This window comes from Carcharhinus amblyrhynchos, chromosome X (genome assembly GCF_965287045.1).
Source record: "Carcharhinus amblyrhynchos chromosome X, sCarAmb.v2.hapA, whole genome shotgun sequence".
Classification (NCBI taxonomy): Eukaryota; Metazoa; Chordata; class Chondrichthyes; order Carcharhiniformes; family Carcharhinidae; genus Carcharhinus; species Carcharhinus amblyrhynchos.
Window position 1 is genome coordinate 11193604 of NC_137359.1, and position 122836 is coordinate 11316439.

Genomic DNA, 122836 nt, shown 5'->3' on the forward strand with positions numbered 1-122836 from the left:
AGAAGGCAGATTGGCTAAACCTGAACTCACTTGATATCTGCAAACATACTTTTCACCAAGCATCATTTGCTATGCAAACTATCATAGGATAGACCATTCACGGTCATGTGAAATGAGACTGATCCCAAGAAATATACCATGTGTCAAATGACAGAGACCATGATGCCCCTCTGTTGATAAAAGGGGATCTATAAGGTCACAATCAGCAATCTGTCTCGATTCCTGACCAGATATATGGGCTTGGAGATGTTACCACTTGTCTAACCACTGAAATGGAAGACAGCAGTTTTAAGAGAAGGGAGCTAAATACATGGGAAATGTAGACCAGAGAATATTCAGCAATGGAGTCCCAGGTGCAGCATGCACATGACTAAACAAATTAGTTTTTCCACAAATGTTTGCACCTTATTTGGAGTTATTTTTACTTTTGTTATGGTAATATGTTTAATTAAAACAAGAAAAATGTACCAAAGTAAATTTAATCAGAGTTCCATTTAGCAGTATTGAGAGATGGTTTGTATCCCATCAAATCCACTATTCATCCATTTATGTCCTCAGACAGGTAAAATAACAAACGTTGCCCCTTCTTTCAAAATTTGAGCACAACATTTGCTACTTAAATAAAATCATACTGCACATAAGATCATTCAGCTCGTCCGTACCTCTGCTGGCTCTCAAACAGTCCCACTTAGTCCCATTCCCTTGGTCTTTTTGAATTATACTTGAGATATATATTCATTTCTTAAAAGCAATTATCATGATGTGAAACATAACTATTACATTTGTGACCAAATAACCTGCCAGAAACCTCAAAACTCCATTAGCATCAATCTGAGTGCAACCCCTAAAAATTGGCCCTATGTATCCATATTTAATATGACTTAATAAATTCTGCTCTCACTGTAGTAGACATCACAGCTTTGAAAAACTTGTTGACACAGAACCCAATTTCTCAGCATAATGGACAAATGTATTCTCTCAAGAATTGAAATTGGGCAAACAGAACTAAACTGTACAAGACAATTAATTACGCAGACCTATACAATTGCCCCATTTCCTCCCCCCCCAATGACCCTACACTAGTTTGGTATAAGCATTTACAACAGGGATGGGCAACTACAGTCCATGGGAGCTTTTGATAAGATCATTTAGTCTGACCTCATTAGGAATTAGTTGGGAAGGGTAAGGATTTATGCATACATTTTAGAATTAGACATTCAATCTTGGGCCTCAGATCAAAACCTGGCTCTGCTGGATGATGTGGCCTATTGGTAGGTAGTATTTTTAAAAAAAATAAAGTTCAATCATTTTCCAAGATATTGCAAGTAAATCAAAATATCTAATCAGTATGAAAAATGCTAGAAATGACAATGTGGTCTTTACTGTAACAGTATTTAACGTTAGCCAATTCTCCAATTCCTATTCACTGTTTCCTGGATCACCCTAAATAGCCTAGCATAGATCTGGGCCAGGTGAAAAGCTGGGGCCCCTAGGGCTGCAGTTTATAGTACTGCTCAAATCCATTCCACTGCAGATGTCCCTGAAACCCAAACAATGCCCAGAGAGCTGTGAAGCCGTTTTGCTACAAGTATAAAAAAGATCAGTATAAATCAGAAGTTGGGGAAGTGTTTTTTTTAAATTTTGGCAGTGGAACGAATCCCAAAATGAATTAGCAGAGTGACAATGAGTAGTGCATGTCCATAAATGAAAAATACCTATAAACTATTCAAAAGTTTTCCCCTAACTTTTTGAAGTTGAAAATATATTTTTCATGAACAATTTAACTTGGAATACAAAAACAAATTAGAAGTGAAAATTTTATCTCATTGCTCTGGAGAATTAATATTCCATGGTTTAATTCTATTAAATAACAAACTTACAGAAAATTGTGACAGAACATGGGAATGGATTTGTGAAAGTGATAAAGAACATTCTAACTGGAGTCGTCTACAATTGTGAATGTCAGGTTTGTGCTCTCTTTCCTCTGCTTTGCTTATTAAGCTCCATATTTCATCCCATTAGTCTATGCAAGGGAAATGCAACACCGTCCATGGTATTTGTCTATTGATGAGTACTAGTGGCTCTGGTCCTGTGTTTGTTAATCCTTCTAAATTTAGAAAATACAGTTTTTACAGTCCAGAGATCAAGAGGCTTACGAATCCCTGGCCACCAACAATGATGCCTTTGTCATTAGTTTCAGCGACTGTTGACGGTTTGCTCAGAGACTGGAATCTTGCTCTCACTGCTGGTTCATCTTGGCAGCCTCAGCCCTGATTAGTGCAATCAGATCCTGGTTAATTAGAAATACAAAGCGAAGGCCAGCAATCTACAAAAAAAAAACAAACAAAAAACCTCAATTTCAGTTTTCCATGCTAGAAATTTAAACAAAAAAAACTGCAGCCTTCCATCAATACAATTGGTTAATCTCACACTGAAGATGAATCTCCATTTTACCCATTATCTGCTTACAGTAACATATTCACAAGTCTTCTGAAGAATAAAGGTCCCACAAAATACAACATCACTGGCTACTTATCTCACCTAAGGAACTTTTTTTTTTAAAACCTTACTGAAAATCCAGTGAACTAATGTCTATTTGTACCAAATATGTGCCATAATCTTCACAACACAGTGAATATTTGACAAGTGCAAGATGATTATTCTCATTTTGGACACAACACTTACTTCAACAACAGAATTATTGTTCAATTTCCATTTATTTCCACTCAGTACAGGCCTGCCATCGATGTAGATGGGACGTCGGCCTTCATTAGCAATGAAGAAGTCGCCATTGTTCTTTAGTTTTATTATACCTTAAATACAAGCACAATTTTTTTCAAAAGCAATTCCATTTGAGATGCATTGTTACACAAATTATAATCATCCAACATTATTAGAACCTCTCTGAGCCATGTCTATTATATTGCTACAGATTCCTATTTGCTCCTATTCCACATTATTAAAACAAGGTGAGCCTATCTTAACAAAATCTAGTCAGCTACCACACAAGCATTAAGTGTCTAGTAACATTGGTATTTCTCAGAGAATTCTGCAAGTCTTAATTGGTTGTCTCTTTCAAAAAGAAAATCACCTCGGGAGGAAGCACAAGAAAGGAAGAACTGGGAGTGGGATTATTAGGATAATGCTGGATGGTCTCCCTGTGCTGTTGTATCATTGTACAAGTGCATTCGCAGCCTGGTACATTTAATGAGTGCAAACAGTAATCTGGAGGGGATATATTTTGTGGATATCAGACAGCAAAAAAAAAATGCAATTTTCAAAAGTATTACGTTGATAAATGTTAAAAAACCAATTGGTTCAAAGTTTATGGTCTCCCGTTACTCATGCAAGATGAGACACACATACCAAAATGTATATATTATTGTACATTTACAATCCATACAAGAGGAAGATAATAACGGTCTAAATGTAGATTGCAATTAAAATGGAGGTAGCGAAAAAAAACTGACTGCTCTAAGGTTGTCAACTGAAAACCCTTTTGCCCCAGCTGTGAACTAAGCTTTAGAAGAACACCATGCAGAGGGCTTACCAAACTCACTGTACTCACATGATGTTTAGTCACAATGGTGTTGACACTGATTGCAGCCTACAGATCCACTGCTCAGTGACCTAGCAACAACTGCAACATAGAAGAACTTGCTCATCATTACCTTGCCTTCTAGAGATTTTCCACGCTGGTCCTTCTAGAGACAGGTCAACATCAATCTGATTATCTTTTGTGGCTCTACCCAGTGTTATCTGTTGAGAAGAAGCGTGTGTTAAATGGGGAAAAAAGACTTTTTCCAACTCAGCCCTCTGTTCAAATAAAGATCTGGACCGATCAAATTATTCACTTGTCCAAATCCTTGAAGATTCGGTATTCTTGAAATTTTTCTTATTACAGAATTCTTCACACCCATGATCATAAATCAGTAATTAGTAACATGAAGTTAAGACCGTAAGTTGTTTAATGATCATAAAAGCTATACTTGTGCCTATATTATTAAAGGTATGATATATATTTTGTTTAGATTTATACTCATATTCAAGTTCTGATATGCTCGGTGTTAATTTATTCACAGTTCCTCCAGGTATGCATTTCAAGATCATTAATCCTGGATAACTATTCATGCAGGAAGTATCAGTAGCTTCAGCAACACTGGCTATCACTGCGGTGCATCTGTGAGGTTGATAGTTTTATAGATGTAGTCACTGCACAGACCAACAGTACACAAGGAGAGGCGGAATGGGTGACCACGAGGCAAATCAAACAGGACTCAGCAGGTATTGCAGAAGTTCTAAGTGCATCTGACTTTCCAATCAAGAGTGTGATAGTTCCAGAAGATTCCTCTGGGAAGTGCAGAAAGAGTTGCCCACAGCACCACTGCCAGTTGTATAAGGGCAAGAGGAAGACTAGGAAAACAATAGTGGTAGGGGATGTGATGGTGTCTCTGCGACTGCAGACTTGAATCCATTTTGAATGTTGCCTGAGGGTGCTGGATCAAGAGTGCCACTGAACAGCAGCAGAACATACAGCTTGTTGTTGTGGTCCATATTGTTACCAAGTACATAGGCAGAAAAAGGGCCCTGCAGCTAGATTTTAGGGAGCTGGGAAAGAATCTAGTAAGCAGGACCCCAAACGCTAGCAATCTCTCATGTGATTAAGCATAGAAAAAGGCGGGTAGAACAGATGAATGTGAAGCTGGACAGATGGTAGGTGGTTAATAAAGCATTCTGCGCCTTATAAATAGGGGCACAGAGTATAGAAGCAAGGAAGTTATGATAAACCCATATAAAGCACTGCCTCAACCTTAACTTGAGGACTGTCTCTATTTCTGGACACCACACTTTAGGAAGGATGAGATGGGTTGAGAGAGAATACAGAAAAGATTCACAAGAACGATTCCTAAGGATGGGGGACTTCTGTAACATGGATAGGCTGAAGAAGCCAAGCCCATTCTCCTTTGAGAAGGTCAGGAGGATTTGATAGAGGTACCATGAAGGGTATGTGCAGAGTAGATAGAGAACTGTTCTCACTGGCAGAAGAATCCAGAGGCATTAAGTTAGAACATAGAACATTACAGCGCAGTACAGGCCCTTTGGCCCTCGATGTTGTGCCGAGCAGTGGAACCAATCTAATGGCCCTCTAACCTAAACTATTCCAATGTTATCCATATGCCTATCCAATGACCATTTGAACACCCTTAAAGTTGGCGAGTCCACAACTGCTGCAGACAGGGCATTCCACGCCCTTACTACCCTCTGAGTAAAGAACCTACCTCTGACATCCGTCCTACGTTTATCACCCCTCAATTTAAAGCTATGTCCCCTTGTGTTAGCCATCACCATCCATGGAAAAAGGCTCTCACTGCCCACCCTATCTAATCCTTTGATCATCTTGTCTGCCTCAATTAAGTCACCGCTTAACCTTCTTCTCTCTAATGAGAACAGCCTCAAGTCCCTCAGCCTTTCCTCATAAGACCTTCCCACCATACCAGGCAACATCCTGGCAAATCCCCTCTGCACCCTTTCCAATGCTTCCACATCTTTCTTATAATTCCTATAATAAGTTAGTTAGGATCTGAAATACACTGCATTGAGCTCTGGGTTTCAAAGCTCAAGCGACAGTTAGTGTCACTGCGGTCCACTTGGAGCTTTACAGATGTGATCACCCACAGCAGGTTCAGTCAAGACTTTCAAATGAAAGCACTGCATCATTATCTAGAGAGAAAGAAATCTTCAGGTCTGAGGGGGAAAAGACAGGTGACTGGGACCAGTTGAGTTGCTCTTGCAGAGAGTCAGTAAAACAGACCAAATGGCCTCCTCCTGTGCTGTAACCAATTCTGTAATTCTAGAAAGGAGGAGTTCAGAGCACGGAGAGATGGATATTCTGCCTGTGATTTGGACAGTTTTGGTGAAGGCTGCTGTTCCTAAACCCGGATCTGCTGGACATTTTAAAGTTTTTAAAACAGTCGCTGTATCTTTAAAACTGAAACAAAATGACTAAGACATCCTCCAACCATCTACACAAAGAAAATACTGCCTTACCTCTCGTGACCTCATCAAATATCTGACCATTCTGCCCCGTAAAACAGCAAGAGTCTGGTTATCAAAATCAGGAGAGCTGATACCTAAAGGAAACAAAATTAGGTCATTTTCTAATCAGGTCTTTTCTGAAGGGAATAATACTGATATAAAAACAATGCACAATTTTCAACAAAAGCCGTAGTCTCAAAATCTTGGGAACTATCATCCTTTGAGGAAGAGAAGTTAATAAGTTACACCATCTCATGATACATTTTGATACCATCACATTACTTGCAAACAAAAAAAATATACAAAAGATCTACCCACAGAGTCTGGAAAACCTCCTAATATTTTGCCATGCTAAAACTGCCCAGTAACCTGATCACTGAATAATTTTCTAACTTGCCACTCCTGGACACAGATCCAAAGTCAACTCTTCCCAAAAGCTACTCTTCCTGGAACATCTGATGGCCATATACACAACAAACCAAATTCAAAAAGATGACCTCCAAACAGTCAACGTGAGGCTTATTTTGTGCTGGATGGCCCTCTAATGGCATACATTTTAACAATAAACTGGATGTAGGGGTACATAAAACAAAGTGATCCTTTTCAGTGATTTGGAATCTATTGGGAACATTTTTGAAAACCATGCTTTCCACCAGTCCTGATTAGTGAATCTTTTAAGTTTAAAATTCAAATCAGCATTATATAAATTTTTCAAAAGATATATAAAGTTCCAGCAATTCCAAATACGGCATTTCCCCCTCACCACCACCCCCGCCACACAGCAGACTCGAAGCCAATGCATAATGACCCCTTGTTGACACTATTTGATAGATTGTACTGTTTCAATAAATTAGAATATTAGCTCATCGAGCCTATACCCAGGCCCTATCCCCATAACCCCACATATTTACCCTGCAAACCCCCCTGACTTTAAGGGAGAATTTAACATAGCCAATCAACCTAACCCACACATCTTTGGACTGTGGGAGGAAACTGGAGCACCCAGAGGAAACCCAAGCAGACATGGGGAGAACATGCAAACCCCCCCCCCCCCCCACACACACACACACACACACACACACACACACTCTGACCCGAGGCTGGGATTGAACCTGGGTCCCTGGCGCTGTGAGGCAGCAGTGCTAACCACTGTGGCGCCCCAAATCCTAGCCAACACCTGTTCACTTAGCTTTGTGAAAGAGGTAAGAATCTAGTGGTGTTGTGATCGACACGGGATACTCTTGGCAGCACTGTCATAGAATTTCTGCTGTCTTCTCCCAAACCAATATACAAAAATATTCCTTCATGCTTGCAATGCAGTGCATTGTAAACACAGCTATAGTGGTAACATTTCTGAGTCAGGAGAATTTTTTATTTCTTGTGACTTTATGCACCACAGCCATGATGTTGGGACTGTGACCATCATCTTAGACAAATGAGTGCTGTAACCAGTAAGCAAGTAAGTACCAGTAAGGTGAAATCCTGGCTACATAGCATTCTGCCATTCAATCTCATAGCCAGTTTGAACACCAAGATGCTATTCCAATAAAGGGGGTGGCACAATGGTTAGCACTGCTGCCTCTCAGCACTGGGACCTGGGTTCAATTCCCGGCTTGGGTCACTGTGTGTGGAGTCTGCACATTCTCCCCATGTCTTCATGGGTTTCCTCCAGGTGCTCCGGTTTCCTCCCAGTCCAAAAGACGTTCTAGTTAGGTGCACTGACCAGGCTAAATTCTGTGTACCTGAACATGCACTGGAGTGCAGAGACTAGAGGATTTTCACAGTAACTTCATTGCAGTATTAATGTAAGCCTACTTGTGACAAATAAATAAACTTAAAAATAAAATCAATCCTGGCGGGGTGCTCTCAAACACATGATGGTGCAAAATGGGCTTTGTGCAGTGAGACTTCAAATTATTATGTAAAAAGAGAGAGATCGCACCATAAAAGTTCTGCAACTGAAATATCTAAAATCACAATCCTAACATTTCCAATGGGGTCTTTTCATGGAGTGACTGCTTTTACTGAGGCCACTGCAACCTGAGATATACCCAAAAAGCAACTTTAGTGATACCAATAGGACTCTGCAGTTTGCTCCTTCACCTGTGACGCTGTCAACGAGAACTTGCCACTTTGGTAGCTCCTGCTCCAGCTGCCGAATCTCTCGTTTTTGGCGCCGGTCTGCAAGTGTAAGTTCTGGAATGAAAAACACAAAACGTTTTTAAAAAAAGGGTCAGAGCAACTTGCTACAACATAGATTTTCAGGCAAAATGTAAACTGGCTAATTTGTTTGCTGCACAAATGCGGGATATGGCACAGCAGGAAGACGTCTAATCAGCGTTTTAAAAAAAAAACGCCGGTCGGCATTTTCATCCTTCCCATACTACGCATCAAGATCTTTGAACAAGCAGCCCAGGAGATACAGATGAGAAAAGTGATTCAGTCCCTCCATCCAGACTGAAATCACACTACTCCATTACAGGAAACTCTCAATTGCAGGACATTTGCATTCCCACCTAGTAATCACAGCACAGGAGGCCATTCAACCCATCATGTCTACATCAGCTTTCCAAACTAACAACTTACTTTGTGTTATTCTTCCACCTTCTCCCCATAACCCTACACATTCTTTTCAAATTACAGTCTAATTCCCTTTTGAATGCCTCAATTGAACTACCTCCTCCATTCACAGCATGAAAAAGTCTTACCACCATAGAACCCCTACAGTGCTGGAGGCGGCCATTCACCCAACAAGTCTCCACCAACTCTCTATAAGAGCATCCCACCCAGATCCTCCCCTCTGCCTTATCCCGGTAAGCCCACACACATACCATGGCCAATCCAGCTGACCCATACATCTTTGGACACCAAGGGGCAACTTAGCATATCTTTGGACTGTAGGAAGAAACCCTAGCAGCACAGGGAAAACGTGTAAAATCTACATAGTCACCCACGGCTGGGATCAAACCTAGGTTCCTGGTGTTATGAGGCAGCAGTGCTAACCACTGTGCCATCCACTATCAATTTTGCCAATTACTTAAATCTGTGCTCTCTAGTTCTCAATCCTTTCAAGTGGGAACAGTTTCTCTCCATCTACGCTGAGCAGATCCTTCATGATTTTGAATACGCTATCAAACCTCCCCTCAGCCTCCTCGTCTCCAAGTTAACATACTCCATATATTAAAATCAGTATTTAATAACTAACTTCACAATGTTAGTTCTACATTTGCCTCTTGGATACCTTCAACAAATGAAGAACATAAAACCAACCAACCATTCACTATAAACACATTAATGAGACGGCTCAGAAATACATGTATGAAAGCTCCCAGGAGTACCTGGCCCGTTACTGGAGACCAATTACACTCTCATGTTCAACTACTGATGTCTAGGAAGTGGAAGTGCGATGCTGTGAATGATATGGCAGTTACCTTTCATAAATCAGAGTAGCACAATCACAACATGTCTCCTGTGTCCCAGGAGACAAGAAAAACTACACACAACCATCTAAATACTCACAGAAAGGTTGAATGAGTTGACAAGCCTGTGACAAATCACCAATCTAGTACTGGATGCAATAAAGACCTTCAAGATACACTGACACTATACACTGATATAGCAGAGACCAAATGACCTTTTTGTGGACTCTGTAATTAGCTTTAACAACAAACATTTCATCACCACAAACTGGAATCTGGCAACCTACCATGTTCCAGGACGTCATCTCTGGTTTCTCTAGAAAAGGAATATATTAAAAAAAAATACACGTTACACAGTATTCTACTACAGCCAAGATTCCACCCCATACATTTTATGGTCAAATTCATACCCCTGCCCCAAAGGTTCCTACTCTCTCATATAGTTCCATGGGTGCTTGTAGCAGTAACTCACTCACATTGTCTTTCTTTGTGTGCAACACAATAAGAAGCCTATTTGGCCATTTTCACAGGGAGTGGTGGTGAGAGGGGGAAAGAGGGAAGTATTCTAGAATGATTGAAATGGCCCAATTTAGAAGCAGATTTATCCAGGTGTGCCCTGTTTGAATCAATACAGGTAAAGTGCTGCTTTAGGTTTCTTATTCTCAGGAATGGCACTATTACTTACATAAAGCTGAACTAGCACTCAAAGTCAGGATAGAAATCAGAACTTTAGATACATTGGTCCAAATCCTTCTCATATTGACCCCCTGGTTCACTAGAAACCATGATTCTTTATTGAATGTCTAGCAGTAATGTTCCACCCCAGACTGTCAACAGTAAAGCTCTGGGCCCCAGGAAAAAAAAACGTAAAGCATACCAATGAAATCTTGCCCAACACGAGTAAAATTCACAAGTTCAATGAGCCTTTTGCGTAAACTCATTTACTGGAAATCGAGTGGAGACTTATCCCATTTTAAGGTGTTACACCCACACTTTCTTCCCATAGGATTCAAACCCAGGATCCAAGGGTACAAGGCTAACATCCCATCTCTCTATTTCACTGCACAAGACTTCATTTGGATAAGAATATAGATTGGGGGATGGGGAGAAATCACATTCAGTTTCTCAATGTAAACAAGTCTTCATATCCTTACTTGAGTTTGCTGTCATCAATCATATCTTCAGCATCAGAAAAATTCAACACTTGATCTCCCTTCGGTAATGGTTGGACTAAAAATGAGTAAAGAACCAGTTATGAAAATGCAGTAAAGTCACTGCACCATGGTAACATGTCATTTATTTAATAAACAGCAGAAAAGCACTTAACACCTTTGAAGTGACAATGTCCAAGAATATTTCATCAAGCCACTGAGCAAAAGACGCGTTTGGAAAGTGACCAAAAGAATGTTCGGAAAGGGAAACCTGAAGTACAACATAGTTTAGGTGAGCATTCCAAATTGCAGGTTGGAGACAACCGAAGGCCATATGGTGAAAGATAGAAGGGGACAGAAGATGTGGTGACTGAAGATGTTGGGGACAGGAGGCTTTTCACCGATGGTAAGCACATGTTTGCAGGTGAATTGTACTCAATTTCCCCATGACATTTTCTTCCCTTTCCTGTCAAGATGCCTCACTCCGGTCAAGTAGCAATACTCATTGCCAGACTCAAAACAATACCCAGCCCTGAGACATGCCAACAATGGTGTGATTAGGATCCAGCTCACCCACTTTGTTGCGCCACAATGGCCTTTCTTAAAATAAAAATAATTAAATTTTCATCTATCCTGAAGACTTCGAACTCTCCACAAACAACAAATCGAACAAATGCTGGGTGCCCTATGGTATTTCACTCAGTTCATTCTTCAGACGTACCTCGTGCCCACCAACATTCACCATCTAGGTGTGCTTAGATGGCAAGTGTCCGATTTTTATTTTAAGGGATGGGAGACAATGTTAGTGAGCCACTGTTCAGCAAGGTTCAGGGCAATCAGTTCCTGGGTGATTCTGCTGCTTGGTTCCGGTCAAATGGCTTAGCACAAATGTGAGACTGAATACAAGAGGAGGCCATTCCTTGCATCTGTTCTGCCATTCAATTATATCCTGGCTGTTCTTCAACTGGAAGGAGTCCATGCACCCAACAAGAGAAGCTCGCTAACATTTGACTTCCGTTAAATGTAAATACAATATTAACCAATCCACATTTCATCATATCAGATGCCTTAGCCTTGACCAGACACACCACCTCAAGCTAGAAACTGCATTCAACAGGGACAAGTTCTTTTCAACATCTAAGAGCATTCAGAAGGCAAAGGATCAATGGCTATCTTCCACTCAGCACCAAAGCAGCTCTTACCTGTTTGATCTTCTAAAAGGTAGTACTGTTTCATCAGCTGCCAATGCACCTGCAGAGATTTGGCAGTACGCGACTGATAGAAAACATTTGGATGTTTATTCACTAACTCCTGAAAGGTGTCTAATGTGGGCTGACTGGTCTGAAAATAGAATAGAAAACAATAGAAGAAGATTTAGTCAACATTTCCATGCAAAGACATGTAAAACCTGCATCACCCAACCTGAAGAAAGACACTCGATCTTTTTCAGGGACCAACTCCAATTCAATCCCAAGGCCATTTAAACTGAGTATGTTTTATTACAACTTGCACTGGTATTAGGGAGCCACATTAGATGTTTTGCGAAGGCACACATGCGCATGTGCACTCATCCACCACCCCCCCGCAAACCCTTTTTAAAAAAAAAGGCTTGCTGGAGAACAGTTCCACCACATACCCATATATCCCCAGTGTTTCACTCAAAAGGCAGCTCTTCATAAGTGAGCAAAGACATTGCCACACGGCCCTTTTGACATTAGCAGGCAGCATAACCCAAGTCCCATCCAACGTTTACCAACCAGATAGTTGTCAGGAACAGGGACCTTGGATGACATTTCCCCCATTATTTTGACACTGTCCAAACAGTTGTCCTGACTGAAGTCACACAGAACAATGCACACAATGAAGAGAGTGTCTCAACAATATTGACTGGTCCTGCTCTGCTATATCATCCATTTAAGTCTTGGACTGGTACCAACTTAACCTTCAAAATAAGCAATTGCATTTAACAACCTGGTCTTGCTTCCCCAAACTTCACCACTGACTCTGAAAAGAGGCAACTTCAGACTATATTTTGTCCCTATGGGGAAAAAAAATGCACGTATTACCGATCCAATCTTTGCCAACTGTTGCTCCTCTGCCTTGCTATAAAGAGCTTTGGCCTGAATTGCTGCAATTGCTTCAGGATGAAGCTGTCTCATTGCTTGACAAGCCAGTCTGAAAGAACAAACAGCTATGAAAGAAATGAGTTCACAACAATGCTATGACCTATTCAAGAGATAAATGGGGAAGAAGGAGTTATGAGGAAGTTGTGAAATCTAGAAGCTCTTCCAACATTGAACAAAAACTTTAAGCAACTTGTACATATCTGAATCTTATACACATGGTTCAAATTTCTGGTCCATTCATTTACAATCATCTTCCACAACTGTTATGATCTTAAAAATCGCAACAATTATATCAGACGCTTATTTGTTTTAAATGCAAACATATCATTAGGAAAAGTACAGAGTGTATAAAGTTGTGATATCTCAGGAGACACCACATGCTAATATTCCTGCCACACCTCTGCCCACTCGCCAACAGCAAGTTGAAAATGGCAGGTTACTGGCCTGGTCAATATTACTGGTGCTTGCACTGGGGAGAGAGGGGAGGAAGAGGAAAGAAAATTAAAAATAGACGAGATATAAAGATGGTTTAAATACCAAACTTTCATCTCAAACCTGGAATTAAAGCTACTTCATTTGAAGAGAAGAATCATCTCTATCTGCTGGATGTAGGGATCCTATTGAGTTTGAGCCACAGGTCAAGCACATTGCACAAAACTGTCCAGCTTTGGGTGGCACAGGGGATAGCACTGCTGCCTCAGCACCAGGGACCCAGATTCCGTTCCCAGCTTGGGTCACTGTCTGTGTTCTCCCCGTGTCGGTATAGGTTTGCTCCGGTTTCCTCCCACAGTCCAAAGATGTGAGGATTAGGCGGATTGGCCACGCTAAATTTTCCCTCAATGTACCAGAGTATGGCAACTCAGATTTTCATAGTAATCTCACTGTAGTGTTAATGTAAGCCTGCTTGTGACAATAATAAATAAACTTAAACATAGATTTCAGTCCAAAAATTGTTCCACTATTCAGGCAAAATGCCATCCTAGGGCAGTAGGGGGTGCTCTTCTAACACTAAAGCAAAGAGGCACTTTGCTCTACATTCAAGACTGGATGCCTAAAGTGAAAAATGTTCAATTTCTTAGCACCAACTTCCCACACTTTCAGGCTCATTATAAAGAAATAAAAGTAAGCAGTGATGGAATAGTGTCACTTTTATAATACTGCTCAACAGTTTTTCACTTTCTGAACATCTCACTTACTTCGATATGACAGGATCGTACAGCAGTGCATACCATCGCTCCTGGATCTCTCGCAACGTGAAATGACAGCTGAACTTCACTCCAAGGTGCACTGCAGTCAAGTCATTTGTCTGTAATTCAAAAATGCAACATCAGGCCACAGAAAGGGCAGAAACATTCACTGTAAAAGTTAGTGTGCAGATACCACCAGGTTGCAAACATTATCGATTGTTAGACACATGCATGCTTGACACAACAATGCTGAATGAACTAATAAGTTTTCAGTTGCAGAACCCTTCCATTCCAGCCCAACCCACTACTGCCACCACCACCCCCCGCCACATCACCCCCAACAAGACTACTCCAGAACCTCACCTCAAATAGCTGCTCATTGTACACAAACCAGGTAGTGTCAGCACGACTCAAATGTATGGGTATCCCAGCAGAGACCGATTTTCTCCTCACTCACTGCTCCCATCTCATGCACACTTTCCGGACCGAATCACACGATAGTGAACAGGAGCAAAGAATCTTGATTCCCCCTCCCTAGCTCAAAGGGCAAATTATATGAAAAGGAAGGAGAAAATTGGTGGTGGTGGTGTCATCATCATCATCCCCACAACAGGTTTGGTAAATTGGAACATGTGCAACAGAGATTTAACTCAAATTATGGGTTGAGTGCACGACATAAATCTTCATTCAGTGACTACAGTTTAAGACAATGTTTATAGTGGCACTCACTATAGAAAATCCTGAACTAAAAACAGTTCCTACTTAGTGGTAGTGAGCGCCTACACAATGAGGAAATGGATCCGCTTCAGGATATTAGCCTCAGATTTGGGAGAAAAAGACATCTTCCATGACATCACAAAGTGCCAATTTTCATTATACAGATGGCCTTTAACTTCCACACCACCCCTTCACTCCCTGCACACATATACCACACTGCCTGGCACCCCCGCGCACACACTCCACACCCTTTCTCATCACTTCTCGACAGGTGAAAGCAACACTGTAGTACCAATAGCTACAAGAATCAGGTACTACGAGAGACAAATGGATAAAAGCCAGGAACAGAACTGTGAAGGAATATTTTCTTCTTGCCTGGATGCATTACGCCTCCTTACATAAACATATACAAAGATGCAATAATGCAGTTATCTGGCTAAATAAGGAGATGAATGGGGTAGCTTGTAGACTGAAGTGATTGAAGAAAATATTAGCACTTCATATCACATTGTCAAAACATTGTAAAAATGAACTTTCTCCTGGACTTTTATTATGCTGGCCCAGTAAATCACTTTTGCAGATTACAAGGCAAGTTAGAGAAATTTGCAAACTGCAAACTGTTTAAAAAAAAACACATGGGCATGCACTAAAAGTGGAAGCCAATCTCCGAGAAACCAGCAGTACTGGCGGAGAGGGTATAGACTCAAGATCTACAGCCAGTAATTTTACATTTTATTTTTGCTTTGCTCTCGATTTTAAGCCTGTGTTAAATATTTGTAAAGTTAATTTTAAACAAAGGTCTACAAAAGGAAGTGTTACTCTGCACTGATTAAGTCAAATAATTAATCAATAATAATCAGTACTAATATTAACTGTAGACATGTTTTCCCCAAGACCTTATTTTTCCCAAAATGGCCAGTCACATCTGGTCTACATCTCTGTGCCTCCTTTTCAAGCTAGACCATGAAAATAAAGTTGTCTTTTATTTGTCAGAAGTTCTTTTTCCTACTTCATTTGATGACCCTTGAACGACAAGCCAGGACTTGAATAGCCTTATAGATGTGGTCAAATATGGTTTGGAATCAGGAAATGCAGTTTGATTGATGGACATACAAGCTGCTTGATGTCTGATGGATGGGAGACACCATCAAAAAGATGCATAAGCAGCTTGAATATGGACATGTCTACAAAACCTTGCAATGCCTGTGAGAAGAATTGAAAAGGATTCACATTTGCCAGATTCCTGTTTCGAGAACATCAGAATAAAGCTTCAAAAGGCTGGAATGGAGTCAAAAATTTGGCTTCAAGTGACACTGCTTCCAGGATTCGCTCCTACAGCCAGAGTGGGTTATCAACCACTCTGCATAATGGAAACCTGTATTCTCTAACATTTGGAACTTGTATCAGCTTTTCATTTCCTTGAGCACCCCATGGCTCATTCTCTTAATAAAAAACAATAATATTTCCAGGGACGTGGGCTTCACTGACTGGTTTGGCTAGCATTTATTGCGCTTGAGAAGGTGGTGGTGAGCTGCCCTCTCGAACCGCTGCATCCTCGTGGCATAGGTGCACCCATCTTGCTGTTAGGGAGGGAGTTCCAAGATTTTGACCCAGTGACAATGAAGGAACAATGACGTATTTACAATTCAGAATGCTGAGTGGCTTGGAGTTTAGTTCTTTTCCCAATGTTTGAACTAAGGCTATAATGAGGTCAAGAGCCGAGTGGCCAGGTTATTGCTAAGCAAGTGCTGCTGGATAACAGTATTGATAATCCCTTCCATCGTTTTACTGATTGATGTAACCTAAGATCTAATGCAATGAATTAGAAAATGCATGTAAAGTAATCTGCATACTGAGAATCAAAAATAAAAGTACTCAGTAGGTCTAGCAGCACCTGTGAAGGGAGAAACAGAGTTAACATTTCAGGCAGTTTGGAGTGAGTCATATTGAAGTCACAGCATTAACTCTGTTTCTCTTTCCAGAGATGCTACCAGACTTGCTGAGCTAGCCATATACACAGTGGCTACCAGAGCAGGTCACAGTCTAGGATTCCTGCAGTGAGTAACTCACCTCCTGACTCCCCAAAGCCTGTGCAGCATCTACAAGGCACAAGTCAGGAGTGTGATGGAATACTCCCCACTTGCCTGGATGGATGCAGCTCCAACAACACAAGAAGCTTGACACCATCCAGGGCAAAGCAACCAGTTGAATGGCATCACAAACAAACATCAAGTCCCTCTACCACTGGCTCACAGTAGCAGCTGTGTGCACCATCTATACAATGCACTGCAGGAACTCAGCAAGGCTCCTTGGACAGCACTTTCCTTGATCATCTGGGACAGGAGTACCAGATACATGTGACCACCACCATCTGGAAGTTCCTCTCCAAGCCATTCACCATTCTGAATTTTAAATACATCACCGTTCCTTCATTGTCGCTGGGTCAAAATCCTGGAACTCCCTCCCTAACAGCAAGGTGGGTGCACCTACACCCCAAGGACTGCAGCGGTTCAAGAGGGCAGCTCACCACACCTTCTCAAGGGCAATAAACGTTAGCCTAGCCAGTCAGTGAAGCCCATGTCCTTGGAATTATTTTTTTTAAAAATCAGAGAATGAGCCATGGGGTGCTCAAGGAAATGAAAAGCTGATACAAGTTCCAAATGTCAGAGAATACAGGCTTCCATTATGTAGAGTGCAAAGGGAAAGGCTACATTGATCCAATAGTTGTTGAACTCAAATCTCTCTTAACCCCCTCTACCTTACCTGTAAGACTGCATTTATTAGCAGTAAGTCATCTGTTGGCTTCCATCGTCCAAGATCCTTTGTGACTTGAAGTGGCTGCTTGCTTTTCTTCAGCCGCTTGGCAATGCTGCTCGGAGCTGAAGGCACTGTGGTGGATTTTGATATCTGCTACAAGAATCACATTAAATGTCAACCAAAGCCAGTGCTTCAACAACTTGTTGCTACATAAACAATTTAGGGACCAGATTCATGTTTTTAGCCAACAGATAGCTTTGTGATAAAATTCAGCTAATACATCTTACATGGGTAAGGAACAGATATAGAAAAGTTAACAAAACCCATGATAAAAGAAGTTTGAATTTTTTTAAAAAAAACACAGAAAATGCTGGAAATATTTGGGTCAGTCAACATCAGAGAAAAAGTAAATCACATCTGAAACATCACTTCAACTGGCAGGTCAAAGGCTGGGAATTCTGCGGAGAGTAACTCTCCTCCTGACTCCCCAAAGTTTGGCTACCATCTACAAGACATAAGGAGTGTGATTGAATACTCTCCACTTACCTGGATGAGTGCAGCTCCAACAACACTTAAGAAGTTCAACATCATCCAGGGCAAAGCGGCCCACTTGATTGGCATCCCTTCCACAAACATTCATTCCCTCCACCACCAGCACACAATGGCAGCATTGTGTACCATCTACAGGACGCACTACAGCAACTCACCAAAGCTCCATCAACAGCACCTTCCAAATGCACACCTCACCCATCTAGGAGGGTGGCAGCAAATACATGGGAACACCACCACCAGCTACAAGTTCCCCTCCAAGTCACACGCCAGCCTGGAATGATCTGACCCTTCAAATGGTGTTGGGTCAAAATCCAGGGATGCCTTTCCTAACAGCATTGTGGTATACCTACAGCACATGAACTGCAGTAGTTCAAGAAGGTGGCTCACTAAACCTTCTAAAGGGCAATTAGAGATGGACAATAAATGCTGGCCTAGCCAGAAACTCCCACATCCCAATAACGAATAAAACAAATATTTGAACTCCTCACCACTCCACCCCTCCCACTTTTGGTCCATTCTACAAATCAGGTCTTCAGCTTGATCCCATTAGTTCAAATAAGAGGGCTGATTGAATGGTTGTAAAGTTCTAGCAACTTCTGCTGTTAAAGCACCACATAGCTCAAGTGCACACTCAACCTCAATGCACCTAAACTGTGCACATCAGTCACTCGCTGGCTCTCACCACAAGATGCTACTGCATAATTTAACGCTCTAGTGACGCCAGCATAGGTTTCAGTGTCAGCCTCCTTAGATTCATTTGTTAATGTGTGATCCTTGACATGAGCAAGTACGGGGAGCTGCAAATCAGAGGCTTCAATGGATGGATTGGTGAATTGAGTCACAATCGCAAGATTCAAGACAATGCCAAAATTTGGAAGTAAAGGGTCAGGTGGTTCCCAGTCTAATTGCATCTTTAGGACATAGGGCCAATTGGCCTAGTCCTGCTTTTAAGTCCTTCAAGCCTGCTCCACTACTCAGTAAAATCACCACATTCCAAGTACACTGCCAGACACCACATGTAGTGGCAGCACCATTCAACATTTATTCACTGCGCCACTCAACTTGGAGCAAAACAGTCCAATAAAAACACCTCACCGCAATCAAAAAGCTCTCTTCTGTTGCAGAGCAAAGGAACAGGACTGATTGGGTTGCTGCAAAGGGCCAGCATGGAGTTAATGTGCCAAATGGCAGCTTCCTGTGCCATAATAACAACTCTATTTGACCAAGTAGTGATATATTTTGGGAATGAACCACTCAATAAATTTAGAAAATGCTAATCCCATTAACTAATTGTCTAAATTGCAGAGATAAAAAAAGGAAAACATTGCAGATGGTGGAAACCCAATCAAGAACCAAAAGTACTGGAAATGGAAGCTAATCTCCCGATTTTGTTCACTCAAATGCTGATGGCTCTGCTGTATATTTCCAGCATTTTGCTTCCTCTATGTGCTTGTACAGTGTATACTTTTCTCTTCTCGTTTGATGATGGCTCACTCCCAGAGTATCGCCCAGGCTCCATCCCTGTTGGGCCCTTAGCCCGAGTGGAAGATTTAGCCAAGCTGCTCTCAACTAGCTCATCGTCAAACTTCTTGCGTTTTATGGATCTGGAAAAGGGAACAATGCAAGAATGGTCAGTCAGTGGCTCAAAAAGAAAATGACAGAACAATCAGGAGGTGTCCCTGAGCTGTTCGAGATACAACGATTAAAATCTGAACTATTGTCAAAGAAAGAAATTGCTCCCAACTTTAAAATTTAGACTTGGAGACCTCAGTAATGCATTGGCCAAGAGCACCATTGCTTCAACTCAGATCAGAGTTGAATCCAGTCCAAACTGACGGTGCAAAGGTACTCTCTTTATTGAGATGGAAACAAAAGGAGGAGGATAGCTGGCAAACTGAACTGTAATATGAAATTAATTTATGATCTCACTCCAATCCCAAAAATCTGAATCTACAGCAAAAAAAACTGCTCACAATTTGGTTATCAAAAAAATGCACTCACTCAACAAGCAGTCAAGAACAGCAGATATCCAAAAGGAAACATTCATATTGGTGAGGAAGGGTGGTCTTCCGAGTTTAGGGTTCAAGGAACATTTATTGGAAAGGATAGAGGGAACTTTCGGCTTCTATGACAACGGTGTTGAACATTCTTGGTACAACACTGGGATGCCAAACAATGTTGCACTTCAATGCTCAGCACAGGTATCCCTCACCTCGTGAGTGAAGAAAGCCAAACAATTTTTTAAAAAGTAAACTCTCAACATAAATTTACCCCACTGCCCACTCCCCCACCACCAGAATGCTCCAACAGTTTACTCCATTTCTAAAGTCACATCTTCACCACGCACAAATGACCACTGGCCTACAACCTTACACTGAAGGCAGTAATCAGCATCAGAAGCATTTTGGCTTCTGCTGAACACAATGAACTGTGAGGGCAAACAGGTCCAGGCTTTGCAAGGATGCCTTTTATGGGTCAAACAGTCCAACACTTACTGCCTAACAATATCCATGAAGAATATTTGTTTGAATAGGGTACCGAGGGCTGCTTACACTCCTGGAACCCTATGGGAGTACAAACCACCAGACTCAGCAGGGAGGAGAACAGGGGACCAAACGACAGTGAGCAATTTTTAAAAAAAACGAGTACAAGCATTAAGATGCTTGCATCAGTATTAAACCAAGCCACAAAGCATCCACTTTGGTCATTCATTGGTAAGCCTTCTCATCCTGCTCAACAACAATCATGTGAACCCCAAGACCGGGATCTTAAATGTATGGCATGTCTAATATCTGTATATATTTGTAAGTGGCTTATTAAGTTTAATGCCAAATGTATTACCTAAACATTGCAAATGATGCACTTCTAATGATTCACAACTTTATAACAGGTTAATGTAAAAGTCATTTAAATTGGAGTTAAATTACAAGCAGTGCAAGAAGACAGTATGCCAGAAGGCTCAAAGGTTGATAGCTGTTGTCACAGAATTAACTCATCCCAGTGGAAGAAACAAGTGACAGGAAGAGACCATTCCTTCCTTCCCCACACAAGCAGAGAGGCATGGAAGGCGATCACTCAACAAGGGGAAACACCAAAGGGAGAAAGTAAAACAAAAAAAAAACACTTGAATAATTTCATCAACTCTATTTACTCAGCCAACTTGCATGGAAAAATACAGGGGATGGAAGGGGAAGAACACCCAACAACAAGCTTCAAACTGAGGGGTGGACAGAGTTTGAAATTCTCATTAGTTAATTGTCCCCAATAAACATCACTGTGCAGACTCTATTAGGGTGATCCTGGCTAGTCCTGAATCAAAGGGATCTATCCATAGAGGCTCACTGGTGTATTATGGACCCCAGTTTGATACTTTATTTCTGCTATGAAAAATGCTATGCTGTAGACACTTGTACAGTGCAAGTGAGGTCGTGTACACACTTCATTAGGTGCTGAACATCACTGCCCGAGGTGACTTCAACAGCAAATATAAACAGCCATCGTTACCAAGAGCCACTGGCAAACTTCAACTGTGATTTGGAAGTGACTGTGCATAGACAATCTAGTCTTTTGGCCAACTCCAGCACTCAGAACTCCACTCCACAGCAGGGAGAGAATTCCGAGCATCAAGTGAGGCAACATATATTGTAGAGAACCATTTCGAGGAGCACAGTAATATAAATGACGTGGAAACCAAGGAGCCCTTGGATGGGCAGAAGAGGCAGAGCAGTTCCAACTTTGTAGTACCTGGATGAGCTTCTGCGTTTGGGAAGTAGACTGAAAGCTTGAGTCGCGGTGCGTTTCTGTGCCGACGGGGACTGGTCCCCATCAGATCTCCCCACAGAGCCTGTCGACATAAGCCTTGTCCCAAAAGCACCCAATGCACACTGCTGATCAGCTTCACACAAAAAAAAAGAGAAAGCATAGCTCATTATTTCACGTCAAAATTTAAGTGATCTAATATCAAGCTAGGCGGCAAGATTTAACTACTCATTTTAATGTTGTGACTCAAAACGACTTTTGCATTATCCTAAAGTACACACCATCAACACCAATTGTAAACATACCTAGCAGAAGTGATTTTATTCTTTCATTTGCAGGTTTTTGTTTTGCCAAACCTATCCACATCATCTCCTGAAAGTGACCCTTGTTGTGGTACAGTTCTGCAGGTACCAGATTCCCACTATTACCTCATTCCCAAGTGGCCTTTATTTGGGAGTGAGCGTTGACGGCAAGCATCGAAGGTTATTTGACTGCAGGATGATTGAGATCCAGAGGATTACATTCAAGCCCAATCACCAGAAGATGTAGGAACAGAAAGAAGTCATTCAGCCCATCAAGTCTGCTCTACCATTCAATGAGGTCATTACTGATCTGTTAATCCTCAACACTTTCCAGCCTTATCCCCATAATCTTCGGTTCCCTTACCAATTAAAAATCTATCTTAACCTTGAACATACTTAATGACCCAGCCAATTGGTGCTTGAGCAAGAGACCACCTCCTTTCCCTAACCAAGGGGCAGCTATTGCAGCACCCCTCGCTGAGACCCAAGCCAAAGATCAGCTACTGCAGCAACAATCTGGGACTAACTGGTGGATCACATTTTTTGGGAGAGGAGAGGTCAGAATGGATTACAGGAATTGATCTCTTGTTACTTTGAGAAAGGAACAAAACCGACAGGAAACCTGGAAGAATGATGTAAAACATTTGAAAAAGACCATCTTCCATTTTCAGTAAAAGGCAGATTCAAAATGGTGGAAGAATGTCTTTCACTAAATTAGCAAGAATTCCCAACTAAAGTCACATGGAAAGCTCACAGCAGGAAGGTGACTAATATCCCATTACATCCACTGCAAATCATGAAGGGACTATTTGATAAAAAGACTACAGCTCCTGTCCACACCAACCACATTTAATAAGCCAATAGAAAACATTTATGAAAATACAAGAATCACTCATTCCACTGAGAAAACGTAACATTGGGAGCGGTAGCAAATAGAGGCCGTTAATGGCTCAAAAAGGTAAGCAAAATAATCGAGACCTTGTGTAGGTCACTGCCACATATCTCCTGGAAAATAATCTCTTCCTCCCTGCCCCCTCAATGTTCCCTGAAGGCGCTAGGCATCATCATTATTTTTCTCACCTTAAAGGTCACACTTCATGAGAGACTAAGCTACGACATCAAATCAGAAGAAACAGGAGTATGCTATACAGCCCCTCAAGCCTGTTCCAAAACTCAGTAAGATCACAGCTTTCCTTCTATCTCCACTTTCCTACACTATCCCTCAATTTCCTTGGTATGCAAAAATGCATCAAGCTCAGCCTTTAATATATTCAGTGACTGAGCTTTTCGTGGTTCCATGGGGTAGAGAATTCAAAAGATTCTCAACATGGAGAGGAAATTTCTCCTCATCTCAGTCCAAAACCATTCGCCCCAGACTCTGGCCAGGGGAAAAACAGGTTCTCAGCTCTGACTCTGCTGAGCTCTGTTGGAAGTTCATTTGTTATAATGAGATCAGCTCACATTCTGAACTCCAGAAAGTGTAGGCTAGCCCTGTTCAACTCAATCACTCCACATCCCAGACCTTGTGCACACACAGACTTCCCACTCAGGAGTTCACTGGATTGCAATTGAGCAGAAACCTGGCTTCTTTCCTTCGCCTCCCTGACTGAAAAGATGTTGAAGGCAACTGTCACCCCACCTACTGTTGCTCATAAGCTAATTCAACATAGAGGAAGGATCGAACCTTGGACTTTCCTGGCAGATACAGCTCCATTCACATCAGGCAAGATACACTCAAACTCAAGGGAGGGCCCTCAAGTGGACAGTTATAGATTAGCATTAGCAGAGCCCACAGAGCTCACTCCCTCCCAGTCCGAGTGGGAAACCCATGCAACTAAAAAAAAATGGGAAGGCCATAATGCAAACAGAAACCTGTTTGTTGGTCTTCAACAAAACAACTGCGAAATTCATACTCAGTTCAGATTGTCACTTGATTATCTCATTTGTTAATCCTTCTTTCATTTTTCCATGACTGCATATGCAACCCAAGTGGAGCTGGAAGTGGGGCAGATATGTATGTCTATGGAAAGGGTGAAGAGATTTACCAGAATGACAACAGAATTGAGGCACTTCAGGTTTTTGGAGAAGGTGGAGTTGATCAAATCTGCTCTAAGGAGAACAAGTTTCAAAATCATGAATAATTTTGACAGAGTAAATAAGTGGCCAATGGGGAGAAAATTCGATTGTTCTTTCAAAGAACTGGCACAGACATGATGGGCCAAATGACCTTCTTTTGTGCTGTATGAATCTATATGCTGGAACTACACGGATAGCAACATTAAATGGATCACAGATCACTTAATTGAAGTAGCAAACAACCAAAATGGCAACACCTATAATCTACAACAAGCTTTGTCTCCTTTAACCACAACAGTGCTAATGGAGGCTTGGAACTGTGTATAACAGTTAAATCCATCAATTAGCAGGTACTTCATGTTATTGATATGACGAGATCGATGTTCTGGTCAAGATTTATCCATCAATGAGGCGCAGTGCTAAACCTGACCCACAAAATTCAAATATGGAAAGCAGCAGAACAAGCAGTTATGAACAATGGAACAAATGATCCCAACTTCCCCTCTCCTGAGCTACATTAGTGTTTCTCCAGACAAACAAAGCAATCCCCTCTCCCCACCCCACACATCCAGCACCACGTATACAATACCTTTATCCAAACTCCTTCCCTCCAGAGAGCTATTGTGACCAGCCGAAGCAGAATTGCTCATCATCCGTGGCAGCGTGATCTGATCAAAGTCACAGTACGAGGCTTTCCATATAAAGTTGTTTCATTGATCAAAATTTTATAGGTCTGTAAAACAAAATTTAAAAACCCTGAAACTAGTGCCTCCAGCAAGTTCACTTTGCCTTGCATGAGTCTAGACACTCTTGCCTTTTCAAAACACCTGACTAAAATAACCTCTACTGTATACAGCACTTTTACGTTCCTGTCCTGCATTTTGTGTTTCAGCTGGACTATAGATACAAGTTATAAGCAGCCGGAGATAGATTGTTAACTGTGCTCTGCACTGTATCTAGCAACAAGCAGCTCTGCTGCAGCTCTTTCAGGCAGCACGTTCCAGATCACATCTCCATGTTTGATATCTCTGCAGAACTCCTCCCTACTACAGGTGAGTATCTAAGAACGGCCAGGAGTCCCCATTTTAACAATATCAAAAGAAGTATAAGAGAATTCCCCAAAAAGCAAATTCTCCTGAAGTGCCTAGGTTCTGCAAGGGATCAAAATTACACTGCACCCAGTATAAACTAACAGTGGGTAGCTATGTGCTAGAAGGCATACATACATAAATACATAGAAGATAGAAGCAGGAGTAGGCCATTCAGTCCCTTGAGCCTCTCGGCTATTCATTATCAAATTCAATACCCTAATCCCATTTTCACCTCCATATCCCTCGATCCCTTTAGCCCCTAGAGCTATAGTTAACTTCTTCTTGAAATCAGACATTTTGGCCTCAACTACTTTCTGTGGTAGCAAATGCCACAGATTCACCACTCACTGGAATAAGAAATTTCTCCTCACCTCAGCCCTAACAGGTTTACCCTCATACCCTCAAACTATGACCCATAGTTCTGGGCACCCACACCATTCCCTTTTGTGAAAGAACAATTGCAGTAAACGACCTCAAGCAAATTGTTCTTTCAGTAAGAAAAGGCCAAGGTTCAGCGATTCAGCGTCCGTTCAAAGCAAAAGCAGTTACCATTCATATCTGACCTGAAGTAGTGCTTATGTGACTGACAATAAGTAGATGTCAAGGAACATTCTCTCTGAATCTACCTTGTTAGGATTTCATAAGTTTCTATGAGATTCCCTCTCACTCTTCTAAACTCCAATGAATATAATCCTAACCAATTTAATCTCTCCTCATATGACTTCCTGCCATCCCAGGAATCAGCCAAGTAAACCTTCACTGCACTCCCTCCATAAATAAGGAAGCCCAAACTGCACACAACGTCCTACACAATTGCCGCAAAATATCCCTATCCTCAAATCCTCTCGCTATGAAGGCCAACATACCATTTGCCTTGTTTACTGCCTGTTGGACTTGCACACTTACTTTCAGTGACTGATGCTCAAGGACACCAAGATCTCACTGAGTATCCAACTCTCAATTCTTTTTAAAGTTTATTTATTAGCGTCACAGCAGGCTTACATTAACACTGCAATGAAGTTACTGTGAAAATCCCTTAGTCACCACACTCCACTGCCACCTGTTCGGGTACATAGAGGGAGAATTTAGCATGGCCAATGCACCTAACCAACATGTCTTTCAGACTGTGGGAGGAAACAGGAACACCCAGAGGAAATCCACGGAGACACAGGGAGAATGTGCAAACTCCACACGGACAGTGACCCAAGCCAGGAATCAAACTCGGGTCACTGGCGCCGTGAGGCAGCAGTGCTAACCACCATGCCACAACTTACACCTTGCAACCTGCGTGCGCACAAGGCTTTGAACTTGAACTAGGCCCCTGCTCCCCTCCGCTTTGTAAAAACAGCTAGTGACCTTGATATCTACTTGTTCTCAGTCCCATAAGCATCATTTCATCAGGTCAGATATGAATGGTAACTGCTTTTGCCTTGAACAGATGCTAAATCACTAGATCTTGGCCTTTTGTTACTGAAAGGACAATTTGCTCGAGGTCGTTTACTGCAATTGTTCTTTCACAAACGGGAAAGGCTCAGAATTCCCAAAAAAAATTTAGGGCCTCCCACTTTTTGATGCAAACGTCAGGGCCACTCCAGGACTATAACGCCTGGGCCAAGGAAAATTATTTAGTCTTACTGTTAAGCTGAAACAAATTGCAGCTCATCCAATTTGACTAAGCAACCTGACAACACAAAGGCAGCAGAGGGATCAAGAGGTAACGGAAAGGTAGACCTAGATGCAGTCAGCGGACTTGACCCCAGGAATAAAGAGACCGAGGAAAGATCCTTGCTGAACTTGGGAGGAAATAGTGGCAGGGCAAGAACAGAATGCTGCAGATGCTCTGGTTCCAATCAGATGGGCAAGAACAAAAGCAAGATACAGCAAGCCCACTAAGCTGGACAATGGAGAGATGTGGGAATCCAAGTTGGAGAGGCTCTCATCTGTTAAGAATCTGGTAAAAAAAAAATCGGTAATGCCGCAAGATCTCAGAAAAAAACCTGCTGAATACCACATTGTTTTGGTCACAAACACATTATCTATTTAATGCATCAACTTGCATTAGAACACCATCTCGCTCAGAACCAAATATCACTATAAACACAACTGTCGTGATTCCAACACTGAGGTCATTCCAAATACAATGTGCCACACATCTTTAAACTAACCTAAAAATTATAAACTATTGGAACAGCAGCACAAAATCAGTCAGGTTAACTCATTCAGTCCAATTGCTTACAGCAGAGAAGAATCAAGCTGTAACTTGACCAGGATGCCCGATTATTTCATTGTGTAAATTCACAAGTTGCCATGGTACTGTGCCAAAGGAAGAACTAAAAGATCTCAAAGTGTGTTCGTCAGTCAGTGGTGTGAAACCAGAGTGGCCAATACTTCTGAAGTGGACTCAGAAAAATCAACTCACTCTCTTCTGGAAGCTACCTGCGTGCAGACAATGGAAGAATCCCACAAACCCACAGACATACTCTCTTCTGCCATCTTCCATTGGGAAAATGATAGAAATGTCTGAGATCATGTACCAACCAACTTAAGAACAGCTTCTTTCTTGCTACAATCAGACTTTTGAATGGACCTATATATTAAATTGATCTTTCTTTACACCCTAGCTGTGACTGTAACACTACATTCTGCACTCTTTTCCTTCTCTATGAATTGTCTGCAAAGCACACAGACAATACTTTTTATTGTATACTAATACATGTGACAGTAACAAATCAACTCAAATATTAAGCTCTGATCTTTCTCTCCACCCTAGCTGATTGTAACACTACATTCTGCACCCACTTCTTTCCCTCTCCCCTATGTGCTCTACACAGTATGTTTTGACAGTAAAGTAGACAAGAAACAGTGCTTTTCACTGTACTCAAATACATATGACAATAATAAATCAAATATGATCTTTCACTACATCTTAGCTATGATAGTGTTACAATCTTCTGCTCTCTCCTTTCCTTCTCTATGAACAGCATGCTTTGTCTGTATAGTGCACAAGAAACAATACTTTTCACTGTATCCCAATACATGTGACAATAATAAATCAAATCAAATCAAAAGGCAGAATCAGCCTGGACTACAAAGCCCTTCACAATCAAAAAAACACAACAAATAGTCGATATTCACGTGAAAAAAAAGTCATATTATATTGCAGAACTCAGACTTGCAACTTTTGGGGAGGGAAGACGACAGAAAAGAGGAATTGCTCCAGGAACCATCCAAATGTTTATCATTGCATATTCAAAACAGACACTGACCCTGAAAGTTACTAAAAGACACAGAAATCGGCAGCCCCGCCACTCCTTTCCATCACAGTCACTCACTCGGCGCGAAAAAGACACGAGCAACGTATACAAGGAAAACTCACCCCTTTCGTCACGAATTCGCAGTTTACTCATTGATGCCGCCGCCGCCTCCGGTCGCTCGAGCCAGGCCCCAAACTGAAGGAAACGCCGCGATACACAAGCACTTCCGGGTCACAGCACCGCTCTGACTGCAATTCTTTTTCCTGATCACTTATTTCGATCTTGTGCGTCTTCTTCTACCATGCAAACATTCAATAATTTACAACTTAATTAAAATTTCATCGTATGAAAGTTAAGAAGGATCATTTCCGGGTCACAGCCGAGGCGCCTCTCCCTTCAGGCGGGAAGTTATTCATGTATGTTTTGTACCTCAAGAAACTTTCAAATAGTCCCTTTAAACTGCGAGCGTACTGTTATCTGCATTTAGTTTTGCTATTCAGAGACTTTAAATGAGATTACTTCATAAAATGAGCTGGGCACAGGAGGCCGTTTTGTCCATCATCCCTGTGCTAGCTCCCTGAAAGTTTTCCAATAAATTCCACAGCGTATGAAAATTTTCCCCATCAAGTATATATCCAGTTCTCGTTTCGCAGTTACTATCTAAATTTGCTTCATTTGCCCTTTCGGGTAGTGTCTTCCTAATGAAACAATTTAAAATGTTTCCTCATGTCACCTCCAGTTATTTTACCAATCCCCGTAAATCAATTTAAAAGCAAAATATTTAGGATGCTGGAATCTGAAACCAAAAGTGAAAATGCTGGAAAATCTCAGCAGGTCTGGCAGCATCTGTGAGGAAAGAGCTGACGTTTCGAGTCCAGATGACTCCTGATGGGGAGGGATTGCTTTGTCATCTGGACCCCAAACGTCAGCTCTTTCCTCACAGATGCTGCCAGACCTGCTGAAATTTTCCAGCATTTTCTCTTTTGGCCCTGTAAACCTGCAACCTCTGGTAACTGACCTTTCTTAAACAAAAGTTTCAGGTGTTGACTTTGCTCCAGTTGGCAGGATGCTCGATCAATTCTGATTGTGGGCTTGAGCCCTACTCAAGGCCTCTTTTAAGGTCAAACCAAATAAACAAATTCAAACTAAATTAGGACAAGGTAAAAGGGGCAGCTCCCCAACAGGAAGGGGAACAGCCCGAACAAAAACAAAGTACAAAGGAAACTTAAAAATGTCAAATTAAAATGTGATTATTAGGGTCAATAATGCACCCCAGCCCCTGCGGTGCCCAACAGGCACAGAAGGCATCAACTGTGCCCATGGCTCCACTCAAGGCTTCAGCACAATATCCAAGCTGACACAGAGTGTACTGCCCTCTCTTTCAGATGAGATATTAAACTGAGGCTCCATCTGTCCTCTTAGGTGGACAGATCCCGTGGCGATATTCATTATACCAGTGATTACACTTCAAAATTATTTAATTGGCTGTAAAGCACATTCTAAAGTTGTGAAATGCACTCTATAAATATGAATTTTTATATTTGAAAATTATTACTGATTGCTTTTTCTTTATCCTGTTGTTTTCTAAGGGATTGCCACAATTAGTGCATCTATCCAGTTTTGGGCTGGACAGTCGCGTATTGAATTTCTAAATGTAAATGAAATACCAGATGTTTTATTTTCTACAAATCCAAAGACGTGTGGATTAGGTTGATTGGCTATGCTAAATTGCCTCTTAGTGTCACAAGATGTGCAGGTTAGGTGGATTAGCAAGGTAAAAACTTGGGGTTACAGGGATCAGGTCTGGGTGGGATGCTCTGTCGGAGGGGTGGTGTGGACTTGGTGGGCTGAATGATATTCTTTTGCACTGTAGGGATTCTATGAAATTTGTACAGTCACAGGTCTTAGGCTTCCAGCACTGCCGTTTAAGGTGCACAGTTGGCTGCCTTCAATTTGGAGTAGATTAACATTCCTGCTTCCGACAGTGCGATGTTTCTCATAAGAGATATAACACAATTTTCAAAAGAACAGTATTATACCATGCAATTGCCATTAAATTGCTTATTCAAAGGGTTGAATCATATTGCTGTAAATGGGGACACCCTGAGGCTAATTCTTCTTAGGTGCATTTGAGGTCAGAGTTTGTTATTTAACTGCAAGTGACAAATGCTAGAAATCCTCCCCAGAATTAAAAAAAGACTGACTATTTTGCACTAATCACAAAATGCAATAGATTCAAATCTTGTGTATGGCCTTTACTGTGTTTTACTTTCTTCCTGGTTGCTCCACTGAAGTGTACAATGTCAAGAAGAAGCTGGGAATACTGTAATTGGTTTGGATTTAGCAAAATGTGGCTCACTCATGCAGAGCTTCAGGACTTTTCGTCTTACTTTTAAAATTCTCCCTTTGTGTTCAAATCCCTCTGGTCTCACCCCCTCCTTAATTATCTCTATGACCACCTAAAACCCTCCTGTGCATATCCAGTTGGTGGTTGTGCCGTCAGCCACCTAGGCCCTCAAATCTGCAATTTAATTTCACCTATCCCAATATATCCTCCTTTGGCTTAATGTCAATTTGTGTCTGATTGTGCTCCTGTGAAGCACGTTGGGATGTGTTGCTGCATTGTCTGGGTTTTTAAATGGGAGATACAAGAATCTCAGGAGAATTCAAAATTCCTCAAATGTAAAAAAAATTAAAAGCTACGGAATGAACCATGAAGACAGAACTACATCAAATCATCTCCCAGACCTTGATTTACTGATCCTGTTTTCCTTTGGAATAGGCATTCTATATATAATGGCTGGGAATAAGCTAAATGCAAAAATGATCAGGCCTGCTCATTGTACCTGTGCAGTAGAGGGGAGGGAAGAGAGAATTGACTTTGATTGAAACTAGTCTGATATGGGGTTCTTCATCAGGACATACACTAACCTTCCTAATTGATCTAATAAATAGGGGATTCTATTATGAATCCATGCATTACATCAAATTAATTAATTAACATAAAAGTTAATTTTGGATGATCAACTTTACTAATCAGTGACGCAATAGCACATTAAATGACCCAATTAAAAATTTATGTTCAAGTTCTCAGTAAGCAAGATTGTGAGCATTTACAATTGAGCTGTTCCTGGGTCAATTGATTCCTGGTCTGATTCATACCAGTTTATTGCAGATTATTGAAGATTGGGGGAAAGGCAAATTGTGCGGAGGGTGTGGAGAGTCTGCAGAAGGATCTAGATAGGCTGGGCGAATGGGCCAGGAAATGGCAAATGGAATTTAATGTTGGCAAGTGTGAGGTGGTCCACTTTGGTAGGAAGAATGGTAGGAAGGACTATTACTTACGGGGCGAAAAACTGCAGCAGGCGACGGTGCAGAGGGACCTCGGGGTCCTTGTGCATGAGTCGCAAAAACCCAGCCTGCAGGTGCAGCAGGTGGTCAGGAAGGCGAATGGGATGCTGGCCTTCATAGCGAGGGGGATTGAATATAAAAGTAGGGAGGTCTTGCTGCAGCTGTATAGGGCATTGGTGAGGCCGCAGCTGGAGTACTGTGTGCAGTTTTGGGCGCCGCACCTGCGCAAGGATATTTTGGCCTTGGAGGGAGTGCAGAGGAGGTTTACTAGGCTGATACCGGAGTTGAGGGGGTTGAGCTATGAGGAGAGGCTGAATAAACTAGGCTTGTACTCGTTAGAGTTTAGAAGAATGAGGGGAGATCTCATTGAGATGTATAAGATGATGAATGGGATGGATAGGATAGAGGTGGAAAGACTCTTCCCGCTCAAAAAAGACAGTAGGACTAGGGGGCACAGCCTCAAGATAAAGGGGGGGCGGTTCAGAACGGAGTTGAGGAGGAACTTCTTCACTCAAAGGGTGGTGAATCTCTGGAATTCTCTGCCCGTTGAAGTGGTGGAGGCTGCCTCGCTAAATATTTTTAAGAAGCGGGTTGATGGGTTTTTGATAAGAGAGGGGATTAAGGGTTATGGGGAGAGGGCGGGAAAGTGGAACTGAGCCACGACAGATCAGCCATGATCTTATTGAATGGCGGGGCAGGCTCGAAGGGCCAGATGGCCTACTCCTGCTCCTATTTCTTATGTTCTTATGTTCTTATGTTCTTAAACCTGGAGAATGATTTGGAAATAATAAGCATGACCATGAATGTGAAGCCTGCTGTCAGGTTTGCATTATTAATATTTGAGAAGTTTGTAATGTACAGAATGATTGAAATTTTATCTCAATTCTGTTGGTTGCGTCTCTTGTTGCTTGACCCGCCAGTCTGCTTAAAGTTCCCTCAATTTTCAAATAGGTTGCCAAGTACAGGTTAGTGAAGTCATCTATCCATGCAACTTAAAGGAACATCTGATTTTTGACTTTTGTTATTCAGAATTTTTATCCTTCTCTATAGACACTGTTCCTTGGCTCAAAGAATAAGTCCATTTTAAATTTACCCAGAAACCAGGAGCAAGAGTAGGTCAATCAACCCATTGAGCCTGCTCCACCATTCAAACAGATCATGGCTGATCATTTACCCCTACATCATTTTTCCCCACTATCTCCATATCCCTTGATGTCATCAACAGCTAGAAATCTATCAATTTCTGTCTTGAACATAATCGATGACAGAGCCTTATAGAGTAGAGAATTCCAAACCTTCACCACCCTGAGTGAAGAAACTCCTCTTCATCAGTCTTAAAAGGCTGCCCCTTATTTTGAGACTGTCCCTCCAGTTCCAGATTCGCCAGCCCGTGTTATAATCCAGGTCAGAGACCCCAAGGGTGTTTTATGAAGTCAGCCTAGATCATATGTTTTGCACTTTGAATTTGGCACAAATAAGCAAGGATGTTGACATTTGCTGATGACACCAAGATTGGGGGAACGGCAAATTGTGCGGAGGGTGTGGAGAGTCTGCAGAAGGATCTAGATAGGCTGGGCAAATGGGCCAGGAAATGGCAAATGGAATTTAATGTTGGCAAGTGTGAGGTGGTCCACTTTGGTAGGAAGAATGGTAGGAAGGACTATTACTTACGGGGTGAAAAACTGCAGCAGGCGGCGGTGCAGAGGGACCTCGGGGTCCTTGTGCATGAGTTGCAAAAACCCAGCTTGCAGGTGCAGCAGGTGGTCAGGAAGGCGAATGGGATGCTGGCCTTCATAGCGAAGGGGATTGAATATAAAAGTAGGGAGGTCTTGCTGCAGCTGTATAGGGCATTGGTGAGGCCGCAGCTGGAGTACTGTGTGCAGTTTTGGGCGCCGCACCTGCACAAAGATATTTTGGCCTTGGAGGGAGTGCAGAGGAGGTTTACTAGGCTGATACCGGAGTTGAGGGGGTTGAGCTATGAGGAGAGGCTGAATAAACTGGGCTTGTACTCGTTAGAGTTTAGAAGAATGAGGGGAGATCTCATTGAGACGTATAAGATGATGAATGGGATGGATAGGATAGAGGTGGAGAGACTCTTCCCGCTCAAAAAAGACAGTAGGACTAGGGGGCACAGCCTCAAGATAAAAGGGGGGCAGTTTAGAACGGAGTTGAGGAGGAACTTCTTCACTCAAAGGGTGGTGAATCTCTGGAATTCTCTGCCCGTTGAAGTGGTGGAGGCTGCCTCGCTAAATATTTTTAAGACGCGGGTTGATGGGTTTTTGATAAGAGAGGGGATTAAGGGTTATGGGGAGAGGGCGGGAAAGTGGAACTGAGCAGCGACAGATCAGCCATGATCTTATTGAATGGCGGGGCAGGCTCGAAGGGCTGGATGGCCTACTCCTGCTCCTATTTCTTATGTTCTTATATTTCATTCCTGGTATGAGTGATGCAGGGAGAATACTCATTAAAAATAAACAAAAGGCCCATCATATGGCTTTATCACCAATAAAAGGACATCTGTTCAAGCATCTTGGTGCCAAAAATAAAAAGAAAGGGCTACTTATAACTGCAGAGAATATGCTTTAAATACCTTTCTTAAAGGCACAGTAGTGTCATACCCATCACACTTTGTAAAAATTTTGTAAATTAGAATGAGAATTATAAAATCCCAACAGTGCAGAAGGAGGCCATTCGATCCATTGAGTCTACACCAACTCTCCGACTGAGCATCTTTCCTTGGCACACACCCTGCTAATATCCTTAACCTACACATCCTAGGACACAAAGGGGCAAATTTAGCATGGCCTGTTCACCTAACCTGCACATCTTTGAACTGTGGGAGGAAACCAGAGCACCTGGAGGAAACCCATGCAGACACAGGGAGGAAGTGCAAACTCCACACAGACAGTGACCCGAGGCCAGAATTGAACTGGTTCCCTGACGCTGTGAGGCAGCAGTGTTAACCACTGTGCCACCGTGCTGCCCAAAGTTGATCTTATTCATCAAAACTCTAAGGAATACAGGCCCCATTTCCTCAATCTCAAACAGTCCCACCATCCCAGAGATTAGTCTGGTCAACCGCTGTTGCACTTCCTTTATGGCCAATACACCATCCTTCAGATAAGGAGGCCAAAACTGTCCATAATACTCCAGATGCAGTCTCAACAAGACTCTATGTAATTGCAGCAAGACATCTGAAGGCCAACATAACTACTTATCTTCCTAATTGCTTGCTGCACTTGCATGCTAGTTTTTAGTGACTCATGAACAAGATCATGATGGACATCAAACACTTTCCAGCCACTCACCATTTAAAAAATAGTCTGCCCTTGTTTTTTCTATGAAAATGGATAACTTCACACTTAATCACTTTGTATTCTATATGCCATGTTCTTGCCCATTCACTTAGCCTATCCCATCCAAATCCCCTTGAAATCTCCTTGCATCATCCCCAACTCATTTTCACATAGTTTTGTCTCGTCAGCAAGTTTGGAAATATTACACTTTGTCCCCACGTTTTTGTGAACATCTGTGGTCCAAGCACTGATCCTTGCAGTACCCAACAGTAATAGCCTACCATTATTACCACCCCTCAATCCCATGTGTTTTAATTTTGCTTACTAACCTCTTCTGTGGGACCTTATTGAAAGCCTTTTGAAAATCCAAATACACCATGTCCATTGGTTCTCCTTTATACATGCTACAAGTCACATACTCAAAAAGCTCCCAACAGGTTTGTCAGACATGATTTCCCCTTCATAAATTCGTGTTGACTCTGCCCATGCTTTTTTTATAATTATTTTCCAAGTGTCTAGTTATCACATCTTTTATAACAGATTCTAATACTTTGCCTACTGCTATTGTTCTCAAACTGAATAGGCCTATAGTTCAGTTTTCTTTTCCTCCCTTTTCAAATAGAGTTATATTTGCTTCTTTACATCTGCAGAAACTTTCAGAATCAACAGAATTTTGAAAGGTCACCAATGCATCCATTATCTCTATAACCACCTAATTTAGCACTCTGTAGCTCATCTGGTCCATGAGATTTATCAACTTTAATTAAAAGATTTTTTCAAGTACTACTTCAATTGATCATTTCTTCCAGTTCCGCATTCTGACTAGTCCCTTGGTTCCATAGTATTTCTAAGAGATTTTCTGTATCTTCTTCTGTGAAGACATTTTAGTTTCTCCACAATTTCCCTATTCTTCATAATAAATTATCCTGTCTCTGCCTGTAATGGACATATTTATCCTTGCTAATCTTTTCTTTTTCACACACCTAAAGAAGCTTTTACAGGCCAACTTTATGTTACTCACTAACTTGCATTCATATTCCTTTTCTATATCAAGTCTCTTGGTCATTCTTGGCTAGATTTGGAATTGCTCCCAATTCTTGGGATTACCACTTTTCCTGGCGATGTTACAAGCTGCTTCCTTTGATCTAAGGCAATGTTCAACTTATTTGTTATCCACAGTTGATCCATTTTTCTGTTGGGTTTTTGTATCTTAAAGGAATGTAGATTTACTGTAGGACATGTTAATATTTCCTTTAATCCTAGCCATTGCCTACCATCAAAGCTTTCCAATCCACCATAGCTAACCTGCCCTTCACACTTCATAACCTTTGTTCAGATTTAGGGCCAGAATGAGCTATATCACTTTCAAACTTTATATGTAAAACTATCACATTATGACTACTATTTCCTTGTGGTTCCATTCCATAAGGTTATTGATTAGCTCTTTTTCATTATATATATCTAAAATAGCCCAATCTGTAGTTCGTTCCTCAACATACTGCTCCAGAAACCCAACTCATGTGCACTCCAAGAAGTCATCTTCCAAGCATTAGTGTTAATGAGGTTTACCCAGTCTCTATAAAAGTTGAAGTCACCCATTACCACTATTAACCTGCTCCTGGGCCTGGCGAAACGCGCCATCAACAGGTCCAGGCAGCGGGCGATCGAGGGGGGCCGTCTGTCCCGACTGCCTGCCCCTCTACCGCGGCTACGTCCACGGCCAGGTGTCCCTGGAGAGGGAGCACGCAGTGTCTGTGGGCACAGTCGACGCCTTCCGCGCCCGTTGGGCACCACAGGGGCTGAGGTGCATTATAGACCCCGACAATCACATTTTGATTTGACGTGTCTTAAGTTCCCTTTGTATTTTTTGTTTCTGTTTGGGCCGTTCCCCCTCCTTTTGCCAAGTGTTCTGCCAAGTAAGGTGGTGGAGGCAGGCACACTGGAGTTGTTTAAGAGTTACTTAGACAGGCACATGAGTGGGTTGGAGATGGGAGGATATAGGAGATTGTTTTAAATAAGGTTCATTAGCATTGGGACGTCCCTGGTAATGTAAAAGGATATGGAATGATACTAATGTTTTTCTCTTTTAATTCACAGGTTTTAAGTCGGTCCGCCTTGTTGTCCAACGAGGGGCATACACGCGATGGGTCGTACTAGGGCTGCTCTTGGATGTTCGAGAATAGCCGAGTGCTTCATGTCGTTAGTGTGTGCCTAAACTGGACCAGATGCTAGGCAACACGACAGCTCAGTGACTATCACTGTTTGCTGTGCAGACACATGGATTTGGGCCGGTGTCTGTGGGAGTTTGCGCATTCTCCCCGTGCTTGTGTGGGTTTTCTCCGGGTGCTCCGGTTTCCTCCCACACCCCAAAGATGTGCTATTAGGCTGATTGGAGGTAATACATTGTCCTTGAATTAGTTGCCCTCAATGTGGAATGCCATAAACAATAGATAAGGGTCATGGGTGGAGGGGGGACTGGTAATGTTAAAATGGTGGCGCGGGCTCGTTGGGCCGAAGGGCCTGTTTCCTGGGCTGTTTTTGTTCTTTGTTCTTTGTTTTGGGGAACCGCCCCCTTTTTCTTTGTCCTAATGTAATTTGAGTTTGTTTACTTGGTTTGACCCCCCCCCTCCCCCATTACCACTATTATCCATGTTACATGTAGCTCTAATTTCCTGATTTATACATTACCCAACATTACCAGTACAGTTGATTTATACACTACCGGTACAATTTGTGACCTATAAACAACTCCCAATGTTTGCTGCCCCTTTGTTAGCTCCACTCAGATTCTACACCTTAATCCTTCAATTCAAGATTCTTCCTCACTAATGTACTGATCTCATATCTTATTAAGGATGCTATCCCACCTTTTCCCCAACTGTCCTAAATTACAAATATCCCTGAATATTCAGTTAGCAGTTCTGGTCACCCTGTAACCTTTTCTCTGCAATGGCAATTAAATCATAGTAAAAAGTCTGACAACACCAGGTTTTAGTCCAACCTATTTATTTGATAATATACTCACTAGCTTTCGGGGTTACCCCCTTCGTCAGGTGAATGGAGAGTTCTGGCCTCAGACAGAGCATATAAAGCACAGACAGTTTAGAGATTACTGATTAAAATGCGAATCCTTACACCTAACCTGCTGTTCAAGACCTGAAGTGGCTGATAATGTGAGTGGAAGGAGCACTGATCACAGTTTAAAGAGATGTGTATTGTCTCCAGACAGTACAGTAAGTGAGGTTTTGCAAACCCAGGCAAGTCACGGGGGTTACAGATAGTGCGACATGAACCCAAGATCCCTGTTGAGACCGTCCTCATGTGTGCGGAACTTGGCTATCAGTCTCTGCTCAGCGACTCTGCGCTGTCGTGTGTTGTGAAGGCCGCCTTGGAGAATGCTTACCCGAAGGTCAGAGGCTGAATGCCCGTGACCACTGAAGTGTTCGCCAACAGGAAGGGAACAGTCTTGCCTGGTGACTGTCGAGCGATGTTCATTCATCCGTTGTCGTAGCGTCTGCATGGTCTCCCCAATGTACCATGCTTCGGGACATCCTTTCTTGCAACGTATCAGGTAGACAATGTTGGCCGAGTTGCAAGAGTATTTACCATGTACTTGGTGGATGGTATTCTCACGTGTGATGATGGTATCCATGTCGATGATCCGGCATGTCTTGCAGAGGTTGCTGTGACAGGGTTGTGTGGTATTGTGGTCACTGTTCTCCTGAAGGCTGGGTAGTTTGCTGCGAACAATGGTCTGTTTGAGGTTGTGTGGTTGTCTGAAAGCAAGAAGTGGGGGTGTGGGGATAGCCCTGGCGAGATGTTCGTCTTCATCAATGATATGTTGAAGACTCCGGAGAAGATGTCGTAGCTTCTCCGCTCCGGGGAAGTACTGGACGACGAAGGGTACTCTGTCCACTGTGTCCTGTGTTTGCCTTCTGAGGAGATCGGTGCGGTTTTTCGCTGTGGCGCATCGGAACTGCCGATCTATGAGTCGAGCACCATATCCTGTTCTTATGAGGGCATCTTTCAGGGTCTGGAGGTGTCTGTCACGATCCTCCTCATCTGAGCAAATCCTGTGTATACGGAGGGCTTGTCCATAGGGAATGGCTTCTTTAACATGTTTAGGGTGGAAACTGGAGAAGTGGAGCATTGTGAGATTGTCTGTGGGCTTGCGGTACAGTGAGGTGCTGAGGTGACCGTCCTTAATGGAGATGCGTGTGTCCAAGAATGCAACTGATTCTGGGGAATAGTCCATGGTGAGTCTGATGGTGGGGTGGAATTTGTTGATATCATCATATAGTTGTTTCAGTGATTGTTCACCATGAGGCCAAAGGAAGAAAATGTCATCGATGTATCTAGTGTATAGCATCGGTTGAAGATTCTGTGCAGTGAAGAAGTCTTGTTCGAACCTGTGCATGAAGATGTTGGCATATTGAGGTGCAAATTTGGTCCCCATGGCTGTTCCATGTGTCTGGATGAAAAACTGGTTGTTGAAGGTGAAGACATTGTGGTCCAGGATAAAGCGGATGAGTTGTAAAATTGCATCTGGAAACTGGCAGTTGTCAGCATTGAGTACTGAGGCAGTCGCAGCAATGCCATCGTTGTGGGGGGATGTTGGTGTAGAGCGCTGAGACATCCATTGTGACGAGGAGTGTCCCTGGTTCAACTGCTCCATGTGTGCTGAGTTTCAGTAGGAAGTCCGTAGTGTCGCGACAAAAGCTGGGGGTTCTTTGTACAATGGGTTTCAGGATGCCGGAGAGGTTCTCACACAGAGTCCCATTGCCCGATACAATGGGACGGCCAGGTGTGTTTGCCTTGTGTATCTTTGGGAGGCAGTAGAGATCTCCAATGCGGGGAGTACGTGGAATGAGAGCACGGAGGGTGCTCTGAAGGTCCGGATCAAAGGTCTTGATCAGATTGTTGAGTTGACAAGTGTGTTCTTTGGTCGGATCTGTGGGTAATTGTCTGTAGTGTTCCTCATTGTTTAGTTGTCGGTACACTTCTTTACAGTAATCCGTTCTGTTCAGGATGACAATGGCCCCTCCTTTGTCTGCTGGTTTGATGACAATGTTGCGGTTTGTCTTGAGAGCGTGGATGGCGTTGCGTTGTGCTTGGGTGATGTTCGGGGCTGTCTTGTGAGTGCGGCTGATGAACCTGGTGTTAACGCACCTCCTGATGGTTTGGGCATACAAGTCCAGTCGAGGGCAGCGGCCTTCCGGAGGAGTCCAATTGGATTCCTTCCTCTTAGGCTGTTGCACTGCGGATCTCTCTGTCGGCTGTTCTGGTTTATCGACTGTCTCATTGTGTTCGTTGCTGGCCTCTTGGGGTTTGTGGAAAAACTCCCGCAGCCTCATTCGCCTGATGAATTCCTCTGTGTCCGCTGCGAGACTGATGGGGTCCATTTTGGTGGTGGAGCAGAAATTGAGCCCTCGGCTGAGAACTTCGATTTCATCTGGTTGAAGTGTGTAGTCCGACAAGTTGACAATAGACCTCCCTGCGGTAGTGCTGTTTTCTACTGTGGTGCCGGGGGAGGCTTGGTTGTTGCTGGCGGCGATGCCGAGTTTCTCAAGTTTCCCATTCTTGGTGTGCATGTAGGTGGTGTAGTTTCTTTGTCTCATCTGCTTGGCAGAGTTTCGCAGTTGGTCTGCATCCTGAGCACAAGTTGAGAAAATGTATTCCATTTTAGTTTCCAGGGTGTGGCGTTTGCTGTAAAGCTGGTGTATGAGGTGGTTTAGAAGTGTGAGAGAGGTGCGACGGCAAAGTCTCTCAGCGTAGTCTGTGTTATAGGTTGCCCTGAGTGGGTTCGTGATCTGTAGTCCTTTTGGTATCTTGTCTGCTTTCTTGCATCTCTGTAAAAACTTGATGTCTGTGTCGATATGCGCAATCTTCTTGGAGACCCATTGAGCTAAATTTTTGTACCTTCAAATCATCTACCCTTGTTGCGAATGCTGCATTCAGAGAGTGTCCTTTCTTATTCTAGTTGATGCTTGCCTTTGTTTCATCTGCATTTAATTTCTCTTACTAATTTTCTACTTCCAGTTACTAGCTTTGCTTCCCTCCAATCTGAACTCCCTCAGGTTCCCAACCCCCACCCAACTAGTTTAAACTTTCCCCGACAGCACTCACAAATCTGCAAGAATGTTAGTCTCTGTCCTGTTAAGGCGCAACCTGTGCAGGTACAGATATCTTGTACACATCCCACCTGCCCCAGAACCAGCCCCAATGCCTCAAGACTGACAATTTCCCCCCTACACCAATTCTCCAGCCACATGTTAAATCACTCAATCCTCCAATTCCTATGCTCACTAGCACATAATACTGAGAGTAATCCTGAGATGACTGCTTTTGAGGTGCTGCATTTTACATTTCTTTCCCAGTTCCCTAAAGTCCGTTTTCAGGACCTCATCCCTCTTCCTACCTATGTCATTGGTACCAATGTGGACCACAACCTCTGGCAGTTCACCCTCCTCCAGAAGGATGTCCTGCCTCTGACATTCTTGACCTGGGCACCAGGGAGGCAATACACCATCCTGGAATCACATCTCCATGGCTGTTCCCCTAACTCTTTCACCTTTCCACTCTCTCCTTTGCAGCCAAGTCACCCATATTGGCAGAGGACCCATCACCCTCCCGTTAATGGAAAACTATTTGGGCGGTACGGTAGCACAGAGGTTAGCACTGCTGCTTCACAGCGCCAGGGACCCGGGTTCGATTCCCAACTTGGGTCATTGTCTGTGAGGAATTTGCACATTCTCGCCGTGTCTGCATGTGTTTCCTCTGAGTGCTCCTCTTTCATTCCATATTCTGAAAGACGTGCTGGTTAGGTGCATTGACCTGAACAGGCGCTGGACTGTGGCAACTCAGGAAATTTCAGAGTAACTTCATTGCAGTGTTAATGTAAGCCTTACTTGTTACTAATAAATAAACTTTAAACTTTATTTGGCAAGTGAAATCGATTCAGGGAACTACCTGTTTGGTTGTTATACATTCCCTCTCTGCCTGCACATTCCTAACCTGCAATATGACCATCTCTCAACGTGCTATCCACACACCACAGTGACTCCAGGCACTGCTTCAATTCCAAAAACCCAGAAGTCAAGCTTTTGCAGCTGGCAGCACTTCCTGCAGATGTGTTTGTCTGGGATATATGGTGCATTCACAACTTCCCACATATCACAGGAGGCACATTCCACTCAGCCAAGCTACCTTGCCGTACTATAACTTTACAAGCTATTTATCACCAATCAGTTGCTTCCACTGTACATATGTAAGACTCGAATAATGGAGGGAGAAAAGGGAGGAAAGAAGGAGCACCTCCGTCAGTTCAAGCTGCACTCTGACCCATATTTATACTGTATCTGAAAATAAGAGTCAGCTCTATTTCAATTATAGAAACCAGATTAGACTCGTTAGCTAATTAACTAATTACAGCTGCTCTCCAGTAGAGCTTATTTATCTCTGGCCTATTTCACATTTTACAGAAACAAGCTGACAGAAAAGATTTACAGTTATTATTGCACCTCATCACATCCCCAAGCGATTACTTTTGAACAGAAAACAGTAGACCTACACAGGAAGTCTGACAGCATCTGTGGAGAGTAAAACAGAATTACCATCTGTGACCTTTCATCAGAATTTGGAAAAGTTATAAGTGGAAGAGGTGGACAATCTAAAATTGTTCAGCTCAATATTGAGTATAGAAAGGACTCAGTCAAAAGATGAGATGTCAGAGAAATTCCCAAGTCTGGTTGTGAAGAAGACTTTGATAGTGTCTATTTCCTGATCACCATCCCACCTCCTTCTCCATTCAAGCCCCCAGTCTTCCCTGCCTCTTCTTTAGATACACATTTGAGTAGAATTAACTATTCAGTAGTAGTGGGGGGGATGGGGGAGGGATCATAGAGGTGTTCTGCAAAGCGGTCACCCAATCTGTGTTTGGTTTCCCCAGGGTAGTGGAGACATGAGCAGCAAATATAGTCTGTTAAACTGAAAGAAGTACAAATACACTGCAGTCTCACTGAGAAGGAGTGTTTGGGGCTTTGGACAGTAAGAAAGGTAGAGGTAGGAGGGCAGGTGTTGCACTTCCTGAGTTTGCATGGAAAGGTACTTGGCCAGGACACTGACAAATTCAGGCCCTTTCGAATTGTGCCCTGGAATCTTTTATATCCACGAGAACAGGCATTCAAGGCCTTACTTTAATGTGTCATCTGATGGGTAGCACCTCCTAATGAGACATAATCCTTCTAGTACTGCACAGAACTATCAGTTTAAATTGTATGCTCAGATCCTGGGGTGAGGCCTGAACCCACAACCTTTATGATTTTGAGGTAAAGGCCTACCATTATAATAGACATGAAACACCACATGGGCTATGTTGATTTCACTGATTCTCCTTAAGACTTGAAACATGTCCCCAGTTTCACTCTAAAAATAAGGCATGTAAAATCCTATTTCAGACCTGATAAAGATGTGTTCTGTTCTCTCATAAAACTTAATATGACTTTTCTAGCACTATCATGGAGAAGGTCAATTCTTAAATAAAGGATAATAAATGAAAATCAAATCTTTTATTTTATTTCATTTTTCATTTCCTCATATTATGCCAATTCCAGAGCACATTGCCAGTTTACCTGTTCCCAGGATTCTACTTGTGTTGTCCATAGGAAGTGCAATGAACGTGTCCCTGGATAATTTGGCTTTCAATTTTGCTTGGTTACCAGTGAAAAAGCAACAGGTATCCACTTAGCACTTTGTCTTATTGGCATAATGAAAGTCACTAATTAGATATGAGCCTAATAAGTTCCATTCCCACTGCACATGTGAGCAATGGCATGCATCATAGATAGTGGGATGAGGGAACATTAGGTGTAACTATATTGCAACTTTGACCATCTACAGCTTGTATGGGATAAAATATTAAAATCATATCTGACCTAGAAATGGATGTATAAAATTGTTACTTTAGGAAATAAAAAGAAAACACAAGGTAGGGGAAGAAAGAAGAGAAATGGATAAATATAAAAGTCAATGAATGTAAACAGACAATTATACTTCATAAAACACAATTATTTGTAATATTTGACTCTGCCCCAGATACTTGTGTCCAGTTGGGACAGGGATTCCTGAACCACAGGTTATTTAATACATGATTAGAATCTGTCATTTCCAGGTAAAAAAATATTGGCGCATAGAGTTGGCATCACCCATGAAAGGCTCAAGTGGATGAAGATAGCACAGAACCTGTGAGGGGTGAGTTTGCAGCCACATGGAGTGCAATTGTTCTTTAAATATGTTCGATCCTCATCTGATTAAGGTGGGAACTTTTTCTGGGTTCTCAGACATTCCAGCCCTGAAACCCTCCATTGAACTAACTGCACGGTACAGTACAATAATGGTTATGTTACTGGAACTAGTGATCTAGAATCTTAGATTAATGATCTGATGATGTGAATTCAAATCTCACCAGAGCAGTTAGGGAATTTAGAATCATAGATAGAATCATAGAATCCCTGTAGTGCAGAAGGAGGCCATTTGACCCATCGAGTCTCCACCGACCACAGTCCCACTCAGGCCCTATCCCTATAACCGTATTTATTTACCCTACTAACACTCTGACAAGGGTTAATTTAGCATAGCCAATGCACCAACATCTTTGAAGTGTGGGAGGAAACCGGAGCACCCGGAGGAAACTCACACAGACCCAAGGAGAGCGTGCAAACTCCACACAGTCACCCAAGCTGGGAATCGAACCCGGGTCCCAGGTGCTGTGAGGGAGCAGTGCTAACCACTGTGCTCTGTGCCTCCCATTTGAATTCAATTAATTAAATAAATCTAAAATTTAAAAGTTGGTGACTACCCTGATTGTTGTAAAATCCCTTCAGGTTCACAAATGTCCTTTAGGGAATCTGCCATCTTACTTGGCCTAGCCAATATATGACTCCAGATCCACAGAAGTGTGTTTGACTCAGCCCTCTGAAAAGGCATAAAGGTTGTATCACACTTGCAGTGAAGCAAAAAGCCAGCTCATCACCACAATCTCAAGGACAGTTAAGGATGGGTAATAAATGTTGGACCTGCCAGTGACACTGCTTCCTGTGAATGAATATAAAAAATCTTAATGTATGGGACTGGCAATGAAGTCTCGATTTGCTAACACCTTTACCTTAACATGGATCAAGAAATTCAGGATTGATTGACAACAAGGTTTACGAAGGTTTACAGCAAAGATTTGCCAGGCTGATTCTGGGGAAAGTGGGACTGATGTTTGAGGAGAGATTGACTAGGTTAGGATTGTTTTCGCGGGAGTTCAGATGAATGGGGGGGGGGGGGGGGGATCTCATAGAGACTTATAAAATTCTAACAGGACTAGACAGGGTAGATGCAGGGAGGATATTCCTGATGGTGCGGGAGTCCAGAACCAAGGGTCATAGTCTGAGGATTCAGGGTACATCATTTAGGACGGAGGTGAGGAGACATTTCTTCACCCAAAAAGTGTGAGCCTGTGGAATTCATTACCACAGGAAGTGGTTAATGCCAAAACATTGAATGTATTCAAGAGGCAGCTGGATATAGCACTTGGGGCGAATGGGATCAAAGATAATGGAGAAAACGCAGGATTAGACTATTGAGTTGGATGATCAGCCATGATCATAATCATTGGCAGAGCAGGTTCGAAGGGCAAAATGGCCTTCTCCTGCTCCTATCTTCTATGTTTCTATGTAACAAGTTATGGATCACAAAGGCCATATTAAAGCTCCTGTCAAAATAGTGAGAAAGAGTGGTCTCAGTACCAAAGTGACTACTATATTTGCTTACCATTTAGGGAGCTCAGTGCAAACAGTTAAAGTGTTGAGGCAGGCAAGGGTTTGAATCATAGTGCTCAAGTTTAGAAGTCCTTGGCCAAGTTAGTGAATCAGTCTCAAACTTATCCTCCATGTATAATACTATACTTGACATTTCCATTGTGATCCGATTCAGATGCAAGGTTAGTGGAGAAGCAATGCAACCTTACTGCCTTTTGTTATTTAGTTGCACAAATCTCAACCTCTCAGTTAATACTTACTGAAATTTTACCTTCGTATTGGATGGTGTAGAAGAAAAGTACACAAGATGTGTAACAACATGTGAAAGCTTATGATTGGAACATGAGTACTTATGATGACCAATTGCCTGTATACCTCAGATGATCTTAATTTTATAATCATGTACATAGTCTTGTGGGGGGGGGTACAGAATTTCCCCAGAATCAACTGATCTCTCACTGTAATTTCCATGTACTCTTAATTTTCATTTGGTATGGTTGTCACATACCAGTTAAAGAAACCAATTTTGTCATTGCTAAAACTAGTAGTTACCTCTCTTCCCTTAACAAATAAGTCTTGCATTTGCCCTGCACTATAACAAAGAACAACACAGCATGGGAAACAGGCCCTTCGGCCCAACGAGCCCGCGCCACCATCTTAACAAAGCATTTTTCCTACACCTCCCTTGACCCGTGTCTATGCTTATGGTACCCCATTGGAAACCAGATTCAGGGGAGAATAGTTTAGGGACAATTTGTCACACCAATCAGCCTAAGAGCACATCTTTGGGGTGTGGGAGGAAACCGGAGCACCCGGAGGAAACCCACACAACCACAGGGAGAATGCGCAAACTCCCACAGACACCGGCCCAAATCCATGTATCTGCACAGCTAGCAGTGATAGTCACTGAGCTGTTGTGGTGCCCATCTGCTGGTCCAGTTTTAAGCGCACACAACGACGCAAAGTACTAGGCCACTCTCGAAACATCCAAGAGCAGCCCACGCACGACCCACTGTGTGCATGCCCCTCGTTAGACAACAAGGTGGATCTTGCACCTGTGGAGTAAAAGAGACAAAACATCAACACATGTAGCATTAGATTTCCAGGAACGTCCCGAGGCTCTGACCCTTATTTAAAACCGTCTCCTATAACCTTCCATTCCTGTTTCACTCTTGTGCCTATCTAAGTAAACCTTAAACAAGTCCAGCGTGCCTGCCTCCACCACCTTACTTGGTAGTGCATTCCATACCCCCACGACCCTCTGTGTGAAAAACCTCCCTCTAGTATCCAAATTATACTTCTCCCCCCTCATCCTTAGCTTGTGACCCCTCGTGATATTTGTCTCCAATCTAGGAAAAAGCCTGCCACTGTTGACTCTATCTATACCCTTCATTATTTTATACACCTCTATCAGATCCCCCCTTAATCTCCGTCTTTCTAAGGAAAAGAGCCCCAGTTTACCCAATCTTCCCTCATAACCCAGTCCTTCCATTACCAGGCAGCATCCTGGTAAACCTCCTCTGCACTCTCTCCAGGGTCTCCACGTCCTTCCGGTAGTAAGGTGACCAGAACTGGATGCAGTACTCCAAATGCAGTCTAACCAACGTTCTGTACAACTGTAGCATTAGACGCCAGCTCTTATACTCTATACCCCTTCCTATAAAGGCTAGCATTCTGTAAGCTTTCTTCGCAACCTTCTCCACCTGGGTTGCCACCTTCAGAGACTTGTGCACTTGCACTCCCAGGTCCCTCTGCATTTCTATACTCTTAATTGGTCTACCTTTTATCATGTAACTCCTCCCTGCATTATTCCTTCCAAAATGCATCACCTCGCATTTGTCAGGATTAAATTCCATCTGCCATCTATCTGCCCAATATACCAGCCTATCTATATCCTGCTGTGTCACCTGACAATCCTCCTCGCTATCCGCCAATCCTGCCATCTTGGTGTCATCTGCAAACTTGCTGATCACACCACGTACGCCCTCTTCCAAGTCATTTATATATATTACGAAGAGAAGAGGTCCCAGTACTGAGCCCTGCGGGACACCACTGGTGACAGACTTCCAGCTAGAAAAGGACCCTTCCACTACTACTCTCTGTCTCCTGTTGCCTAGCCAGTTTCCAATCCATCTAGATACCTGTCCCTGTATCCCATGTGCCTTAACCTTTTCTACCAGCCTACCGTGAGGGACTTTGTCAAACGCCTTACTGAAATCCATATAGACGACATCAACGGCTCATCCATTGTCAACCGTTTTTGTCACCTCCTCAAAAAATTCTACCAGATTCGAAAGGCAAGACCTCCCCTGAACAAAGCCATGCTGTGTATCCCTAATCAGATCGCAACGCTCCAAATGCTTATACATCCTATCCCTAAGAACTTTTTCCAACAACTTTCCTACCACTGACGTCAAACTCACCGGCCTATAATTACCAGGGTTATCCCTACTGCCTTTTTTAAACAGCGGTACCACATTAGCTACCCTCCAGTCCTCTGGGACCTCACCTGTGTCCAAAGAAGAGCCAAAGATTTGCGTCAGAGGCCCAGCAATTTCGTCTCTCGCCTCCCTAAGCAGCCTAGGATAAATGCCATCAGGCCCCGGAGCTTTATCAGTTTTTATGCTACCTAAAAAACCTAACACTTCCTCCCTTGTAATGGATATTTCCTTCAACTGGTCTACAGCTCCCTCCAAGACATTACAAGACACCAAGCCCCTCTACTTCGTGAATACCGACGCAAAGTGTTCATTCAGGATCTCCCCCATGCCCTCAGACTGTATGCACAGTTCCCCTCCTTTGTTCCTAAGAGGACTGATTTTCCCTCTAACCACCCTTTTGTTCCTAATATAAGAGTAAAATGCCTTTGGATTTTCCTTAAACCTATCAGCCAACGCAATTTCATGCCCCCTTTTTGCCCTTCTAACTTCCCTTTTGAGCTCCCTCCTGCTCTCTCTATATTCCTCCAGCGCTCTCTCCGTTCCCAGTTGCTTAGACCTAACATATGTCACACATCTTGAGACTGAAGGGAGCAGGAAAAAGAGAGGAGAAAAGAATAGATTGCATTTCTATAGCACCTTGCAAGACCTCAGGACATCCCAAGGTGTTTTACAGCCAATGAAGTACTTTTGAAATGTAGTCATTGTTGCACTTTAGGGAAGCCACATTGAGCCTTCTCCAATGTGCTAATTGGGATATTCTATTGAGAGTCACACAGGAGAACATGTGGTTTTGTATTCCATGTTGATTCATAAATTAATAATCACCAGTGATTTCTATATCTAATACCTTCCTCAGAGTATGCTCATTAATTTATTATTTGCAGGCCCAATATTGTGCTTACCAACTATTTATAATTGACCTTTCTAATGCAGAAGATCATTTGCAGCTTTCCAGTGCATATAGATATACCTCAAGGATGCCTCTTACTCTGTATCATCGGAAAGAAACAAATTGCATTCACATAGTACCTTTCACATCCCTGGGATATTCCAAAGCACTTCACAACCAATCATTATTTTTGCAGTGTAGTCACTGTTTTATAGGTAAATGCAGCAACCAATTTGTGCACAACAAGCTTCCACAAAAACATCAGATGAGCACAGTTAATCTGTTTGTCAGTGATGTTGGTTCAGATAAATATTGGCTACTGTTCAAATACTGCCTTGGGATCTTTCACATTTACCCAAACGAGTAAATGGAGCCTCAGGTTGACACCTCCTGTGAAAGAGAACACCTCCAACAATGCTGCACTGAAGTGTCAGCCTAGATTTTGGTTTCCATTCCTGGAAGTGCTTAATGCAGTCAGCTTGCCTGTTGTAACTCTATACCCATCTCATTTGGATGGGAAGACTATAAAAGAGACTTGCATTTATATAGCGTCATTCATGGTCTCAGAATATCCTAAAATGCTTTATAGCCAATGAGATAATGTCCAAGTGTAGTCACTATGGTAACATAAGAACATAAGAACATAAGAAATAGGAGCAGGAGTAGGCCATCTAGCCCTTCGAGCCTGCCCCGCCATTCAATAAGATCATGGCTGATCTGTTGTGGCTCAGTTCCACTTTCCCGCCCTCTCCCCATAACCCTTAATCCCCTCTCTTATCAAGAACCCATCAACCCGCTTCTTAAAAATATTTAGCGAGGCAGCCTCCACCACTTCAACGGGCAGAGAATTCCAGAGATTCACCACCCTTTGAGTGAAGAAGTTCCTCCTCAACTCCGTTCTAAACCGCCTCCCCTTTATCTTGAGGCTGTGCCCCCTAGTCCTACTGTCTTTTTTGAGCGGGAAGAGTCTCTCCACCTCTATCCTATCCATCCCATTCATCATCTTATACGTCTCAATGAGATCTCCCCTCATTCTTCTAAACTCTAACGAGTACAAGCCTAGTTTATTCAGCCTCTCCTCATAGCTCAATCCCCTCAACTCCGGTATCAGCCTAGTAAACCTCCTCTGCACTCCCTCCAGGGCCAAAATATCCTTGCGCAGGTGCGGCGCCCAAAACTGCACACAGTACTCCAGCTGCGGCCTCACCAATGCCCTATACAGCTGCAGCAAGACCTCCCTACTTTTATATTCAATCCCCCTCGCTATGAAGGCCAGCATCCCATTCGCCTTCCTGACCACCTGCTGCACCTGCAAGCTGGGTTTTTGCGACTCATGCACAAGGACCCCGAGGTCCCTCTGCACCGTCGCCTGCTGCAGTTTTTCGCCACGTAAGTAATAGTCCTTCCTACCATTCTTCCTACCAAAGTGGACCACCTCACACTTGCCAACATTAAATTCCATTTGCCATTTCCTGGCCCATTCGCCCAGCCTATCTAGATCCTTCTGCAGACTCTCCACACCCTCCGCACAATTTGCCTTTCCCCCAATCTTGGTGTCATCAGCAAATTTCGACACCCTGCACTCGGTTCCCTCCTCCAGATCATCTATATAAATGGTAAATAGCTGAGGCCCCAGCACCGACCCCTGGGGCACCCCACTAGTCACCAACCGCCAATCCGAATAGCACCCATTGACCCCCACTCTCTGCCTCCTATTTGACAACCAATCCTCTATCCACGCTAACACCCTACCCCCAACTCCATGTCCCCTGACCTTCTGCAATAACCTTTTGTGAGGTACCTTGTCAAACGCCTTCTGAAAATCCAGAAAGACCACATCCACCGGCTCTCCTCTATCCACTGCCCTAGACACATCCTCATAGAACTCCAGTAAATTTGTCAGACACGACTTCCCTTTAATGAAACCGTGTTGCGTCCGCCCTATCAAGCAATTCCCTTCAAGATGCCTCGCAATTTCCTCCTTAATGACGGATTCTAACATTTTACCTACCACAGACGTTAAACTAACCGGCCTATAATTCCCCGCCTTTTGCCTGGCACCCTTCTTAAACAACGGCGTAACATTAGCCGTTTTCCAATCTTCCGGCACTTCCCTGGAATCCAGCGACGTCTGGAAAATAACCACCAAGGCATCCACTATCACCTCCGCCATTTCTTTCAGAACCCTCAGATGCATTCCATCCGGTCCTGGGGACTTGTCCACAATCAGCCCCTCCAGTCTGTCGAGCACCACCTCTCTAGTAACAGTAATGTCATTAAGACCCTCCATTCCTACCACCTTTCCATCGCTAACACCCGGCAAATTATTCACGTCCTCCTCCGTGAAGACAGAAACAAAAAAGTTATTCAAGACCTTAGCCATATCCCCATCCCCTACCACTAGCTCCCCTTTCTCATCCTCTAAAGGACCAACGTTCACCCTAGCCAGCCTCTTCCTTTTTATATATTTATAAAAACTCTTGCTATCCTTTTTTATATTAAGTGCTAGCCCAGCCTCATAGCTTCTCCTACCCTCCTTTATCAACTTCTTTGTCAATCTTTGTTGACATTTAAACCTTTCCCAATCCTCTTCTCGCCCACTACTCTTAGCTACTCTAAATTCCTCCGCTTTTAATTTAACACTTTCCTTCACCTCCTTCGTTATCCACGGCTTATTACCTCTCTTCCTACAGTCCTTTTTAACCATCGGAATAAATTTCTGCTGAGCACCAAGAAAGATCTCCTTAAAGATCCTCCACTGCTCCTCAGCAGACCTACCTTCCAACTCACTCCCCCAGTCCACATTCGCCAATTCTTCTCTCATCCTACCATACTCCCCTCTATTCAAACAAAGGACGCGTGTCCGGGAACCCACTTTCTCCTCCTCCATCTGCAACAGAAACTCCACCATACAATGATCACTCTCTCCAAGAGGATCCTTCACCGCAAGGTCCCTAATTCTACCCGCCTCATTACATAGCACCAGATCCAAGATAGCTCGCTCCCTCGTCGGCTCCAACACACACTGTTCAAGGAAATTATCCCGGCAGCATTCCAAGAACTCCTCCTCGAGCCCACCTCGTCCAACATGGGTCGACCAATCAATATGCAGATTGAAATCTCCCATAACTACTGCCGTCCCATTCCTGCACGCCGCACTTATTTGCGTGTTAACAGCCCGCCCCACCTCCAGATCATTATTCGGGGGCCTATAGACGACACCCACCAGCGTCTTCCTCCCTTTGCTGTTCCTAATCTCCACCCACAACGATTCCACGTTCTGCTCTTTGGCTCCGATATCATCCCTTGCTACCACCTTGATACTATCCTTAATCAGCAGAGCTACGCCACCCCCTCTTTCCTCCTGCCTATCCTTCCTAAACACTTGATAGCCCTGTACATTCATCTCCCAGTCCCTGTCACCTTGCAGCCACGTCTCTGTAATGGCCACCAGATCGTATCCATTTGTGTCGATCTGCGCCACCAGCTCATCCACTTTATTCCGAATGCTTCGTGCATTCAGATAAAGCGCTTTCATCCCAGCCTTCACCTGGACCCTATTTGCCGTAACGCCACCAATTGGGACATCCTCGGCCTCTTCCCTTACCTGTACCCTATCCTTAACTTTAGACCTCGTAGCGTCACCTACCCTCGCACCCTCCCCCCCCCTAATTAGTTTAAAGCCCTGTCTACAGTCCTCTTTACTCGATTCGCCAACACTCTGGTCCCAGCACGATTCAGACCCACCCCATCCCGCCCGAACAAGTCCCACCTACCCCAATACTGGTGCCAATGCCCCATAAATTCGAACCCATTCCTCCCACACCAATCCCTGAGCCACCCATTCACTTCCTTTATCCTGTCAACCCTACGCCTGTCTGCACTCAGTTCAGGCAGTAGCCCAGAGACGACCACCTTGTCGGTTCTACTTTTTAATTCCATTCCCAGCTTCTCATACTCCCTCCCCAGATCCTCAGTCCGCACTTTGCCTACGTCGCCGGCACCCACATGTAAGAAACACAATAGCCAATTTGTACACAGTAAAAGACCATATAAGCTGCTGATTGAAGGATAAATACTGACCAAGAATAACGTCTTTGTTCTTCTTCAGACTAATACAATGGGATCTTTTAAGCCCACCTGAGAGAGCAGAGGGGATCTCAGTCTAATGTCTCATTTGAAAGCCAGAACCTTCAATAGTGCAGTGTTTCCTCAGTACTGCATTGGAGTGTCAGCAATGTTCCTTCTAACTTCTGCTTGCTTTTTGCAACCAGCTTTTTGTACTGCATGTTACAAAGATGATGTCTTTGATGTGTGACCACACATCTTAAAGGAAGTGTCACTTCTGTACAACCTGTTTGTTCCTGCACATTCCCAATTGCTGTGTGGCAACTCACCTTTGAGGGAACATGGAATATCACCAGGTTTTCTGTGTGCAACTTGCAGGATTATGGGACTTGAACCTACAGTCTTCTGACTTGTCAAGAACGCTACGCACTGTGCCATGGCAGCACATGACGCTAACAAGGCTTACGCAATGAAGCAACATCAAGATGAAAAACGGTAGCACGGTGGTTAGCACTGCTGCCTCACAGATCCAGGGACCGGCTTGATTACCGGCTTGGGTTACTGTCTGTGCGGAGTTTGCACGTTCTCTCCATGTTGTGTGGGTTACCTCCAGGTGCTCTAGTTTCGTCCCACAGTCTGAAAGATGTGCTGGTTAGGTGCATTAGCCATGCTAAATTCGCCTTCAGTGTACCCAGACAGGTGCCGGAATGTGGCGACTATAGGACTTTCACAGTAACTTCATTGCAGTGTTAATGTAAGCCTACTTGTGACATAATAAATAAACTTTAAAAAACTTAAACATGCAGCCTTGTAGCTTAAAGTCTTATTTATCTGCTAGTTCTTGTTGTGTCAGGAATCAATTAACTTCTTCCCTTTCCCTCTCCTATTTAAAAAAAGTCCACATGTGCAATTAGGGTTCGTTACATTTTATTAGTAACATGAATCCACTTTCTTAATTCACGTCAAATGTCTCAGACGACACACCCGTGCAGCAGAGGGCTGTTCTCGCTAACTTTACTCCGTTGACAGCCGAACATATTTCTTAGGAAAATGTTCACAGCAGCCCTGTCTGGGATCCAGTCAGAATGAATCCTCGAAGGATCTTGCCGCAGTGGATCATACTCCTTATACTTCCTGTTGAGTAAGAGACAATAAGTAAAGTAGCTTTAAAGAAAAAACAACTTTGTCCTCTAATTTGCAATTGTGTAAGAACAGGACAATTTGAAAAGTGGGAGTGATGCTGGTTTCTCGGATTTCACCAATCAATCATTCTCTTAGGAGCATGTCACAGCTATGGTTGACCCACCAAAACCGAAACACTCCTTTATTTTGCAGGAAGGGTCTATGGTGCAGTGAGTTCCTTGAAATGCCTACCAGCTTTGAAAATCTTTGAGAAAACCAGTGGACAGTACATGTTTGCACTCAGAGAATCTTGGGCATGAATCAGCATAATCAGGCTTCCATTTTGAGGATGCCTGATACATAATCGTTCGAATTAGACCACATTTAGCTATTAAGTTAGAATAAAAGCTATAACCCTGAGTTTTTACACTTTATTTGGTTGTCATGATCTAAGTTTCAAAATAGACTACCCACTGATGCTGCTCTAGCCCCTGGACTCATTTGATTTGAATTCTGAACAACATTACTTCCCCTCATCTGCAAGCTACTTATTTTAAATAATACTGCTTCTGGGTTCACAAATCATAGAAATAGCAAGTATCTTCCAAACAGCGACTTATCCCTGAATTGGATCCTCTCTGTTGTGACAGCTGCACACACTAACCTGTAGGTAACAGCTACAACTCCAATGATACTTGCAATGAGCAACATCCCGACAAGTACCAATGCTTCTGTCGTATTTGGTGTCCCACCTGTAGCTAAGAGAAAAGTCTCTTTATTCATCCAAAATTGCAGTGATTTAATTCATTAATATGCAGAACATTGATGCCAATCTTTAAGCAAAAATGAAAGGGTTAGAAAGCCAACAAGATAAACATTTGGCTAGTTAGTTCAAGCATATTCCAAACAACAGCTTCTTTGCTCAAGTTTTGACCCTGACATTACTAATTAATTTTAAAGCTACTCTGCTTCGCAAGTTACATCAGACATTCAGCAGAAACTAAAAGCTACACAGAAATCAAACCTGAAGTTTAAAGCACTCTTTACTATGTACTTTGATGGATTAAGAGGGCAAAACTGGGGATAGTATGTACATAAGCAAATAGCTATGCAATATATTAAAGAAAATCTAACCTCTACGTTCACTTACTATCAACTGTTTCAGTTATAAACTCCTATTTCCATATTTATGACAGAAACTACCTGGGCAAAATAATCATGCTGTAATTGCACCCTTCTCTCTGGAAATGTTGCAGCACCACTACTGCAGACATGTAATTATGCAATGTCCTTCATAAATGTGGAAATATTAGTTTATCATGGAAATCTATACTTAATACAGCTGACATCTTTTGATGGCTGAATTTTGATTTCTATGTTTTTTGAGATGATTCAGATGCAAGGTCAGTGAAGAGATAGTAGAACTTCATTATTTAGTTGCATGATTCTCAAACCCCAGTTAATAGTAGTTAATTAAATTTTCCATCTGTTATAGATAGAGTAGAAGAAAAGTATGTCACATATGTAGCAACATGTGAAAGCATATGATTAAAACAAAGGAAATTACAGTACAACTCACATCTGTGTCCCCTGAGTTACATCAGTGAACCCTGGTTCAGTTATTGTCCCAGATTCTGACCCCTTTTCCTTTATGTTCTAAGAGGACGTCAGCTGAAGTGAATCATAACTCCGGCCCAAATATGGACAACCCTAGATCAGGAGCACTCCCTCAACAATCACCCTCACCTGAGTTCAAGGCAGCAACTTCACACAGACACTTATTTTGGGTCTACGAAAGTGAACTACATCTCCCCCAAAGAAAGCGACAATTAAGAGATAGTACTTTTTCCCAGATAGCCTGTTAACAAATTTGTTGGCCAAGTTATAATGATCCAGATATAAGAGTCCTGAGGTCTGTACAAAAATTGTATCTTCCAGCTTACAGAAAATACAAGGGAGGTGGGTTCTTATATTGCATTTAGAAGACCACAAGATACATTAACTTTACCAAATTACATACAAGTTTGATTACTAAACTATTTAACATGCAATACACTTTAAAGTGGATAGGTACATCACAATGTTAATGACTAGAAAAGATTTAAAAAAGTCTTAGTTCCAATACAGAATCTAATAAAATTTAAAAAAATACAATGCCACGCCTAATATCAATCTAAGAATACCCGTTCGTATTCAAAGTAATGTTATACTGAATCACCAAGTAAATCAGTTGTTGCGACAGTTGGATAGAAAAGCTGTCGGCAGTGTGGTATCCAACGCCTCAACAACTGGAGAAACATTGAGGGGGTTCCCAGTACCCTTCTATAATATTTCTAATTTTCTGAAAGGAAACTGGAACAGTTATACCCTTTTAAACCAGATCACATCATTCTTTAGCAGCAATGGGTGTTTCTCTTGGATTAACCCCTCCTCCAAGTTGTGTCCTTACTCTTCGCTATGATTTAATTGTTTAAGTTATTTTATTATCCACGCTATGAGCCTGATATATGGTCACTATTTCTTAAATATGTCCTTAATATCTTTCCTGTTTACCTCCAATTGTTTATATTTTTATATAAGTGATTATTAACTTTTAATTGAGGAATAGTTTTTTTTAAATCTGTTCTAATTTGCTGAGGTAAGATCTAAGAATATCTCCTGAATAGATAAGGAGAGACAATACCATCATAAAAGCTTTTAAAGTTCTTTTAGAAATGACTTTAGAGCTTTTTCATATCTTTCATTAGTGTGAAGAGAACTGGAAAGGCCCTGATGTTACTTTGTGCATGATACAGATCTGTTGAAACCAAAGTTGTCAACTAATGCTGCATATGCTTTGAGGCTGCTGGGTAAAAATGGCTATACTTGAATATGTGTCCACTGTCTCTATTCTAAAGTATAACATCCTAAATGCATCTGAATTCTACCAATTTATTCATGTCTTTTCTTCACATGGTGACCATGGACTTCCATTGGATTGGTCAGTGATTATGCTTGGCAAAGTATTGCAGTGGTTTGCCATTGCCTTCTGTAGTGTGGCTGATTAGGAAAGTCTGCCACTCTTACTGCCTGCCCTCAGGTGTACTGGAAGGATTTACAGCCTGATAACCGATCTGTTTGGCCACATTGTGCACACATTTTCCACGGGCATCAATCCTGGAGTGGGACTTGAACCCAGAGTGAGTGGCCCAGAGCTAGGGATGCTGTCACTGCGTCACAACACCTCCTTCCTCTGACCCCACTTCACCTAATAAATTACACTTGGTCTTCACTCCATGGTATTAATAGTCCAAACCCAGTAACTTCTCAGCTTCTTAGCTATTTTGACTGTCCACACACCAGAGCAAATAAAAATGCACTCCCAACTCTGTTAGTCATATTCCAGGTAGATTGCATTATTTATTAATATGCCCAAGGGTTGCATTATATTCACTCACTTTGCTACACAATTTGAACAGACTTACTTGGGTTCACATCAACATGAGCACTAGTAACAGCCAAGCTAACTGCGTTTGTCATGGAGACATTTACGCAGTAAGTTCCAGAGGAGTTGAAGAATTGGCGAAGGATAAGTTGACATTCATCAGCAGGCAGCACTTCACTACAGTCAGTTTGCTGAGGATTTACGCAGTCTGCATCCAAGACAACAGTGCAAATCTCACTAGGGAAGCTGGGAAAAAAATTACAGCATTTAAAACGGTACCTTTTCAGTCGCTGCTTCATTGTACTATAATGGCACAATGAGAACAAATTTTAAAGGCAGCTGCCAGAATACCACAAGTGGCCTACCAAGAATTGGATTAAGAAGGTCCAGCCTTCTCTGCATGTAAGAAGTTTAAAAAGATTGAGTTTGAGCAGATGCATTTGCCACATCAAAGCCACACGTCCTTGGTCAGAATGCAGGTGGAGAAGGAATGCAGTTGAGATCCATGATTATGCTCAAATACGAAAATAGAAATTCTGCTAGTACAATGTTGTCATGAAGTTTACACAAAATGATCTCAGGAGATTCGGGTACATCACAATTGTCTATTCTTCCATCATATGGTGGGAGAGAACTACACTGGAGGGACCCTCCAAAGCAGTGCTCTGCCAGTCTACAGAATTGCAAGCACCTTTATACACTGACAGTCACGTGCACAGAATATTGTTTAGATTACATGGTGCACAGGCAAGGTGTCTCCTGGCTTAGGCACTATCTGTTTTTCCCAGAGGCCATGCTTAATCTCTGTCTCAATGGCTAGGATTCTCCGATGTCGCTATAGTGAATGGAGTTTTGGCTGAGTGCCAAATTCTCTGTTCTCACTGGTAGTGTAGTGGGGCGAACAAGATTGGTGAATACTTGCCAATGTCTGTTCCTTCTGCATAAACAGCCACAGCCTTGCATTGGGATGTTTTGCTAACTCAACTCTGTGAGGAGCACAAGGCTCGTCTGGGAAACCCATTCTACTGATATGAGCTTGTTGTGTGGTGAAGTTTCGTTGGTGTAAAGTTGAGTGCCTACGTAAACATGTAGCTAGTGATGTCTTTTACTCCAAGTGCATGAATATTGGTTATAATCCCTCTTAATAAATTCATATCAGTTGAATTGGTTTTTAATTCCTAACAATAGCAATAACCGTACGGCTGGCATTTCAAATTTGGCAGGTTGTTGGCAGCAGAAATGTAGCCAAGATCAATTTTCTTGCCAACTGCACCTTTAAATTTTTTTAATTCAACAAGTACATACCTGGAATATGTATCATACTTGAAAGCTCATTGTCCCCTTAATTCTTTCATTTGCTGCCTTCTAGTAACTGTTTACACTGTTCTTGAAAGTATTCAAAGCTATTAGTTTGTTTTAAATAAGAATCGTAATGAAAACTCTTATACATTATACCTTCCCTGGCAGGTCACTGTGAAATCCACAGCATTTTGCTGCATCTCTGCCACAGAACCTGGCACCACATTTGATATTTGCACAATTTCCACACTTTCAATGCCCTCTGAAAGAAAGAAAAAGCAAGGCAAACTGTTAAGCCAGTAACAGTTGATCTCATCAGCCTTTCCCACAATATCTTACGAATGCAACTCTGTTTGATCTGCATGGTAGCAGAGAGGTGAAAAATCCAATTCATCAAAGTTATCGTGATAGGTTTGAGGCCAAGGGCCACCCAACAACATTAGCTGATATTAGAGAAATGGCACAAATGTAGGCTTGGGGAACCTGTCCTATTACACAGATGCAATGTAAATATCAGTATATAATGATTGACATTGGTTCAATCCCTTATCTACATGATCCATTGATAGCTCTATTATTGTTTTCAGCCATTGGGGCTGATCTGTAGTTTGACTCTTCGAAGCAATTGTACACTGGAATGGGATCTAGAAGGCACAAGCACAATTTACTGATTGCTGTTTGATTTATTGAGTGTATTTCATTACTTAGTTTGTTGTGCAGTAAACAGATACTTGGTGCCGTCCTATAAGGAGTGCGAATGAGAGTGTCTCCCTGAGCAGTTTGTGTACCCTTTAAAGTAGTAGAGCACTTTGCTTTCTTTAGAATTTATCAGCTTGACAGTCTTGGAAGCTGTTAATTTTGGTCAATACAATATCTACTTGTTAGTGGAGATACTTGTTAGAGGGCTTACTCACGGACTACATTGATGGTGGTGCTGAAGGTGCCATAGCGGTAGATAAGGCAATTATCTGCTGGATCTTCAAGAGCCTGTCGTTTCACGAGCATCAGTCCTTCATTTACGTCCAGAGCAGTGCTCCCATTCTCTGGAATCAACATTGTGGCAGATACAGCTGTAGATTTAGTTAAAGAGCAGCTGATAAACCAATAATATGGCCATTACGCTCATACATATACAGGTTGTGATCATATTCCAGAGAATTCCAAGAGCACAAACAAAACTGCAAATATTTTCAATGTAGTTAAGAAAGAAACCCAAAGTTGCAGTAATTTCAGACCTCCAGTTTTCCCATTTCCAGTTGTACCGTGCTATTCAATTGGACTACACAAAAGCAAACATAATTTCAACTAATTGTCGCACTGGTCTAAGTCAGTCAAACCCAAGATGCAAATTTATACAAAAATGTGCACTGCAGATTAGATAAAATCTCCAAAAAGAATAGCATATGGAAGACTTACTGGTTGATTGTTCTGAGACGGAGGATGCCGCATTTATAGCATCATCAGAGGCCAGGGTTGCCGCATTTATAGCATCATTAGAGGCCAGGGTTGCCGCATTTATAGCATCATCAGAGGCCAGGGTTGCCGCATTTATAGCATCATCAGAGGCCAGGGTTGCCGCAGTTATAGCATCATCAGAGGCCAGGGTTGCCGCATTTATAGCATCATCAGAGGCCAGGGTTGCCGCATTTATAGCATCATCAGAGGCCAGGGTTGCCGCATTTATAGCATCATCAGAGGCCAGGGTTGCCGCATTTATAGCATCATTAGAGGCCAGGGTTGCCGCATTTATAGCATCATTAGAGGCCAGGGTTGCCGCATTTATAGCATCATCAGAGGCCAGGGTTGCCGCAGTTATAGCATCATCAGAAGCAAAGGTTGCCGCAGTTACAGCGTCATCAGAGGCAGAGATTTCTGCATTTGTCATTTGTTCTGAGACAGCAATTGCTGCATTTATTGCGTCATCAGAGGCAGGGGTTACAAGACTGATGGTGGAAGAAGAAACTGGAATTGGGTCTCCTGTGGAAGTGGGGATTATGATTGGCTGTTGCGCAGAAAGTGGTACAGGGGAATCAGACACTGGAGTAGATACAGCTACAGGTCCAACTGTTGGTGGCTGAGAAGCAGCTGTATTTCCTATGAAAAAAAACAAAATGTAATTCTAAAGTCCATATTCTTTGTCAGATGTACCAGGCAGAAATCAAGTTAATTTGAAATTCATTACTTGGGTGTTCAACAAATTACAATGGTCTACATTCAATCCCTTTAAAAAAGACTAGGCTCTCATTAGTGATCTTGTGAGCAAATAGTTGAATAAATAAAAGTTATTGTCCATATTAAGTATGAAACAGAGTTTTTAATGTGAGATAATGTCTTGCACTGTTTAATAGTTCAGGTCTGTTTTTATTCATTCATAAGATGCGGGCATCACTTGCAAAGCCAGCATTTATTGCCCATCTTTAATTGCCTTTAACTGTGGGCAATTCAAATCCAACCATATCACTGTAGGCCAGACCAGCTACAGTTGGCAGGTTTTCTTCCCTAAAGAACATGAGTGAGCCAGATGGGTTTTTACAACAATCAAGTAGTTTCGGGTACATTATCTCAAATTTAGCAACCTGGGGGCCGGATTTCAGATATTGCCATATTTCGAGTCAAGCAATTCGGGCTGTTAGAGTTTGGGTCAAACCGGGTTGAGTGGGATCATTTGAAGTGCGAGTTAGAGTGGTGTACAAAGCCAATATTAAACCTGGAGCCACACTTGACCAACGCAGTGCCTAGCCAAATTTCCCAGGTAATTTTTTTTTAATTTTCTCAATTAAAATTAATGCATGGAACACTCTAAAAATCTCTTGTTTTCAGATAACTCCAGTTTTGGACAGCCAGATTTGAGCTACTGCACTTGTAATTATCTTTTTAGTTCCAGATCTATTTTATTAACGAAATTTAAATTCCCCGGCTGCTGCGGTAGGATTTGAACTCATGTCTCTGGATCATACAAACATATGTACATATGAATTAGAAGTAGGAGCAGGGTGTTCGGGCCCTCACGTCTGCTCTGCCATTCAATAAGATCATAGCTCACCTGTTTGTAACTTCAACTCCACTTTCCTGCCTACCCCTGATAACCTTTACCCCGTTGTTAATCAATAATCTATCTAGCTCTGCCTTAAAAATATGCTTTCACTGCCCTTTGAGGAAGAGAGTTCCAGAGACTCACGACCCTCTGAGAAAAAATATTTCTCCCCATCTCCGTCAAGTGATCATTAGTCTAGACTTTGTATTATTTGTCCAGTAACATAACTACTCTGCTAATGTTCCCCAGCTAGTGAGCACGGGATCCTGCCACCCCGTGGTTTTGTCGTGTGATGTTTTAAACACTTATGTAACTTTTCCTTCAATTATAAAGTATGATCCTTATTCAATGTTCCAATATGCTGCAGTACACATTTTAGTCACACCTACCAATACTAGTTGTCAAACTGAAAATTGACAATGCTGATTTTGAATCTGGAAATAAGACTGCAGTGGCATTATAGAGGACTGTATTTGCAACCAACCATTCTCATGTCAGTATATCCAATATCATCAATGCTGGTATTGCAAATAAACCATTACCGTGGAGTTAGTAAGTTATAACTATTTGGGAAGTGTAGTAGAAGAGCAAAGAGGACATTTATCTGTTGTGGTACAAGAAAAGATTGCTTGCGAGTATAAGTACCTTACAAATATTTGAGTACCCCAGGTGTTGAATAACCATAAAGTTACCTGTTACTCATGCTTCCTACCAAGCAAATACTGAGCTAAAGTTATCCGTTTTATTTGAGAAGAGAAAGAAAACAAAGACAGCCAGACAAATTTTGACAAGTCACAGTCAAATTATGCTTCCAACTGTCCAAAGACTTTATTCACAATCATTATGAAGTCAGGTTTATTAGAGTGTTTTCCTCACCATTTAAAATACTGAGTATGGGGGAAACTCAACAAAAACAGCTTGATTGGAACAATATCCAGTTTGACTACATCATGTTGCAATCTTTAGCTAGCCAAAAAGATGGCTAGATATATTTAAAACCCTGAAACATGGCACCACTGCTGAGAAACTAATTGACTGTCTTAAGCAAGCACGATGCACAATAGTTTGATCTTGTTGTTTCTGGGCAGAACTAAGATCATGATTGTGTGAAATAGGAGCAGTGGATTATTCGAGCCTGCTACACCATTCAAAGATTGTGGCTTTAACTTCACTTTCTTGCCTATCTCCCATAATCCTCAACCTTGAATATATTCAATGACCTAGCCTTCACTGCTTGCTGGGGTAGAGAGCTCCAAAGATTAATGATCCTCTGAGAGAGGAAATTCCTTCTGTTGTTGTGACATTGGTAGCTTTGGAGATAAATAAAGATAACACTTCAAAATCGCAACAGATAAATTCCATATATAGTCTCACTCACCAGGGCTATTTCCTACTTCCACATTGATAACATTGTCCATGTCTGTCCAAGCCTCAGCTCATCTGCTGCTGAAACCTTCACCTATAGCATGGTTACCTCTAAATTCAACCATTTCTAATTCTTTCCTCACATGCCTGTATCTTCCATAAACTTGAGGTCATCCAGACCTCTGCTGCTTACGTCCTAACTCACATTAACCCATCATTCCCTGTGCTAGCTGATTTACATTGGCCCCCAGTCTGACCACACATTGTTTTTAAAATGCCTATCCTTGTTTTTATTTCCAGGGCCTCACTGCTTCCTATTTCTGTGAGCCCTTCCAGTCTTATAACCTTCCAAGATCTCTGAGCTCCTCCAATTCTGGCATCTTGTACATATCCAATTTTCACCTCTCCAGCACTGACAGTTGTGCCAACAGCTATCTGGGTCCAAAGCAGTGGGATTGCTTTTCTAAACCTCTCTGCTTCTTTGTCACTCTTTCTTCCTGCAAAATGCTCCTTAAAACCTACCTCTTTGACCAAGTTTTTGGTCATAATTTTCCATCAGAAGAATTTGAATCTGGACCTTTTAGAGCCAACTAATGGTTTTCCAGATTACTATTGGTTTTACTCAGCTGCGAAAAGTATATGTGAAAACTACAAGTGAACTATAAACCATTTCAGCTTCTATCCCAGTGCTTATTATCCTGGGTTGCTCCTACCTGTAGTAACTTCCTGTGCAGTAGGCTCACTATTAACCGAGGATACAATCAGATCTCGGGTCGGAACAGAGGATCCTGTGCTAGGTTGAGGTGATGTGGGGTCAGCAGTTATAGCTGAGATCACTGAACTTGAATTCTCAATAGTTGGTTTGGCTATGCTGCACATAGTTGATGGGATGGCAGCCTGGAGGACTACATGTGGATTGAATGGTCCTGTTGAGAGGTAGGTGTGTGTCACTGTATGGACCCGGGAAATTAGGGTACCACTTCCATCTCCGAAATCCCAGGAGAAACTGACATCAGCATCTTTTAAATATAGGCTAGGGTCGTGGAGTTTAATTCCAAATAGAATAGCCCGGTTCTGTATGAAACTGTTGTCGGCATCATTGAGATCACTAATCTGGGAAATCTCAACAGAAAACGGAATCTGGTCTGCATGGAGAAAGAAAATCAAATTAGTGCAAGATTCAATGCAGCAGTTAAAAATTGAATATTGAACAACCAGGTTAAAAAGGCACAAGAATGTCTAGTTGCCAATCCATAAAAACCATTCTGTCAGATGTAGAAAAGGATCAATTCACTATATCAACTTGCAAACTTCATTAACATTTTTACATGAAAACCATACTTTTAAAATAAGCCACATTTACTCAGACTTTACTGGACACGAAAAACAATTAAAATCCTGGGAACATAATGATTGTACCCCCTCACCTCTGGATAACATAGGAAAAGAGGATCTTATTTCATCATCACCCACTCTGAATAAAAGTCATACACATACATCCCAAAAGAAAGATGATTCTTTGGCATTGATGATGTGAAGTATCCACATCATCAGTGCCAAAGAACATAATACTTTGGGTTCAAATATATGATTTGGTCTGTTTTCCTGATGGAACTGTACAGGGTACTGTTGCAACTGTACAGGGCACTGGTGAGGCCGCAGCTGGAGTACTGTGTGCAGTTTTGGTCGCCGCGCTTACACAAGGATATTTTGGCCTTGGAGGGAGTGCAGAGGAGGTTTACTAGGCTGATACCGGAGTTGAGGGGGTTGAACTATGAGGAGAGGCTGAATAAACTAGGCTTGTACTCGTTAGAGTATAGAAGAATGAGGGGAGATCTCATTGAGACATATAAGATGATGAATGGGATGGATAGGATAGAAGTGGAGAGGCTCTTCCCGCTCAGAAAGGACAGTAGGACTAGGGGGCACAGCCTGAAGATAAAGGGAGGGGCGCGGTTTAGAACAGAGTTGAAGAGGAACTTCTTCACTCAAAGGGTGGTGAATCTCTGGAATTCTCTGCCCATTGAAGTGGTGGAGGCTGCCTCGCTAAATATTTTTAAGACGCAGGTTGATAGGTTTTTGATAGGCAAGGGGATTAAGGGTTATGGGGAGAGGGCGGGAATGTGGAACTGAGACACGACAGATCAGCCATGATCTTATTGAAGGCGGGGCAGGCTCGAGGGGCTAGATGGCCTTCTCCTGCTCCTATTTCTTATGTTCTTAAATGTAAAGGCTAATTTTCCACAACCATTGCAATTAAGGCTTTTTACAGTATTGCTGGATTAACCAGGATATTGGCAACCCCCATTTTTCCATTTCAGTTTGTTTGAATAATTATTCAGAACTGACAATGTAGCTTTGACCTTGTGCAGGGAACATGTCTAATTTAAGAAAGTGAAAATCTAGCCAGTGGATATAAACAAGGATGTGCAGATTTAAATGGGACAAATATTTCTTTCCGCTTCAGAGTGGATTGCAGATATTGGTTAGCCTCATCCAAGATTGGATATGGGAAGGGGGTGGTAGCAAAATGGTTGGCATCAGTGAAACAAAAGGAGGCAGAATCCTACAGGCTTTTATAACATTCATCTTCATAGAAGAATCATAGGTTCCCTACACCACAGAAAGAGGCCATTCAGTCCATCAAGTCTGCATCGACCACAATCCCACCCAGGCCTACCCCCCATATCCCTACATATTTACCCACTAATCCCTCTAACCCACACATCTCAGGACACTAAGGGCAATTTTAGCACGGCCAATCTTTGGACTGTGGGACGAAACCGGAGCACCTGGAGAAAACCCATGCAGACACGAGGAGAATGGGCCTGATTTTACCAATCGGAGACTAAGGGACAGATCCGGACATAAAACGGATCCGAGCCCAGAATCCTTGTTCCAGCACGCCTATACACTTTTTGCAGGTTCCGGTCTGGTCTGCGCTGTGGGCGGGGCTTAGCGCTGCCGGAACGATCAGAGCTCTGAACTGCGCATGCGCAGTTCAAAAAAGATCTGAAACAGCGCGCCCAGGCGTGAAAGACAAAACCAGCAGAGAGAGCCAGAGGGGAGGGGGGCTGGGGAGGGAGGATGAGCCCCTCCCCGATCAGAAACCGCCCCCCCGCCCCCGGGAGGCAGGCCCCCCTGCCACGATTGGAGCCCCCAGGAGGCAGGCCCCCCCCCACCCACTTCAGCAGAGCACACCCTCAGCCTACCTGGATTGCTGCTCTCCCTCCACCATCCTTCTGACCTGCACTCGTTGATGTGGAGATGCTGGTATTGGACTGGGGTAAACACAGTAAGAAGTCTCACAACACCACGTTAAAGTCCTGTTGGAAAGTCCTGTTGGAGTTTAACCTGGTGTTGTGAGATTTCTTACTGCAGTCGTTGGACAGCCTGCAGCACCTTCCTGCCTTCCGCTGTTGTCTGCCAGAGGGAGGGGGGGGGGGGGCTCAGATGGATCTCTGGCTGGGGGGAAGGGGGGGATGGTAGAGGATGGGGGGAGGATGGACTCGGGAGAATCTCCACCACCTCCACCCCCCACCAGAGATCCATCTGAGCCCGCCTCCCACTCCCCCTCCTCTGGCAGATGCCAGCAGAAGGCCAGGAAGGTGCTGCAGGCTGTCCAACGACTGCAGTAAGAAGTCTCACAACACCAGGTTAAACTCCAACAGGACTTTAACCTGGTATTGTGAGACTTCTTGCTGTGTTTAACGAATTTATTGGATTTCTATGAGGATGTGACTGGTGCGGTAGACAGAGGGGAACCGGTGGATGTGGTGTTTTTAGATTTCCAGAAGGTGTTTGATAAGATGCCTCATAAAAGGTTGCTTCAGAAGGTTAGGGTGCATGGAGTTGGGGGTAAGGTGTTAGCGTGGATAGAGGATTGGTTGTCTAATAGGAGGCAGAGAGTTGGTATCAATGGGTGCTATTCTGGTTGGCTGTTCGTGACTAGTGGAGTGCCGCAGGGATCGGTGCGGGGGCCTCAACTGTTTACCATTTACATAGACGATCTGGAGGAAGGGGCTGAGTGTAGGGTAATGAAATTTGCTGATGACACGAAGATGAGTGGAAAAGCAAATTGCGTGGAGGGTGTGGAAAGTCTGCAGAGAGATCTGGATAGGCTGAGTGAGTGGGCAAGGACCTGGCAGATGGAGTATAATGTTAGCAAGTGTGAGGTTATCCACTTTGGTAGAAATAATAGTAGGAGGGATTACTATTTAAAGGGTGAAAAGCTGCAGCATGCTACGGTGCAGAGGGACCTGGGGGTCCTTGTGCACAAATCGCAAAAACCCAGTCTGCAGGTGCAGCAGGTGATCAGGAAGGCGAATGGGATGCTGGCCTTTATAGCGAGGGGGATAGAATATAAAAGCAGGGAGGTCTTGCTGCAACTGTACAGGGCACTGGTGAGGCCGCAACTGGAGTACTGTGTGCAGTTTTGGTCGCTGCATTTGCGAAAGGATATATTGGCCTTAGAGGGAGTGCAGAGGAAGTTCACTAGGCTGATACCGGAGATGAGGGGGCTAGCCTATGAAGAGAGACTGAATAGACTGGATCTGTACTCGTTGGAGTTTAGAAGGCTGAGGGGGGATCTTATAGAGACGTATAAGATTATGAAGGGGATGGATAGGGTAGAGGTAGAGAGATTCTTCCCGCTTAGAAAGGACAGCAGGACTAGAGGGCACAGCCTCAAAATAAGGGGGGGTGCCGTTTAGATCGGAGTTGAGGAGGAACTTCTTCACTCAAAGGGTGGTGAATCTCTGGAATTCTCTGCCCGTTGAAGTGGTGGAGGTTACCTCGCTAAATATATTTAAGTCACGGGTAGATAGGTTTCTGATAGACAGGGGAATTAAGGGTTATGGGGAGAAAGCGGGAAAGTGGAACTGAGCCACTTCAGATCAGCCATGATCTTATTGAACGGCAGGGCAGGCTCGAAGGGCTAGATGGCCTACTCCTGCTCCTATTTCTTATGTTCTTATGTGTTTACCCCAGTCCAATGCTGGCATCTCCACATCAATGAGTGCAGGTCAGATGGATGATGGAAGGAGAGCAGCAATCCAGGTAGGTTGGGGGTGTGCTCTGCCGAGGGGTGGCCTGCCTCCTGGGGGGGCGGGGGTCTGCCTCCCGGGGGGGTGTTTGATTGTGGGGGGACCAGCCTCCCAGGGAGGGTGGATTGCGGGTGGGTGTGCTCTGCCGACGGGGGCTTGCCTCCGGCGGGGGGGGTCTGCCTCCCAGGAGGTTCGGATCGCCGAGGGGAGGGTCTGCCGGGGTGGTTCGCGAGGGGTCTGTGAAGGGTGTTCGAGGAGGATGGGCTTCGGAGGTTCTCCTGCAGAACAGGAATCCACTTTGGATTTTTATTCTGCAGGTTGATAACAGCGCGGATCTGAATCGGATCAGAAGATGGTAAAGTGGGATTTGGGGGTAGAGATGGGCACACGGTTCATTAAATCGATTTAAATGCATGTTAATACATTTAAATTGTTGGGCCGCCCGATTGGGGTGTGAACCAGATCTGCGCCCAAATCGAGTGTTGGTAAAGGCACAATCTGCTCGAATTCGGGTACAGATCGCGTTACAGGCCCAACGCCTGAATTTACCGCAATTTCGCACCCGAAAATGGCAGCAAATGTTTGGTAAAATCGAGCCCAATGTGCAAACTCCACACAGACAGTGACCCAAGCCGGGAATCAAACCCAGGACCCTGGAGCTGTGAAGCACTGCTACCGAGCCACCCCAATCTTGTACAACTGGTTTGCAAGTGTGTTCTCTTAACATAAGAACATAAGAAATAGAAGCAGGAGTAGGCCATCTAGCCCTTCGAGCCTGCCCCGCCATTCAGTAAGATCATGGCTGATCTGAAGTGGATCAGTTCCACTTTCCCACTTTCTCCCCATAACCCTTAATTCCCTTGCCTATCAAAAACCTATCTACCCGTGACTTAAATATATTTAGCGAGGCAGCCTCCACCACTTCAACGGGCAGAGAATTCCAGAGATTCACCACCCTTTGCGTGAAGAAGTTCCTCCTCAACTCCGATCTAAACTGCCTCCCCCCACCTTATCTTGAGGCTGTGCCCTCTAGTCCTGCTATCCTTTCTAAGCGGGAAGAATCTCTCTACCTCTACCCAATCCATCCCTTTCATTATCTTATACGTCTCTATAAGTTCCCCCCTCATCCTTCTAAACTCCAACGAGTACAGACCCAGTCTATTCAGTCTCTAGTCTAACCTACCACACTGTATAGATCATGGGCATATATTGCTGAAATTCTCTGATATCATTCACCCCATCATCGCTGCCAGCAAGAATGGAGAATTTTGCACTCAGTCAAATTTCCATTCACTAGAGCGGGACTTGAAAGTCTCAGCCGTGGGCAAGATCGGAGAATTCCGGCCATATGTTTCAGGACTACCTGCCCTTAATGCAGTTTAGCTCATAAGGCCATGAAACAGAGATAAATATTCCACAAATAGCCAAATTCATATATAAATTACCTTGTGTCACAAACATTGCTACAAGTGCAACACCACAGATAGACTAGAAACCGGACTGGCAATGTTTCTTATTGTTTGGAAACTTGGGTGGAATTTTTCAGCCATTCATGCTGGCAGGATTTTCCGGCCCCATTGCAGTGAACGGAGATTTGGCTGAGCACCAAGTTCTCCATTCCCGCTTGCAGCAGCAGCAGGCCGTGAATGGCCAGAGAATTCCTGCCGAGGACTCTAAACTTAAATTATTGTATTCTAATGCTGTGTTTTCTCTTGCTTCTAATTTTCTTTTCTAATTTTCTACTTTGAATTAACTGGTTGGCCAGAATCGTAATTGTCAGCCAGGCAGCAGGAGAATAGGAGGCATCTCATACCATTTTTATTTCCAGTGAGTTTATCAGCAGTATAGAAGCTCTTTTGTTCATTTGAAGCACACAGTATCAAAAATCATGCATACAAAGTCATTCTTCAGTTAACCTTTGTGTGAAAAATTGCTTCCTGATTTCACTCCTGCATGGCTTGGCTCTAATTATTAAATTATGCCTTCTCATTCTCAATTCCTCCACCAGAAGGAAAAGTTGGCTCTGTCAAATTCCTTTGTCATTTTAATTACCTAAATTGGATCACCTCTAAACCTTTCAAATTCAAGGTTTGTTCTCCCAATTTAACCTGCCTTTGAAGACCGATATCATTCTGTTAAATCTGTAACTCATTAATATGTATGGTGAAAACCTGAGACACCAGTACAGATTTCTAGGGAACATTACTTGTTACGTCCCACCAATTCCCTTTATGCCTCCTACCCTATGTCTCCTACTTTGCAACCAATTACTCAGCCATTTCACAGAGTTACTAACAATTCTCCGTGCATTTAATTTTGCTAATTGCTTGTGCAGAACCTTATCAAATACCTTTGAGATGTCCATGTAATAAACATTTATAGACATTCGCCTGCCTACCATACTGGTAACTTCTTCACAAAGTTCAACTAGATTAGTCAGACATGACATACCCTTCACAAATCCATGCTGACTCTCTTTGATCAGCTTATACTTGTCCAAATGTTCAGTCATTCTCTGCAGAACTTTACGGCCTCGCTCATCCCGAAACCATAAAATCCTGCCCAAGGCCAATGGATCTTTCCAAGGTCCGCTCCTCGCCCACTCCAATTCCCGTAGCAGGCAGGACAGTAAGATTCGGCCTCTGTCTCTGATGGTGAATTTCAGTAACATCTCTGTGGCTGACAGGTCTGTAGTTACTTAGTTTCTCCTGCCCTCTTAAATAATGGAGTGACATTTGCAATTTTCCATTCTGAAAGCACAATTCCTGTATCAAGAACACTTTGGAAACTATGACTAATGCAACTGCAATTTTTTCACCAATTTCTTTTCATTGATGTGGCAGAAACAGTAGGGGTGAGATTTTCTGAGGGGGGGGGAGAAAATTCAACCCTAAGTCTTGGAAATTTATCTATCCTATTATTTTCTCTATTCCCTTTTTAAAATTTATATTAAATGCACTAAGTTTTTTCCTGTGACTTTTTTTAGGATCCCTTGGAATCTGACCTCTTCCTTTACTGTGCACTTGGTTACAAAGTACTCATTGAACAAGGTGGGAGAGTGGAGGTGGGGGGACGGTAGGGAGGAAGGGGGAGGGGGTAGGGGGGCTTTATTGGAAAGGCCAGCATTTATCACCAATCCTTGGTTCATCTTGAGAAGATGGTGATGAGCCTTCTTCTTAAAGCCCTCCATTCCATTTGAAGTCCTACCACAAGGCAGTTATGAGGGAGTTATAGGATGTTAATCAGTGACGATGAAGGCATAGCAATATACTTGCTTATTAGGACATTGTGAAACTTGGAAGATAATTTGTGATAACTTTTTCCTATATATCTACTGCCTTTATCTGTTTAAGTGGCAGATTCTAAGTTTAATTTGCTAGATTTCCACTTTTCCATGTCTCCTACTTCATTTGTTGACCATGGTTGGTTAAATGCACAAATAGAACCATTGCCTTTTAGAGGCTTGTATTGGTTTTGTGTTGCACCAAATACTCCTTTGAATACTCCCCACTGTATGTCTGTAAAAGCTTCCAGGGGCTCCTGTGGCTGAAGATCAATGTGTATTTATTGAATTTCCAACAGCTAACTTTCAAATACAAATAAACCACATACTTTGTCAAATAGTTTCAGTAGCCAATCTAGCTTCTTACCTGTGATTGTAAATTGTGAATTAGCTCTGCCAATTGGAATGAATTTCTGATGTCCACGGTAATGATACACAGTTACCTCCATGGTATAAGAACCCAACGGGACATCTGCTGTGTCAACAATCACTAGAGAGGAAGGACCATCCACAACCTGTTGGTACTTCCCTGGAAGGCAAGTCAAAACAGAAACTAATATATCAATTCCTTATGGCACACCAGACATCATGTATCCAACTATCAACTTCAGAGATATTGAGCAGTTCATTCTTCCCACCTTCCCAATGAAAATTCCAACAAGATTCCTTTATCAAAAAACATTTATGTAGCCAAACAATTATCAGCCGAGTGACTAATTAAAAATTACGTGATAAATAACCTAGCCTCAGCTTCACTGCACTGTACATGCAGAGCTCATCTCAAATGCTCAACCTTCCTTGCTATCCTGTTAAATTATAGAAATGGAGATTTAGGTTCATTCCTTCTTAAAAAGCCAAATAAAGTAAATCATTCATATACCCAGTGTTTGCCACACAAAGATAAATTTGGATCCTTTCTTCTTCGCGATCCTTGGAAGGGGTCTTCCATCCGGAAACACCTCATCACTGTTCTGCCATGTATCATTGGGATACACTGACTCACCAGCAGTTACTTGTGTACCTGTAGGACACAAACGGACAAGTTTGTGTCTGTCATACATAAATTCATACAAGGATTGGGATTTTACACATCCATGCTCCTTACGCACACAAAGAATGCATTGCAGGAAATTTCCAGCCCATGCTTTTGCAACCATTTGTTTCAATAGCCTGAAAATTAGAACCTCGGAAGGGGCTGGAATTTCCACACATTCCTCATGTGCAGCAGGAATGCTGAAGCAGAAAATCTCAGCTGCTTGAGCTGAGTTGATAAGAATTGTATCCACATTAAAATTGGCATGAAATCCTTGAAATTGGAAGCTTAAACCTTGGTGTCTCAGAGATATATTTTGACACATAGCTTTATTCCAGAGAAATAAAAATATTTAACCTTTGTGTGGCCAGTATCTATATAACAGATTGGGAGTACAGATGTCCATATAACTCTCTGCTTATAACTCACTTCCCATTTAATTGGTGAGTAAATTCTTGGAAAAACATTAACAGTGCAAACTTTTAAATATAAACTCCTGATAATTCTAATTTAAAAGATAGACTTTGCACTCTCAAATGGGGCAGTTTTATTGCTGAATTATTTGTTCTTGTTCCTGGAGAGATTTAGAACTTATTGAAGTATCCAGGTTGAAATTCCGAGCAATAAAATTTAAAGCCACAGAATATAGGAACTGGAATATGACATTCAGCCTCTTGTGCCTACTCCGCCCTTCCATTAGATCATGGCTGATCTGTATCTTAACTAAGCCTGTTTTGATTCCATTTAATAGCTTTGCCTAACAAAAATCAATAAATTTTAGTTTTAACATTTTCAGTTGACCACCAGCCTCAGTCAGCTTTTTAAGGAAGCGTTTCCCAGATTTCCCAGACTTATTCTGTGGAGAAGTGCTTTCAGACATCACCCCTGATCAGCCTAGCCCTAATTTTATGTTAATGTCCCTATCTGGACTCCCCCACCAGAGCAAATCTCTTTCTACTCTATCAAATGTTTAAATCATGTTAAATGCCTCAATTGGGCGAGGTTGATTGGCCATGCTAAACTGCCCCGTAGTGTCCTGGGATGTATAGGTTAGAGGGATTGGGGGGGGGGGGTAAATATATGGGGTGATGGGGATACGGTCTGGGTGGAATTGTTGTTGGTGCTGACTTGATGGGCCAAATGGCCTCCTTCTGGGTTTCTATGATTCTCTCTGTCTTCTATACATCTGGGAATACCTGCCTGGACTATGCAACCTATCCACATAAGGTAATCCTTTCCGCTTTCATTATCATTCTGATGATTCTGCACTTCAGTCCTCCCACCAATGATCTGCAACCCACCACTGCTGGCAATTAATCGCCATACTGTTGTTTACTTTGCGATCTCTGACTATTTTTAAACTTGGGGATTTCCTGCACTTTGGGTCTTACCCCTTCATTTTCTATACTCGAGGGAACACAAGCCTAGTTTATGCAATCTGTCCTCATAATTAAAGTCCTCATATCACTCTGAAAAGCTAAGCCATTCCAAATTCTGCCAATGTTTGAAATGCTACTGGTCGCATCAGCCCCTGGGTGAACGATTACCACCCTTTTCATCCTTACCATTCAAAGTACAGTTTTCAGCCCAAACAATCTCACCATCATGGATGGTCTGATTCTGAGGGAATTTCAAGTTAATGTAGAATGTGGCTTTCGCACCAGTCAAGGTGGGGGCATCATTGTTAACTTCAAGTGAAATTGGTCCTCCTGTAAACGAGAAAGAAAAGTGTAACACTTAAGCGCTTAGGTTATTAAAAAGTGAGCCTGTAAATTGTCCACAGAGCTTGGTTACTTATTCCTAGACCAAGGAGTAGCTGTTCAGGCTTTATGCAAACAGAATGGATCGTAATCTTCATGATACTGTTAATCCATGAGTTCAAGGTGGTTACAGCAAGTGTTCAAAGAATTAACAAAATATCAGCATCCATATTCCTTGGCTTCAGAACTAATATTAGGCATTGTGCATTGGTTACATAAGGTGGTGTTGTGGCACAGTGGGTTGCGCTCCTGTCCCTAAACCAGAAACTCCGGGTTTGAGTCTCATCCCAGAACTTGATGGCCAAGGAAGGCGCATTCATAATGCTGCCAAACACGTTGGGTATCAACCTGCAAATCCTTCCAAACACACCAACTGGTAGGCAGTAAGAGTGGGAGAGACTCCTGGTCAACCATGCTTGATGCAGAATGGCGCCCCTCAAGCTACAAGGTCCTGGCAGCCTGTTCCAGGAAAACCCCTTCAAAGTCTGCCTTATGCACCACTAGGTGCAGGAAGACAAATAACAACAATGCATTGAGTTCAACATCTAGTTGTTAGAATAGGATAAATTGATCTTGGAATTGTTTACATACTAACAAATGAACTTAATTCCGCCCTGGTGCATAAGAACACAGAGAAGGGAAGATGTTGCAGCTACAAGATAGTGTCTAACCCAATATAGAAACTTAACAGTGGTATTAAAAATGTATAAATCTTCTAGGGATTGGCACCCAGGCACTGCCCAAATGGCAAGCTGGCACTGCCCACTGGGCACTGGACACTGCCAATGGGGGGTGGGGCCACGGGGCTTACTTGGGGGCCTATTTGGTTAGTGGGAGAGGTGGAGACCCACTGCCACCTTGCAATCGGGACTGGTGTGGGGGGAGAGAGGGAGAATGGCAATCAGGACTGGCCATCAGAGTGGGGAGGGGTTGGTGCTGGTCATTGGTGGGGAGGTTGGGAGATCAGGGCTGGCTGGAGGGGGGGTAGGATTCAAAGACATTGGGGCTGGTCATTGGGATCGGGGGAGGATCGGTAATATTCTGGGGGGGACATGGGGCCTGCCTGGGGAAATGTGGGGGCCAACAATCAGGGGGTGGGGAGGTCAGAAGGCCAGCAGTCGGGGGTGGGGGGGGTTGCAGGGCTGGTCAGCAATTGGGCTGGCCAGCAATCTGGAAGTTGGCAATGGTGGGCCCATTATGCATGCGGCGATCTCTGCTCTGACAGTTTGGCGCATGCGCAGTGACCCACTCAGCGCTATGCTGTTAGCCTCTCGGGCAGGAATAGGCCCTATTTTCCAAAGTGAATCCCGCTGAGGCACTCTGCAGTGTTCAGAGTATCGGAGATTCACTCCGGTAGGTACGCTAACAAAACCTGCGGGATTTACTCCCATTTTCCAGCACATTGGGAACTTAGAATTTTTTTTGGGAGAATCCAGACCATAGGTTTTAAGGATAATTTTGCAAGTGGAGACGTACAGAGACAGGGAGGATTAAACAGGGAATTCCAGAGCTTAGGGCCTAAACATCTAGTGGGATCGGTTATGGGATGAAGGAAGTGAGGATGCAGAAGAGGTCGGAGACGCAGCAGTTCTTGGAGGTTTGTGGGGCTGGAGAAGGCTACAGAAATGGGGACGAGTGACAGTGATATGGAAGGCAAGAAGAGGGCGCACAAAGGAAAGGGAATTCAAATGAGTCAAGGCAGAGGGATTAAGGGCTGGAACAACCACTCATTGGCCATTGAGTGAGGTGGGCTGCTGTGGATGGAAAATGCAATGGAGAGTATAAAAGGAGAAATAAGGTGAAATGGCCGCAAATCTCCGATCTCACAGGTCCCGCTACTGCAGCCAGTAAGAACAGAGGATTTGACATTCAGCCAAATTTCAATTCACTGCAGCAGGACTGGAGAATCCCAGCCATGGGCAATGTCTGAGACGTCCAGCCAGCATGTTTTATGTAATGATTCAAGATTGAAGGAGCTCTGTCATGTGAAGAATTGCACTGGTTTCCTCTAGGTCCTGTAAGGAGGGAATAATTCATGAAATTCTAATGGGTTCAAGCAAACTTCACCGTAGTATCCTCGTATCTACTAACTTTCACGAATCAATATAATTTTGAGATATTCAGCAGATGTAAGGTATTCCAGTCTCACATTCTCACCTTTCCAACAGTCATGCCACCTGGAGTCCCCAGCCTTCCAAATGGGATAAAGATCAGAATTCCAGGACTTGTAGCCAGTTAACCGTCGAGGAGAAGAGTTCTCTTTGTTCCTTCTGCGTCCATCATTAGGAGACCCTGTCGAAAGACCAAACCACAAAAAGGTATTCAAGCCACAGTATTCTGTACTACACTACTTTACAATTTAATTCAGTGGAAAATGACCAGGGTCCATTTTGTTTGCCTTCTACCATCCCAGTAGTCGTATGATCCAACAGTAATGGAATTGTTGACTAATAATAGCAATCGATCTTTCTCAATTTGTTCACAACAAACTGAGACAAGAGGCAAGGAAAATCTTCCTGAAATTCACACCCCCTGCCAGAATAACACACACAATCCAAATATTGCTCTTTTTTGATGAAGTGACCCCTAGTTAATTTTAATTTGAAATTGTTCTGCATTAGCAAAGGATTTTCTTTTGATTATTTTCATTCTTTCTCAGCTCTGAGGACATTGGTTCCCACAGTTTATGTGTTGAGGATTTTTGCCTGAAGAAGCATCAGGCTGTTTGGTTTGAGGCATGTGACAGGTTTCATCTCCATACACTGTGATGCAGTGAGATCCCTCCTGAGAACATCTACATCACATGCCTCTCAAAATCTTCAATCTCGTTCATGTGACGGTCAGCTGAGGAACCTAATCCCTGCCTGTTAAGGGTTAGTGAGGCCCTCAAACCAAATACCAAGTAAGTTTGTGCTTTTTTTAGACATTTCATTATGCTTCCCATTTAGCTGTTAGCTCCAGAAAAGCCGTTAGATTATTGTCCAGAAAAGCTGCAAAGTCAGGTTGGTTTCAAGCTTGTTCTTTGTCTTACATCATTACTTTCCATGCTGGAGATTAATACGTAGAACACAGCCGACATATTAAATTGGACCATTTGACATTTGTATTCACCAAGTCTCCTGTAACAGTTTGTTTTTAATAATAGGGCAGCAGTACCTCACAGTGCCAGGGACTCAGGTTCAATTCCAGTCTTGGGTCACTTTAAGGGAGTTTGTACATTCTCCCCATGTCTGTGTGGGTTTCCTCCAGGTGCTCTGGTTTCCTCCCACAGTCCAAAGATGTGTAGGTTAGGTGGATAAGCCATGCTGAATTGTCCCTTAGTGTTCAAAGATGTGTAGGTTAGGTGGATTGGCCACGATCAATGAGTGGGGTTTCGGGATCAATGAGTAGGGTGGGGGAGAGGGCCTGGACAAGATACTCTGTTGGAGACGCAGTACAGACTAAATGGGTCGAATGACCTCATTCTGTACCAAATCCTTCTGTAAGGATTCTCTGAACTACAAAATGAAATGCTACCAAAATCACTCCAAATTAAGGGTGCCATACTGTGGGTAACTTTGTCACCTGTGTCTTACATTTTGAACTCATAAAGCTTTAAAATTGACTTTCAAAGCGTTCACAATAGGAGTATTTCAGGAAGGAATGGGAAAAATGATTAGATTTAACTGGTCACACACCAGCTGGATGTAAGTTTGATTTTATTTACTGTCTCATTAAAGTGTCTCCAAAAGAAGGGAGATCACAGACAGTTTACTAAAAATGGACTTTTTTCTCACAATACTCTTTGAGAAATTTCTAAAGACTTTTTGCACTTTATTAATATGTGCTGATGGGACCTTTCTAATGTGCTAATGGTAGTTTCTGACACTGTATCTAATTATCACTTCACTCTTTATCAGCAATGATTTCCAATTTCTTTAACTATTAAAGGCAGCAGTAGCATTCCAAATTTGCAAGACAATTAGTACAGTGAACTTATGAAGTCCAGACTCTTTTGCCTTGCCCGCCCATAAGATTCTGCCCGAGGCCGACGGAGAATGCCGTTCTGCAAACCAAAGGCGGTAAGATTCCAGCCTTTATTTCTGATACCTGCTGGAGCTTAATACATAGAACACAGCCTACATGTTAAATTGGACCATTTGACATTTGTATTCACCAAGTCTCCGTAACAGCTTGTTTTTAATAATAGGGCGGTACAGTGGCACAGTGGTTAGTTAGCACTGCTGCCTCACAATGCCAGGGACCTAGGTTCAGTTCCATGAGGGGCTAAATTTCTGGAGATAAATGGAACTAAAGTGGCTCCCCCAATGACTTAGGTGTACAGCTCAGTGAGATACTGAGATTCATAAAAATGAGGTCCTAGATTTGATCCCTGTTCAGTGCTGAGTAATTGGATTTCATCCAAAGTGGCAATAGGCACATTACAGTAAGCCTTGGTGACCCAGGAGGTAGCCCTGCCTTACCCAGCAATATTTGTGGGCATTGGCAGAGGGGAGTTTGGACCTAACTATGATTTCTCTCCCTCACTACATCCCCCTCCCCCGCCACCTCCCCCCCCCCCGCCCCCCCACTCCCTACTCAAATCCTCTGTCAAATACTTTCACATGTAACAATTGAAGTTTGGGTTGGATAGTAACCCAACAAGATGCCAGTACTTTCAACAGAGGGAAGAAAATTGGGAAGAGCCTGGGGGCAAATACAAATGGAACATCAAAAGCTTTGAAGGGAGAAAAAGCAGGAGAGAGAGAGAAAAGGGAAAAGAGAGGAGGATGGAGAGTGTGAAAAAAAACTAAGGGATTAAAAAGGGGTAGGCCAGGCTAGTGAAATAGGGAGGGGGCGAGGGAGTAAAATGGGTGCGAGAAAAGGGAGAGAGGAAAGTGGTGGGAGGGAAAGGAAGGAGTAAAGAGCAGTGAAGAATCAAGAAGAAAGGGGGAACAAGCAGGATGGTATAGTAGGCAGTTAAAAACAGGGAGGGAAAGAAAAAAAAAGCTTGAAAGAGGACAAGGAAAAGAGAGATGCACACACGTGTACGTACTTGGGCTGCCTGTAACAATGCTGTTGTGCAAATGGTAGCTAGAAATTGTACTAAGTTAACTTAAAAGTGATTTTCACACACCCTGTGGACATGGAAATGACCTTAACACCACCCACAGCAGAGCAGCAACTCAGTGACATCAGGGAGATTTCCTCTGTTCGGTCTGTAGTGAAATATTTGGTAGGTTCTTAGTACAAATGTTTAAGGCTTCGCTACAAATAATGAACAAAGAAAATGATTTTCTATTACCACCCAACCCAAGAGCAAATAAACTACACCCGCCCACCCCTCGGTGCACTGCACTGGAGTTGGATTATTCTACATTAGGCTACAGAACAACATCTCCAAGACAGAGAGGTCCTATGATTAAGAAAGCAAGTGTATACCAAACTGTTATATTTTAACATCAGGCTTTTAACTGAGTGTGAGTAATCCATTTGCTTTCTTATTTTAATTTACTACATAACTCAGCCCATTTGATTCTTTGGGCCTGCAAACCTTTTTCTGAGCAGTTGCATCTTACAAAGAAGTCTTTTCATTCTTGATGGTTGCACCTGTGGTCCAGGCATGAGGGGCAAAATTAGTCAGATAGTAATTTCGTTGACAAGGTAACAGTTTTGCTACATTCAGTTGAATGTAGCACTTATTCTCTACTGCTGCCAAAAAGCAACCTGTACTGGAGAAAAGGACAGTCAAAAACTTTCAACAGTTTAACTGAACAGAGACACAAAAATAAAAGCAAAATACCACGGATGTTGGAACCTGAAACAAAAACAGAAAATGCTGGAAAATCTCAGCAGGTCTGACAGCATCTGTGGTGAGAGATCAGAGCTAACATTTTGAGTCAGGGTGACCCTTTGTCAGACAGACACAAAAACACAAACCTCTCCGGCTGTTCACGCCAGCAAGATTCTCTGGCCCCACTGGCAGCGCATCCCCCGCCCTCAGGTTTTGTGGCAGCGTGGGGTGACATCAATGTGAAATCTCATTGACAGCAGCGGGAACCAGAGAATCCTGCCGCTAATGAACAGTCTTCCACCGCCGGGAAACACACGGCTGAGAGGCTGGAAAATTTCACCCATGATCTCTTTATTTCCGACATTACAAGAGTGACCACACTTCAAAAATAAAAGTAAGGTCAAATCGTCATAGTCCAAGATGGCCATAAGCTGCAGTCTCCTTTGAGATGGAGAGCTGACTGGTGGTGATTTAACCTGAGGATCACTACACCTCAGGCAAGGGGCAAAATTGAGAAGGCACAGCCTTCATATATTACCTCAGCCGGTCACAGGACTTGAACTCACGGTGTTACCATTACTGCATCACTAACCAGTACTCCTCCAACTGAGCTAACCCAACTCCCCACTTCAAAAGTACATTGGCTGTGAAGTACTTTGGGACATCTTGATGGCATGAAAGGCACGATATAAATGTAAGTCTTTTGCTTAGTCACAGACTGATATTTAAAATTTGAACAAGCAGATCATTAATTTTATTTTTGCCTTGCCAGTTTTATTCCTTGGGAGTTTAAAGTACTAATAAACAAATGTCTACTAAATTGTGAAAATAATAATAAACAACATTTTGTATATGAGCCACAAGGGTGAAAGTAATTTTTAATTAATGGTTGGGGAAGGGATTTAACTGATGACTTTTATACTTTGGGACCACAAATCTAAACTCTCAGAAAGTTATATTTAGCAATTAAAGTTGATGTAAGTGTCATCTGATCGGCAGCTAATTTACACTGAAGCAATTCGACTGACTGTAGCAGTTGGAGCTGTGAAACTAACAGTTTAAATACAGTACAGTACCAACACCTCTGAGTTGTTAAAACGCTCCTTTGCATGACACCTGCCAAAACACACTGCGAGTCTAATGACAGTTATATAACAGGAGGGAGGAATATCCTGGGAAAAAAACATTCTTCATAATATCAGCAACTCACTAAATCCAAAAAACATCCTTAAATCACCTTGGACATATATATACAAAAGTAAGAATATTTGTACATATGAGACTTCTTGTTTTAATAAAATTTCCTTTTCTAGTCCTGGAAAAAAATCTGTATTGTAATTAGAGATTAAACCTGAAAACAGCCATCACTCAAAAAATGTGTAACTGCTCTGTTTCCCCAGATGAAAACAGGAGTTTTAGAATTCCCTAGTATCAGACAAATCAGCAGTATAAGTAGTAATATAAATTATTGCAGAAGCCATTACACGTTGTACTGTTAAATGTTAAAAAAGGAACATTCTATTTAAGCACATTGAACTTACAGCTGGCAACCATGGGAGCAGTACAAATGATAAAAATCAAGAGCAACTGCAAATCGCTCCACATCTTTTTTCTTTCTTCTTCTTTCTTCCTTGCACAAACTTCAGAGATGAAGAGATCGAATTTTATATAGAAGCCACTTTTAAGCAAGTCAAAACCCATCAAATGAATGTAAAGCCAGCCTACTTATGACATCAGCGGGGAAGACTACAACAAATTTAACCTTTTGAGAGCTGCTGGAGAAATGGCAAAGGTACTGAATATTTGTCTCCAGGCATGGTCATTTTGAGCTTGCCTTTAAGATACGTAATTTCATTCAGATTGCATACAGTCAATCACTACATGCCACACAGCTTCTGTCACCCTAGTGACCAATGTTTGTCTATACGCTCCGGTGTTTAATAATATTCAATAATTGCAATTTTGTGTTCTTGTGCATGTTCCCTTTTTGTTTGTTTGTTCTATTACGTCTAGCCCTTGTTCTCTCTTTCTAGGTCTGTTTCTCTCTTTTCCTCTCTTTCTTTTTCTGTACGTTCCTCTCTCCCTCTTTCTACATTTCATGGAACTATTATAGCACAGAAAGAGGCCATTTGGCCCATTGTATCTGGCTGTTTGGCAGAGCATTATAAAACGAAACCCATTGTCCTCTTATAAGGATTGGGAGAGAGGGGCATCTTGGAGAGATGGGATCAGGGTAGTGTGACAAAGAGGGTGGCAATTGTGAGGGGGTGATTGGAAGGAAGAGGGCAGTGAGCATGTGGAGGGTGAGGCAATTTGCAATTTTAGGTGGAACATGCTTGGTCCTCCCAGTTTCATTGTCCATGATGGTAATAGTACAGTTCTATATATACCTGACTGTAACAATGAAGATCACATTTCATTCCATATTGAGTGCTTTTTTAAAAAAATTAGTTATGTTTGTGCACATAGGGTCAGGACGCACAGGATTAGGATGTATACACACAAGGTGAACACACACAGGGTGAGCAGACACATGCTAAGTACACACAGGGTTAGCACGCACTGAAATCTGTTTCACGATGATGTGTGATAAGTATGTTTCTTTTGAAAGCTGCAAAGAACACTCAGTCCTTGCAGGATTCAAGTACTTGCAATGTGTAAAATGCTGATTTGTTCATCTTTACAGGCACTGATGCTTAGTGCCAAATTGTATGACTCAGGTTCACACCTGCTTTTGTGTTGCTGAGTTCCCAATTTAACCATCTTTCCATTGGAAGAAACAGAGTGAAGAATAGACACATGCCAGTAGCCAGTGAGGGGGAAAAAAACTGAAGAGAAAGACATGAATGGTCCAAAGGTACGCACCTCCTCATGTAGTTCATATTGAAAATGACAGAGACTTGGGAATACAGATCCTCTCAGCTGCAGTTAGTGTATAACCCAAAATACGAGGAGAAAAAGGGTTTCACATCCAACCAAAAAGAACTTGATGTCAAGCTATGTAAACAAAGAAAGTTCCAGGGTTAACCCCAGATCTGTGTTGAGCTTGTCTGGACAGTGCAGACAGTGCAAAGTGTGTCTCAGCATCATCCAGCATTCTTGCTCCTGACCATTATCCAATGACTCCTGTTGAAAAGTACTCACATATGAATGTAAGATAGGTCATGATCAGACATGTCTGATCATGACCTATCTTACCTCTCTGCCACTTCCTCTCATTGACACTTGCTTTTTATGTTTGCAAATGAGGCATGACACCTTGGTGAGCTGCTGCAGTCCATGGAACCACACCCAAATATGAGTTAGGACCTTCAGGAGAGAAGAGGATGATTTTGGGTGGGAAAAGTTTAAAAAAAACTCACACAATACTTCACAATACTAGACAAAAGTCTTCTTTCATTGATTTCACTGAACGTGTCCAATCTGCCCAAAGATCAAAAGATGGGATTGCTCAGTTGCTTAGTATTTGTTGTAGAAAGTAACTTAAAAGAACATTACACTGGGTGTAACTCCTTTCCCTGAGTCAGGAGGTGAATACAAATGATCCTATGATGGTACCTGAAGAAGAGCAAGAGAGCTCTCCTGGGGGAGGGGATGATTTTCCAACCTCGCCATGCCTAGCACAGATTGTGCCGATCCTGTAAAATAGTGTGCAGGCCTAAAAATTGGCTTCACACCTTGGGCCAAACAGTTTGTAATCGTCCTGACCCCATTCTAATGGCGCAATCCGGATTGTGCCCAGAAAAGTTACGAGGCCCCCCCCACCCCAGTAGTAGTGACGTGCAACTCACCACTCTTCAAAAAAGTGGTTGAATGTGGGACGACTGCAGTGTGGAACGTGCCTGAGAGACCCGTGGGCGTTGCTCCAGTACATTTATCCTTCAATCAACATCACCAAAATAATGATCTGACCTGTTGTGTGCAAATTTGTCTAAAGTTTATTTATTAGTGTCACAAGTAAATTACATTAACACTGCAATGAAGTTACTGTGGGTGCCACATTTCAAAATTACAATGGTAGCTGCAAGCAGAATGTTGTGTCCTCCCCTGTGGCGAGTTTACTGGCGAGGGGGACATTTAATCAACTGGGAGAATGGCAAATAGGGACCTTGCCAGTTTCCCACTTTCACCCTGATTAAGTTAACAATGTACCAACCACATTTTGTGGGAGTATGTATTTTTTCTGCCTGACGCTTTCTTCCACTGACAGATGTAGAACCCATCCACCATTATGTGTTAGTTGCTGGACAGAAGGCTAAATAATTTTAGTACGGTGTCACAGACAAACTTTAATATTTTAATATATAAACTTTCAACTTTTTTGAAGTACAAACGGTTGCTGGTTGAAATGTTCTTTCTGAACTCCAATAATGCATACATAACCCAGAATTATATATGGTTCCAAGTATTCCTCAATAGCTTTAAAAAAAATTCATTAGTTGGAAGTTAGACGCTCTTCTGCTAAAGAAATTTCTTGCTTTTAATTTAGTATGACTTGTGCTTTAATCATCTAACTCTGGCTGACAGAAAGTGAACAACAGATGAGGAAGATTCAAGGCTGTGAAAAGAATGTGAGACTGTTTAGCCATTTTTAAGTAATAGACTTGTTGTTTGGGATCTGCATAAAAGATGAGTGAATTTTTTTTCAACCCTTTGGAAGTTTCACTTTGTTCAACTTTTCCCTCTCTTCTGAATGCATGAACTAATTTGAAAGTTCCAAAAATTATTTGGATCTTTTCTCGGGTTTTTGACAAGATAAAAAAATTGGTGGACAGAAGTTTAGATTAGATTAATTTAGGATTAACAAAGAGGATTTTGGAGTCTAAATTGTTCTTTGATAGTACTTTTGGTAACACTTAAAATCACAGTTTAGACATACAATCAAAAATGCGCAAACAACCTAGTTACTTTGAATCGTAATTTTTCCTGTCTCTTATTGGTAAACTGTACCTTCCAGAAACAGACTCAATCATTTTAACTTGTTCTAATTTACATTAAATCATTCTGAATTGCTCTAGCCTCTTATCTTTTGTCTCTTTAAATGTCTAGTCTCATACATGTCATCCTTAATCATCACGTGACAGCCTTTATGTGCTTAACCTAATCAATGCAAACAGCCCATCGCATACCAGCAATTAACACTTTGCTTACCAAAAGCCCACACAAACCATTTATAAACAACAGTATTTAAAATTCATAATACAGGCAAAAATATATAAAAACTCATATTTCTTACATGATGCCAGGCAACAATTCCCTGGATGCTGGTAGCACTCCGGTACTTTGCCAAGTGGGCATTCTGTACATATGAGGATAGTGAGTGTTGGCAAGCTACTTGACATTGGTCAGTGATATTGTCCTTACCTGCTATACATGCACACTTTCCAACAGATCACAGGTTAATGATCGGGTTTATTTTTAAGTAACTTTAAGAGGACAATTGAAACAAATTTAGAAAGAGGTTCAAATGAATGGTTACATCTGAACATTAACCTTTTCAACTTTGACCTACATTTCATATATTTTCTCTTTTTAAATCTTTAAAAAAGATAAGGCTGGAAGTCACTTAATGATAATAATGAGTGGTTAACACATTCATAGGATGTTTCTCTGCCCATTATTTGAACAGAGATTTAAAATAATTGGCTGATCTGATTGTTGAAGAAAATGTTTAAGGAGCAACCTACATTGCGGCAAATCCACACAATATTACTTTATTTTGAGTGATCAGAAGGATCTGCTTAAAGTTGTCCTGTTACAGCCGTCTTTTATACAGATCATATGAGTATATTCAAATCTGTACAGATCTAATCACATCAGCCGTCTTTTATACAGATCTTATCAGACTAGTATATTTAATTCTGTACAGACCTAAAAAATCACATTCCTCAATACAATGGATTTCCTACCTTGTTTACTCAATAGGTCTTTACCAGAATATTACACCCATAATTAAATTACTTATGTGGTTGTAGCTTTTTTTTTTCCCAGAGCATTCCATTCTTTGTATACCTTCATTTTATTTGAGTCATGCAATCCTCTCTAACCCTTCAAGCCATGCTAACCCATATTTTCTGAGTTAGCCCTTTATTTAATATTCTACTTTCTCAGTCCCTCCTTTTGTGCTTTACAAGCACAACTTTACTTACTTAGTCCTTTAATAGCATCCTTTCTCTAGCTCTAAAAGTACCACTTAATATCATTACTGAGTTTGAGGTATCGAACTTTACACCATAAAGTTAAGATAAAAATGAGCAATAATCCAGTCACTATCATCATTCCAACAATAGGATGTATCAGCAGAGGCCTTTGAGGACCATCCCTTAAAAATGTCCCACCAGTGATGTGCCTTCAGTGAGGATATTTTGTCAGACAAGTATACAAGTTCATTTTGTGAGTAGATGATTTTAGCTCTGGCTTCATTTAATTGCTTTCCTCTTTGTTGCAAGGCTTTGTATGGGCGGCACGGTGGTGCAGTGGTTAGCACTGCTGCCTCACAGTGCCAGGGACCCAGGTTCCATTCCGGCCTCAGGTCACTGTCTGTGTGGAGTCTGCACGTTCTCCCTGTGTCCTGCGTGGGTTTCTCCTGGTGCTCCAATTTCCTCCCACACTCCAAAGATGTGCTGGTTAGGTTGATTGACCATGCTAAATTGTCCCTTAGTGGCAGGGAGATTAGCAGGGTAAATACTTGGGGTTAAGGGGATAGAGCCTGGGTGGGATTGTTATCAGTGCAGGCTTAATGGGCCAAATAGCCTCCCTCTGCACTGTGGGGATGCGATGATTCGTTGATCTTTGCGTTGTTCTTGAGAGATGTCTGCAGTCTTTCTAGGTTAACCATTGATGGTAACATTTCAATCTGAGCCACTTTGCGATAGAGCTCCACATTCTTCCACCCACCAAGCTGGCAAGCCTGATCATCAAAGGTGTCGAAAATAGAGTATATTTCGTCACAGCATTCATCCAAGGGTGGTTCTTGTTGTTGCCCATCCATGTATATTTCATGTGATCTGGTGATGCAGACTTTATTTTGTCCAATTTCATGGACAATGGTCTGAGGAAATATTACCCTAATCTACAATTCCCTTCAGATTAAAACTACATGTTCATATACAGGAGAATGTACAGGACACAGCATACAGTTAGGCCATTTCACTCAGTCTTTTCCCATGTGAGCATTATTTTTCTTATCAATCCGGTTTCCTTTAAACTCAGAGGTCCAAAATGTTTCTCCAAACAAGGGAGATCTACAAATTCACACCATGTGCGAGCTTTTGTAACATTCACAACTTGCATAGTAAAAATACATCCTGAGGTATCACATCTTGTGTATTTTAAGTCTGGTTCAATTTGTAATTGAGGATTGGTAAAGTTAAATAAAGCATCCCATCCTTGGCCAATAGAACATAGAACATAGAACATTACAGCGCAGAACAGGCCCTTCGGCCCACGATGTTGCGCCGACCAGTTAAAAAACAATGACCCACTAACCTAAACCAAACCCTTTCCATCCATAAACCTATCCACGGATCTCTTAAACGCCCCCAAACTAGGCGCATTTACAACTGCAGCAGGCAGGGCATTCCAATCCCTCACCACCCTCTGGGTAAAGAACCTACCCCTGACATCCGTCCTATAACTACCACCCCTTAATTTAAAGCCATGCCCCCTCGTGCTAGCTTTCTCCATCCGAGGAAAAAGGCTATCACTGTCCACCCTATCTAAACCTCTAATCATCTTATATGTTTCAATAAGATCCCCTCTTAGCCGCCTTCTTTCCAACGAAAACAACCCCAAATCCCTCAGTCTCTCCTCATAGGACCTCCCCTCCATACCAGGCAACATCCTGGTAAACCTCCTCTGCACCCTCTCCAAAGCCTCCACATCCTTCCTATAATGTGGTGACCAGAACTGCACACAATACTCCAAGTGCAGCCGCACCAGAGTTGTGTACAGTTGCAACATGACGCTGCGGCTCCTAAATTCAATCCCCCTACCAATAAACGCCAAGACACCGTATGCCTTCCTAACAACCCTATCTACTTGATTCCCAACTTTCAGGGATCTATGTACACATATACCTAGATCCCTCTGTTCATCCACACTATTCAGAGTCCTACCATTAGCCCTATACTCTACACATCTGTTATTCCTACCAAAGTGAATTACCTCACACTTTTCCACATTAAACTCCATCCGCCACCTCTTGGCCCAGCTCTGCAACTTGTCCAAGTCTCCCTGTAAACTAAGACACCCTTCCTCACTATCTACCACACCTCCGAGTTTGGTGCCATCAGCAAATTTACTAATCCACCCAACTATACCCTCATCCAGATCATTAATAAAAATTACAAACAGCAATGGCCCCAAAACAGATCCCTGAGGCACACCACTCGTAACTGAACTCCATGACGAATACTTACCATCAACCACCACCCTCTGTCTCCTATCCACCAGCCAATTCCTGATCCAATTACCTAAATCACCCTCAATCCCATACATCTGCAATTTCTGCAGAAGCCTTCCATGGTGAACCTTATCAAACGCCTTACTAAAGTCCATATATACTACGTCAACTGCCTTACCCCCATCCACCTCTTTGGTCACTTTCTCAAAAAACTCAATAAGGTTAGTAAGGCACGACCTACCCTCCACAAAACCGTGCTGACTATCTCTAATCAATTCATTACTCTCCAAATAACTATAAATCCTATCCCTAATAATTTTTTCTAAAACCTTGCCCACAACAGAAGTAAGACTCACCGGTCTATAATTCCCGGGGAAGTCTCTGTTCCCCTTCTTAAACAATGGGACAACATTCGCTATCCTCCAATCTTCCGGTACTATACCAGAGGCCAACGACGACCTGAAGATCAGAGGCATGTCTTTCTCATCCTGCTCTTAAGAATTCTTGTACAATTCTTTTCTCCAACAGAATGTGTTATTCTGTTCTCAAGTAGAAATTTCATTAGCTGTTTGCTGTTCTCCACCAGCTCCCTTTATTTGTTTCCACTGCATCTTATCTGAGTACCAATCTATAAGGAGTAGCTTGGTATTCTGTCAGTTTTGATCCAATTCTGTATCCTTCTCCTATCAATGATCCCACCTTTTGTATTTTGTTTTGTAAAGTTTCTGAATCCATTGCATTAATAGCTCCTATTCCTGTCCCTACTCCTCTCAGAATGGTTCCCAACTCCCTTTTGTTTCTTACCTTTTCCAGTTTCATTTGGATCTTACTGATTTACCATTTGGGTAAACAAGTTTGGTCATATTTTACAATAATAGTAACATTTAAAACATTAGGTGACACAATTAAGGTGTATAAGTTGGGAGTGCTGTTCTTGAAGACCTTTGATAGGACTCAGTGTCCTGCTTTTATCTGGTGACAATGTTTGTTGTTTAGCAGGGGTTGATCTTCTTTAATGTGTGTGTGAATGGATCTCAAATTTTTCATTAACGTAAGACAGTATTGTACCCATTCATTACTTGCTTAGTGTAGACTAACTGATTGTTGGTTCCAGTTCGGGTTTATTCCAGGGTCCATAGGTCTTCCCCTCAGGATTTCGTATGGGCTTAGACCTATCTTTTAGTGAGTTGTCATTCTCATATTCATTAGTATCAGAGGTAATGCATCTGGCCACTTCATTCCTGTCTCATTGCAGAGTTTTGCAAGTTTGGTCTTTAATGTGCCATTATACCTTTCCACAATTCCTGAGGATTATGGATGGTACGGGCAGTGCAGTTCCTGTTTGCTGGCCAATGCTTTACACAATTCCTTTACTATATTTCCTGTAAAGTATGTTCCTCTGTCACTATTTACATATTGTGGCAGTCCATATCTATAGATAACTTCTTATTAAAATTTTAGCAATGATTAGCACGCTTTTCAAGTTGCAAAAGCTTTTATCCAACTTGAGAATGTATCTACTATTCCAAGTGTATATTCAAGTCCATTTACTTCTGGCAATTGTACAAAATCAGCTTGTATGTTTACAAATGGGTCTTCAGCCTGTGGTAACACTGCATCGGGTCTTTGTTGCTTTCCCAACTTTACATTTTTGACACGTTGTGTGCCTGTGTAATATTTTGTAGCCATTGCTGCAAATCCAGGTGCATACCAATATTTCTTAATGATGTCTATCATCCCGCCTTTGCTCACGTGGATAACACCGTGAACAACATTTGCCAAACACGGGAGTAATTGCAGGGGTGCTACAAGATGACCATCAGAGCACGCCAGATAGTTTATGAATCTGGGGTGCAACCAGCTGCTTTCCATTTAGCCTATTCAGTTTATGGAGCTGAATTTGGCACAAGGGCTAATGCTTGTAATTCTATTAGGGGCTCACTAACAGATGCTGAGGTTTTACTGGGGCACAAGGATGGTGGTGGTGGTGGGGGGGTTAATGACACCTGCTTGGCTGTCAGATCTGCAAAGGCATTTCCATTAGAGATATAATCGGAGTCAGATGTGTGAGCTTGACATTTTATAATTGCAGTCTGAGAGGGTAGTTGTGTGGCATTTAACAGGGCTTCAGCCATGGAACCATTCTTAATGGGTGTGGCTGCAGAGGTTAAATAGCCCCTCAGTTTCCACAGAGTACCATAATCATAAGCCACTCCAAATGCATAACGGGAGTAAGTAAAAATATTAACAAATTGTCCCTCCATGAGGGTGCATGCCTTAGTTGCAGCATGTAACTCGGCCATTTGTGTTGAATAATGGGGTGGTAAGGAACCTTGCTCTATGACCTTGAATTCTGTACATACTGCGTAACCCACCTGAATTTTCTGTTGGTCAGAATGTGATGCTGACTCATCCACAAAAATGTTGCTTTCCACATTGGGGAAAGCTGTCTCTTGTAGGTTAATTCTAGGTTTCGTAGAATACATAGTGACCTGAGAACAATCATGTGGTTCTCTGTCTAAGATGATGGGTAACAATAAGGTGGGGTTCAAGGGAGCATATCACTGGATGGTAATATTTTCCACAGCTAAAAGGATCAATTCATATCTATTAAAGTGAGCATTAGAGAGGTGCTGTGTCTTGTTTTTGGTGAGGAGAGTATGGGCGGTGTGGGGAATCTGTAGCATCGGGGGCTCCCAAGGACTATATTAGAGGTGGATTCCAATGCTAGTGCTGCTGCTGCTACAGCCTTTAAATATCCTGGTAGTCCTTTTGCCACCGGATCTAATCTAGTGCCGTAATAAGCTAATGGGTGTTGTGTTCCTCCACAGCCTTGTACTAATACAATTTGAGTATATCCATTAATTGCATGACAGTATACGACAAATAGCATTTCATAATTAGGTAGACCCAAAGCAGGTGCAGATAATAATACCTGTTTTAATGCTGGAAAGTGTTGTTCCACTTCAGGGTGGGGGCGGGTGTCTTTCGGATCGTTCTTTCGGATCAAACCAAGTAAACAAACTTAAATTACATTCGGACAAAGAAAAAGGGGGCAGCTCCCCAAAAGGAGGGGGAACGGCCCGAACAGAAACAAATGGTACAAAAGGAAACTTAAGACACATCAAATCAAAATGTGGTTATCGGGGTCTATAAGGCACCTCAGCCCCTGCAGTGCCCAACGGGCACGGAAGGCCTCGACTGTGCCCGCGGACACCGCATGCTCCCTCTCCAGGGACACCCGGCTGCAAATGTAGCCGCGGTAGAGGGGCAGGCAGTCGGGACGGACGGCTCCGTCAATCGCCCGCTGCCTGGACCTGTTGATGGCGCGTGTTCCACTTCAGGGGACCACTGCAAGGTCTGCAGTGGATGTGGCCATACAATCCTGCAGGGGTTGGATCAATTAAGCATATCCAATTATCCACTGTCTACAGTATCCTGTCACCCCTAATAAGGACCGTATTTGTTTAATCATTGTGGGCTTGGGAATGCATTGTACAGACTTGGTTCGTGATTCAGTTAAATGTCGTAGACCATGGGACAATTCGTGTCCTAGATACTGTACCTTCTGGGTGCACCTTTGTAATTTATTCTTGGATATCTTATGTCCTTTCTGACTAACTTAGAGAAGAGGTACAATGCACCCTTTAAATTTGCTTCCTTTGATGTTAAAAGTAAGTCATCTACATACTGGATAAGGGTAGAGTTTGTAGGAAACTCAAGGGCTTCAAGGTCCTTTTTCAAAGCTTGTGAGAAAAGGATGGGGATTCAGTATATCCTTGGGGGAGTCTGGTCCAAGTATATTGTTGGCCTTTATATGTAAAAGCAAATAAGTACTGACTTTGTTGCTGTACAGGTATGCTAAAGAAGGCAGTCGTCCCGATGTACACAGTGCACTGGGAAATCTGTCACCAACCTCCCCTCCAATCTCTGCCCTGGTTGATTGCCTTCCCACCAATCACCATCCCCACCTAGCAGTACCCCCCCTGCAGAGTTCCACCTTCCCTCCCTCCTACAGACCTCCCCTGGCCTGGCCCTATGCCCTGAGGCTCCCCTTAGGCCCAGCCTCCTTGCTAGTGCCAGGGTGCCCACAGGGTACTGTTTAGGGCAGTGTCCCATGGACATTGTCTGACATTGCTCCTGACAACCCAAAGGGCTTCAATGGCCTCCAGTCCCACTGGCATGGCCATCACATCTGGTCCTTGTTGGTGGGGGTGATCTGTGAAACTTGTCAGTGAGGGCCTCGAGAGGACAAAGGTAACTGAGTCTGGATGATTGCATCTGGGGCTTGTTAATGATGTTAAAGATGTCATTAATATTTAAATTAGCCTTGTGGCTTTTCCGGCTTCACTGCTCTTCATTGATTGGAGATGTTTAACATTGGTTCCACTGTACAGCTTGTGTCTTCATACCCACAACCTCACAAAGCAATCATCCATTCTTGTTACCCACTTTGACTTTAGACCACTTGGGTGCTCCAAACTTTTAATACATTAATTCAAATTTCTCATTAAAATAAATTCCCTCTTCTCACATACCCTCACTATTTCTTCACAGAGTCTGCTGATCTGGGGGTCCATAGCATACCAATTGTGCTAGGTTGAACTTTATCTTAAGGTATCTTAACTCAGGTGGTTATCCAGAAGTTAGATTTTTGCCTCAAAATGCAGAATACAAGATAAAAATAAAATAATTGCTGAACTGTGCAAGTCAACCTTTTCCATTCCCACCCCAAATTTAAAAGTAATGATTTGTTTTCAAGAAACGGTTTTTGGACCGTCAGTTATTAAAAGCAGGCAAGGCTCTTTTAACGGGACAGTCAGTTTGATGACGTTACATTGAAAACTTCCTGACCCAATGGTGTGGGATGTGGGTGGAACTGAAAGAGCGCGGGAAAGGCAGTGTAATATGGCGCGGTACTAACTGTTACATTGTTACAGTATTTGTCAATTTCAATCCCTGTTAAAAGTAACCATTGCTGCACTGGGTAAGAAGGATTGAGCTGCCGGGGTCATCTCGCCAGGGACTAATTGGAGGGGAAGAGAGGGGGGGGGGGGGGAGTTTGAGAAGATGGACAGTTTCCAGAAAGTCGAGAAGATCGGGGAAGGGACGTACGGTGTGGTTTATAAAGCAAAAAACAAAGACACAGGTGAAGTGGTGGCCCTGAAGAAGATTCGACTCGACACGTGAGTGATGAGATCCCTTTAAGGGCTTGTGAGCGGCCGCTAGAGTGATCATTAAGGCCGGGATATTACGGGTCTTAGCGCAAACAAAAGATCCAGCAGGATGCGACCGCATTTACGTTTATTGTTAACGTTTTCTTAACTTTTTTCAAGAAGAGGCGGGGGGCATTATAATTATTTTAAAAGACTGAGTTCTGTGTGTGTTTCCTGCCCTAAGCCTGTAACTTTCTTGACTGTAATCTACGTTCATTGTGGCGACAGGCCCTCGTAATGTGATATATTATTGATCATGTCCACATAGCTCACAACGGAGGAAATGAAGATGAGAGAATCCTTTCCAAATGAGGGATGAGGCAGTCATCCAATGCGGTTTCGGTATTTTGTCATTCCATTAAGTCCTCCATTAATATTCCCTGTACCTGATTTAATTAATGCCGGAGTTTTTTTGGTGTGGTTCCTTTCCTCGGTGATCTGGACGATCAAGGTTTTGGTTTGGATTCTGAGTGAGCTAATCTCTGCTTGTGTCATACTAATGAACACTAAGATTGGACTGGGAGAGCTTGGTGAAACGTTAGCCAAGATTCTTGCCTACATGTTAGTTAGCCAGCAATTTGAACTGTATGTAAATATCAAGAGTACTGCATTGCATTTGAGGCACCCAAGAGTGGAACATGCTGTATGGGGGCAAATTAAATTTTATTACACTTTATATCATTTTCAAGTCAAAATGTTTTGTAATGTACTTTTACAAACTTTATGAATGAAGTCTTTTTTTGAAGGGGGGGGAATGTCGTGCTCGAACATGGTCTTTGTGGATGTCATATGAAGACAACTGTCATGTGTTCCCAAGTTGAATGGTCTTGAACAAAGTAGATTTGGATGAGGAATGCCAATTCACTCCTAAGAACATTTGTTCACAGAAACCTTCTTCAGGTCACAGCCAACTGTTCCTTAAATGGTTCCAGGAATTTGACCTCTGCTATCCTACTAAGAAGTTCATGACATATGCTAGTTTACCCTATATAAGAACATAAGAACATAAGAAATAGGAGCAGGAGTAGGCCATCTGGCCCTTCGAGCCTGCCCCGCCATTCAATAAGATCATGGCTGATCTGTCGTGGCTCAGTTCCACTTTCCCGCCCTCTCCCCATAACCCTTAATCCCCTCTCTTATCAAAAACCCATCAACCCGCTTCTTAAAAATATTTAGCGAGGCAGCCTCCACCACTTCAACGGGCAGAGAATTCCAGAGATTCACCACCCTTTGAGTGAAGAAGTTCCTCCTCAACTCCGTTCTGAACCGCCCCCCCTTTATCTTGAGGCTGTGCCCCCTAGTCCTACTGTCTTTTTTGAGCGGGAAGAGTCTTTCCACCTCTATCCTATCCATCCCATTCATCATCTTATACGTCTCAATGAGATCTCCCCTCATTCTTCTAAACTCTAACGAGTACAAGCCTAGTTTATTCAGCCTCTCCTCATAGCTCAACCCCCTCAACTCCGGTATCAGCCTAGTAAACCTCCTCTGCACTCCCTCCAGGGCCAAAATATCCTTGCGCAGGTGCGGCGCCCAAAACTGCACACAGTACTCCAGCTGCGGCCTCACCAATGCCCTATACAGCTGCAGCAAGACCTCCCTACTTTTATATTCAATCCCCCTCGCTATGAAGGCCAGCATCCCATTCGCCTTCCTGACCACCTGCTGCACTTGCAGGCTGGGTTTTTGCGACTCATGCACAAGGACCCCGAGGTCCCTCTGCACCGTCGCCTGCTGCAGTTTTTCGCCACGTAAGTAATAGTCCTTCCTACCATTCTTCCTACCAAAGTGGACCACCTCACACTTGCCAACATTAAATTCCATTTGCCATTTCCTGGCCCATTCGCCCAGCCTATCTAGATCCTTCTGCAGACTCTCCACACCCTCCGCACAATTTGCCTTTCCCCCAATCTTGGTGTCATCAGCAAATTTCGACACCCAACACTCGGTTCCCTCCTCCAGATCATCTATATAAATGGTAAATAGCTGAGGCCCCAGCACCGACCCCTGGGGCACCCCACTAGTCACCAACCGCCAATCCGAATAGCACCCATTGACCCCCACTCTCTGCCTCCTATTTGACAACCAATCCTCTATCCACGCTAACACCCTACCCCCAACTCCATGTCCTCTGACCTTCTGCAGTAACCTCTTGTGAGGTACCTTATCAAACGCCTTCTGAAAATCCAGAAAGACCACATCCACCGGCTCTCCTCTATCCACCGCCCTAGACACATCCTCATAGAACTCCAGTAAATTTGTCAGACACGACTTCCCTTTAATGAAACCGTGTTGCGTCTGCCCTATCAAGCAATTCCCTTCAAGATGCCTCGCAATTTCCTCCTTAATGACGGATTCTAACATTTTACCTACCACAGACGTTAAACTAACCGGCCTGTAATTCCCCGCCTTTTGCCTGGCACCCTTCTTAAACAACGGCGTAACATTAGCCGTTTTCCAATCCTCCGGCACTTCCCCGGAATCCAGCGACGTCTGGAAAATAACCACCAAGGCATCCACTATCACCTCCGCCATTTCTTTCAGAACCCTCGGATGCATTCCATCCGGTCCTGGGGACTTGTCCACAATCAGCCCCTCCAGTCTGTCGCGCACCACCTCTCGAGTAACAGTAATGTCATTAAGACCCTCCAGTCCTACCACCTTTCCATCGCTAACACCCGGCAAATTATTCACGTCCTCCTCCGTGAAGACAGAAACAAAAAAGTTATTCAAGACCTTAGCCATATCCCCATCCCCTACCACTAGGTCCCCTTTCTCATCCGCTAAGGGACCAACGTTCACCCTAGCCAGCCTCTTCCTTTTTATATATTTATAAAAACTCTTGCTATCCTTTTTTATATTAAGCGCTAGCCCAGCTTCATAGCTTCTTCTACCCTCCTTTATCAACTTTTTTGTCAATCTTTGTTGACATTTAAACCTTTCCCAATCCTCTTCTCGCCCACTGCTCTTAGCTACTCTAAATTCCTCCGCTTTTAATTTAACACTTTCCTTCACCTCCTTCGTTATCCACGGCTTATTACCTCTCTTCCTACTGTCCTTTTTAACCATCGGAATAAATTTCTGCTGAGCACCAAGAAAGATCTCCTTAAAGATCCTCCACTGCTCCTCAGCAGACCTACCTTCCAACGCGCTCCCCCAGTCCAATATCCTGACTCAGCATTGTGTTGTGGATGAGACATTAAACCAAATTGCAGTCTGTCTGCTCGGGTTTATGAAAAAGATCCCAAGAAGAGCAAGGAATTTTCCCAGTGTCTCGCTTATTAATACTATATGAATATTCCTCCCTCAATTGACACCACAAAAATAGATAAACTGGTTTTGGAAGCTCTGGAATTTCCTCCCTAAGTCTGTCTATCGTCTCTCCTCCTTCAATGTTCCTTAACCAGATGACCAAACCTTTGGTCACCTGCTCTAAGATTTCTTGATGCTTGGTGTAAAATATTGTTTAAAAATGTGAAGCACCTTGGGGTAGCGTAGTGATTAGCACTGCTGCCTCACAGCGCCAGGGAGCCGGGTTCGATTCCTAGCTTGGGTCACTGTCTGTGTGGAGTTTATGATGTGGATATGCCGGCGTTGGACTGGGGTAAACACAGTAAAGAGTCTGACAACACCAGGTTTAAGTCCAACCGATTTATTTGATAGTGAATCAAATAAATCGGTTGGACTTAAACCTGGTGTTGTCAGACTTTTTACTATGTGGAGTTTATACATTCTTGCCATGTCTGCATGGGTTTCCTCCCACAGTCCAAAAGATGTGTTAGTTAGGTGAGTTGGCCATACTAAATTCTCCCTCCTGTATACCTGAACAGGTGCCGGAGTGTGGCGACTGGGGGATTTTCACAACATCGCAGTGTAATTGTAAGCCTACTTGTAAATAAACTTTTAAACTACTTTTTGGGATGTTTTACTATGTTAAGCATACTATATGAATACAAGTGTGTTTGTGGGCTATTGTTAATACAGAGGAATTGTGAACTAAACTTTTCACCCTTTGACCCATACTACCATGATGTTCTCGAAGTCTTAATTCCCAGGGCACTGTACCAGACAAATTGATCACTGACTGCTGAACCAACGGCTCTGGGAAAGTAATTGACATCCCCTCCAGTAGGTGGTGCTGGAGTCCTCTAGCTGTTTCTCCTTTTCTCCACCTCAACACCTTTTGTCCTGGATCTTGCACTTGGAAGGAAGCCCAGCAGTTCTAAATCATTAAGCTGAACTGTTTGGACATGCAGTGATCTAAGGTGTAGCCATGTCCCAGGCTCAGTTCTCAGCCTCTGAGCTGGTATCAACCATGACGTTGGCGGTGCAGTAGACAGTCACAGTAACTAGAATCAACATTATGTTTAACATTACTCACAATGTCCTCTATCATTTCAGTGCAATATAAAATGAACAAAGAACAAGATAGCACAGGAACAGGCCCTTCGGCCCACTAAGCCTGCACCGATCACATTGTCCTATCTAGACCAACTGCTTATATCCCTTTATTCCCTGCCTGTTCATGTCTCAATGCAGATAAGTCTTAAATGTCACTAATGTGTCTGTCTCCACCACCTCACTTGGCAGTGCATTCCAGCTCCCACCACCTTCTGTCTTTTTTTTTGAAAGAAACTTCCCCATACATCTCTACTGAACCTTTTCCCTCTTACTTTGAACTTGTGCCTCCTTGTAATTGTAATTTCTGCTCTGGGGAAAAAGCTTCCACCTTATCTATGTCCCTCATAATTTTATAAACTCTGTCAGGTTGCTCCTCAGCCTCCATCTTTCCAGGGAGAACAATCCTCAAAGTACCTAGAGGTCTGCTGTCCCTTGCCATATTCCTCTAAAGAAGAATAGGAAATTTGATGCATACCAGATCCTTTGTGCCTAATGTTATCATGTGTGTTAGTGGAATAGAAACTTGATGCAGCATCTTACGGTTCTGTGATGATGCTTTGATATCAGTATGTATAAGTGAATTTAATACACTTTGTAAAAGAAAGTGATTCCTCATTCCTAACTGGCCAATTAACAGAACCCTCATGTACAGGCAGCACCGCATCAAGGCTGCAGAAAGCACTCAAGCCTTCAATAACCTTCTCTATGAACTGGCTGGTACCTCAAGAGGATCACAGGCAAGAGCTTAAGGACCGCTCCTCTTGCTATCACATACTTAAGCCAGTATGGTACTGGTCTGCTGCAACAAGCTTATTGATACTCAATGTGCATCATCACAAGTGCTCTTTAACCAACTCTGCTCCTCCCACCCCCCTCAAACCCCCATCACGTCAGGAGGGTAATTGCAAAAGGCAAGCTATTGGAGAAGGACTACTCTGACCCAAGCCTGCTTCACTCAATTACCACCTCAAACCACCATCAGTATGCCTTTCCTCACGTTATCCTATATGGTTAAACCCATCACATTAAGGCAGAACAGCTGAGGATTGGCAGGAGAAAATATCAACCAGAAACCACTGTCTCATTGTACACATCACAGCCCATCCACCCAGTTTTGTTTTCCTACAGTGACGGTGGGCCCTGTAAAAACCATTTGCAAACTGACCAAGGCCTCTGTGCAGCCACCCAACAACAGAAGGGTGTAGGTTATAGCACCCTTAAGGTGGCCCTTAGCCCCACACACATACCGTCTTTGCAATAGTTTCACTGAGCAGCTTTACAAGTTGGTGTAGAGTTAGCGGTAACCTCACTTCTTTCAGGCAATAGGATGAGAGTATCGAGACTTCTGCAGAAGAGTATGTGATGTTGCCTTGTTAACAGCTGGCTGGCTCCGTTTTATTTGGTGGGTGAAGAAAATTAATTTTTTTTTTAGTTATACCATACAGTTAATTATCATCTTACTAATTACTTGTGCATTCTGTCTTTCAGGGAAACTGAGGGAGTGCCAAGTACAGCAATACGAGAAATTTCCCTGCTGAAGGAACTCAGCCATCCCAACATAGTCAAGTAAGGACTCTATTTTTGTGGTGTATCATGAGTTGAAGGAAACATTTCCTACAAAGAAAACCTTTATATTCTTATTGCACAGTTATGAATCCTCTTAGGCTTGTAAAAGCACTTCACACTCAAACAATCATTGCATTTCAAAGTGCTTCATTATGTGAGGGAAGTGAGGCAGCCATTTTGCAAACAGTAAGGTCACAGTAACAGCAATGGGAGGAAATGTGGTCCACAGTAAGATTGTACTGTTGGCAATGAACTGAATACTTGTGCACTGTAAGATTGTATTTGTGGCAATGAGCTGAACATTTGCGCAAAGATCATACTCGCGCCAATGAGCTGAATGTTTGCATACAGTAAAATTATTCTGGCAGCAATGAACTGAATAGTTGCGCAAAGATTGTCCTGGGCGCAATGAGATGAGCATTTGAGAAAAGCAAGATGATATGTCGGCAGTTCTCTGAAATTCTGTGCCAACTTAAGACCAATTTCTGTGGTGAGAGAATGTAGATTCTGTGGTTTACATCATAAGAAATGTTCAACACCAAGAATTTTTAGATTAAAATGAAAACTCCAGTTTAGAGAACAGCTCTTCTAGTCCTTGGTTAGGGAGAGAGAAGGCCGAAAGCAGCAGCAAAATGGGAAACCAAGACTGGGAGGAACCCGTCAAATCAGCTGGCAGCCTGGTGTTTTTAACCATATAATCTTACTCAATGTTAGGGAGAAGCCCTCGAATTCAAGATTATTACCCCCAGGCATTTTCCATTAACACTGGGGCTGTGGTCGGCCTCTAGTTTCATTCAGCTTGGCTGAAGTGATGGTGGAGGTCTTATCTGTACCACCCTCAGCTGTAAACACAACCTATCCTTCACACTGTGTGTTGCACCGGCCCATCCATAACCAAGCATCTCAAAGCACTGCTGTACTAGCCGGGTGACTTATGGCTGGGAGGCAGCGGGGAGATAAAATTCCAGGCTGGTTTGTGGCCATGGAGGGATTTAAAAGTAAGGATGCAGATTGATTCAAGTATTCATTATTTGAACAGTGAAGCTGAATAATAAGGGTTGAAGGTGTCTGTATGTTCTGCCTTTTGGATTTGTGCATGTTTTCATCCACTGCTGCACTTTATGACTGAATAATTGAAGCTCAAGCATCCCATTGCATGTATCTCTTTTACCTGATTCTCGGGCTTGTCATGTTGAAGTCCTGTTTATAAGAAACCTGTGATTTTTCAATTTGGTCGGTTATGTTTTGCGCAGGGATATGCTTCCACACAGACTGTACCCATACTGCTAATTGGGGACACATTTTAGCTGCCCAGTTTGAAAAAGGAATAAATTTGCTCTGTGCCCTGTATTTCTTGAATGAAAAAGCTCAGGTGACCAACATGTTACCATTAATCAGAAACTGAACTAGCCACATAAACACAGTGGCCTCAAGAGCAGACCAGAGGTTGGGAATTCCATGGCGAGTAACTCGCCTCCTGACTCCCCAAAGACTGTCCACCATCTACAAGGCACAAGTCAGGAGAGTAATGGAATACTTGCCACTTGCCTGGATGAGTGCAGCTCCAAAAACACTCAGAGTTTGACAACATCCAGGACGAAGCAGCCTGCTTGATAGGCACCCCATCCACCAACATTCAGTCCCTCCAATACCAGCCGTGTGTTCCATCAACAGGATGAACTGCAGTAGTTTATCCCAAAGTTCCTCTGACTAGCAGCAGCTTCCAAGTTCACGATCGCTACCACCTAGAAGTCATAGATAGCAGATGTGTGAGCACTGAGTGTACCTGTATGAGATGGATTGCAGTGATTCAAGAATGGCAGATTGTTGCACGAGGTTAAATCTCACAGGATCCAGGGTGAGGTATCTAAATGGATACAAAATTGGCTTCTTGACAGAAGACAGAGGGTGGTTGTAGAGGGTTGTTTTTCAAACCGGAGGCCTGTGACCAGCGGTGTGCCTCAGGGATCAGTGCTGTGCCCACTGTTATTTGTCATTTATATTAATACTTTGGATAAGAATATAGGGGGCATGTTACTAAGTTTGCAGATGACACTAAGATTGGTGGCATAGTGGATAGTGAAGAAAGTTATCTCCATTTGATCAACTGGGCCAGTGGGCTGACGAATGGCAGATGGAGTTTAATTTAGATAAATGTGAAGTGATGCATTTTGGTAGCTTGAACCAGGGCAGGACTTACTCAGTTAATGGTAGGGCGTTGGGGAGATTACAGAACAGAGAGACCTATGGGTGCATGTTCATAGCTCCTTGAAAGTGGAGTCACAGGTGGACAGAGTGGTGAAGAAGGCATTTGGTGTGCTTTGTTTCATCAGTTAGAACATTGAATACAGGAGTTGGGACATCTTGTTGAAGTTGTACAAGACATTGGTAAGGCCACACTTGGAATACTGTGTGCAATTTTGGTCACCCTATTATAGAAAGGTTATTATTAAACTAGAAAGAGTGCAGAAAAGATTTACTAGGATGCTACCAGGACTTGATGGATTGAGTTATAAGGAGAGGTTGGATAGACAGGGACTTTTTTCTCTGGAGCGTAGGTGGCTGAGGGGTGATCTTGTAGAGGTCTATAGAATAATGAGGTGCACAGATCAGCTAGATAGTCAATATCTTTTCCCAAAGGTAGGGGAGTCTAAAACTAGAGGGCATAGGTTTAAGGTGAGAAGGGAGAGATACAAAAGTGTTCAGAGGGGCAATTTTTTTCACACAGGTTGGTAGGTATCCGGAACAAGCTGCCAGAGGTAATAGTAGAGGCAGGTACAATTTTGTCTTTTAAAAAGCATTTAGACAGTTACATGGGTATGATGGGTATACAGGGATATGGACCAAATGCGAGCAATTGGGATTAGCTTAGGGGTTTAAAGGAAAATGGGTGGCATGGACAAGTTGGGCTGAAGGGCCTGTTTCCATACTGTAAACTTCCGTGACTCTATGACACGAAGAAGGCAGATCACTACCATCTTCTTGAGGGCAAATAGTGATTTGCAATAAATTCTGCTCTCACCACGGATGCTCACGTCCATGAAAGAATTAAAAGCAGTTTTGGGTTTTGCCGCTGTTGATTTTCGCTCACCCCACCCCTACAAATGATGGATTTGTAATCCAGGATTTGGGAATGGATGTGTTGTGGGTTAGGGAATCAACGAAACAGAGCTTACTGAGACTCTGAGCATAATGTGAGAAGTAGCTGTGGGTAGAGCAGTGTTAATAAACAACTCACCTGTCTTGTTCCTATCTTATCAGTGTCCTGAACTCTTAGCTGTGTCCTTGTGTTCCCCACACTTGAGTTCACCTTCTTGTTTTCTGGGGGTCCATGGTGAGTTGATGAAGGCCTTGAAGTAGATTCCACCTTGAATTGTGTCATAAACACTGCAGCTTTCTGTGACTGGAAAACACAATTGCTCATTACTGAAAGCAGCCAGGATTCTGTGATACTTTGAGTTTCTGTGACGTTAATTGAAATTTGTATCAGCTGCTGTTTGAAGCAAGGGCTGCTTCTGTCATTTGTTTGAAAGATCTTTTGGGGAAAATTGAGGTGGGGTGGAGACCTTATCCATGAGGATGTTCCTGTTGAATGTAATTCCCATGGCTTAACTTCAGAGATGGTATTTCAGCTTTTAGACTTGCAGCAAAGCTGTCCAGCTCTGGGTGCTGTCAGTGAGTGACAATGCCTGGTACTGAATCTCCTAGCCTTGGATATCTACCGATCAGCATCTTGAACACCAGTCAGTATCTAATGCTGCATAACTGCTCAGTGTAACAACTGAGCAGATCTCTGACAAGTTTTTGAGATCCGAAATGGTAGCCTAGGGAATAGCTATAAGCACTCGGGCATTGCTGGAAGGTAGGAAACCTTTTGGAAATAGGGTTTAAAGGGAGGCCTTTGCATTGTGTTTTTTTTTATGGCTCCAGCTTGCTATTTATTGCAATACTAGGGAAGAATCTTGCTGAATCTATGGAAGCACAGACTGTCAGTTAATTCTTTTATAAAGCTGTTGTTTGAGTTTTATAATCAGGTGCAATGTTTCCTCTTGGCTCAGCAGAGTTCACGTGGTTATTATTGTGGAGAAACAAATTTAAGGGTCAATTTTTAGTATTTCTACATAGGCGGCTGTATTCTGTGCTCCAGGCAGTAAATGCAATGCCATAAAATCATAATCATTCCTGATTTTTGTGATGGACCAAATGAAATGTAAATCCGGAAGAAAAACTGAAAACGCAGGAAATACTTACTAGCAACATGAGTAGAGAGCAAGCCAGTTTCAGGTCCATGACCTTTCATCAGAACTGGTGGATGTTGGAAAAGTAACAGGTTTTAAGCAAGTAAGGTAAGGAAAGGTGGGAGAGGAAGAAAAAGCTAAAGGAAAGGCCTGTGTTCGGGTAGAAGGCATGAGAGATTAAATGACAAAAGTGCATGGTGGCACAGTGGTTAGCATTGCTGCCTCACAGCGCCAGGGACCCGGGTTCAATTGCAGCCTCGGGTCACTGTCTGTGTAGAGTTTGCATGGTCTCCTCGTGTCTGTGTGGGTTTCTCCAGGTGTTCTGGTTTCCTCCCACACTCCAAAAATGTTAAGATTAAGTGGATTAACCATGCTAAATTGCCTCCTTAATGTCAGGGGTTTAGTGGTGTTAATATGGGGTTATGGGGATAGGGCCTGGATGGGATTGTTGTCAGTGCAGGCTGAATGGCCTCCTGCACTATAGGGATTTGATAGTGCAAGATAAAAGGGAGGGGTAATGGCACAAGGAAAAGAACAATAGATCGGTTTTGAGGTGGTGAACTCTCAAGCTTCCGTGAAGCCTCATTCACACTGTGTAGGGGCCAAGGACAGAGTGGGAGTGAAGCGGTGAATTAAAATGACAAGTGACCAGAAGCTCAGGGTCATGCTTGTGAACTGAACGGAGGTGTTCAGTAAAGCAAGTACAAATCTGGAGCTACTCCTTTCTTGCACTCTGGCTGTTCACGGCTTTCACCATAGTGTAATGCAGTAGATTACATAATGGACCGTTTGTAATCAATGGGGAAGCCTTTAATCTAAACCTGGACTGAGCTAGGGAGTGTGACAAAAGACTGATCTATAAAGGAGGTAGTTAATTGTCTTCCTCAATTACAACAGCAATGTACATTTATATCGCATCTTTACGATGATGAGGCTCTTCACAGGAGCATAAATAGACAAAACAAATCACCGCACCAGTTGCATTTTGCTGCTTGCATAACTAAAACAGTAAGATTTGCCGAATAAATCTTCTAAAACCATATAATTTATTGTGGCTGCTGCAAATTTTGATATTTTGTGACCGTACAGTGGCTGAGAATGAGGTCTTTCTGGAGAATTACATTGGAATCCATGGCTGGATTACTAGTATTCCTCTTTTCCCCTCCGCTCTCCTCCTTCAGGTTACTTGATGTCATTCACACGGAGAATAAACTCTATCTGGTCTTTGAGTTCCTGCATCAGGATCTGAAGAAATTCATGGATGTCTCTTCGGTCAATGGGATCCCATTGCCACTCGTCAAGGTAAAATCACACTGGTTTCATAGGGCAAAGTTAAAATGGAATGGATCCAGAGCAGGTCAACCACTTGAGGGATTTGGTGTGGTTGGTATATTCACTAGTGGGTGATTTGTATGGCTGCTTAATATGTTACTTTGCCAGTCAACATGATGGCTGTATCTGTGGTGCAAATTAAACTGTTCAATGCACAAAAGTGTAGACTTTGATTAATTTTTCTCGTATAGTAGACAACTTCTTAAAAGTGGATTCTCCAAGTGCTTCAAATGATCTCTGGCAAGTGCATAGAATTAGTTCTGCGTCGGTGGGAAGCTGGACTCGTATGTTTCCCATTCTGAAGGCATACCAAAGTTCTTCTGCAATCAATTGATTATTTTTCGAAGCTTTGTTGCGTAGGCAAATATAACAGCCAATCTGCGCAGAGCAAAGATCCACCAACAGCAGTGAGATGAGCAAGCTTTTGAACTGTTTTTGATAGTATTAGTCAAGGGTAAGTGTTAAGAAAACTACTGTGCTTCATTTCAAATTGTATGGTGGGACCTTTGGTATCCACCTTAATGTCTTGTCCAAATAATGGCGAAGGAATTCTGGCAGTGGATCTCGTTTTCAAAATGATTTGCTAATCTGGATAGTGCAATATTGATGGACTTCTTCAGCTCAAGGTATAACGGAGAATGCATCCTGTATTACAAATCGCATGGCAATTGTAAATGCGTACGTGCAGATTTATACACTTGGATTGGTATTCTTCATTGGCCAAGATGAGGAACTGTCCTTGACAGGAGGTTCGACTGGAGAGTCAGAAGATATGTTGGGCATTCTACTGAGCCAGCATGTGGTATCTCTTAGTGCTTAGGAAGGGAGTATGGTGCTATCCTCAGTAGAAAGTCGTCCCATTCCTCTGGATGCCCATGTCCAGGCAAAGCCTGTAGGCACCACTTGTAACACTGTGCCAAGTTTCCATTGGTATGAAATGTTTAACTCAGCAAATCCTCTGACTGCATTTGTGGGAAAATAATATCCTTTACTTAAAAAAATGAAACCTGCTATTCTTTTATAATTGAATATATGTATGTTAATTTATTATTTAAAGTCAACACCTCATCTTTTTATAGGGGCTTTCCAACCCAGCTTTATTTTGCCCACTCTCTAATTGCAACCTTTTTTTTGCACTGTTGCTGGCAATTTTTTTCCAGCTTGTGAACTTTCAATACACATAATCTGGAGGTTTAGCTCCACACCAAACATGTCCTTTTGAAATCTCATCTGTTTAATTTTTCTCTAAAGGGGGATTCCAGAACCAGGGCTATAACCTGAACGTTAGAGCTAGGCCATTCAGGAGTAAAATCAGAAACCACATCTTAACACAAATGGTCGTGGAAATATGATGTTTGCTTCCTATCTACAATACTAAAATTGATAGATTTTTGCTCAGTACAGGTGTTAGGAATATGGAGCTGAAGGTGGGTCTTTGAAATTGAGGTACAGATCAGCCATGATATTAAATGGTGGAGCTATTCTTGAGGGGCTGAATGACCTCCTCCTATTTCTATGTGTATGTTTTAAACATTAGATCACTCTGTAGTGATGCTTGCACACAAAACATTTTCAGTGTTTTCAATGTAACCCTCTATACTTCTACTATGGGATGGCCCCGCTGGTATAATTGCAAGAGCTATCTTTCACAGGACAGGCAAAAAACCACATTCTGGTACAGCACAGGCATTGACATCACTGAATTGCCCAAGTAGCCTGTTTAAAGCTATTCGTCCTGGCCTCTGTAGTGCCACACGCCTCTATTGTATGTGTGTTTTATCAGCTGTCCCAAACAAACTCTTCTCTAAGAACAGGGGGATATTACTCTTTTCATCCCTTTTGTGAGAGAAAGTCTTGTTTATTGCCCTTTTGTGATATTTATACCTGGAGATAACTATGCTGGGAAATGAGGTGAAGGAGTGGAATCTCAATCTTGTTGCTATTTCTCTGCTTCTTTTACAGTGGTGAGTGTTCCCTCCTGAATATTATTACTTCATTTTTAACTGCAAGGTTATTTCTATCCGTGTTTGATTTTTGAATCCTGCCCCTCCAAGCACTTGATTTGTTATCTGAATCAGGTATTTGAACAGAAACGTCAGGTGATGTTGGCTTAACAGCCTTGGGATTTTGTGCTGTTCCAGTTCTGTTTATCATTTAGATCTGGTACAGTGATTGATGTTATGTGCATTTTGTTGTTGTGAAGGTTAACTATTTTGTGTTTTTCTCCCATTCAGAGTTACCTATTCCAGCTACTACAGGGGCTTGCATTCTGCCACTCACATCGGGTACTTCACCGTGACCTGAAGCCCCAGAACCTGCTGATCAATGCAGAGGGTGCAATTAAACTGGCTGACTTTGGACTCGCACGAGCTTTTGGAGTGCCTGTTCGCACATACACCCATGAGGTAGGTCACACACACACTCACTGCTCCCCAAACTGGACAAAGTGACTTGGATGGGTAAAAAATGTTCCAGGGTGTCACTGGGTAGGAACTGTTAATTTTGTTGTAAATAATGTGATTATTCCCAGAAACTGAGGAAGGGGCCATGAGGAATTGTGGTTTTATGCTCTGGTAAAATGGGCAATATAAGCTATTATGGGCAGCCAGAGGCTGCAGCTTCTTCCTTTTGTTGGTAACTATGCCTGGAGATAGCAGTTTGTTAGTGAAACTCCTGCTGTTTAGTGGCACCGCGTATGATAACTATGTGTATGTACCCTTCTGTTCATGACCCATTTGCTGGTGGCCATTGAAATCTCCCTGAAGTTATTTTTGCTTATCTTGAGTGGTAATGAAAATAACTATTGACCTTTTTTAATATGGGTGCAGAATTGAGAAGAGATACCAGGCTTCAGGTTAGATGTTGACAGTATTTTCGATGGATGCTGCCTGACTGGCTAAGTAGTTCCAGCAATTTTTTGCATTCATTCTATGGGCTAGAGCCTGGAGAAGTGGGAGAAGTTGAGACTGAGTGCGAAGCTATTAGTGAAACTAAAAGCAAGCAAATAAATCTGTATTTTCCAACGTAATGTGGAATTCTCAGCAATTCCATCACTGAAGTTGCAATATGAGTTTGAAATCTTTGTTCTTTTTGCAGGTTGTCACACTGTGGTATCGAGCCCCTGAGATCCTCTTGGGGTGCAAATATTACTCCACTGCAGTAGATATATGGAGTCTTGGCTGCATCTTCGCAGAAATGGTAACAGATTCTAAAGTTAGTGCAGCTCTGTGATAAGATAATGATCAAAACTGAGGAATACATCCTTTTGCATCATTGTGTCAGCTTGACTTTATGCTCTGACAAATGAGTGTTGAAATGCAATCCGAAGTGGTTCCGACCCACCTTACCACCGTGCCTATTCTTCCCTCCTACTTGGCAATAAGTCTTAAATCCTCAAATAAGCTGGAGAAAATTTGGTGTGAATGAGTATCAAAGTGGACATTCAAACATAGGTCCCAAATTGATGAGGGCAGGAAAAGATTGATCCCATCTGTAAGGGTGTACAATGATTTGTATTGCATACTCTGTTCTCCAATTCAGAGAAATTGTCAGGTTCTGTGGTTTTATCTTTTACATGATAAATTTAGGAAGTTCCACAGGGAGTAGTCTTCAAGAAGCATGCAGACAATGCAAAACCCACCCTTCTAGACAGCTGATGTTTTAATGATTTGAATGTAGAATGAATTGCGTTGTTGCCTCTGGCTTTAGATGCTTAATGTAATGAGTGATCTTCTGTATCAGTGGTCTTTGAAGAGGTTTGAGAATCTATTTAAGACACTTTTACATGACACAATTGTGTAGTTCACTGCACACATGGATCTCTTTCTGCCATTGAACTCCATATTATGGCCGAATCAAATTCTCTGATCCCATCAGTGTCATAGATCCACAGTTTTGTAAGGCTCTGGAAGCTGTTTTTAGTAACGTATGCATAGGAAGTGGCTGTGAATTGTATAAATGTGTTTGAGGGAAAGCTAGATAAATACTTAAGACAGAAAGGAATTGGAATCATGTTTGAGGGTTGTAAATGATAACTCTTGAAAAGACCAATTTGTTCACCAATATGGCTGTTTCTTTTTTTAATTTACTGGTTAGGGTCTCAACATTTGAGACTCACCCGAGCAAAGCCCATTTTTTCCTACTTTGAGTCATTGAGAATTGCAATGGAGCACACAGTTGTTAGAGGTTCCAATGAAAGTTCCAATAAATGAGCAATTTAGAAAGTAAAAGAGCCATGTGATGAAGGGAGCAGGAAAAGCATCTTTTCATCTGATGAATTTATGCCAGATTGCCTGGGGTGCAGTGAGATTGGATACAAAGATGTCTATTCGGATTTCCCAGAGAAGTATTTCGGTGCCTTTGATCACTATCCTTAGCACTCAGATGATCTCCCAGCCCCTCTCCCTCCCCTAATATCTGCGTGATCAATTTTATCAGGTTTTGGCTTCGGGCAGTGAGAGTAGGTCATGATATGGTGTGTGACTTTAGTGTAACAGGATTAAGAGGCTGGAAATGTGAAGAAATGTTCAAGCCATTTCTCATTAAAGTTTTAAATTTCTTTAACCTTGTAACATCACTTCAACATCTTCCATTTGATTTTGATTTTCATTTTATTATCTCACTAAAAGGCAGTGGGTGTTGCTCCCATTTTCCCCGCCCCCCCCCCCCCCCCCCCCCCAACAATTTTCTACTCTATTGCCCCATTTGCCAGCAAACAGGCTAATTGATCCTCTGCCATTTTTGCTTTTCCCTCTCTGTGAACATCAATTCTCTGCTTGGGAGGTTGCTCTGCACGGGTGAATCATTCTGGCTGATGTACAAACATGGGAGTAGGCCATTCAGCTCCTCAAGCCTGTTTTGTGCCATTTAATAAGATTAAATCAGATCTACATCCTGCCTACTCCTGATGACCTTTAGCAAGGATCTATCTAGCTCTGCCTTAAAAATATTCAAAGGCTCTGCCTTAAAAATATTCAAAGACTCTGCCTCAGAAGGTAGTGGAAGCAGAGTTCCTCAAGTTCTTTGTGGCCCTCAGAGAAAAAAATTTTCACCTCTACCTTAAATGAATGACCCTTTATTTTTAAACAATGACTCCCTAGTTCTAGATGCTCCTACAAGAGCAAACATCCTCTTCACATTTGCCCTCTTAAGACTCTTCAGAATTTTAAAGGTTTCAATCAAGTCGTCTCTTACTCTTTTAAAATTCATTAGATACAAGCTTAACCTGTCCAACCTTTTTATAGAACATAGAACAGTACAGCACAATACAGGCCCTTCAGCCCTCAATGTTGTGCCGAGCTATGTCCGAACCCAAGATCAAGCTATCCCACTCCCTATCATTCTGGTAAATGTGAGACAACCTCGTGAGATAACCCGTGCATTCCAGCTATTAGTTTGGTAAACCTCTGAACTGTTTCTTACGCATTTACATCATTGCTTAATTAAGGAGACCAATACTGTACACAGTACTCTAGATGTGCTCTCATCAGTGCCCTGTGCAACTAAAGGTGTGGCACCTTATCAAATATCTTTGGAAATCTAAGTACAGGACATTTCAAAGCTTCTCCATTATCCACAGCACGTTACTTTCTCAAAGTACTCCAGTAAGTTGGTTAGACATGATTTCCCTTTTGCAAAACCATGTTGACTTTGCCTGATTACCTGTAGTTTTACGCTTTCTGTCTCCCTTTTTGAATAAAGGAGTTACATTTGCTATCTTCCAATCTAATAGGACCATCGCTGAATCTAGGGAACTTTGGAAAATTAAAACCAATGCATCAACTATCTCATTGAACACTTTTAAAATCCTAGGATGAAATCCATCTGGACCCTGGGATTTGTCAGCCCACAGCTCTAACAAGTTACTCAGTATCACTTCTCTGGTGACTAACTTTCCTGAGTTCCTTCCTCCCATCCATTTCCTGGTGTCTAGTACTTTTGGGGTGTTAGTTGTATCCTCTATAGTGAAGACTGATGCAAAATATCTGTTCAATTCATCTGCCACCTAATTGTAGTTTTCAGTTATCAGTTCTCCAGACTTGCTTTCTATTGAACAAACATGCATTCTTTCTTTTCTGGATAAAAGAGGTTTCTCCTGAATTTCTCCTTGCATTTGTTAATAACTACCTCAAATTTAGGTTCCCTAGTTTTGGACAGAGCTGCACTGCCTCAATTACCTGCCCTAGGACAGCTGGATAACCCAGCAAAGGTCTGTACACTGTTCGTTTTGAAATACAGCAGAATGACCACCTTGTTACTTGAGTCATGCTGTGAACATCCTTGTTTTGTGCAGATGAGGTGGTCAGAGATGTTCATGTAGCTGCACTGTAAATCACTAAGGATCAATTTGTATGAATAGGGGAGAGGAGAAGTCTTTCCCAGTTTTTGCTATCATTTGACATGTGTCTGGTTTTTGAATAGCCTGGCTCTGAGTTGAGTTGTTCTTTTATTGGTGGATAATTCAAGATGGAGATTTGTGATCTATAAACATCAGAAACCCATGGTGTTAAGGATTTTAGAAGCTGTCATTGGCCTTAGAGCCCCTAAGTTTGGGAGAGCAATATCAGATGGCATCTTGCTGCTGCCATTGTTTAGTGACTTGGAAAGGCAGAGGTGTGAATGTCATTGAGGATATCATTGGCTATAATGTGCCCCGCTGTCTTGGCTCTCACATGATGAATGCTGACTTGGGCAGGGTAGTGGAGAATGCCTCGTGTCTGTAGAACTGTAAACCAGTAAGGAAACTTATCCCTGCGCAAGTATGATGCCTTCTCCCTAACCCTGTGCCACCGCAGATGACCCTTTTGCATCTGCTGTGAGGGAGGGGAAATTTAGGTTGTGGACTGTTCTATTCATGTAATGTCTTGTGGTAGTGTTCATTGTCCAAGGAACAGAATAAACAGAGCTCCTCTGAAATCTACTCTCAAATAGCTGCATTGTTTAAATGTGGTGCATGATTTCAATGTGCTGGGCTCATGATGTAATGAAACTTGCTGACCTAGTTGCCTTTGGATAGAAATTCTTGTCTTCTATTCTACACATACTTTTGCCTTTTTGTTGCATAGTATACCCACTGTATTTTGTGGAATCATAAGCAATCTGATGGAACAGTAAATGCGTGCTTCGCACTGTGAGGTTATTCCGGGGGGGTGGTGGTGGGGGGGAGTTCGCTGTTAATGAAATATTCAAACCAATTGAATTCAGTTTGTAACCGTTGCATAACTAGATTGCAATGAAACCATATTTTGCTTGCCTACAAGCTATCTGCACTATGTGGAATGTGTGACCATACCTTTAATTTGGCAGGAGAATAAAAGCATAATAGGACCATGGATGTGTCAGACTTACTAACCTTCCAAGTCTGTGTCACCCATTGACAAAATGAAAAAGGATGTTAATTGATTTTTTTTCCCCAAAAAAGTTTGTTCTTCAAAGTCTAATGGTGAAACTTTCAGTTTACTGATGGACATTAACAACATGTGTGCTACCCCCCCCTGTCAATCTCAATGCAAATAAGATATTCTGCATCCAGTAAAACAACATGGTGACTTTAATCTAGACCAGTAATTGGCTGCCTATTAATATTGTAATAGGCTGCTACCTGTGGCTCAGTGGATAAATACTTAACATACAAACCAAGGCGGCCCCAGGCACAATTTTTGGTGTGTGCTGATTGCACAGATGTGAGGTCTTGCTGCAATTGTACAAGGTACTGGTGAGGCTGCACCTGGAGTACTGTGTGCAATTTTGATCCCCTTATTTGAGAAAGGATATGTTAACTTTGGAGGGGATGCAGAGAAGGTTCACTGGGTTGATTCCAGAGATGAGGGGTTAGCTTATGAGGAAAGATTGAGTAGACTGGGCCTGTACTCTAGAGTTTAGAAGGCTGAAGGGGGATCTTTATAGAGACATATAAGATAATGAAGGGGCTAGATAGGATAGAGGTAGAGAGATTCTTTCCACTTAGAATGGAAACAAGAACGAGAGGGCACAGCCTCAAAATAAGGGGGAGTCAATTTAGAACGGAGTTGAGGAAGGAACTTCTTCTCCCAGAGGGTAGTGAATCTTTGGAATTCTCTGCCCATTGAAGCAGTAGAGGCTACCTTGTTAAATGTGTTCAAGTCACAGATAGATTTCTGACCAATAAGGGAATTAAGGATTATGGGGAGCAGGTGTGTAAGTGGAACTGAACCACTATCAGATCAGCCATGATCTTATTGAATGGCGGGGCAGGCTCGAGGGGCTAGATGGCCTACTCCTGCTCCTATTTCTTATGTTCTTATGTAATGTCTGCCAGGGCAGCAGGGGGGTTGACGGAAGGGTAGGCTCTGTGATTGACCTTGGTGTCCCTGGTCCTGACTTCGGCTTCAACACAAGCTTCCGTAGTGTAGACAGAAGCCAGCTCACCTTGTTTCTTGCTACTTTGCGTGTTTAAATACTGTGCCAACACCATTGTCCAGACATGTGTGTGAAGCATGATCACTTGGATAACATATCAGAGTGGCTGGTCCCTATAAAACTGCCACATCAAGAATTAGCAACTTCAGGACAGAAAGAGGTGCAGAAACCAGCGTTCCTATCTATCCAATGCTCCAGATGTAGAAAGGCTATTTAAATATGCACAGTGGTGAGCACTGCTGCATCACAGCGCCAGGGACCTGGGTTTAATTCCTGGCTTGAGTCATTGTGTGGAGTCTGCACATTCTCCCCCGTGTCTGCATGGGTTTCCACCGGGTGCTCTGGTCTCCTCCCACAGTCTGAAAAACATGCTGGTTAGGTGCATTGGCTGTGCTAAATTCTCCCTCGGTGTATCTGAACAGGTGCCGGAGTGTGACAACTAGAGGATTTTCACAGTAACTTCATTGTAGTGTTAATGTAAGCCTACTTGTGACAAAATACTTAAACTTAAATGTGAAAGTCCAAGGGAGCACAGCTGTAATAGCTATTGTGAGACAATAGAGTGGTTTACTCAAGCAATATTGCCAATTGTGGTTTTACTTTTGTCAAAAACTCGATGTTACCAGTGAGTGCCTCAAAACCCCAAAGGATAACTTGAAACACTGGTTCTCAGTGGTGTATATTTGTTTATAATAATGTGAGGAACAATGTACAACCCAATGAGAATCCAGTTCAGTCATTGTGTAAACAATTAATAGAGTATTACTAAATTAAAAGAAAAACATAGGACAAAGACTAATGTACGCTATGACACTTTATCTAAAATTACCTCATTCCCAAAATATACCCATGTACCCTGAGCTCACTAAGACACCCTTTTTTCCCCAAATGGCCTACAATTTAATAAGTCAGTCAAATCCAAAATACAGCACACAACATAGTTTAGATGACCAAGTTTAGGAAAATGTCTTTTCCTAGTTTCAGTGAAGGTATGAAAACTGTGTCTTTTAGAGGAGAATATCTGCAATCTGCCGTGGCTCTAAGTGTTAGATGGAACAGGCCCCCATGGCTCTGATCATAGATGGAACTGGCCTCTCTGAAGTTTAGATGGAAATGGTCTGTCTAACTGTTGGATGGAAAACTAGCCATCCTCCCCAGTGAGGGTGCTAGCAGTTATACTGTTCACGCTCTGATATTCCACCCTGTGGATTCAGCTGTCTATGCTTCTCAAATTCCTTGCCTTTAGAAGTTATTATTTGTATAGCCCTGCCGATCTCTGGTAAACAATGTTTCCTGATATGGTAATTCGCACCTCAGTTTCTCCAGACACATGCTAATCTTGTTACTGGCCATTTACAACTCCACATTCCTCCAGCGCCTGCTAATCTTGTTACTGTCTTTTTGTTTTTGTCTCAAGTTCACTGTTAAATTTGTTAACTTCCAGGTTCCTAATACTTTTGTTTTTCTCAGATCACTAGGAGAGCCTTATTCCCTGGAGACTCGGAGATTGATCAGCTGTTTCGCATTTTCCGCACTCTTGGAACACCAGATGAATTGGTCTGGCCAGGAGTAACCTCCATGCCTGATTACAAGCCAACATTCCCAAGATGGATTCAGCAGGATCTTGGTAAAGTGGTCCCCCCTCTGGATGAAGTTGGCAGAGACCTGTTAGCTGTGAGTAATTGGATACGAATGCAGGCAGCATCAAATAAATTTAGCAGAGCAGGCTTAAAGGGTTGAGCGGCCTATGTTTCTAAATTAGAGTGATCAGATAATCAGTCTGGAATGCCAACCATCAGCCTAGGAATGAGAAAATGGGGAAGAAAATGCTAAAATGTTCATCTATAGTTCTGGACTGGTTTGAAAGGAAGAAGCCCTAAGTTCTGAAGATCCCTTGTTACGCTTCATCACCTCTCTACCTCATTTCCCTACTTAAGACGCTCCCTAAAATCTACTGCTTTGACTAAGCTTTTGGTCATCTAACCTAATATCTCCTTATGTGGCTTGGTGTCAAAGTTTGTTTTATAATGCTCCTGTGATAGCACTTTGGGGCATTTTATTACGTTAAAGCTGCCGTTTCAATATGAGTTGTTGCTCATCCGCTATATAATCAGTGTTTCACTTTTTAAATCTCTCCGTCATAATTTATTTTGCCTTACTTTTTGAAAGTTCTTGCTGGATTTAACTGACCCACTTTGATTCGTCTTTCCTGCAGCAAATGCTTCAGTATGATCCAAGCAAGCGGGTCTCAGCGAAGAATGCCCTGTCCCATCCTTTCTTCCAAGATGTGACCACAGCTATTCCTCAACTTCGAGCTTAAAATTCAGCCGATCAATCGCTCATCTGGAAAGCCTGAAAAGTCACTTGCGGGAACCGATGAGGCAGTGTCTGTCTTGCCAATCTTTATTCCCATAAGTGCCAAAGATCCATGTGTTGGCTCATTAACATCTCCCAGAGCTTATATAGTTCCATATGGTTTTTGCAAACATTTGATCTTTTTTATCGAAGAACTTTTCGTATTTCTTAGATAAATGGATGGTCTCTAGTTGGCCTTCCTCATGGGACCATTTTGCCTAATTCGATTGGAAAGCATCCGATTTATCAGATCAACTCATTGCAATACAGAAAGCCACAATAGGTGTGCATTTGTGCTTTAATTTTCCATTCCTACCAATCAACCAGAACAACACTAAAAATCCTAGTGAGATCCCTTCATCCAAATAAAAATTACCTTTCCATTAAAGAAATGTCCCAGTGATTAAGATGCAAATCTCCAACTCTGAGCCACACAAAACAGAAAGGTCCTAGTTTGATTCTCAGTATCTACTGATTTCAGCCAAGCTAGGGTAGAGGTCTACAATTGTCTGGGTTGGGGCGAGGAAGATAGCTCATGATTCCATTTCTTGTTTGCTATCTAGTGACCCTCGCTGGTGTTGTGCATGAGTGGACAGGTGCTTGACGTAGATGTGATAAACCCTGTGGTTGGATGGTCAGTTAATGCTCATTGTCCAGGATGGCATATGAAGAATGGCCTTTAAGACAAGGTAGCCCATTGATTGAGCTCAAAGTGAGAGTTGATGTTGGGAGAGCAGAGCAGAAAATAATAATGGGATAATAGCTCAGTGAAGAAATGTATTGCCCATTGTGATGTTGAGCCACAAATGATTCTGGTACTAAATTAGCAAATCTTAGTCAGTGAGGACAGTATTATCAGCCACCAGGCTAGGGAGAAAGGGAAATTGGCCTGGCTTCCTGTTCTTGGTCACTAGCCATCTCTGCCAGAAACCATGTCTGTGCAGGTCTCTGGTGAACACAGGGTGAAGCATGGGTCAAGAAGAGGTGGTGAGGAAATTGGTCAAAAGAGGAATGCAAATTACCAGAGAGAGCATCAATAATATTTTGTTGCATAAATTAGACCAACTGGGTGTTCACTGAGCAGATTTATTTTCTAGTTGGAGTGTGTAGTTTCTTCGGAAGGTCACTTTAGATAAATGCATGATAATTAAGTTAGCCTAATAATCCCACATGGAGGCTTTTTGTCTCTTCCCACAGGAAGCGTGACTGCTGTCACTCAGTCATGCACTAGGTGCTAATGGTTGTGGGATAACCTGTGCTGTAGATCCTGAAGTTGAATTCAATTCATTTGTTTCCTGTTATTCTGAGTCACAACTCCAGTTGACATGGCACAATTCCAAGAGGCAAATATGGGGCTGATATTACTGAGCAATGCTGGAGGGAAAGCATGAGCACCAAACACAAAAACAAGGAGGGTATTGATCTGCATGAAGAAAATGCACAAGTTAATGCTTACAAACTAAAATTATATGAAACTTTTGGATCGAGTGGTTTTTTTAAAATTTCGGTTGCCCCACATTTTAGTTCAGGTTGCAGTTCCACAAAAGCTGAATTAGAATTGCAGGTTAGGGTGAATGGATATTGTCTCCAAGATTATATGGTAATGTGCATTTTTGAACCATTTCTTTTGATGTTTTAATCTTATGTAATTCTAACCTTGGATCTATGAAAGGATATTTTACAATGTTTTTGAGACTGGATATAAAAATTGTTACCGACACAAGCTTATCCAACCCATATTGGAATTTAACCTCTGTTCACCTATGTGAATACAGTGTAGCTACCCTTTTACTCTAGGTTTAAGTTGTGGCCAATTTAGTTTACACTGGTAGCATGTTAAGCTTTAATGTTTAAGTTTTGAGATTAGTTGGCCTGCAGTTAGTTATTTGCCCCCAATTGGGGGCAAGCATCTCTCATAACTAAAATGTACTAAGCAGTGATATAAGTATGGCTTCCACTGTGCTTTGTTGATGGTGGTTTCCAAGTAGCTTGACTGGATAATGTGGGCCAAATGGTCAACAAAACAAGACAGTAGAGTTCTCCCAAAGCAAATTAAACCCAGCAGGTAATTGGGTAACCCAATGAATAAACTGTAATGCTATTTGGCTTAAATCACCATGGCACCACCTTGTGATATCTTCAAAATGGACTAGATGCTTCAAAATAGCAAGATCCCGGTAAATGGTTATTCATGTAATCCCACAATCACTTGGGAAAAATTTGGGATGCAGCAGCACTAACAACTGCAGCTCATCTCTTGCCTCCTTTCCACCTGTAGACCCCTGAGGAAAAACAGAATGAGATCCATTGTCCTAAATATGCTAAGTGGCTGAGACTTTGGGGGCCTTTTCAGCGACTTGGTAGATAATGGTATACAGCGTGGTGCAAAACAGCAACGCAGGGTAGGCAAGTCCCTCATTGAACCCTCGGTCTGCATTGAGTCCGATAGGAGTAGTGCTACGTTTGGCCTTGGTTTCCTGGGCTAGAAAAAAAAATTTGCTTCAGTGAACTACGTCTCCTGTTCCACTGTAAAGTCTCCCCCGGCTGTACACCTGGAGCCTTGATCCAAGGTACTAACCCATCCCACACTGCAGTAAGTAAATCCATTTCAGACTCAAGGCTTGAGATATTTTATAAAGCAGATCATTGGTAAAGATCATTGAAAGTAAATTTATATTTACTAACTTCAATGTTGTTCCGATGTCAGTTGGATAGTTATTTCAATATTTCATGCAGATTAAAATTGAACCTATGAACTGTTTCCTTTCAATTTAGAGATGTTGCAAATTTTGGTTTCCTTGGTAATATGTTTCTGTGATTTTTGTCATTTGGAAGACCAACCAATGGCCTCATCTGACCAACTTTACCAAAATAATAGGCTTGAGTATGGTTTTGAAATTGTCATCAAATGGGGATGAGCTCTGTTTAATGTTTTTAAGTATTTGTGGGATTTGCATTTGCCCATTTTTTAATTATGTAGAAAATTAAAAATATTTTGACTGAATTGTTTGTATGCTGAAAGATTCAAAGTTAGGTGGGAGTAGGGATCTGGTGCCTGCATTTCTTGTGTGAGGCAACAAGAAGAGGGGATTTGCTCTCCCTTTTGAATGCTTCAGGCTGTGGTGCCTCCTGTCAGGTTTGTAATTTGGACTTCAATGTCCGTTGTTACTTGGACATTACAATCTGGAAATATCTTGAGCTAAACAACCAGAAAACCTGTCTTGTGCATTGCAGGCTCATTTGTTACCAATATATATCATTTTTTAATATATTGTAATTTGCAATTACCAGAATAAAGGTCTTGTAATTTCATCACAGTTGTCAATCTTTCAATAATTAAAAGCAGAAAATGCTAGAATGACCCACTGAGTCCATCACTTCCGTCCCTGCACTGCCCTCCAGTCACAGAAGTTTTATAGATGCCAGAAATAATATAATTTTAGTTTCATTGAAAGCTTATGGTTGAATTATTTTATTTGTTGTGCCTTTTATATTTAAAATACAAAGGGCATGTGTAAAATTGGTTCTGTTGATGACACTGGGTCAACCCGATGGATCCCTCATGGAATAACAACGAAGTGCTGAGAACAATGTGTAGAGGGAAACAGAAATAGTGTTTTGAGTTGAATATGATTTAGAACTACATCCTTCCATGTTTGTCCCTAAATGCTCCTGATTATTTCGAGATCCAGAATTATAGAATAATACAGCACAGAGGCCATTCAGCCCATCATGTCTTTTATTGAATGGATCAGCACTGCATCCCGTAGACATTCATGTGTAGTAAAGGCAGACTTTCATAGATTCACTATTTTTCTGGCTGTATGGATAATGTTGGTATATTATTGTAAATAATGTCGATTAAACAGGCATTATGCTTTTGTGTTATTCAGTGCATGAATAGAGTTGCCAACTTCGACTAAATTTATTCCTGGAGGTTTGATCACAAAACACCCACCCCGGTCATCCTTGTGATGCACTGCCTTCCTTCCTACACCACTTGGAAAGCAAAGAGACTTACGACTCAATCAGATGATGCTTGACAGTCAGCTGAAGTGTGTGTGTGTCTCTCTCTCTCTTTCTCTTTCCCTCCTCTTCCTCCACACCCTGGCCCCATTTTCAATATTTTTACATCTGGTAAGGAGAAACATTCAAAGAAAATTGCAAAAAGACTATCTTTTTTTTAACATCTCAATATTTCCTAGATTCTAAGCCAATTCTGGAGGGTTGGCAACTCTGCACAAATCACACAGGAAGATTGATCTCTATTCTTGCCACCTATCACAGACTTCAGAAAATGGAATGTTAATACCAAACCAGATCCTGAAGCCTTGTCACCATAGGAAGGCTTGGTGTTGCTGATTAAAGACAGACGTCCTTAAAATTTGGTGTTGAATTGTGCTGGATTTGTACCAATACGTCAGGGCTTACACCCATAGCCTCTGCACTGAGCTGAAGGAAAAAAGACTTGCATTTATAGAGTGCTTTTCATGACCACAGGATCAAATTGCTTTACAGCCAATGAAGTATGTTTTGAAGTGCAGTCATGATTGATTGTAATGTAGGAAATGTGACAGCCAATTTGCACACAGCAAGATCCCACAGACAGCAATGTGATAATGATCAGATAATCTTAAAATGCTGGATCAGTTTATTTTAAATATCCATTGCTGGTTAACTTGTATGGAAGGGGATTCTTATACTAGGATGAATGGAAACCAGACCGTGCCAGGTCATTGAGTGTCTTTAAGACAGAGATAGATAGATAGATAGATTCTTGATTAACAAGGGGATCAGGGGTTATTAAGAAAAGGCAGGAGAATGGGGATGAGAAAAATATCAGCCATGATTGAATGGCGGAGAAGACTCGATGGACCGAGTGGCCTAATTCTGCTCCGACGTCTTATGGTATCTTTTGGGGGGGGGGAAAAAGTACAATACTAGCTGAAGATCCTAACAGTTAACTTACCGGTATACCCGTTGGTATCCCAGTTTGATGTCAGGATGCTGCACTAATGCATGTGTAATGGTGCATGTGATTTTGTGCATTCATAATGCTTGTCCCTGGAGGAGAGGATCTGTTGGCCAAAGGGGACAACACAGAAGAACATTCACTTTCAATGAGACGAACCTCCAGCTCCTCCATGACGTTCATCAGAGGTGAGAGACTATTGGGCCTCTGAGAGGTAGTTGCAAAATAATCAGTGAGCCATGTGGAGGGAGGTGTCACTGTACTGAGTACAAACTCTCACTGGCAGACCAATGCTGCAAAAAGATTGATGTGATCAGAGCAGGCAAGGTAATACATTAGCCACTTATTTTTCCTCCTTAAGGACTAGCTTATCCCTCAAAGTATGACATGTACAAACTGGTAATATATGGTGGTATCTATCACCATTCCCAGCAATGGGTGTTGAAATAGACTGACCTGGCACATTTCAGCATACACAACCGTAAAACCCTTCCTCTGCTTTAACAGGTTAATGACACCAGATCTCTTACATAAGTTGACCAATACTACCTCTGAGACATTGAGTGCTATTCTTCATTGCAAGCATTTAATCTCGTTGCAAGAGAAACTTGCACACAATACTAATGAGAAGCAGGGCATTGAATGGGAGCATCTCCCAACGTTATGGAGTTTCAGGTCAATCATCTCTGATTAGATGAAAGGTCATTGAACTGAAAAATTAACTTGTGTTTCTATCTCCACAGATTGTTTTTATTTCTTGCAATGTCATTTCTGGCCACTTGATGGTGCCAGTCCAGTACTTCTGGTCATTTCCAAGCTCATTATTTATTTTTATGAACACTCAACACTGAGGGTGTTTCTGCAGCTTTGCGAATTAACTAGTTGCTGGGAGCATTTTTAAGAGGCTCAGCTCTTGGCAACAAGTAGAAATTGAATTTGAATGCTGTCATCAGATATACTGTGGAGTCCACCGAAGGGTCTGGCAGTAAGAGTTTTGCAACACCATCTTCCAATCTGCAATGATGACTTTGTACAATAGTGCTGAGACATATTAGGAGTCTTTCAATGACAATACAAGGAATCAGGAAAGTGAAGCAATCATGCCCATTTATATGAGACTAATCCCACAAAGTGCTGCTGATTGATCTCCTTGTTTTAACCCCTTGTTTGCAACCTGGAAATTCCCCAGAGTAATAAACAATTACAGAGTAATTTGGTGACTGGCCAAGCTTCAGAAGCATGTAAGAAATGTGGTACTAGACAGGGCTCACAGAGGAGAAGCCTCAGAGATGCCTCAAACATTTTTTCTCATGTTTATGTTTATTCCAAAGAGTGTAGTACTAGGGTACAGTGAATGAAGATCCCAGTGCCTGAACTGGAAGCGACACAGCCAAAGCAATGTCATAGCAGTCAGTCATGTTTGGGGCTGGGAGGAAAGTCAACTTGATATACATTATGCACTTGCCATCATTTCGGGAGTAAGTATCTTCCTGCATGAAAACAAAGCTCTTGAACCCACATTTGCGGACAGAAATTGACAGAA

The 122836-nt window shown here is 42.5% G+C and overlaps 3 protein-coding genes across 7 annotated transcripts; 1 reads left to right on the forward strand and 2 right to left on the reverse strand.

The window, feature by feature from the left end:
- Positions 1-463: 463 nt before the first annotated feature.
- Positions 464-28627, reverse strand: mcrs1 (microspherule protein 1). 3 transcript variants are annotated; one of them, XM_080217932.1, is made up of 15 exons: positions 28550-28627; positions 24672-24815; positions 21690-21840; positions 19411-19549; positions 17400-17543; positions 13929-14038; positions 12673-12781; positions 11809-11947; positions 10610-10685; positions 9743-9771; positions 8140-8232; positions 6049-6131; positions 3672-3759; positions 2686-2813; positions 464-2326 (listed from the first exon to the last, which is right to left on the reverse strand). In XM_080217932.1, the coding sequence occupies exons 2-15, from the start codon at positions 24733-24735 to the stop codon at positions 2240-2242; spliced, it is 1440 nt and encodes a 479-aa protein (XP_080074058.1). In that variant the 5' UTR covers positions 24736-24815; positions 28550-28627; the 3' UTR covers positions 464-2239. The 3 variants fall into 3 exon arrangements, with proteins under 3 accessions (XP_080074058.1, XP_080074056.1, XP_080074057.1); XM_080217930.1 differs by having other exon boundaries at positions 17400-17546; XM_080217931.1 differs by lacking the exon at positions 28550-28627 and adding an exon at positions 28440-28517 and having other exon boundaries at positions 17400-17546.
- Positions 28628-54184: 25557 nt separating this feature from the next.
- On the reverse strand, positions 54185-82069 carry pmela (premelanosome protein a). Of its 2 annotated transcripts, XM_080218019.1 has the most exons (12): positions 81954-82069; positions 76797-76931; positions 74445-74588; positions 72727-72867; positions 72214-72375; positions 64232-64663; positions 60536-61213; positions 60034-60189; positions 59276-59381; positions 57861-58066; positions 55061-55154; positions 54185-54408 (listed from the first exon to the last, which is right to left on the reverse strand). In XM_080218019.1, exons 1-12 carry the CDS (start codon positions 82015-82017, stop codon positions 54246-54248), a joined length of 2481 nt encoding a protein of 826 aa, XP_080074145.1. In that variant the 5' UTR covers positions 82018-82069; the 3' UTR covers positions 54185-54245. The 2 variants fall into 2 exon arrangements, with proteins under 2 accessions (XP_080074145.1, XP_080074146.1); XM_080218020.1 differs by lacking the exon at positions 60536-61213 and having other exon boundaries at positions 81954-82068.
- Positions 82070-93867: 11798 nt separating this feature from the next.
- Positions 93868-119613, forward strand: cdk2 (cyclin dependent kinase 2). 2 transcript variants are annotated; one of them, XM_080218129.1, is made up of 7 exons: positions 93868-94002; positions 99922-99999; positions 105419-105539; positions 107804-107974; positions 108666-108782; positions 115437-115640; positions 116182-119613. In XM_080218129.1, exons 1-7 carry the CDS (start codon positions 93887-93889, stop codon positions 116284-116286), a joined length of 912 nt encoding a protein of 303 aa, XP_080074255.1. In that variant the 5' UTR covers positions 93868-93886; the 3' UTR covers positions 116287-119613. The 2 variants fall into 2 exon arrangements, with proteins under 2 accessions (XP_080074255.1, XP_080074256.1); XM_080218130.1 differs by having other exon boundaries at positions 108666-108767.
- Positions 119614-122836: the final 3223 nt, after the last annotated feature.

Bases quoted from the DNA above. Each gene is read 5' to 3' on its own strand.
- mcrs1 (XM_080217930.1), bottom strand. From the start codon at position 24,735: ATGATGAGCAATTCTGCTTCGGCTGGTCACAATAGCTCTCTGGAGGGA. The intron at 19,550-21,689 runs GTACTACAAAGT...TCCCTTTTCCAG, and splicing joins AAACGCAGAAGCTCATCCAG to ATCCATAAAACGCAAGAAGT. The intron at 9,772-10,609 runs GTAAGGATATGA...TTCCTTTTCTAG, and splicing joins ATTGATGACAGCAAACTCAA to AGAAACCAGAGATGACGTCC.
- pmela (XM_080218019.1), bottom strand. From the start codon at position 82,017: ATGTGGAGCGATTTGCAGTTGCTCTTGATTTTTATCATTTGTACTGCT. The intron at 76,932-81,953 runs GTAAGTTCAATG...GTCTTTCGACAG, and splicing joins TGCTCCCATGGTTGCCAGCT to GGTCTCCTAATGATGGACGC. The intron at 72,868-74,444 runs GTAAGGATGAAA...TGTGTCCTACAG, and splicing joins TGAAAACTGTACTTTGAATG to GTACACAAGTAACTGCTGGT.
- cdk2 (XM_080218129.1), top strand. From the start codon at position 93,887: ATGGACAGTTTCCAGAAAGTCGAGAAGATCGGGGAAGGGACGTACGGT. The intron at 107,975-108,665 runs GTAGGTCACACA...TTCTTTTTGCAG, and splicing joins TTCGCACATACACCCATGAG to GTTGTCACACTGTGGTATCG. The intron at 108,783-115,436 runs GTTAGTGCAGCT...TGTTTTTCTCAG, and splicing joins AAATGGTAACAGATTCTAAA to ATCACTAGGAGAGCCTTATT.